The 118,859-nt window shown below is 63.7% G+C and overlaps 2 protein-coding genes across 7 annotated transcripts; one reads left to right on the forward strand and one right to left on the reverse strand.

The window, feature by feature from the left end:
* The first annotated feature begins 6,311 nt into the window (after window positions 1-6,311).
* On the forward strand, window positions 6,312-83,504 carry TNRC18 (trinucleotide repeat containing 18). 6 transcript variants are annotated; one of them, XM_059699362.1, is made up of 30 exons: window positions 6,312-6,705; window positions 8,506-8,938; window positions 28,269-28,424; window positions 30,373-30,498; window positions 30,941-32,611; window positions 38,063-38,165; window positions 38,485-38,690; window positions 39,020-39,166; window positions 39,614-39,804; window positions 41,022-41,448; window positions 42,484-43,473; window positions 47,594-47,769; window positions 48,322-48,458; window positions 48,601-48,729; window positions 50,481-50,652; window positions 52,123-52,483; window positions 55,319-55,591; window positions 59,839-60,081; window positions 63,917-64,344; window positions 68,658-68,813; window positions 69,231-69,372; window positions 71,012-71,129; window positions 71,544-71,619; window positions 71,726-71,834; window positions 75,153-75,269; window positions 76,141-76,305; window positions 77,682-78,982; window positions 81,290-81,526; window positions 81,682-81,756; window positions 82,117-83,504. In XM_059699362.1, the coding sequence occupies exons 2-30, from the start codon at window positions 8,752-8,754 to the stop codon at window positions 82,321-82,323; spliced, it is 8,826 nt and encodes a 2,941-aa protein (XP_059555345.1). In that variant the 5' UTR covers window positions 6,312-6,705; window positions 8,506-8,751; the 3' UTR covers window positions 82,324-83,504. The 6 variants fall into 6 exon arrangements, with proteins under 6 accessions (XP_059555345.1, XP_059555347.1, XP_059555348.1 ...); XM_059699364.1 differs by having other exon boundaries at window positions 41,025-41,448; XM_059699365.1 differs by lacking the exon at window positions 48,601-48,729.
* Window positions 83,505-87,622: 4,118 nt separating this feature from the next.
* Window positions 87,623-99,940, reverse strand: SLC29A4 (solute carrier family 29 member 4). The gene is made up of 11 exons (XM_059699374.1): window positions 99,738-99,940; window positions 96,334-96,524; window positions 95,804-95,929; window positions 95,470-95,583; window positions 94,138-94,266; window positions 92,821-92,895; window positions 90,974-91,218; window positions 90,405-90,546; window positions 90,128-90,315; window positions 89,299-89,539; window positions 87,623-88,576 (listed from the first exon to the last, which is right to left on the reverse strand). The coding sequence occupies exons 2-11, from the start codon at window positions 96,512-96,514 to the stop codon at window positions 88,434-88,436; spliced, it is 1,584 nt and encodes a 527-aa protein (XP_059555357.1). The 5' UTR covers window positions 96,515-96,524; window positions 99,738-99,940; the 3' UTR covers window positions 87,623-88,433.
* Window positions 99,941-118,859: the final 18,919 nt, after the last annotated feature.

The raw sequence follows: 118,859 nt of genomic DNA on the forward strand, positions 1-118,859 counted from the left end.
CCCCACCTGCCTAGCTGCCACCTCTCAGCTGTATGAACATGTCACCTCTGTCTGCACCCCAGGCTTCTCACCTGTGAAGCTGCAGGGCGGTAGCAACGTCAGAGGGCCTGTGTGCACAGAGGAATGCTCAGAAGAGGGGCCCCGTGAGCACAGAGGAATGCTCAGACATGAAAGGGACCTGGGAGGGTCTGCAGGCAGCAGCGGGCGGCCTGGATTGGAGGGGGCCACGTGGGTCAGGGCAATGGGGAGGGACAGAGGCCCCCTCTGGGAGCCAGGCTGGCGGTGGAATTTCTCCAGGATTCTCAGCTTGCACAGGCCTGCCAGGGAGGGCTTGGGGGGGCCCAGGGGCCCAGCACCCCAGCGACAGCAGAGGCCGCAGCCCCCTCCCAGGGGCAGACTCCCCACAGAGAACAGTGCCCCTCCCCCCAGGCAGCCCCTCCCCCCCACACGTGCTGCCAAGCCCTCCATTAGTCACCCTGGCACGGACATAACACGAATCCCATTAGTCACACCCGCACAGACTCGCCTGCAGAACACACCCAGGCACACCCAGACAAAGGAGGCCCCATCAGGTCCTGTTTGCCCTCTCTCTCCCCGAGTGCCTAGAACCGTGCAGGCACCCCAAGGCGCCCACGAACACGTGGTCAGCCTCCCCCAGAGTAGCCAACTCCCACAGTAAGTTCCCCACAACCAGCTCCGAGGGCTTCCCTAGTAACCACAGTCCCCCCCCCCCAGACCTCCAAACCTCCCCCATCCCCTCTGTGCACACAAGGGCCACGCCGTTGGCCATCCCCCTCCTGCCTCTGGGGGGGGGGGCGCGGCAGGCCTCGTGCCCCCCTCCCCAGGCCTGCCCTCCGACGTCTAGCAGGAAAGCCATTCCCCAAGGTCAGCAGAGCGCTCAGCGGGCGCGAGGGGGTTTATTGGCGGGTTATTGGGGAAATGCTGTCGCTCTTGGAGGCCGGAGAACGCGCTCGCGGTGGACTTTGACCTCGGGCTGCAGCCGCGGCGCTTTGTTTTCGGAGGCACTTCCTGGAGCGCGGGGGCCGGTGGGCGGGGGCGGCGCGGGAATGTGGCCGGGCGGGCGCTCCGCTCCTGGGCCGCTGCCCCGCCCGCTCGGGCGGGCGCTCAGAGCCCTCTGGGCCCGGCCTCGGTCCTTCCACATGTGCTAGAAATTCTGGGAAGCCGAAGCTCCAGGGTGAGAGCCTTTGGGAGGGCGCTAAACCCCTGCCTCCCGCATCTGCCACCGCCGGGTAGCAGTCGCATCGCTGGCGCGGGAGGTCCTCAGGGGGCACCCAGGGGGCGGCGAATGCTCCCTCTGCCATGGCTGCCCCCCACCCTCAGTCCCGAGCAAAAGCTTGGTGGGAGGCCGGGGTCCCTGACCCCTGGCGCGGCCTGCTGCGCTGCTGCGGGACACCCTGTGACCGAGGGACAGTGCCGGGGGCACTAAGCGTTCTGTTTGCAAACGCACCCTCCCTGGGCGCCCCTGGACTGCGGAGGGAGAAAGGCCGCCTTCCCTCCCAGGCCGCCCCCAGCACCCACGCTCCCTTCTTCCCAGGGGCTGGGCTGTGCACGAAAGCGGGCGCCGACTGGGGCCCCAGTGGGGTGGGCGTGGAGGGGAAGACCGGCTGGCCTGGGTGGGGAGCCAGATGAGCCCCCACCTCCAGGTGCAGCGCCGCAAACACCCTGCTTGGCCCTCACAGCGCAAACAAAACAACAAAACAAAACAAAACATCACACACACACACACACACACACACACACACACACACACACACACACACACACACACAAAACCCGCCCGCATCCAGCGCTGGCAGAAGGCGCGAGTAAGGCGGGATCTTTGAAAATGGGGGGCAGGCTGGGTTCTGAAAAGCTGCTCAGACCCTGACGCCGCCGTCTCTCCTCGACGGTGCGGGTGACCCCGGATTTGGGCTCAAGCGGGTGGCCGCTCGCCCGTCCCAGGCTCACCGAGCCTTCAGAGGAGTAAGTGCCCGGCGCTGGCGCCGAGACCCCAGGCAGCGGTTCAGTGAGGCCCGGCGACTGCGGAATGGCTGTGGCGGCACCTAGTTGGAGAGGCCGTTCCCTCTCTTTGGCAAAAGGGGAGGCTCTTGGCTTGACTCCCCTCGCAGTCTGGGGGTCCCCAGGCCGTGACCCGGAAAGCAGGGCGCCGGGGCGGCCCGGGGTGCGAGGCCAGCCGGGAGCCTCCGCCCGCGAGCCGCGGGAAGGAGGGTCCGCGCGGAGATTTATGGCCACACCGGCCCCCTGCGCGCCGAGAGCGTTTCCGTCCTCTCCGAGCCAAACGGTGGAGTGGAAGACGCGACCCGGGCCGGGAAAAAGCCGGGGCCAGAGATGGAGCCGAGAGGCGCCGGGATCCGCCGGGCGGGCCTGCAGCTTCAGTCCCGCTCTGCCCGCCGCGCGCCCGGACCCGTCGCAGCGCTGGCGCCGAGTCCCTGGTGCTCCCGGAGGCCTGGGGCTGCTCCCGGCTGGGCTGCCGACCTCCGGGCGCCGCGTCGGGGCTGGGCCAGCAGCAGCGCGGGGATGGCGAGCGTGGCTTTCCCGGGCCGGACCTCTCCGGGTTTTAGCGGCGTCCGGGCCGGGAGCTCCCTGGGTGCGGGACGTGGGACCTGGGACCGGAGCTTAAAAGCCGCGGCCAGTCTCCCCGCGCGCAGCCGAGGGGGGTGGGGGGGAGCCTGGCGGGGCGCGGGGACTGCGGGCCCCGCCGGGGAAGGCGGCTCGGGGCTAAGGGTGGAGGTGGCTCGGGGGTCCGCGCCTGGGAAAGGAGGTTTCTTTTGTTTTGTTGTTTTTTTCCCCGGGAAGGGGGAAGGGAGGAACATAGCCACTCGGCCAGCAAGGCCGGGGTTCTGGGCAGCGCCGCGCGGCCCGGCCCTGGCGCAGCGGGGGAGAGCTGGGCTCAAGGTTGGCCTGTCCTTCGCTCTGCAAACAAAGGGGACACTTTGTCAGATGGGCCGCCTCGGAGCCGGGGCCGGCGGCCTGGGCTATGCAAAGGCCTGGGCGGGTTCTGCGGGAGCTGAGGTTTGGGGTTGCGAGCCCCCCTCCAGCCGATTTTCCGCTCAGTCAGTACAAACACACACATGCACACCCTGCGTCAACACTCCCGCTGGCCGCGCTCCGCGGGTAGACCAAGAATGTGGGGGGAGGGGACGAAGATGGCGGCCGGCTGCGGGCCGCCCCCGCCGCTCGCGGAGCGCCCAGGCCTGGCTTACATTTCGGGGTGGCCCAGTAGAGCGGGAAGGGCGCACCCCGAGACCCGGAAGGCCGGCAAGGGGTGCCCCAGAGGCCCCTGCGCGGCGAGGGTCTGCGATGGAGCCGGGCAGCGCCCACTACCCGGCTGGGGACGTCCCCCGCCCTAAGATGGCTCCCGGCCGCTGTTTATCCGGAGACGGCGGGGCCTCCGGGGCGTGGGGCCGGGCGGGGGCGAAGATCGGGGCGCGCACGGGGCTGCCCGCTCCCGCACCCACGCCCGCTGCAGCTCGGAGAACCGGCGCGGCCAGCGTCTGTGCAGTCGTCCGCCCAGGGAACCAGCCGCCGCCTCCGCTGCCCCAGGCCCTGCACCCGAGCCGGGCCCCGCGGGTGCGGTGTGCGCGCGCGGGGAGAGCGGCGCCAGGGGCCGGGGTCCACAAAGGCTTGGGAAGAAGGGCTGGGGGAGGGGGCCTCGCCTGCCCCGACCCAGGGCCCTAATGAAATGCAGGCTCCGAGCCGAGGAGGCGCACACTTGGAAAATGCAAACGCCATTGGCAAATCCAGGGCAAACAGGCAGAATTTTTATTAGCAACTAAATGATTTATGGCACACATGCCCCGCCGTCACAATTACGGCGTCTTGGAGCATCCAGGGGGGAAAACATTAAACATTTATAAAAATAGGCTTTGTGTTCCCCACCCCGGCTCTCAAGACACATTTTTTTCCTTGCGCTATATTAAAAGAAAAGAAAACATTCCAGACCTGGGCGGAGACAAGGGATGAGGGGAAGCGGGGTCTGAGCTCCGAATATTGGAGGGCAACCCGAGGGGTGGGGAAGCGACGGGGCTCTGGCGTGGGAGGGTTTACAGGGAGCCCACAAAGGCCTCAGGATAAGACTGGAGGACGCTCGGCGCCCACCAGGGCTGCGCCCCCGCGCTCGGCCCCTTCCCCTGCCCGGGCTTCCAGCAGCCTCGCCAGCACAACTGCGTTTATTTTATTTCTGCAGCCACCCCCCTCCTCCAAGGAACACAGACACAATACCTCCTTTCTCTCCCCTCACCCCCTCCTCTCCGTCTTTGCTCCTGGCTGCCCGGAGCTGCCCCGGGAGCCTCCCGCTGCCCCGGCTGCCACCGAGACCTGTGCGTCCTGCTCCAAGCGAGGACACCGCCGCTAGTTCCCCTCGGATTCGGCTATTTTCGTCCCTTTCTTCTTTCCTTCTCACCCCTCCTTCCTCCCCCCGCGGAGCTTCTGCTTCCAAAAGAGGGCAGCCTAGAAACCAGCGCTGGAGGCTTCAGGAAGGGCAACTTGAAACTGTCCTCAAGGGGCTGAACTTTTCCCCCAAATTTATTCTGGAATTAAATTAGACAGCCCCAGTTAGCTCTGGACGCTCACCCCTCTTGTTTTCTAAAAGTGGATAAAAGAAAATAGAACTAATGGGCGCTAACTAGCTAATTTCCCCCTCTCCCAAGAAAAGTTGCCTTAAAAATTTATTTAAAAAAATAGAACAGGCAATGCCAAACGCTGAGTCCGCAGTGCGAGGGGTGGGGGTGGGGGGGTGGGGGGAGAAGAGCGGGGTCCTCTTGTTTTAATTAAAATCCAATCACCGCGGTAGCTCGCCGAGGCTGGAGCGGCAAGGAGTCTGCCCTTCCCAGCTTCCTATTGAGGGTACGTAATGCCTGGCCGTCCCCCGCCGGCTGCGGAGGGTGCGGGGTCTCTCCGACACGCCGCATCCGCGCCCCTCACGCCAGCAGCCAAGTAGGTTGCCGCGGGCAGCTCCCGGCAACTCAAACCAGAAAGGATTTTGCTGAAAGCGCAAAACAAAAGTACGAAGTCTGGGGGATTGAGGCTCCCCTCCCCCTCAGGCCACCGCGGCCAGCCAAGCACTTTTTGGGCTTGGCTGCTGCTTCCTCTGAGCTCAACAGATTTTTTTCCCCCCGGTTTCACCCTCCCTGGAGGGGGCGCGGCGGATGGAAGGCGAGAGAGGCCCCCAGCCAAGAGGTTTTTAATATTACACTTTAATAGGTTTCAGAAGGCCCCGTGGAGAAATGCTAATAGGCTGAAATGTCAGAATCAAGAGGGAGTCAGCTCGCGCTCAGCCGATCTAATCCTTTTTTCTGCTCTGATTTTTTTTTTTTTGTGGGGGAGGGAATAGGTGGGGAGTGCCCACGCAAAGAGAGGCTTTGGGGAGGGGCGCACGGTGCAAAGCACCGCAGCCCCGGCCGGGGCCGTGGGGGGAGCGCGCCCCAACCCGCGTTTCTATAGGAACCCCTTTTAGAAGATTAGAGACTCACCCGCTGCCGGCCGCCGAGGCCTCGCCAAAATATTAATCAGTAACCATCTGACACCGCGTTTCAGGGAGGGACCCGCAGGCCTGGGCTAGGAAAGCGACCTTCTCGCCAGCCCATCCTACCTAACCGCGCTGCTGGGGGGAGAGGGGATGAATCGCTGCTTTGTTTTAAGGGGGGGGGGGGCGGGAGGAAAAAGCAGCCCTAGTCTGTTTTGGCGTCGCCACCGCGCGTTCTAGAAGGCGCGTCCCAGGGGTGGAGGGGGACCGGAGCTCGGGCGCGGGGTGCAGCCTGCTGGGCCCCAGGCCCTTCCCGGTTCGCTCGGCTTGTCACCTCCTCCTGCGAGCAGGAAGCTGACAGGCGGTCCATTAAACCGCGCCTTGCAAAGCCCAGGATTGCGGCGACAACCATCTTCCTCTATTTTGGTCACTAAGCCCAGACGCTGGGGGAGGGGGAGGAAAGGGGAGGAGGAGGAGAAGGGGGGTTGTCGGAGCTGGTGGAGGGGGAGGGCTGCCTAGAAACGGCCCGGAAAAATTCTCACCACCAGTTTTGATCATTCAGCCCCGCCGAGGGGAGCCTGGAAACTGCTGGAGCCCCCAGGTCCGTAATTGGTTTTATAGGAATGGCTGAGGGCCAAGGTGTTTACATGCGCGTGACTGGCGGCGCGCGCGGCCAATGGGTGGCGGCCGGGGGCCTGCCCGGGGGAGGCGGGCACCCGGGAACAATGCGTGTTTCTTCCGCGAAGAGTGCTCCCCTCCCCCAGCCGCCCCTTTCCCTCGCCCCCCCCCCCGCTGGCTTTTTTTTTTTTTTTTTTTTTTTTTTTTTAGATCCAGCGAGAGGAACTTGAAAGGGGGGTTGTGTAACGTACCTTTTCCAATCCCGGGCTGTATATGGAGATTTGGGATTCTTTAAACCGGCGCTACCTGGATTTTATTAAAAAGCTGGGAGCTCGGCGGGAGGAAAGCTGGCTTTTCCGGGGGCTGCGGGAGCCCGGCCGCGGGAGGGCGGAGGAGTTGGCGCGCCAAGAGCTCGGCCCGGGGAGCGGTTTTCAACCAAAAAAAGGAAAGGCGGGCAAAAAGTGTGAGGAGGCTGCGGGTGGCGAAGGGGAGCAGCGGCCGTGGGATGGCGGGCAGCACGGGCGCCTAGCCGCGCCGGGAGCCGGGGCCGCCAGCGGAGTCGCCGTCGCCAGACCCCGGAGCCGGGAGCCCTGCCGCGCCAGGTATGCCGCCGGGTCGCACGCCTGCCCCTGGCCGGGCGCTGCGGTCTCCGAACTTCTCCAGCTGGCCCTCCACCGCACTTCACCCTCGGGGTGTGCCGGGGGATCCCCGCAGCTTTCCGGGGGCCAGGACCGGCGACGTGGGGGCGCCTTGGGAGGGGTAAGGGTGGGGGTTAGCCGCTGCTCCCCGGGCTCCCCACTTGAGCCCCCAGCCCTGCTCCAGCCCGCCCAGCCGGGTCCAGGGGCGTCGGTTTCCTTCTCGGTTCAGGCAGGCGATGGGGGAACCAGGGTTGCCGAGACGTCCTCGATTATAGACTGTTTTTAATTAAAAGCCGGAATTCAGCCATTTTAACTGCATTTAAGAGGGGGAGAAAGTAGGGAGAACGCAGCGATCCCGCAGATGGCCGAGCCAGCTTCTCTCCCAGAGCGAGGGTGCTCCGGGGGGCTTCACCTCGACTCCCCCAAAGCGCTGGCTTTTAGAAGAAAGCTGCACAAAGAACATTCTTTAAAAATCACGGGAAGCTCATCGCCTCCCTAACACGTATCCTCGGATGTGGCGATTTTAGGTTTTTCCAAAGTAAACGCGGATCTGGTAACCAGAGCCTGATGGGAGGGAGGGAGGAAGAGGGTGGTTGTAACCAAAACCGGGTTAAAATAAGCAAAGTTGTGGAGGAAGGCTGGAGGGGGAGGCCGGGGTTGGCGGCCACAGGGTCTGCAGCGCGGGGCCGGGGCAGGCGCCGGGAGCCGGGGCTTTGGCGTGACCGGCGGCTCTAGGAGCGCCCGGCCTCCCGCAGTCAGGGATCCGAGCTGCTGCGGGCAGACCGAGAGCGAGGGCAGGACTGGCTCCCAGACCCCCCTCCCGCCCCCACGGGAATCGGCAGCCGACAAATCTTTTAAACAAACAGCTTTAAACTGGAACTACAGGGGATTTGCCCTACGCTGGGGGAGCCGCCCCTCGGAGCGAAGGTTTTCTTTGTAGGTTATTTTTGGGGTTGGGGGAAGCTGGCGTAAGAGCCAGACCCCGGAGCCCCTGCCGTCCCCTCTGACACCCCCCAGATGCCCGCGCCTGGCCACGTCCGCGGGCCGCAGGATTCCCAGGCCGGGGCGTTGGAAAATGAAACCAAAGCTTGTGGGGAAGGATTCTTTTCAGTCCTCGGGCGAGAATGCCACGTCTCGGCTCTCGGACTCAAGACTCCGCAACCCACAGTGGCCCGAGGGGGCCGGCGAGTCCCCGTAAACATGATAACCATCTTGGCACCCTCTCTCCCGAGAAATCCTGGAGTTCGGCTCCCGGGGACGAGCTCAGGGAAACCACACTCCGTAGAGGAAGGCGAGGGCCTCCGAAGGTTAAACATTAAACTTTCCGGATCAGATAGTGGCACAGGGCTAGACAGTTGGAACTGCTCTTGGAAAGGTTTCACGGTTTGAAACCGCGGAGCCGGCGAGGCCCAGCAATCAAACCCGCTTTGGCGGTTTGTATCTGTGCGGCCCGGCGGTGGCGGGCCTCCCTCAATGTTGGGAGGACCGGCCGGCGAACCGCCTGGCAGAGTCGGGCTGGTGCGCAGCGCGCCAGCCGCCACGTTCCGAGTCGGGCGGCCGCCCGCAGCCGCCAGAGGAAGGAGTGTGTATTTTTACATTTTACGGAGAAGGGGCACCTCCCGATTCCATGTCTGGCCACCGCATCCGCAGCCCCGGACCCCGAACGGCAAGACGACTTTCTGAAACTTGTTTTTGTTTTTTTCTTCCCCTTTTTTCTTTCCTCCCTTCTATTTCTCCCGCGGCCCGACTCCTCTCCCCGCCAAGACGCCGAGTGCGCCGCCCCGCGCAGCTCCGCCTGGCCGCCGGGAGGGGCCCGACGACCGACCGCTCGTGCGCCCCGGGCCGCGGGCCCGCCGCTGAGCGCAAGCCCCGCTGGCCCCCGCCGCCATGCCCGCCGCGGAGCCCCCGCCGCCCGAGGACTCTGGGACTACGCCGAGGCCGAACTTTTAGGTCCCGCTGAGCGAGGCCCGCGGGCCCGGTGGGGGGCTGGCTGCGGCACTCCCGCGGAGGATGGATGGCCGAGACTTCGGGCCCCCACGGTCCGTGCACGGCCCCCCGCCGCCGCTGCTGTCCGGCCTGGCCATGGACAGCCACCGCGTGGGCGCGGCCACGGCAGGACGCCTGCCCACCTCGGGCTTGCCGGGCCCTCTGCCGCCGGGGAAGTACATGGCCGGCCTCAACCTCCACCCGCACCCGGGTAAGTGCCCTGCGCTGTGCTCGCCCCTGCTTGTCTCCCCGGATCCAGAACACACAGTATTTGTTCTGTTCTTCGTGGCCGGGATGCAGCGCCTCCCTCTATCCCGGCCGGTCCGTGGGGGCGCGGGCGGTCTCGGCTCCCGAGGCGGGGAGACCCTGGGACCAGGGCCGAGGGCAGCCCGGAGGCGCTGGCGGAGAGGGCTGCGCGGCTCCGCCGCCTTCCCGCGCCGGGCCCTCCCCAGGCGCACTCCGCCGCCGCAATTGGAGCCCCGGGGACGATCCCAACCCCAGAGCCCCCGCGGCGAAGCTGGGATTTTCAAAATCTGGGCGAGAAAAGAACAAACAAGTCCCGCATCCTTTGGGACTCCGTGCCCGGGAAGCTCCAGTCTATCTCTTGGCAAATGCCCTTGCCCGCGCCCGTGGGCCCCGGTTCCGTTCCTGGCTCCTCCGCTCCTGCGGTGCGGGGTCTCCCGCCCGCCCCGAGCGCCTGGGGTGCCGGGCGGATGGGGGGCCCGGCCCCGGACCTGAGCCTCCGGCAGGCGGGCGGCGGCCCTCGGGGAGACTCCTCGCCCCCCCCAGAACCGCAGTTCCAGGGCCCAGGCCCCGGTAGGACAGCAGCGCCCCGGCCTCGCGAACCCCTTGTGCTCCCGCGGGAAGGTGCGCGGCGGGGACACAGAAACTGGGCCGCCGGCGCCGAGGCAGGAAGCGGGGAGGCCGGGCTGGAGCGGCGGAGAGAAAGGCCGAGTCTGACATTTCATTCCGGAGGGGCTGCCCGGGCTCGTGGGGGCGGCGCGGCGGGGGGAAGGTGGCCCCGCGGCCGCACCGGGCGCGGTGGGAAGGAGTCCCGGGCCCTCCCGCCCGAGTTGCCACCGGCCTCCGCCGGGACCGGCCCCTCCTCCCGGGCTGCCTCCGGCCTCGGTGCCGGCGTCCCACGGGCTTCGGCGGGTGGAAGCCCCCTCCCCCTCCACGGTGTAGTCCGGGCGCGTGGCCGCTCAGGGAGCCCCGCGGCTGCCCTCGGCCGCGGGTTCTGGGAGAGGACACCGGCCGCTGCGCTGCCCCGGCCCTGCCCGCCCGCCCGCAGCGCTGTCGCTGCCGCTGCCGGGTCGGCCTTATCGCTTCGGTTTTCCTCCGGGAACTTTTCAGGAACCGGAGTCCCGGGACCAGCTGGACAAAGGGCCTTTGTGAGGCACCGGGCGGGGGAGGGGCGGCTCGGGGACGGGAACGTGGAGATCCCCAGCGGGGGTGCAAGGACCGGGCTTCGGCCGGGGGCGCGAGGGTCCCCCAAGAGTTGGGGGCTGCATTCCGCCCCCGGTGCGGGGGGGGGGCGCCTCGAGGAGGGCAGGGAAGGGCCGGAGACCTGACAGGAAGGAGGGGCAGCCCTGGGTGCACAGGGCCGGCCGGCGGCCTCCTCGGTGCCCCTGCGTGTCTTTAGAGCTCGGGAGGTCTCCCGGTCCAGCCTGGGCGGGGGGGGGCGGGGGGAGCAGCAGGGGGTCCGGGTCTCCTGGCCCGCAGGGTCCTTGCTCGGTTTCCGAGAGTGAGGGGGAGAGTGCGCTGGGGACCCCGTCCGAGCTGGCAGGCGGCAGAGGCCAAGGGCTCCTGTCTGGAGCTGTGGAAACGGCCCCTGCCCCGGGCGCCTGAGGTTAACCCCGCGGTCAGACGGCCCCGCGCCCATTAGGTAGATGGGGAGATGGAGGCGGGAGCCGGAGGCGGCTGGACCGGAGGGGGCGGCCGGGGAAGCCCAGCGGGAGGCGGCGCAGGGCCTGTCTCCCTCCGCCCGGGCGTTGGGAGCAGCCTCACTTCTGCGTTCTCTGCGGCTGAGGTCATGGAGGAAATAGCAGGCGGTCCGGCCGGCTGCCAGGGCCCGCAGCACCCAGGAGGGCAGGGGAGGGGGTTGGCGCTGCCCCCACCGTGAATGGCCTCCCGGAGACCTCGGGACCCCAAGGCCAAAGCCCAGAGGGAGCCCAGTGCGAATCCCATCATCCAGGAGGCGGGAGCTGCTCCGCATTCACTGCTGGGTGGGGCCGGTGGGGCCGGTTACGGATTCTTGCACCCAGCTCCCTGCCCCTTTTTATGGGGCGCAGGTGCCACATTTTCTCTCTCAGCGCCCTCGCCTCCTTGGCCGTCAGCTCCTGAGGCCTGGCCAGGCCATCAGCCCCATCTTTGTTTATTTTTGTCCTGGGAAACCCGGAGAGGCTGAGCCATTTGCCAGGGGGTCACACAGCAAGGGAGCGAGAGGCCATGCCCTTACCTCCCCGACTCCAGTCCATTCTGGACGCCAGCGTGGCGTGGGGCTCCTGGCTGACCCACGGAGCCTCCTGGGCAGAGGAGCTCATGCGAGGGGCCCCGGGTGCTGGGGTGCTGGCACCCCATCCAGGGAGGTGTTGACAGAGGAGTGGCTGTGCGAGGGTCCTGGGAGACGCTGCCTTCTGCATCTCGGGTGTAGGCCAGGGGGTGCGGCTCTTTTCTTCTGCGGAAGAGGAGGTGAAGTTCAGAATAAATGGGCTTTGGGATAGGGGTTACCCTCCCCGTAACCTTGAGTATTGATACGTATGTTGGCCCCGGACGTGCACAGCCCTCAGGGGAACGGACAAGTCAGGGACATCCACCCGGGGCTGGCCTCTCTGCTCCTGGGGTGGGAGGCTGGGGCTCAGGCCTCCTCAGTTGCAATTAAAGAGCTATTAGCAGAATCCTGTACTTGGGTGTTGATGTCCCTGCCCCCACAGCCTGGGATAGGTGAATGGGGAGTGGGAGCCGGGCTGTGGACAATAGGGGGCCGCAGCCTGCCTCCTCCTGGGTCAGTCAGCTCTCTCTCTGGAATTCAGCCCCGCAGCCTCCTGGGATTGATTTTAAAAGGTTAATCAGTGTGGGCTGGCTGGTGGAGTGATGTGATCCCAGAGATAAGGGAGATTCGCCCAGGCGCTTCCTCCTGCGGCCTGGGGGAGGTTCTGGAATCTGGGAGAGCCTCTGAGCTCCCCGGCCTTGAGCACTTTCTCTCCTGGCTTGTTCATTTACTCGGAGTGACTTCCAAGGGCCTCCCGCGTGCCAGGCACTGCTCTGGCCCTGGGAGCCCAGCAGCCACCGGACACACAGAAATCTTCGGCTCCGTTGGATCCCAGGCCCTAGTGTGGGGCCAGGCAGTGAACACACACCAGGGAAGGAAATCACATGAAACGGGGGTGCGAGCTGTGCAGGGGGAAGGCTGAGGGTCTGTTTTGGCGGGAGTGGTGAGGGGCTGCGGGCTGGGGGTGTGGGGGGGCTGGGCTGGGGAAGGTGGGAGGAGGGTGGGACCAGCAATGAGGTCTTGGAATTTCAAGCTGTGAGGCTTGAGAAGGCAGTGGAGGGTTTTAAAGGAGGGAGTGACTCGGATGGAGGGACATTTTGCAGAACTGGTCTGGACTCTTAAAAAATGTCTGTGGCATGCAAGACAAAGGAAAGCCAGGAGTCGGTCCTGGTTACGAGAGACTAAAAAAAAAAAGTGACAGCAAAAGGCAACGTATGGCCCTCAATTGGATCTCGGGTCGGGGGGAAAATGACTCTAAAGCGTATCATTGGGGCCGTTGACGAAATTGGAATATGGACTCTAGACGGGCTGATAGGATCCAATCAATATTATGTGTCGTTGAAGTTGATAACGGGGGCGGTGGTTATGTGAGAATGCCCCGCACCTGGGAAGGGAGAGCGTGGGCTGCTCAGGGGCAGGGGCCGAGGCTGCGTGCACCCAGGACGGGCTCAGGAAGAGAAAAGACCGTACGCTCCACGGCAGACAGCGGCACGGCAGATGACATCAGGTCACACGCAGGGCGACACGGCCGTGCACAATTGCCGGACCTGGGGAAGGTCCCCTGGAAGTTCGTTGTACTATTTCGAACTTTCCTCTGAGTTTGAGATGACTTCACAGGAAGCATTGAGCAAAGTGGGTGTGGATTGCCGGCTGCCCAAGGCCTGGTCGCTGGGAGAGAAGCAGGTGACCAGTCTGGGGCAGGAGGCTCTAGGAGGTGATGTCACCAGGGAGAGAGGCTGCAGGTGGCCAGGGTTCAGCGCCTCGTGGGGGCTGGGCTGCTAAGAGATGTGGGGGGCAGAGAAGGGGGACGCCTGGATTTTTGGGAGGTGCTCCTGTGGAGCTGTGGGGAGGACCGGATTTGGGGGGAGGTGGGTGATGGGGCGATCTTGGTTTGAACGTGGCCAGCTTGGGATGCTCCCGCTTCCCGCTCGTACCTGTGTGTGGCCTGATCTGATCTAACTCCCACCTGGTCACCCGTGGCCCTGTGTCCCACCCACTCCAGCCCCATCACTGTGACACTCCTGCCCTTGACTTCCCAGGCTGGCTTTTGAGAGGTGGGGTGGGAGCTGCTGTCAGGACGGGGCTGGCCAGCGGTCAGTCTTGGTGCCCAGGGCCAGGGTCCTTACCGCGCCACCTGTGCACAGAGGCCTGGCGTCCGACTGGAGGAAGCCAAAGCCATGAGGCGGGAGCCACCAAAGCTCCCGCCACCTTTGCAGGCCACGGATGCACCCACTGCCCGCATCTGAGATTCCTTCGTGAGCTCACGAAAGTGATGGACCCTCGGCCTGGAGCAGAAAGCCTGCTTCACACATTCTCATTAAAAACTTTGTACAGCCCTGGCCGGTTTGGCTCAGTGGATAGAGCGCCGGCCTGCGGACTGAAAGGTCCCAGGTTCGATTCTGGTCAAGGGCACATGCCTGGGTTATGGGCTCGATCGATCCCCAGTGGGGGTCTTGCAGGAGGCAGCCGATCAATGATTCTCATCATGGATGTTTCTATCTCTCCCTCTTCCTTCCTTTCTGAAATCAATAAAAAATATATTAAAAAAAATAAAAACTTTGTACATTCTTGGCTTTTGTCAGTCAGATGAGGTTCCCATCCTGTAGCCTCCAGATAAAGAACTCCGACTTCAGACGGGGCAGAATGGCCTGGACGACGGGGTCAGAATGCTGGGCTTGAGACCTGGCTCCTCCCCTTCTGGCTGAGTGATGATTCTCTAAGCCTTGATTTTCTCATCTGTAAGATGGGTCCACCAGCGGTACGCATTCATTGGATCGCTGTGAAGTTTGAATGAGCTGATGCAGGCCGGGTGCCAGCACAGGGACAGCCCTCCCCAGAACTCACGGGAAGTGGCCGCTGTCATCGCAGGGATCCAAACTCCTGACTCATGGGTGCCTGGCTTCCCTCCAGACCCGGCGGAGGGCCTCTGGGATTGGATGGCCCACGGGCCCCAGACTCCAGGACCCCAGCCTCCAGGCGTCATTTTATTTTCCTCCTTTTTACAGTGTGACAGGCATACTGTAAAATGCTTCAATCTTGAGTGTTTGGCCCCTTGAATTTTTACAAAATGGTCCCACCCATGTGACCGCCAGCCAGCTCGGGAACGGGGCATTTCCAGTGTCCGGAGGGCTCCCGACATTCTCCCCTCATCAGGGTCCGCTCCACCCGTCTTATTTCTGTGACCCGAGAGAGTCTTGTCTGTTCGTGAACTTCCTGTAAACAGCCCTGTAGGGCGTGTGCCCTCTTATTCTGCTGCCTTCCCGCAACACGTTAGTGAGAGTCACGCGTGTGGCGCGTGGCAGCGTCCTTGTTGCTGGGGTATGGGGCCGCGTGCCTGCAGCACGGTGTGTCCACTCCGGCGGGGACAGCACGTGGGCTGTTCCAGGGTTTGCTGGGAAGGGCGCCGTGAACGCGGCCTGTGGGCACACACATGCACATGCATCTCTGAACATGTGTCTGGTCCCCGAGAGCGGGTTTTGTGCGGGTTTGGCGTTAGGGCTGCATTTTCCCTGGCGGCTCATTGTGCGCTCCTCCCGGCAGCTTCCGGCGGCTCCACGTCTTCAACACATGATACGGTCTGATTCCCGATTCCGTTCAGTCTGGCGGGTTTGTAGTAAGTCTGATTGTGTGCACATTTAAAAAAATATATATATATTCTATTGATTTTTTACAGAGAGGAAGGGAGCAGGATAGAGACTTAGAAACATCGATCAGCTGCCTCCTGCACACTCCCTACTGGGTATGTGCCCACAACCAAGGTACATGCCCTTGACCGGAATTGAACCCAAGACCCTTTAGTCCGCAGGCCGATGCTCTATCCACTGAGCCAAACCGGTCAGGGCGATTGTGTGCACATTTAAAAAAAAAAAAAATTCTTTACTGATTTCAGAGAGGAAGAGGGAGGGAGAGAAACATCAACAATGAGAAAGAATCATGGATCGGCTGCCTCCTGCACGCCCCCTACTGGGGATCAAGCCTGCAACCAACCTGGGCACGTGCCCTGACTGGGAATCGAGCTGTGACCTCCTGGTTCATGGGTCAACGTTCAGCCACTGAGCCACGCTGTCCAGGCTGTGTGTACACTTTTAAATGTTTTCCCTCATTTATTTTATTGAGGAATACTTTGCATACCATAAATCCCCCCCCCCCATGAAAAGTGTCCAGTTCTGCTTTCTGCTTAATATAAACTTTAGAAGAAAAGTCACACGTGGCTGAACAAGTAGCCTTAGAAGAAAACCAACAATTCCCTGCCCCGTCCCTCCCATTGCTGACCCCCAGCCCTTTTAAATTGCTTTTAGAGAGAGAGAGAGAGGGAGGAGGAGAGAGCGAGAAGCATGGAGGGTGAGCCCCCAACTGGGGACTGAGCCCACAACCTGGGTATGTGCCCTGACCGGGTAGGGAATCAAACCTGTGACCCTGTGGTGCACAGACGATGCTCCAACCAACTGAGCCACGCCGGCCAGCGCCGATTCCCGCTTTCAAAAAACTCTTTGGGCTTTTTCACCCATTTCTAAGGAATTACCTGCTTCTGCTGCTAGTTCCGTTTCTGTTTTAGGGATTTTCTGCTGACGTTTATGGAAGGCGAGAATTTTGCATGGGCTGCCTGAATCTGAATCGTGACTCTTTAGTGGGAGACTGAGGGCAAGTTTCTTTACCTCTTGTACCTTGGTTTTCTCACCTGTAAAATGGGGCGAATAGTACCTACTTCACGAGATGGAGGGAGGATCAAACATTTACGCCGAAAGCCTTTAGAACAGTATCAGGTATAATAAGCCCTTGGGGAATGTTTCAGTGTCATCACCCCTCCGCCGTGTTTACTTCCCCTGCCCTCCAAATATACGTGAAATACAGTTTAAACTGGTTTCATTTTTATGGCTTTAGCTTTGTGAATATCGTTTACATGTGAGCCGAGCGGTGCAATAAAGTTTATTTCTTTATTTCCTGTAGCTATTGCCTCTTTTCCTTTTTTCCCACTTGCTGGTATTTCTTAGAATCCCTCTCTTCCAGGCTCTTGGTACCCGTTTCATTTGGTCGCACCTGTTGAATGAGCTGCCTCTCTCCTTTCTTGGAGATTTCTTTCCTGGAATTTTCCATCTTCCTGCTCTGGTCTGGTCTGCCTGGGGCTGGGACCTGGGGCAGGGCCGCCCGCCTTCCGACTCCCTGCGCCCTCTGCTGCGTCAGATCTGCTTCCCGAGTCCCATGCTTCCTTTCCTTTTTCTCAATATGTTTTTATTATTGACTGCAGAGAGGAAGGGAGAGGGCGAGAGAGAGAAGCATCAATGATGGGAGAGAATCATGGATTGGCTGCCTCCTGCACGCCCCCCACTGGGCATGGAGCCCGCAACCCGGACATGTGCCCTGATGGCGAATCCAACCGTGACCTCCTGGTTCAGAAGTCGATGCTCAATCCCTGAGCCCGCCCCGCCGGCTGCTCCCCCGCCTGCCTTTTCTCCGGCTTTTTGTTTTGGAGGTGCACATCTGCAGCGGCTTTCTGTGAAAGGGTGTAATCGAAGGCAGAACGTCTCCAGGCCGACCTAGGACTTAGTTCGCCGGAAATGCCTGTGTTCTAGGCGTCACACTGGCCTGGCTGTTTGGAAATAATTTTCCCTTCGTGTTTTGAAAGAATTGCAACATCATCCGCTAAGTTCCAGGGTCACTTGTGAGGAGAGCCGCTGCTATTTTGATTCTCGGTCGTCGTCTGTGAACTCTCTTTTAACCTTTTCCAAATGCTTAACATCTCGTGCACCACGTCATGGCCAAGGGCCTGGGCTCCGAAAGGCATGCGCAAACACGCGAACAGCCGCGTGGCCGTGGCCGTGGCACCCAGCCCCCTGCGCTGCAGTTTTCTCTTCTGTGAAATGCATAATAGCGGGCGTTGCCCTCACGGCCGGTGTGAGGACTAAATGAGTTTATGAACAGAAATGCCTACGACGTCGCTTGGTGCAAAGCGAGCCTCATAAACGTTATTGCTGCTGTTACTCTTTTATCACCGGCGTTACGAAATGCCGCGGTGACGTGGCCAGCTCCGGCCCGCCGGCGTTTTCCGTGTGGGTGCTGCCCCGGCCACGCCGGCTGGGAATGAGGCCTTCGGCCCGAGATGCGGCTGAATCCCTGTTAACAACGTAAGGAGTGTTTGATCAGTTCCTTCCCGGCACCAGCAGGTGTGGGCTCTCCTGCCCTGGCCACCCACTTCCCTCCTTTTCCATCCCCTTTCCCTGCCGCTGCCGCTGCCGCTTTCCAGGAGGCGCTCTGAGCTGTGTCTTTCCTGACCTTCCCGGTTAATGTTTAATGAGGGTCACGGTTTTCATTTCTAGGCGGCGCTTCTGAGCGTCCGCGTCCGGGAGCTTCTCCTTCCTGTGCCCGCGGCGTCCCGTCCCGGGCCTGCTCCACGGTGCGTTCCTGCTCGTCGCGGAGGATGTGAACGGTCCTTCCCCGCAGCTTCCCGCCCCGCGCACCGCGCTCCTCCTCTTTCCTCGTGCGTCTTTCGATGCCTGTGGTTGATTCTGTGCCGTCCCGTCCGCTCACCTTCCGGAAACGCGTCGGCGAGCTGGGGGACTCGCATCCACGTCGGGCCTTGCTGGCCACGTGGGCTCCCTGAGTGTGTCTGCAGGTCCTTGCTTTCTGCCTGGGTCTCCTGTGCCTTTAAACCCGGGTGAAGGTGAAGATCGCCCACCCCAGCCCTGAGAATCCAGCCCAGGCCCCTCCGCCGGTCCGCGGGGTCCACAGTGCCCCCCGCAAGGCCGGGCTCTCCGTTCACCTCTGCTCCTCGCTGCCCCCCGCCTGCAGCAGGGCGAGGGGGCGTGGGGGTGTCAGGATTGCTGCTTGTGGACGGCTCCCCCCTCCCCACCTGCCGACTTGCACATCTGTCACCCTGTCACCCTGCTCTCCCGCCTCCCGAGTGTGGAGGCTCCTCCTCTTCGTTCCTCTCGGTTTTTCTTTTTCCTCCTTTTTAAACCCCATTCAGCCCTTTTCCTGAGGTTCTGGCTTTGGGGAAAGGATTTGCTGTCTGGGTCACCCCTTCTTTCTGGGGTCGGCCCCCTGTCCCCCGCCACGTGCCCGGGAGACCGGCCCCTCGGTTCCCGTCTTTCCCACGCGGAGGCCTTCGTGGCGGAGCGGAGTTCCCAGCTGGCCCGCCCTCCATCCCGCCCCCTCCTCCAGGCGGTCCGTAGGGGAAGGGGCGTCTCCGGGGAAGTCCTTGGTAATTGCTGCGGGATTGAGGCGGCAGAGCCCTGGGGCGAGGCTGGGAGCGGCATTTGCATATCACTGTCCCAGCTGCGGGCCTCTCAGCCCTGGGCGCCTTGGGGTCCCCTTTATTTCGGTTTGAGCACCCACTTAGTGGGCTGGGCGTCTGGTTGGGGCAAGTGGAAGTCCCATCCCACCTGGAGCCCGGATTCCAGAGTGGGGAGGGGCTCGGCTTAAACCCCGACCGCCCTCAGGGCCAGGACCGCTGCGGGGAGGAGCTGGGGGGCTCCAGGATGTGGAGAGATGCCTGCTGGGATCTGACCCCTTCGGGGAGGTCAGGGCAGGCTCCCGGCTGGAAGGCAGAGAGGAGAGCTCTGCTGAGTGAGGGAGATGCAGGAACAAAGCCCCGTCGCTGGGGCAGGCTGGGTGGGGAGTGGGCGGCCTGGCCTCCCTGGGCCAGCCCCCAGACCTGGCTGGACCCCTCCCTCCCGACTGGGTGGGGCCTGGCGGGTTGGTCTGGGCTGGTTGGTTGATCTGGCCTGGCGGCTCCGCAGCTCACGTGTGTCTGCTGGGCTTAGAGGAACCTCTGCATTTCTAGCCGCTCAGCCACCTCTGCCACACCGATGCGAGTGTGGGGATGGTGCCAGCAACCACAGGCCCCGTGGCCAACCCACAGCACCACGACCGTGCAGGGTAAGCCCCCCACCCCACCTCTACCAGCTACCCCAGCAGTGCTGTCCTCCGGGAGAAGGAATCGCCATGAAGCAGAGGACACGGTGTGGCCCCAGTCTCAGCGTCTTTCCTTTTTTGCTGCCTTCATTTTACTTTAGAGGAAAGGGAGGCACAGAGAGGTGGTGTTATTTTCTCAAGCTCACACAGCGGGGAAGTGAAGGATCCAGGAGCAAGGCCTGAGAAAAGGCCAGGGGCCAGGGAGAGGCAGATGGGGCATTGATAGGGATTCTCTTTCCTGTTTCCTTTCTTGGTTCATTTTAAATTACTTACTATTTCAGGTTTTTGCAAAGTATGTCCATCGAGATTACTCTAAATGTAACATTTACTGTGGGTGAGTTTAGATCGCCCCTCCCTCATCCATCGATCTCTTTATTTATTTATTTATTTTTGGCGGAGATGCGGGGGGGGGGGGGGGGGAGACCCGGGGCCTCATGCATCATCGATCTCTTTTTAAGGCTATTTTTTAATTGATGTTTAAGACACACAGAGAAGTGAGCACAGATCATCATGTGCAGCGCAACGATTTTTGTTCACAGACTGAACCTGCAATCAAGCGGTTAAGACAAACGCAGAGCCCGTCTTGGGTGACCCCGGTCCCCATCGGTGTGCGTGCTTCCCGCTGGGCGAGCACGCGGTGTGCGCTATCGCGCGGTCGGAGATTGGCCGTGCCGTGTTCCGTGTGGTGGTCATTCTTGCGGAAGGCGTTCCCTCGCGTGGCCCTGCCCGTCTGTGTGTCCAGCTGCCGACGGACACTCGGGTTGGCCGTGGTTGGCGGGAAGGTTTGGGCTGGCACGTGGCCGGGAGGGTTGGCGGGTCCGCAGGCTCCCTGAGCGGCTGCGCCCACTTACACTCCCTCCCCTCCGGCTGCGTCTCTCCTTTTCCTCCCCTTCAGCCTCCTGGTGGGTGTGGAGGATTTAAGTCCCTTTTCCTCCGGCGCTCAGGCGGCTGCCCTCGTCCTGGGTTTGCTGGCCGTCTGGCCGTCGGGGATTTTTATTTGGGACCCTCCCTCCGCCGTTTTCACTGTGACGTTGAGCGGCCGGCCCTAAGCCAGTCTCCGGAGTCGCGTGGCCGGGCGTCTGAGTTACTGACTTGCAGGAATTCTGTGTTTACTCTGGCCACGAGCTGTGCTGGGGACACGCTGTGGACACGGACACGCCGTGGCCATGTGGGGTCCCTCTCTTCCTCCCGTGGCGCCGCGTGAGGAGGAGTGGGTCTTGGTGGGAGGGGCGTGTCCGCTGGCCTCCGTGGCTGGCGCTTTGGGATGGCCTGTGGGAGCCCAGCTTCCGGTTCCGCCGTCACACGCGCACCTGCCGCGGGTGGCGTGTGTCCGAGGCGGGCGATGCACGGCTGTCCCGGGTGGAGACCCAGCTGACCAGCAGTGTTTACCAGGGACACACCCTCCCCCACAGGGCACCTGTGGGCCTGTGTCTGGACGTCCCGTCCCAGAGCCTGTGGGTCGCCGTGCCTGTGCCGGCAGCTCCGTGGCGTAGGTCCCGGCGTGGCGGGCGGGCGTGGCGGTGTTGGGCAGCCTCAGGCACAGGTGGGGAACCTGCTGCCGAGGGCCACTGGGGTATTTATAACCTCATTCGAGGGGCCACACACAATTCCCAGCTTAAACATCGGTCAGCTGCACTTGGTTAAACGTTCAGTTGACTCACCCCTCAGGCCCGGGCAGGGCCAGACCAAGCGATTTCTCGGGGCTGTTACTGCCCTCGGGCTGGGGTCCCCCACCCCTGGCCTGAGTCCTCACACCCTGTCCTTCATCTCCAAGGTTGCCAGGGCTATGCTTGATCCTTTGCCTCTAGGTGACTTTTTATTAACTGGTAAAATATACATAAAATGGGCCATTTTAACCAGTTTTCGGCGTGCAGTTCCGTGGCATTTCGAACATTCACATTTTTTTGGAGGTCTGTCCTTTTATTATTTTATTGTTTAAAGCCTTACATATGTCTCCTTTTTCCCGATTGACCCCCCCACTCCTGCCCCCAGGACGGGCCCCCACCGCCCCAGGGCCTGTGTCCATTGGTTGTGCTAATACGCATGCGTACAGGCCCTTTGGTTGCTCCCCCCCCCCCTTGTCTCTGCATCTGTTTTTGTTCAGCAGTTTACGTTGACCATTATAATCCCGCGAATGAGGGAGAGCGTGTGAGGTTTATCTCTCTGACTGGCGTGTTCCGCTCAGTGCAGTGCTCCCCAGGCCCCTCCGTGCTGTTGCACGTACAGTCACACTCCTGTGTGGCCGTCACCCACCCTCCTCAGAACGTTCCCATCGCCCCAAACTGAGGCCCAGTCCCCATGACACGCAGCTCCCCCGCCTCCCCAGTCCGGGCAGCCCCTTCCCCTCCGTCGCTATGAACTTGACTCCTCTAGGTCGTCCTAGAACGGGGATCCCAGGGGTCTGTCCCTCTGGGACTTGATGGGGTCGCAGTGAGCCTGTAGATGCCTGGCTGCCCGGCATCCTGACGGGTAAACACATCGTTGCCCACACGTCGGGGGGCTTCCTTGGGAAGGGCCCCAGGAGTGGGTCTGCGCCTCCTGGGCCTTGACAAGCTCTGGCCACTTGTCTTCCAAAAGCTGGGCGTGGGTTGGCTCCCCGCGCCCCCCCCCCCCCAACCAAACTGAACCGAACCCGTGCTGCTGTGATGGGTGACGATGACATCATCCCTATTGACAGTTCCTTGTCATACTGAGCAGTTAACTTTCCCCCGAATCCCCGTTCGCGCCGTTCTCTGTGGGTGTGATGTGACTGGGGGTCTGACAGTGGGGAGGCTCTCTCTGCAGCAGGGGCTTTAGCCGCGAGCCCTGGCTCCGAGAGGGCAGGGTCTCCAAATGGAACTGCATTGCCGGGCGGCTGAAGGTCACTCTACCCGGAGGGTCCTGGCGCTGTTTTCAGCTGCTGTCATGGCAACGCACAGGTCACGTGGCCCGGGCTGGAAGGAGCTCTTTTCTGGGGGGTGACCCTGACCGGATCTTGCCGGCCAGATGCTCGGCCGGACATCTTCACAGCCGTGGCCCCTGGCTTGCCGGGCCGGGTGCTTTATGCGCGAAAGGGAAAATGCATGTGTTCTGTGTGGTTAGGGAGGGCTCTTTGGGAGTGAACGTATGGAAAGATGGTGTGGCTGCGTGAGAAAGGGTGGGTTTGGGAATCAGAGCCTCAGTTTCCTGATCTGTGAAAGGGGCAAGAATCGCCCTCCCAGAGTGGAGGAGGATTGGGTGAAGGGAAGGCTTGAAGCTTTTTTATTTTTCATATGTATTTTATTGGTTTTTTACAGAGAGGAAGGGAGAGGGATAGAGAGTTAGAAACATCGATGAGAGAGAAACATCAATCAGCTGCCTCCTGCACACCCCCCACTGGGGATGTGCCCGCAACCAAGGTACATGCCCTTGACCAGAATCGAACCCGGGACCCTTCAGTCCGCAGGCTGGTGCTCTATCCACTGAGCCAAACCGGTTAGGGCAAAGACTTGAAGCTTTTAAGAAAATAATTTTAAAAATTTTACAGTTGACATACACTATTACATTAGTTTCAGGCATACGACCTAGGGATTGGACCCTTACATAGCTTATGGGGTGGTCACCCCCATAAGTCTGGCACCTTCTGACACCACACGGCTCCTGCAGTATTACTGCCCACATTCCCCCTGGAAGCCTTGAAGCCTTTCCCAAGCCCCGCACTGGCCGCGAGGGGCGCCCCAGGCAGAGCCCCCTTCCCGTCCCTCCGCCCAGCTGATCCTGACCTTGCCCGTCCCCCACGGTAAACATTGATAGAGCACCTACTGTGCGCCTTGTGAAGGGCACCGGGATGGAGGAAGCCCACATTGTAATGCAGGGTGTCTGCAAACTAGGGCCAAAGGGGACCCCCCCCATGTTTGTCAATAAAGTTTTATTGGCACGAAGCCCAGCCCGGTGAGGTGTTGTCCAGGCTGCGTTCGCTGCCAGGCAGAAGCGGCTGCGAGGCCTAAAGTATTTATCACCTGGTCCTTTCAAGACAAAGGTGTCCCAGCGGGTGGAGAGGGACCGTCAGCCGGCACCACACCCAGGAGGAGCCGTGTGTGGCAGGGTAGGCGGCGATAAGCCCCGTGGAGAGACTGGCCCCGGGCGGGGCGGGGCGGGCGGTGAGGGAAGGCCACGTCCACCCAGTGTCACCCGAGCTGCAGGAGAGGGAGTGCGATGCCGACAGATGGTTTGCCCGAGCGGAGGGGGGAATGGGGCCAGGCTGTTCCCCATTCCTGCCCGGCCCGGGCGTGAGTGATAGTGGTGACGCCCTTGATGGTCACCACTAGGGCTTTATCACGTTTATCATGTTTTCAAAATGATTTTATTGATTTTTAGAGAGAGAGAGGAAGGGAGAGGGATTGAGAGAGAGAAACATCAATGAGAGAGAGACCTCATCAGCTGGCTGCCTCCTGCACACCCCCTACTGGGGATGGAGCCCGCAACCTGGGCCTGTGCCCTGACCGGTTATTGAACTGTGACACTCAACCACTGAGCCACACCAGCTGGGCCTTTCCAAACCTTTGTGCCCACCGTAAGCCCCAGTGCCCCTCCTGCCTCACAGCGAGGACTTCAGCTGCCCACTCCGTCGTCAGCTTCCAGAAAGGCCCCCAGCGACTCTGTCCTGCAGAGCAAGATGCCACTGGCCGGCGAGGTGGCCTCGCCATCACCCTGTGGGGACCTGCCAGCAGATGGCATGGCGTTGCCCCTTATGGATGCACCTGGGTGGCTCCGGTTCCCCAGCCCCCAGCACGCAGGAGCCCTGTCGAGGGGTCGAGGGGCCGAGGGAGAGAAGGAAGGAGGGAAGGAGGGAAGGGGTCTTGTTTGGATTTGAGCTCTACCTCCGGGTGCCCTTGGCCAGCCTCCCAGTCTGCAGACCCCTGCCTGTGTTCTGGGTGTTGGTGAGGGGGTGGCAATGGCTGAGACAGGCCCGCCCGCATCTCCAAACGCGTGCTCCCTGCTGGCTTCCCAAGGAGCTTGCACATGGCCATTGGCATGTTGGGGTGGGAGGGGCGGGGATGTCTGTGGGTCCTAGGCGGCGGAGGACCTGTTAGCTCAGTGCAGAGGGGTGGGGTGCTGAGGTGTCTGTGCCCAGCTCCCTGCTGCTTACGCTCCCAGAGGGACCCGGGACCCCTCCTCCAGGCGATGGCAGGTGGGGGGCACATGGCCCCATATCCAGCCTGGGTGTCCCCTTGCTTGCCCCTGGGTGACCTCCCCTCTCACTGGGCACCTAGGACCGGAGAAGGAGAAGACCATTCTCCACACCTCGGAGGGGCCGGGACCTGTGCTGGGGGGGGGGGCTCCCCTCACTCAGGGTCCGAGGGACCATGCCAGCCTGGAGCTAAGGGTCGGATGATGGAATGCCCGGGCTCGGTGTGGCCGATTCCTTGTAGCGCTGGCTGAGCAACTTGGTCAGGCTCAGTAACGCGGGCAGCCTCTCCAAGCCTCAGTTATTTAGTCTGTAAAATGGGGTAACCAGGTTGCCTCACTCCCAGGACTGTGGGAGGTGTCAGCCTGGGACCGGTCGTGCCCCTGGGGCCTGGGACCTGGGACCGGCCGTGTGGCTGGATTTGAGGCCGAGAGTAGATCTCACCTGTTGCTTTTTGAAAAATCGAGGTGAAACCCCCATACCACTCGTTAAGCGTTGGAAAGTGTGCAGTCCGCTGGTGTTTAGCGCGTTGGTCACGGTCACCACCAGCTCTGTAGTTTCAAAGCTGACGTTTTGTTTTAAGGCAGGAATCTGGGTAGAGGAACTGGTCCCGCTTGGACCCTGGGACCGTGACCTTCCCCGAACCCCAGGTTTGGCGACTATAAATAAATAGTGAGAACAGTAATGAGGACAGCGGCCTTGCAGGGCACTTCACAGAAGCGCTTTAAAAACACGCACATGTCCGCCCGTGGGGGCGGAGGGCGCCCTGCCGCCCACCTCCTGCCGCCGGGGGACGTCAAGGACCTTGCCCAAAGTCAGAGCCAGCGGGCGTCCAAGCCAGAGTTTGTGTGAGTGTGTCACCCTGAGACCCTTTCGTCGAGGGGGCGGCTGGCCTGTCCGAGGCCCTGGCCGGGCCCCACGCCAGTTTGCCAGTTTCCGACCGGCAGGAGCCTTCAGCCCAGCCTGTGGCTGAATCACGTCTGGATGAATGGAACTTGAGTGCGATCGGAGATGTGGTTCCTCCGTCTCACCAGCCTCGACTCAGGTCTCCCGAGTGGCCGGGGCAGACCTGGAACGGTGTGGGCCGCTGGGCACGGATGGCAGGCAGGACAGGGGGCGCTCTCGGGCGTCTCCTGGGGGCCCTGCCCCGCCTGCCTCCGGGCACGATTGTGGTTGTCCGTGGCCCTCTGTGACGGGGCCGAGTGACGCCCGTGAAGGCGAAGGTGAGGCTCTCCCGGCGTCGGCCCCTGCGGCTTGGCCATCGTTACAGGGAATGATGGAACTGGGGACGGTACCCACGAGCTCAGGTCTCCAGTTCCTTCCGAGGCCTCGAGTGAGATCTTATGCGGGGGAGCAGGTGGCACGGAGGCCGGCGTCGCCCAGGGTGGCGGGGGCCAGACCTTCGCTCAGCCAGTGGTGGGAGGAAGGAAGACCCTCCCAGCTCAGGCTGTGCTGGAGGATTTGTCCCTGTCCCTGGAGGGGCACACCCTCTGGGTGAGCCCAGGGTGGGTGTGGGAAGCTGGGGGGATGGGCACACCTGGCGGGGAGGAGAGTGCCAGGTACGCTGTGCCAGGGACCGAGGTGGAGGCTCAGAGAGCAGCCCAGAGGCGCTGGTGACATGGGGTGGGGTCCGCTGCCCGTGCTCTACCCCGGGGAGGCCAGCCGCGAGGCCCCGGGTGGCCCGTGGTGTCCCTGGGGTCAGGGGCGGGGCTTGCCTTCTCTCTGAGCTGTCCATCCGCTCTCCCGTGAAGCCAGCAACAGTGCTCCGGGGCTCGGTCCCGAGTGGACACCGGCTGGGCCAGGGCGTGGCCAGGAGTGAGGGCGCCGCCGACCCACGGGACAGACCTGTGCGTCCAAGTTGTCCTGGGTGGGGACAGGGATTGGGGCTGGGGTCCCGCGGCCGGGGATGCACAGGGAAGGCTCCCCGGGTGGAGTGAGCGAGGCGGGGTCTAGAAGAGGCCTGGGGGCTGGCGCCCGAGGGCCAGGCGGAAAGGGGCAGGCATTGGAGGCCTAGCCAGAAGCCGGAGTTTCTCTAGTTGGTGTCTGAGATCCGTGGCTTGGCCGCTTGCGGGGGCGGTCAGGGAGGGTGGGCAGTGGATTTGTGCCTGTAGGTGCCTGCGGTGCTGGCCGTCTGGGGGAGGGAGTCTGGGCACCGTTGAGCCCCCAACTGTGGCGGCTGGAGCCGTTGGCAGCATCCGGGCCTGGGGGCCGCTGGGCAGGTTTCACAAGCCTGGGCAGGGTAGGCCCGGGCCACCGGCTTCCGCGGGCCGGGCCGGGGCAGGAAGAGCTGGCGGCTGATGTAAGCCCTGCGCGAGCTCTGGCTGCCGCTTCCGGAGCCTCCCCCGCCCGCCCGCCGAGGAGGAAGCCTGCCTGGGCCCGGCCCGGAGGCCCTGATGCCCGGCGCGGACCGCCTGGCTGCCCTGACCGGCTGCTATGGCCCTGGGTCCCGAGGCCCCGCCGCTGGAGTCCGGTGAGCAGCCTGCACGGGCGGGGCTGCCGTCTGGGGCCCGGACGTGGGGGGTGGTGCCGGCGCCTGTGTCCTGCCAGCGCTCAGCCTGCTGCCGTCACCGCTCCGGGGGACCGAGGTGGAGGCCCTGCCCCTCGCAGCCTCAGTTCCCTGTGTGCACCCCAAAGGGACTGAGCGGACATTTGGGGGTCCCGCCCTGGGTGGTGGTGAACGAGCACCTGCTGTGCGCAGGCCCTGCCTGCGGGCTGCTGGGAGCCACCGCGGGCCAGGCTGGCCTCCTGGGCGGGCACAGGGGCACGTGCCCTCTGTGTGCCCCCTGCAGTCACTTCCCTCGGGGCTGTCACAACCAGGCCCGCCTCACAGGACCTGGAGAGGTTGCCCTTAGGGCACACGGGAAGGAAGCCCTTTGCTAGGGTGGCCAGAGGGTACGGGGACGCCCGTGCCCAGCTCTGCGTGCGGGCCTCTGACCCTCCTGAGGCTGTTCTGGCTGAAGGTGCCACCTGGTGCTTTCAGGATGGGTGCTGCCAGCGTTTATTATTATTATTATTATTATTATTATTATTATTATCACTGTTATTGTTAAATGCATGCCGCCTCCTTCTTCATTACAATTCTCAAGGGAGGCATTATCCCCATTTCGCTGATGAGCAAACTGAGGCCAAGTAAGGGAAGCCCCTGGCCCAAGTCTTTCAGGCTCCCTCTGGCCTGTGACTGGGAGGCCTGCCAGGGTCTTCCCCTGGAGGGTGTGGTGCATGGATCTCGAGGGGTCGCGCCCTGGGTGGCGGGAGTGAGAAGGCATCTCTGGGTGTGAGCTGGGAGTGGAAGGTGCAGTTTCCACCCCGGTCCCAGCAGCCGTACACCCCTTATTTGAGGGACCCTGGGTGGGGGCTCTGCTCTCTGGAGGGACAGCCCACTGGATGGGGCTTCCTGGCAGCGGCATCAGCCCCCATGCTGACGACTCACACTCACTCACTGATTTTACTCACTAAGTCTCCGTAGTTCGGGACCCGCTGCGGGCGTGCACGGAGTCACTGCTCACTGGCTGTGGGATCGGGCACTTCCCATCTGAGCCTCAGCTTGCTCACCCCTTAAATGGGTGCATAGGACCGGCTGAGGACTTGAGGGGGTCTGGGCCTGTCCAGGGCTGCTGTGGGGTCCTTGGGGAGGTCATTCTCCGAATTGTGGGTGTCCTCCCCGGCCTAGGAACTCAGAACAGGAGTAGGGGTTCAGGCCATGAGCCCCCCTCTGCCTCCTCTCCCTCAGTGGCCTTGGGAGGGGAGGTGCCTGCTCCCCACTGAGCCTCAGCTTCCATCTGTGGGGAGGGAGGACTGTACCCGCCTTGGGGCTGAGAGCCGGGCACTGCCCGTGGGCGAGGGTCCCTCTGGGTGTGCCCGAGTGGACCCAGGCCCATCCTGAGCCAGGGGGCGGGCGGGCGCCCGTGTTCGCTCCTCCCAGTGGGGGGAGACCCGGAGGTGGGCCAGGTGGTGTGGCCCGGCGGCTGCCTGACAGCCCCCTTCTCTCTGCAGGCGAGGCCTTCCTGGGCGGCTTTGTGGCCAGCGGGGTGGGGCCCTCGGCCTCATCCCATGGGAGCCCGGTGCCCCTGCCCTCTGACCTCTCCTTCCGCTCCCCCACCCCCAGCAGCCTGCCCATGGTGCAGCTGTGGGCCGCCCATGCCCATGAAGGTAAGGAGTGTCTGGCGGGTGGGTGCGGGCTGCTGGGCTGTGTCCCCAGCACTTCCCGGGTCAGCCCACCCCTACTCCGTGGTCCCAGCTGTGGCCGTGGCCGGTGGGGCTCAGCCATGTCCCTGGTGCCCCAGCTGTTTTTAGACGCTCAGTGCTTCCTCTTGTCACGGTCACACGGCCTTTGCACACGCTGTTCCCTTGCTTGTAGCACCCCCCCCCCCCCCCCCCCCCCCCGTCTCCTGTTCATCCTTCAGGCCCATCGCCTCTCACTTGTGACTGCAGATTTGTGTGTGTGTTCATTTGGGAAATACCCATTTTGCTCCCAGAGTGAGCTCCAAGGGCGGGGCCTGCCCCCCCCAACCCCCCGCTGCCCCTCCCTGCTCCACCCCCCGGGTCAGCTCATTAATTGTGGGACCAAGGCCCTGGGTGCTCGTCGCAGTTCTACTGTGATGCCCCTAATCATGGGGGGTCTGTTTGTTTGGCTTCCTGCCGCCGGGAGCCTCAGTTTCCCGTCAGTGAAGGGACCGGTCTGGGGACTCCGCGCTCCTCCCCCACCTCTGGCCCTGGTGCGGTTTTGGATGAGAGGTGCCCGCTCCCTCCTCCTGCCTCCAGGTGCCCTGTGCTGCCCTGGTGCTGGAAGGTTAGGGTCCTGGGAGCGCCCCCTGCAGGCTGAGTCCACAGCCGCCCCATTTCCTCTCTGCCAGAGCGTCAGCGAGCGTTCCTGCCATGGCCCCCATCCTGTGTGCCCTGCACAGAGGGGTGGTCCTGACTCTAGGCCTGGGGTGGTGGGCATCCTGCTGGGCGGGGGTCCCATCTGAGTCCATAGTAGCCCCCCAGTGGCTGCCTCTGGGGCCTGTGCTGTCAGCCCCTCTGCCCTCCCTTTGCCAACAAGTACTAGTAATAATAACGATAACAATAGGGTACCAGGCGCTGCATGCGACTCACTGTATCCTCAGAGCCAGCCGGGAGGTGAGACAGTGCACCCATTTTACAGATTAGGAAATGGAGGGACCGATCCCTGCGTAGGAGCACAGCTTCAGTGATTCAGTGAGAGCTTCTGTGTGGAGGAGGGGGTGCCTTGATTATTTAGTGATTTTGGTTAATGTCGTTATCAGATGGATGGCGCTGTGGGAGAAGCTCTGCGTCCCTGGCACAGGGGACCCAAGGCCCTCAGGGATGTCCAGTGGCCTGTGGTCCTCCAGGACCCACAGCCTCGGCAGAGTGTCAGGACCCTCCCTGTGCCCAGTGCCCCTGCGTGGCCTCTGAGCCTCCATGCCCTGTGCGCCCTCAGGCATCTGTTTCTCCCTCCATGGCTACCTCTCCTGTCTTCGCTGTCCTGCGAGGCTCTGATTCTGGGCATCACGGGTGGGGCCTGGGGAGGGGCTGGGAGAGCTCTCGGCAGGAGTAATTCCCTCCTGGCGGCAGAGATGTTGGGTGAGCTGAGTTCAGGGAAAGCTAGAGACCTACTCAGGGTCCCACAGCAGGGAAGGCGCCAACGAACCAGTTGAACCTGGTCTGCGTTGGGTAGAGATTAGGAGTCCTGGTGACCTCAGTTCAAAACCAGGTTCCTCTGTGTGTGACCTTGGGCAGCGGTCATCTCCCAGCCTCAGTTTTGCCATCTATAAAGTGGGGGTATTGAGAGTATCCCCTTTCTGAGATTTAAATGAGAATAACAAAGGCAAAGCAGTTGAAAGTGCTTGCTAGCTCATCATTGCTCCTCTCTGGGTCCATCGGATCCTTTTCCCCATGGACTTGAGAGCCCAGGTCCGCGCAGGCCGCCGGGACTGGAGGGAGGGAGGCCTGAGCCCCTGGGTTGGGAGGGGCAAGCTGCACCCTGGGGAGCGGGTGTTGACCCTCAGGCTCCGTGCACGGAACCGGCAGCCCAGGGAGAGGGAGCTCCGCGTGGAGGCACGAGGTGGTCCAGCCCGGCTTCTCTTCTCTCTTCCAGGCTTCTCCCACCTGCCCAGCGGGCTGTACCCGTCCTACCTCCACCTGAACCACCTGGAGCCCCCCAGCAGCGGGAGCCCCCTCCTCAGCCAGCTGGGTCAGCCCAGCATTTTCGACTCACAGAAAGGTGAGGAGGCAGAAGTGGGGGGAATGGGGGCAATGGGTGGGAGGGCCTTTTGAGGGGTTTCTCTGGGGCCCAGTCAGTATTCCAGGCAGCACCCCTCCCCTAAGGACCCCACAGGCTCGCTGGGCAGCCCCCCCCCCCCCAGCCTCCGGAGTCCTCCAGCTGTGCTCTGCTAGGCTACCCTCTAGGCTCTTTGGGCCGCTCTTAACACCACACTGGCCTCTCCCCCTTTCACGGATGGGAAAACCAAGGCCCAGGAACATGAGTCCAGCGAGATTTAAATCCGTTCCCACCCACTTCCAGGGGAGCCTGCCCTCGGAAGGGCTGTTCTGTGCGGGGTGGGGGGGACTCCTTGCCCCAGGGTCGCAGGGCACCCTTCAGGGGCCTCCCTCAGCTCTGCCTGGCAGAGGGGCGCCCGCTCACGTGGGCTCTCTCCTCCCCGCAGACGGCTTCTACCTGCCGGCCCCGGGCGCCGCGGGCGCCCTGCACGCCCAGGCGCCCTCCTCCAGGACCCCCGGCGGCCACTCGGGCGCCCCAGCCAAAGGCTCCTCTCGGGAAGGCCCAGCCAAGGAGCGGGCGGGCCGCGGCGCGGAGCCTCCCCCGCTGTTCAGCAAGAAGGACCCGAGGCCCCGGGAGGAGGCCGCGGCGCGCGGAGTGGTGGACCTGACCCAGGAGGCGCGGGAGGGCCGCCCGGACCGCGGGCACGCGCGCCTCGCCGAGCGCCTGTCGCCCTTCCTGGCCGAGCCCGGGCCGCCTCGGGCCCCGGGCGTGGCCCCCGCCGAGCCCAAAGGCAAGAACCCTCCGCCGCCCTCCGCCCTGAGCCTCTGCAATGGCGCGGACCCGGGGCTCCCCGCGCTGATGGCCGAGGCGGCCCGGGGCGCCAAGGACGCGGCGCGCCAGGATGAGAGCGCGCGGCTGCGGCGCACGGAGGCCCTGCTGCCCGGGCCGTGCCCCTGCCCCTCGCCGCTGCCGCCGCTGCCCCCGGGCAAGGGCCCCCCCGCGCCCCCGCCCGCCTCCGCCGGCGCCTTCGCCTCGCAGCCCGGCCCCGGCGGCTACACCATCTTCCCCTCGGCGGCCGCACGCGAGCCGGGCCGCGAGCACCGCGTGGTGGCGCCCACCTTCGTGCCTTCCGTGGAGGCCTTCGACGAGCGCCCGGGCCCCATCCAGATCGCGTCGCAGGCGCGCGACGCCCGCGCCCGGGAGCGCGAGGCGGGCCGGCCCGGCGTCCTGCAGGCGCCGCCCGGGTCCCCGCGGCCGCCCCTGGACCGGCCCGACGGCCTCCGCGAGAAGAACTCCGTGATCCGCTCGCTCAAGCGGCCGCCGCCCGCCGAGGCCCCGCCGACGCGGGCGCGCGCCTCCCCGGACCCCCGGGCCTACCTCCCGGCCAAGGAGCTGCTCAAGCCCGAGGCCGAGCCGCGGCCCTGCGAGCGCGCCCCCCGCGGGCCCGCCGCCGCCCAGCAGGCCGCCAAGCTCTTCGGCCTGGAGCCCGCGCGGCCGCCCGCGGGGCCCGAGCACAAGTGGAAGCCGTTCGAGCTGGGCAACTTCGCGGCCACGCAGATGGCGGTGCTGGCGGCGCAGCACCACCACGCCAGCCGCGCCGAGGAGGAGGCCGCCGCCAAGAAGGCCTACCTGGACCCCGGGGGCGCGCTGCCCCGGGCCGCCGCCACCTGTGCCAGGCCGGGCGCCGAGCTGCACCCCCCGGGCGAGGCCTCGGCCATGCAGAGCCTCATCAAGTACAGCGGCAGCTTCGCCCGCGAGGCCGGGGCCGTGCGCCCTGGCGGCTGCGGCAAGAAGAGCCCCTTCGGAGGCCTGGGCACCATGAAACCCGAGCCCGCCCCCCCCACCGCGGGCGCCCCCCGCACCCAGGCCCGCCTCCCACACCCTGGGGGCCCTGCCCCCGCCGGGGGCCGGCAGCTGAAGCGGGATCCCGAGCGGCCGGAGAGCGCCAAGGCCTTTGGGCGCGAGGGCTCCGGTGCCCAGGGGGAGGCGGAGGTGCGACACCCGCCCGTGGGCATTGCAGTGGCCGTGGCCCGGCAGAAGGACAGTGGCGGCAGTGGCCGGCTGGGCGCCGGGCTGGCGGACCAGGAGCGCTCCCTGTCTCTGAGCAACGTGAAAGGTGGGTCCTGGATCCCCCCATCCCGCCCCCTCCCCCGACTCTGCACCTCTCCCATCTTTGCTTTCCTGACCTCCTTGCACCCCCTACTCTCCCCCGCCTCCCTCCTACCATTTGTCCTTGATCCCCTTGGGGCCGCAGTTGCTGCTTAAAGTTCATTGCTTTTCCATCGTGCACAAAGGAGTGTGTAGAATGCCGGAGAAAGGAGAAAGGGGGCCGTTATATTTCCAGCACCTACACGCGTTAGGTTTTCCCCGCGATTTGCAGGAGGAGGTTGGGCCTCTGCGTTTCTCTCATGTTGACAGCGTGGATGGCCGCCTCCCTGGTACAAACTCTTTATTATAAGTGTTACTTGCTTCCTGGCCTTTAATGTCCCATCGGGCACTCACCGTAGTTCAGCCGACCTCTCCCCGGAGGTATTGCAGTGTTCCCTCCTCTGATGTTTTCTTTTCTTTTTTTAAATACATACTTCTTATTGATTTCAGAGAGGAAGGGAGAGGGAGAGAGATAGAAACATCAATGACGAGAGAGAATCATTGATCAGCTGACCCCTGCACGCCCCACATTGGGGACTGAGCCCTGACCCCGGGCATGTGCCCTGACCGGGAATCGAACCCTGCTCTCCTGGTTCAGCCTTAACTAGTTCAGTGTCCCCAGTACCTACCATGGGGCCTGGCGCACAGTCGGCGTTTGATAAGTGAGCGAATGGTGACTGAGTGTGACAGATGGGAATTAGGGTCCTGGCGTTCTCACGGGTCTTGAATTCAGTACCTTAGTGACTTCTCAGGTAGCATGTACGTCTGTTTCATCTGAGACTCCTCTGAATCGTGTTTTTGTTGTTGTTAATCCGTACCTAGGATATTTTTTCCATTGATTTTTGGAGAGTAGAGGGAGGGAGGAGGCAGAGAGAGAGAGAGACATCGACGTGAGAGAGAGACATCAGTGCTTGCCTCCCGCAGATGCCCCGATGGGGGCTGGGGATGGAACCTGCAATCCAGGTGCATAGGCTGATTCTCTGCCCACTGAGCAGCACGGCCCAGGGCCTCAGAATTGTGTCTGAATAGTAGAAAGCTTGCTAAGTTCGTAGAGATGAATGGTGCATTTTTTTTTTATTACTGGATGAACTGGGTGGGTCGCTTGCGTGTCCTGTAGTCTCTTACATAGTTTGCTGTTGGAACCCTTCCTGGGGCTTTGGAGGGTTGGTATTTGTGGCTTGTTTGTTGGGACCCTGGACTTGCAGAGTGAGTCTCAGGGAACGTTTGTTGAATGACTGACCGAGCCCATTGCTCTGTGCGGAGCCCTCCCCCTCCAGCCAGGGAAGCCCTCTCCTCTGACCCGGGGGCCTCACGGCCAGGCCCTGTCTCAGTCGGGTGGAAGCGGTGGGCAGTCACCCTTGGCTTGGAGGTGGCCAGCCGGCTCTGGTGGGCAAGCCCTCCCCGTAGGGTCAGAGGTTTGGGGCCTCTCTTTGGGTCCTTCCCAGAAAGCACGCTCACGGTGGGGGCTCATGTCGCCAGACCTCACCCTGGAGCTCAGAGTACCTGCCCGAGGGCCTGTGCCCATGGGGCCGTGTGTGTGTGACAGTGTGTGTGTGAGACAGTGTGTGTGTGTGTTATTGTGTGTGTGTGTGAAAGTGAGTGTGTGGCAGTGCACGTGTGTGTGAGATAGTATGTGTGTGATTGTGTGTGAGATAGTGAATGTGATTGTGTGAGTGTGTGTGTGTGTGTGTGGCAGTGCATGTGTGTGTGTGATAGTGTGTGTGTGTGATTATGTGTGAGATAGTGAATGTGATTGTGTGTGTGTGTGTGTGTGGCAGTGCATATGTGTGTGTGTGTGATTGTGTGTGAGAGAGACTGTGTGGGATAGTGTGTGTGATAGTATGTGTGTGTGTGAGTGTGTGTGAGAGTATGTGTGTGGCAGTGCACGTGTGTGTGAGATAGTGAGTGTGATTGTGTGTGTGTGTGTGGCAGTGCATGTGTGTGTGTGAGATTGTGTGTGATAGTGTGTGTGAGATTGTGTGTGATAGTGTGTGTGAGATTGTGTGTGTGATAGTGTGTGTGTGAGATACTGTGTGTGAGTGTTACAGTGTGTGTGCGGCAGTGCGGGAGGGCGGGCGGGCGGGCGGCGTGAGTGTGTGGCAAGGAGTGTGCGTGCGCGGGCGGAGGTGTGCCAGGCTGGGGATGAGAGGAGTGTGCGTGCACGGGCGGAGGTGTGCCAGGCTGGGGATGAGAGGAGTGTGCGTGCGCGGGCGGAGGTGTGCCGGGCTGGGGATGAGAGGAGTGTGCGTGCGCGGGCGGAGGTGTGCCGGGCTGGGGATGAGAGGAGTGTGCGTGCGCGGGCGGAGGTGTGCCGGGCTGGGGATGAGAGGAGTGTGCGTGCGCGGGCGGAGGTGTGCCGGGCTGGGGATGAGAGGAGTGTGCGTGCGCGGGTGGAGGTGTGACGGGCTGGGGATGAGAGGAGTGTGCGTGCGCGGGCGGAGGTGTGCCAGGCTGGGGATGAGAGGAGTGTGCGTGCGCGGGCGGAGGTGTGCCAGGCTGGGGATGAGAGGAGTGTGCGTGCGCGGGCGGAGGTGTGCCAGGCTGGGGATGAGAGGAGTGTGCGTGCGCGGGCGGAGGTGTGCCAGGCTGGGGATGAGAGGAGTGTGCGTGCGCGGGCGGAGGTGTGCCAGGCTGGGGATGAGAGGAGTGTGCGTGCGCGGGCGGAGGTGTGCCAGGCTGGGGATGAGAGGAGTGTGCGTGCGCGGGTGGAGGTGTGACGGGCTGGGGATGAGAGGAGTGTGCGTGCGCGGGCGGAGGTGTGCCAGGCTGGGGATGAGAGGAGTGTGCGTGCACGGGCGGAGGTGTGCCAGGCTGGGGATGAGAGGAGTGTGCGTGCGCGGGCGGAGGTGTGCCAGGCTGGGGATGAGGCCTCCAGGGATGAGCCTGAGCTGCTGACAGCTGGGAGGAGGCTGGATGCTTCCCTCCTTAAATAAACCCTCGTGGACGCGGTGGTTTCTCCGCAGCCTGGGCCTCTGGGGAGGGCGGGGTTGGGGCTCCCCAGCCAAGTGGGCAGTCCCCCCCCCCCCCCGGGTTTCCTGGTCGCTTCCCATCTTGCTTTGTGGGGTGAGCCTTCTGCCTGGGCAGGGGGGAGGGGGGTTCAGATCCAGGCTCTGCCTCGAGCGGCTTCGTGACCGTGAACAAAAGGGCTAAGCCCCGGGGTCCCAGGCTCTACACTTACACGTGGGAGTAGCCGGGGCCGCCTCCGTCCTCGATGCCACGTGGGCCGATGGCACACAGTAGGTGCTTCGTGAACAGGGCTTTTCCTCTGCTCACATTCAAGGTGTTAGGGTCTAAAGGCGCTGCAGTGCCCGTGACCTCAGGTCCTCGCGGGGGCAGGCCCCGAGTCCTCGCACGGGATCGGGTTTCGGGGCCCTGGTCCCTGAGATGGACTAGGGGCCGGTGTGACCTGCCCCCGGGAGCCGCAGACCACACGCCCGTGCCCAGCAGACCAGCGCAGTCAGCCTGTAGGAACGGGCCGTTACCCCATCAGGACGCTGTCTGTGTAGGAGCCATCAGCACCTCCTCCCGGCAGCCTGGGAGGGAGCACTGGCTCCGGCCTCACAGGAGGGCACGGGAGCCAGTGGCCCGGGAGGCCGGGGCACCCTGGCCGGGTCGAGCCCCAAACGGCGCATGGCCCCCCCACCGCAGCCGCTGCTCCGCCTCCTCCCCCGCCCGCGCGGCTGGGAGCAGTGTGGGACTCCGTGGACGGCGTGTCTGCTCAGGCCTTTGCTGACCGCAGCCGCGTGAATGACAGGCGGCCAGGTGCACTCTGTGTCCCACGAGGGCGAGGCAGGAAGTCGGGGAGACGGAGGACGGACATGTCCCTGGCCTGCCCGCTCCTGCCCTGACCAGCTGGCTTTTCTGGGCTTGAACTTGGTCTGCTTTCCCTGTGGTCCTGAGCCTGGGACTTCCCAGAACTTCCAGAACATTCAGGCCTGCCTGCCCGGTGCCCCTCGGCCTCGGGGACACGTCTCCTCCCAGTGCCAGGCTGCCTGTCCCTGTGCCTTCTCGGTCGTCGAGCCCTCCCAGCTCCTCGCTTTGACGGGGCGGGCGGGTCCCACCTCCCGAAGCCTCTCCTGGGGCTCCGGTCTGTCAGCTCCTGGTGTTGGGGCCGCAGGAAGGGAGCCTAAGGGGAGACGCCCAGGGGTGGCCTTGCAATGGGCTCCTTGCCCGTGAGCGCAGGTGCTGGCGGGCCCCAGCAGAGCTCGTCTCCAGCGGAGCAATGCCATCCGCCTGCCGGGCTGGGGGCCAGCTGCCTGAGGAGGGTGGGTGTGCCTGTGGGCAGGGCCCTGGGCCAGTGCCCGCCTGCCCCCCACAGTGGCCCCAGGACACCGCCTCTGAGAGGTAGTAGTGAGTTCAGCTTCCACGGGTTTCCCCCTTAAGACACGTCTCAGCCACGCGGTGTGGGCTCTGCCGCCAGGGACCGCTGTCCCCGTGCCCCGCCTGCCGGGGCTGCGCGTCCCCCTGGGTTCTGGCTCGCAGTGTAGAGGGCGCCCGGCCGAGGGGGCGGGGGACGGCGGAGGGTGCAGGCGAGGAGGGCGACAGTGGGGGCCCTCGGGCTCCTACCCCCTACCCCTCTCCGCTGTGCCAGGCTGGACTTGGGGGCCCGCCTTCTCTGCTCTGGGGGGTCAGGGACCAGCCACAGGTTGGGGGCACCCGGGCAGGACGGCGAGCTGGTGGCAGCTCCCACACGCTCGCTCACCCTCACGGACCGCGTTCTCGGGTCTCACTTTTCTGTCTCGATGGTTAAAGGAGTAGCCACGTGTCTGCCAGACAGGACTGGGCGGGGCCTCCGTGTGGCAGCTGATGGCCCCGGCTTGGGTCTGGCTGTGCTTCTGACCCACAGCCACTTTTCTGGCCTGTGGTTTCCCCTCTACCTTGACCGCCCTGGCCCCCCCCCCCCCGCCTCCCCCGCCTTGCTGACGTTATAGTAGTAAATAGCATTAGGTTCTTTTTTAAAATCTTCATTAGAGGATATTTTTTCCATTGACTTGTAGAGAGAGTAGAAGGGTAGGAGGGAAGGGGAGGAGAGAGAGAAACCTTGACGTGAGGGCGACACATCGATTGGTTGCCTCCCACGTGCATCCCCACCGGGGCCAGGAGTCGAACCTGCAACCCAGGTATGTGCCCTTGACCGAGACCCTGCAGCGAGCAGGCCGGTGCTCTAACCACTTAGCAGCACTGGCCTGGGCATGTGCTAGGCGTTCTGAGGTTTTGCTGAGGCGCGGCTACCTGTGCGAGTTAGAGAGGGGCTCTGGGCGGGAAGGTGGAGGGGCGCGTCCTGGTGCAGAGGGCGCCTGGGGGGCTCTGGCGGGCAGATGCATAGAGGGCAGGCCTTCCAGGGGGCACGAGCTGCTCAGATGTGGAGGACTTTGAGGGGCCCTGGCCTGGGGCTCACTGCCTGCCCTCCCCCCCGCAGGGCACGGTCGGGCCGATGAGGACTGCGGGGACGAGCGGGCCCGGCACCGGGAGGAGCGGCTGCTGGGGGCGCGGCTGGACCGGGACCAGGAGAAGCTGCTGAGGTGAGGGCTGGGCAGCAGGGCCCGGGGCCTCCGCCTGCTGTGGGGGTGACTGGGGGGACCCTAATTGGCCCTGGCTCCTTGGCCATGGGTGCCACAGTGCTGAGCGTGGGAGCTGCCCTAGCCCAGGACCCTGACCCTGGGCCAGGCGCCCCCTGCACCCCACAGCCCCGCTCTGGGGAAGGCCCTGGGCCCCTTTGGAGCTGAGCACTTGCTCTGTAGTCCGGGTGCAGTGTCGTCCTTGCAGCGGCCTGGTGCCCACCGCTTGCGTGGGACAGTGTCCCAGGCCGTCCGGGCTAGCGCCATGCCTGTTTCCTTTCAGGGAGAGCAAGGAGCTGGCCGACCTGGCCCGGCTGCACCCCACGGGCTGTGCTGCTAACGGCCTGAACCCCAACCTCATGGTGACCGGGGGCCCAGCGCTGGCAGGCTCAGGTCGCTGGTCCGCCGACCCCGCGGCCCACCTGGCCACGCACCCCTGGCTGCCCCGTTCAGGCAGCACGTCCATGTGGTTGGCTGGACACCCGTATGGTGAGTGGGGTCCTTTCTCCCTGCCCTGGTGGGAGGGGCGGGCAGCGGGGGGATTCTGCTGGAGCGGGTGTGGGGGGCGGGGGGGTGTCGGTGGGCAGGGGAGAGCCAGGCCCAGCTCAGCTGGCTGCCGCCTTCTTTGGGGGCTGCCTCCTCTCCTCCCACTTCACTCCCTCATTTGTCCAGGAGGGTAGTTATGATGGCACAGTCTCAGGGAGTTTCTCTGCCGTGAGCCTGTTGGGGTGGTGCCCAGGGGTGGAGGCCTGGGGAGCGGGCAGGTAAGGGCTGGGCCTGGGGTCCCCAGCACTGACTTGGGCCTGGGTCTCTCCTAGGCTTGGCCCCCCCATCTCTGCACCAGGGCATGGCGCCCGCCTTCCCGCCCGGCCTGGGGGGCTCCCTGCCATCAGCCTACCAGTTCGTCAGGGACCCCCAGTCAGGCCAGCTGGTGGTCATTCCCAGCGACCACCTGCCTCACTTTGGTAAGTGGTGGCCTCTCCCAGAGGGAGGCCGTCCTGCATGCCCAGGGCCTCCTGCTGGGGGGCCACCCAGCAGAGCAGCTGCAGGCAGACGGGTCAGAGAGGACCTTCCGACGCGGTTCCCACGTGATGAACCGCAGGGGGTCCTGGGAGAAGCCCCACTGGGATCCCCCAGAACCCACGTGGAGCACCAAAGCAGGGCCCCCTGGGGGCCACGGACACCCCCGCCTCCGTGCCCCCCCCCAGCACCCACTTCGCAGCCCCTGCGTGTGGTGGGGGAAGGGGCGGGAGCCCCATGTTGGCACGCTCCAGCATGCGGCTGCAGGGACGTCCTAGGCAGCTGCGGACAGGGCCCCTGGTGAGGGCCCCTCTCTGGCTGGGCTTCCCCATCTGGACAGGGGGGCGGTGGGTGCCAGGTGGGTGCCACCTCACTGTGTGTCTCGCCCCCAGCGGAGCTGATGGAGCGGGCTGCTGTGCCGCCCCTCTGGCCCGCCCTGTACCCTCCGGGCCGCAGCTCCCTGCACCACGCCCAGCAGCTGCAGCTCTTCTCCCAGCAGCACTTTCTGCGGCAGCAGGAATTCCTGTACCTGCAGCAGCAGGCTGCCCAGGCTCTGGAGCTGCAGAGGAGTGCCCAGCTGGTGGTGAGTTGAGGTGGGGCAGTCACAGGGGTCTGTGGAGGCAGGGAAGACCCCTCCCCCTACCGATGGTGGGCCACAGAGGTCAACGAGCAGAAACTCCAAACAGTTATGGACCGTGGGGGGAGAGAGAAAATGAGAGGCTAGTGGTCAGGGAGGGCCTCCTGGAGGAGGTGACATTTACCCTGAGACCTAAAGGAGTACATTGTGGAGGATCCCCTGGGCAGAGGGCACAGTAGTGTGAGCAAGACCCAGAGGTGGGCAGAGCTCGGCCGGGCTGGGGTGCAGGAAGCAATGGCAGGCGAGGTGGCCTTGTGAACTGGGGAAGTTCGATGGGACAGTGAAGGGACCCCAGTGGGCTCCTGCCGTGTCCCCGTGGGCTGCTGGCTGTCCCCTTGATGGCCCTGGACTCTCCTTGGGCTGGGGTTGGCCTCTGACATCCACGTTGCCTAATCCCATGAGACGGGCTCCCCAAGGCCCTCTGCCCTCCTGCCTCCTTGAAGGCCGTCTGGGACATCTGTCCTCTGCTCGGCCTCATCCCTCCTCCCGCGGGCAGCGGCCACTCAGGAGGAGCTGGCAGGGGTGGCCCGTGCAGCAAAGGGCGCCTGGGTTTGAGCTCCGCTCTGTCACATCTGGCTTGTGCCTTGGACACGTGGCTTCACCTCTCTGGGCTTCAAGTGTTCTCCTCCGGGAAAGGGAGCTGTTAGTCTCCCGTCACCCGCTTGCTCAGTGAGGTGGAAGAGCCGGGCGGCGGCGCTTGGAGCGTTTCTCCCCCGTGTGTTTGTGTGGGGACTGCCCGGCCGCGTGGGCACCGGCTGCCCTGAGCCAGGTCCCTCCCATTTCCTCCTCAGAGATGGCAGAGGGCTTCCCCGCCCGCCTGGGGACAGGAGACTCGCGGGTAGTGAGCTCTCCGTGCCGGTAGCTATCCAATGCCGCGAAGCTGCCGGGCGCAGGCGCTCCTTCGTCTTCAGGAGCCTCCCCCCTGCCCGGGCTCCCTGCCCTCACTGTGAGGGTCCCGGCGGGAGGCCCCCGGCTTTGTCTGCTGGGTTCTGTGAGGAATCCTGTGCTTGTTACACGCGCTCTGCGGCGGAATGTCCGCCCTGGGCGGGGGGTGGGGTGGGCGGCCTGCACCCTGGACCCCGCCTGAGCTTCTCTGTGGGCTGGGGCCCTGGGGACCAGGCGACGGTCCCGCGATGCTGACCCCGCCTGCGGGCCCCTCCCAGCAGGAGCGGCTGAAGGCCCAGGAGCACCGGGCGGAGATGGAGGAGAAAGTCAGCAAGCGGAGCCTGGAGGCCGCGGGCAAGGCCAGCCTGGCCGCCGCGGGCCCTGGGCTGCTACCTCGGAAGCCCCCTGGCCTGGCCACAGGCCCTGCGGGCACTTACGGCAAGGCCATGAGCCCACCGCCGTCTCCCCGCGCTTCCCCTGTGGCTGCCCTGAAGGCCAAAGTCATCCAGAAGCTGGAGGACGTGACCAAGCCACCGCCCACCTACGCCTACCCCGCCACGCCCAGCTCCCATCCCAGCAGCCCGCCGCCCGCCTCCCCACCGCCCACGCCTGGCATCACCCGCAAGGAGGAGGCGCCCGAGAACGTGGTGGAGAAGAAGGACCTGGGGAAGGACGCCTCCAGCCCCTTCCAGGCCTTGTTCTCAGGTGGGCGCGGCGGGGACCCGGGCGGTGCCCAGTCTGTGAAGCATCTGCCCGCCGCTCTCTGAGACCTGCCGTGTCCCCGGGGGTGGGCCCGGCACACACAGGCTGCCCCCTCCTCCCGGCGGTGTCGGGGAGATGGGCGCGATGGTAGAACGCACGCTGAGCACTGAGCGAAGTCAGACCGTGGGGCAGTCAGCACCGGCCTGCCACATGGCAGTCACGGTGACGGCAGCACAGCGCCTCCCATCCTGGGCTGGACCCCACCCCGTGTGCTGCGGGCTCACACGCTCTTCCCTGTCCCGTGTCAGAGGGGACGTGCAGTCGGTGGCCTGCGTGGGGCCTCAGGCATACATTCCTCCTCTCTGGTGGCTGAGTGTGGGCTTGTGCATGGGACCACTTGAGTTTCAATTCAGATTCTGCCACCAGCTGGCTGTGTGCTCTTGGGCAAGTGGCTGCCCCTCTCTGAGGAGGCTCGATGCCACGCTGACGGTCGGCACCAAGCACGTGCCTGGCCCTGGGCTGCTCCGCATCTGCCTCCCTGGTGGGGTTACTGTGAAGCTCCTGCCACGTGCCCGGCTCTGGGCGGGGCCTGGGTGTGCTGGCAGGTTCGCTCCCACCGCCTGCTCGTGGGGACATGTCACTCGAGGGCGGGAGTGCAGAGTAAAAGGGGGAGGAGGTATTACAGTTACTTTTTTAACAACTTGGATGCCCAACTCGGCTTGAACGGGGTGGGGCGGGCGATCCCTGTGGAATGGAGGCCGGAGACACAGGCTGGGTGGGCTGTTTGGGGTCTTACTAGGTTTTGCTTCCAAACCAGCCTGGCCCTGGTGCTGGGGGAGGGGCTAGAGAAAGTGCTGCCTGTGGGTTCTGAGTCTCAAGACGCCTGGGGACAGGGTGGTGGCTGATGCCCCCTGGGTGACATCCTGGCGAGCAGAGAGGGGTGTGGGCCTGTCCTGGCTGGTGGGTGGGTGTTGGTGAGGGCACGGGGATGGCGGACGTGCCAGGCAGAGAGGCCCGCTGACCTCTGTGTCCTTGCAGATATCCCGCCCCGGTACCCGTTTCCAGCCCTGCCGCCGCACTACGGGAGGCCCTACCCGTTCCTGCTGCAGCCCACGGCGGCCGCCGACGCCGACGGCCTGGCCCCCGACGTGCCCCTCCCGGCTGATGAGCCTGAGCGCCTGGCACCCTCCCCCGAAGACAAGCCCATCCGCCTGTCCCCCTCCGAGATCCCAGAGCCGCTGCAGGAGGGCCCCAGCGCGGAGCCGCTGGGGGAGCGGGAGGTGAAGGCGGAGGTGGAGGACGTGGACGAGGGCCCTGCGGAGCTGCCCTCCCTGGAGTCGCCGCTGGCACTGCGCCCCGAGGAAGCCATGGCGACCCCGAGCCCCGAGGGTGGCCGCGGAGGTGGCCTGCTGGACGCTCAGGCGCTGGGCGCCAGTGGGCAGGGCGGCGCGGAGCCCTCCGGGTGCCTGGACTTCGCCGAAGCGCCTGTTGACTCGCCGGATCGGACAGCATCCTGCACGGCCGTCCAGGACTTGGGGGGGCGGCTGACCCCGGAGACGCTGGTTGAGGCTAAGGAGGAGCCCGTGGAGGTGCCCGTGGACCTGCCTGTGGCCGTGGCCGTGGCGGAGGCCGTGCCCGAGGAAGGCCTGGCCCAGGCAGCCCTGAGCGAGCCCCGGCCCAGCCTGGAATTGGGCGACTGTGACGCGCCCCCCGGGGAGGGGCCGTGTCTGGGTCTGGAGGCCCCGGAGGCTGCGCCGGGGCCCGGCAGTGCCGGCTTCCTGGAAGAGGAGGGCTCCGACCCGTTCCTGCCCGGCCTGGAGGACCCGCTGGCCGGCATGAACGCCCTGGCGGCGGCCGCAGAGCTGCCCCAGGCCCGGCCTCTGCCCTCGCCCGGCGCCGGAGGCCAGGCGCTGGAGCAGCTGGAGGCGGCGCAGAGCCTGGCGCTGGAGCGGAGCTTCCTGCACGGCATCACCCTGCTCAGCGAGATCGCGGAGCTGGAGCTGGAGAAGAGGAGCCAGGACGGGGCCGGTGAGCGCTGGCGGCGGGCTGGGCGCGGGCAGGGTGTTTTGCTTTTTAAAAACGTTGTGCGGTTTAAACGTCTTAGCCCTGGCTGATTTTGCTCAGTGGGTAGAGTGTTGGCCTGTGGATTGAAGGGTTCGATTCCTGTCAAAGGCACGCACCTCGGTCGCAGGCTCCTCCCTGGCCCGGGTCCTGGTCGGGGTGCGTGCAGGAGGCAACATCGGTGTTTCTCTCTGTCTCCCTCTCCCTTCCACTCTCTCTAAAAGTCAGTGGAAAAATATCCTCAGGTGAGGATTTAAAAAGAAAAAGATTTAAAAAATACCCAGGATATGGTTTACCCATATTTACTTAAAATTCTTGGTAAAATACACATAACATAAAATTTATCATCATGACTGTTTTCAAGGGTACAGTTCAGTAGGTTGTGGGTGTTCGTGTTCAGCCATTCTACGGGTTTCTTAGTGGTGGCGTTTCTCCTTGTTCTGTCAGTGGTCGAGTTTTGTATGAGCAAGATTCTTTGGGTTGCCAGGGGCAGAAATTCATTTTAACTGGCTTAGAAAAAGGGAGGACATTTATTGGCTCATGGAACCAAGGGACAGCAGCAATTAGATAATTAGCTTCAGGTACGGCTGGATCCAGGTGCCCAAGCCAAGTTATCAGGAGCTGCTTTCCCCAGCCACCTCTCCCCCATCCCTCTGTCCCCTTGCTCCACTCTCCTCCCTGTTGGCCTCATTCAAGGCAGGCCCACTGTTCTCATGGGGGGCGGGGTCCCCCAATATCCATTCCAGGTCCGTGGGCCTGCTCAGCTCAGCACACTTCGTTCCTGGCAGCTCTGGCAGAGATGCCACACTCACTGGCTCTCTAGGCTTCCCGCCTTTTGCAGAAGCGAACCCTGTGGCCCAGGAGATGGGAAGGACCAGACTGGTCATGCTCCACCCTGGATGGAGTGTCACCCCCGGGGTGTAGGAGAAGGTGGGCCTCCGAAGGAAGCAGGGTGCCCTCAGCAAAAGGACTGGGCACAGAAATGAGGTGCAACATAGAACATCGGGGCGTTCCAAGAAGTGTGTGAAGAGCGGGTTGTGGGGCAGTCGCCGCCTCGCCGCCCCACGCTCAGCCCAGCGCGGCAGCGGCCGGCGACAGCGGCCAAGGAGGCAGTGATAGCAGTGCCGGCGCCTGGGCGAGCTTCCTCTAGCGCTGCCGCTACGCACGTTCCTAAAATTGAGACCGTCCGGCCGACCGTGTTCGGTTTCCACTTAGTGTAGTGTCTTTACCAACCAGTTTTCAGGTTTTTTAAAACGTCGTAAATGTTTTTGATTTAAGACATTTGGGTCTTTTCTTTTATTTAATTAATTTTATTTTTTTGTTAGCCCTCACCTGAGGATGTTTTTTTCCATTGATTTTCAGAGAGGGTGGGAGGGAGGGAGAGAGAGGGAGAGACATTGATGTGAGAGAAACATCGTCTGGTTGCCTCCCGCATGCGCTGCCAGCCAGGTGTAAGCCCTTGATCGGGAATCGAACCTGAGACTCTTTGGTGGATGCTCTAACCACTGTGCCACCGGCCAGGCAATGTTTATGTTTTCTAAGTGTTTCTCACGGACTTGCCAGTTTTCGGCCCCTCGGAGGCCCGGCCGCCCATGACCCGTCGTCGCTGGTCAGGCGCCTGCCTTTGCCTTTCCTTGTTCCTTCTGGCTGTTGGGAGTGAGGTGACGTTGTTTCTTCCCGGCCCGCGGGTTTTCCCGGGGGCCTGTTCCGGGGGCGGGTGCTGGGCAGAGCAAGGCCACGCTCTGAAGGCTTTTCGTCTGGTCGGCGGCCCCCAGGGAGCTGGGACAAGTGCCGCCCCGCCCCCTCAGGTGTTTCGCTGTTTTCTTAAGGTTCACTGCTGCCTTTTGTTGAAATGGTTTGGTGTAAAAAAAGTTACTTTTTTTCAAAGGAAATTGAAAACCCTCTTAAGCCTACCAACCGGTGGTGGGTTTCCAGGGGGACCACCGAGGGGGCTGAGGAGGGTCCGTGGTTTGGGGGCCGCTGCCCACCCTGGTCCCTTTCGCACTCCTGCCTCGGTTCCTGTTTGGGACGCCACGTCTCCTCATTCAGCAAATGCTTACCGGCACCTGCCGCGTCCTGGCACGGTGTTGCTGTGAGGCCCAGCACTGCCTGGTGGGGACAGGAGGGGGTGCCTCCACTGGGACGGAGACATAGCGGGTGGAAGGGGGTCTCCTAGGGGATGGCCAGGGAGGCACCTCTTGATAAGGGGACCTGAGGAAGGTGAGGGAGGACGGCTCTTCCGGGGAAACCATTCAGGCCACAGGAACAGCAGGTGCAAAGGCCTTGGGGTGACAGTGTCTGGCGCGCTGGAGCGAGAGCAGGGAGGCCGAGGCTGGTGTGGCCTGGGAGGGGGGAGGTGGTGAGGAGGTGGGGGGGCAGTCTCGGGGGGGCTTTCCCTTTGAGTGGAGAGCCATCGGAGGGCCGTTCTGAGCTGGAGCGACAGGATCGGACCTAAGCAGGGTGGCTGTGGGGCTGCGTGGAGGCCCAGGCGAGTCCCTGGGTCCAGGCCAGGTGGGGTGACAGGAGGTGAGGAGCAGAGGTTCTGGGGAAGGAAGTTCAGGCGGGGCCAGCAACCTCTGCTGCCTGGCAGGATGGGCATGTGGAGGGATCCACGGGGCTGGCTGTTTCTGAGCTGGGGAAGCTGTGGGGGGGCCGTTTGGGCGGGAGAACAGCTGGTGGTTTGGACACGGGCCTCTGCGGTGCCCTGCGGCGCTGTGCGTGGGTGTGGGTGTGGGTGTGGGGCTGGGGCTGGGCTGGGGTTGGGGCTGGGGCTGGGGCTGGAGCTGGAGCTGGGGTTGGGGCTGGGGCGGAGCTGGAGCTGGGGCTGGGGCTGGGCTGGGGCTGGGGCTGGGGCTGGGGCTGGGCTGGGGCTGGGGCTGGGGCTGGGCTGGGGCTGAAGGAACTGAGCTCCAGGCCCCGTGGGTTTCCTTTCAGAGTGGGCTGTGGGGCCAGTGGGTGAGCAGGGGGCGCTGCTCCCATGGCCACGCCACCTCCTGGAGCCGCCAGGCCTCCCACGGGGCTGCCCACGCCGAGTGAACACGCCTCCCTCCCGCCGGCCGGCCTCCGCCCGGCACTGCCCTGGCCCCGTGGGGTGCCGGCACACATCAGGGTTCTGGCCCCGGTCGCCCCACCTTAGTGAGACCAGCAGGCTGTGTCGCAGGGTCCCGGAGGCTGGGGTCCGAGAGCCAGGTGTGGGCCTCAGTCCTGCGTGTAGACGGACGTGTTCTCTGTGCCCTCACGTGGCCGTCTCGCTGTGTCTCCGTGGCCTCATCCCCTCTTCTGAGGATGTAGTCATGTTGGTGAGGGCCACTTTACCTTGACCACATCTTTCAAGACTATCTCCAAATAAGGTCACACCCTAAGGTACTGGGGTTCAGACTTCAACGGGTGATTTTGGGGGGACAGTCACCGTCACAGCTGGCACTAGTCATTGGGCTGCGCTGCGGTCTCAGTCCTGAGAGCCCCAGCAAGACTGGCTCATGGGCGGGGGAGGGGGGACGCAGCCCCCCGTGGGCCCCCCTCTGCCCCGGAGCAGCCTTACCCAGCCGCTGAGGGTCCTGCGAGGCCTTGAGGGGTGTTACACGGGCGTCACCTCAGGGCGGGCCTCGGGTTTCCCTCCGACACCCCCGCGGGAGCTGATGGGGCTCGCCGCTGGGCGGCCTCAGTTTCCTTCAGGAGAGAGAAGAGCAAACCAGTGGCTCAGAGGCAGTGACAGGCTGGTCGGGCTGGGAGCGCTGCTGACACCTAGTGGGCGAGGCCGGTGCGGCTGGGCGCCCGCCAGGCAGCCAGGCAGCGCCCGCGAGCCCACCGGAGGGGCGGGGGCCCAGGGTGAGGAGCCGGGTAATTCATGATCATTCATGTCGGCTTCGTGGGACCGTACACGTGGGATAGTCACAAAAGCGATCATGTGTGACGTTCCAGAGAAAACGTCAATTACGTGAGAACTCATGTTCACTGGGAAGCAGTCGATAGTGATCCCTGTGGGCCTCTCCTCCCTGCTGGGCGTTCGAGGGGGGCTGGCTGCAGCGCCCCACAGTCCTGTCCCCGGGCGCACAGCGAGGCGGCGGCTCACCTGCCTCTGTCGCAGGTGCGGAGCGGGGCCTGGCGGCGCGGCCCTCGCTGGAGAGCCTGCTGGTGGCCAGCAGCCACATGCTCAAGGAGGTGCTGGACAGCCCCTTCGTGGACCCGCTCAAGAGCCTGCGGCTCCCGCGGGAGCTGAACCCCAACAAGAAGTACAGCTGGATGCAGAAGAAGGAGGAGCGGGTGAGTTTCCTGCTGGGGCCTGTGCGGTGGGGCTGAGGGGTCCCCGGAGATGCCACCGTGGGGCAGGGCTGAGGGGTCCCCGGAGACGGAGGGGCCGATCCAGGTCCAGCTTCCACCACCGCCTCCTGTGCGGTCCTGGGCAAGCTGTTGTTTACTTCTGGGCCTCGGCTCCCCTGTTGGGCGTGTCCCCTGGCGGCAGCCCGACGGGTCGGGAAGGGTGGGCTGGCTGTGCCCCTCACTCCCTGGGGGCCTTGGCCGGTGGCTTGGGTCTCTGAGCTCCACCTGTGGCGGGTGCTGTGGTGGCCGCACTGCCTGAGCTGTTGTTACGGGTCGGTTGGCCTCGGCGCAGCCGCCAAAGCTGGTCTTCCGGTCCCCGTCGTGCAGTTGAGGTGTCTGTTTTGCCCAAGGCCACGGTCAGAAGGGGCAGAAGTGGGTCTGAGCTGGGCGCCTGGTCTTGGCCACGAAGCCTCGCCGCCCCCTTGTCTGAGCGGGCGCCGGACAAGGCGGCGGGAGCCGGTGGGTGTCGGCGTCCTCACCCCCCTCTCCCCGCAGATGTTCGCCATGAAGTCCTCCCTGGAGCACATGGACGCCGTGGAGCTGGACTTCCGCATGCGGCTGGCCGAGGTGCAGCGGCAGTACAAGGAGAAGCAGCGCGAGCTGGTGAAGCTGCAGCGGCGCCGCGAGTCCGAGTGAGTGCCCGCCCGCCCCGCCCCGCCCTGCCCCGGGGCCTCGCGTGGCGCTCAGTAGGTCCGCGGTGTAGGCCGGCCGAGGTGTGTGTGGACCCGAGTGACGTGGGCGCATCGTCTAGCCAAGCGTGTGATTCTTTTTAAGGGACAGGCTCGAGGAACCCCATAGAAGCTTGGCTCGCAGAGGCCCTGGCAGGCCACGGAAACGGACCCACGCCCTGAGCGCCCTGTCGCCCCCCCGCAAGAGAGGGAAGAGCCGCAACAGTAGCGGAAAGTAAGGCTGGTCCCTCGGTGGGTCGGGGACTGGCCCAGAGCCCGGAGGGAGGCGCGGGCCGCGCAGGGCCTGCGTCAGTCCGCGGGGACCGCGAGTCCCTTGGGCTCTGGCCCCCGGGTTTGCTAGGTCTCAGGGAGCAGAGGGTGAGCCAGGGGAGCGGCGGGTCCGACAGGCAGACTCGCCCGCCCGCACGCAGCCCCTGGTTAGCAGCGGCCGTGAGCCCAGCGAGAGGTTTCCGCAGTCGCCCCAGTGTTTCTTTCACACTTGGTCCTGCCACGCCCGCTTCCTCCGTGGCTCGCCACCAACTCCCGCTCTTGTCCTGCCCCTCCCCGTGGAGGCCCCTGAGCCTGGGGGTGCGCTGCGGGCGGTGTCATCCCGCCCTCCTGGGTGACCCGCGCCACCTCCTCCGTGCGCTCTGGGCACAAGCTCCGTGGGCGGCAGCGGGAGTTCGTGTGGCCCCTCGGGGCGTCCTGACGGCGGGCCAGACCAGAGCTTTTCCTGCGCCGGCGGGGTAGGAAGGATGCTGTGGTCTCCCCGGTGCCGGAGCCGGAGCCGGAGCAGCAGGAGCTGAAGGAGGCCCATTGGGGAAGAGGTGGCCTGCGCCTCAGCCCGCGACTCAGTGCAGGCGACGCCAGGTGGCGGGGCTTGGCCTGAGGGAGCAGAGGGCCTCGCGATGCCTTCATAAGGCCCCGGAGTCGGGGAGGGGGTGTGTCTGCCACGCCCACCAACCACGAGGGAGGGAGAGCAGCTCCTGGGGAGGAGAGCGAGCGGGCGGGCGGGTGGGCGGCAACACGCACCCCGCACCCCACGGGGTAGGAGCGTGGCCTGGGGGGTCGCGCTTCCTGCTTCTGAGCCCCAGCTCCAACCGTCGCTGTGCCCTGGCCAGGTGTTGGCTTTTTCAGGCCTCAGACTCTCTATAAAAAATAGTACATTGCCCTGGGCAGTGTGGCTCAGTGGGTAGGGCGTCAGACTGTGGACTGAAGGGTCCTGAGTTCGATTCTGGTCAAGGGCACGTATCTTGGTTGCAGGCTCCTCCCTGGCCCGGGCCCTGGTCAGGGCTCATGCAGGAGGCAACCAGTGGATGTGTTTCTCTCACATCGATGTTCTGTCTTTCCCTCTCTCTTCCGCTCTCTCTAAAAGATCAATGGAAAAATACCCTCGGGTGAGGATTAGCAACAACAACAACAAAACAGCACATAGAATAAAGCATCGTCCTGTGGCTAAAATACAAAGCTAACGTGGGAGGAGACAGAGTAGCGCCAGGAAACAATTAGCTGCTTACTGTTACTACTCGTGAGGGGCTAGCTTAGAGCAGCCAGGGGAGGTCCTCGGCAGGACGCCGCCGGCTGCGCGCACGCCCCCAAGGGTGTGGAGACCCGCCAGGGGCTGCCTTCATGTCAGCTCTTGACTTTGGTCGCCCTCCCCGGCTGGCGGATTTCCTTGGCATTTCTGGTCCTTGCTCTTGGCACATTGTGGTTAAAGAGGCGTCTGACCATGCAGAGCTGTGTGTGTGAGCGTGTGTGAAGGGACATGGGAGAGAAAGCCAGCCGAGGGTACTGCCTGGGAGCTTTTCTTCTTTCCCATTCACAAATATCCCAGAGTCCCAGCCCCATGGTTTCACAGGACCCGTCTCCCCAGGCTGGTCCCTGTCTGTGCTTCGCCACCCGGAGCCCACCCTTGGGGCCACGAGGCGGACGCCAGGCCCGAGTGCTGCCCGACAGGGTGCTGACCGGCGGTGCCTCTGGTTGCAGGCTGAGCAGCAAGCCCCTGCTGACGTCGGGTGCCTACGAGCTGGGAGCCGGCGTGAGGAAGAGACACAAGGGGCCTGAGGAGGAACACGACGCCCTCGTGGGAACGGGGAAAGCGATGGGGAGGAGCCAGCCTTGGGACGAGCACGAAGCCCCGTCGGACTTCATGAGTCAGGTGAGTCGCCCGTCGCCCACCTCGGGCAGCCCGCCTGCTGCGGAGAACCTGTAGGAATGGTTGCCTTAGTGCAGTGGTTCTCACCCTTGGCTGCACATCAGAGTCACCTGGGAACCTTTTTAAAATCCTGATTTCCGGGCCTCCTCCTCCGGAAATTCTGTTTCTTTGTTATGGGGCGGGGCCACAGCATTAGTCAAAAAGGAACAGAATTTCCGGAGGATGAGGCCCGGAAATCAGGATTTTAAAAAGGTTCCCAGGTGATTCTGATGTGCAGCCAAGGGTGAGAACCACTGCCTTAGTGTCTCCAGGCTGCCTTCTTGTCCAGAGAAAATTATGGCCCAGAGACTGACCAAAGTAACGCAGCCTCAAGCAGAGCTGAGAGTGAAAGTCGCCTCCCTGGCCGAGAGGCGAGTGCGAGTTTTTAACCAGATAGCGCGATGACGCTGTTTAACAGTGTAATTGCTTAATGAGCGGCCTCACCGTTCTGTAGGTCCAAGAAACAAGGGCTTGATGCCGTTGTAATGTCCTCGGTGAACTCTCCGAGGTAATGGGTTGAGAGCCAACTCCTGATTTTCCTTCTTTCTGCAGAGCATTGAAATCATCCCCTTAGAGCCCAGGCCTCTCGGTCCTCACTACCCGGTCACCCTCCTCTGAGGCCCTCAGAGGGAGGTGCTCCCGCAGGGGGCGGGGGCGGGAAGAGAGCCGGTGCGCACGCCAGCACCTGCCTTAGTCGCTCACATTGCGAAGGGCACTTTAGTTGTTTAAACGATGCTTATCCCAACTTTTTTCTCCTTATGAGATGTGACCTGATGAAAGAAAATCGAGATAAAATATTCAAATGAGGGGCATGAATGGAAACTGCCCATTTCACTTCAACCACAAATGACTACAGCTGATGAGAGGGGAAGCAGGAGCTTAATCTTTGGAATCTCTAATCTCGGCTCCAGGCACCCCAGGCACACTCCGGGCATTTTCTTGGCAGCTGCGGCCCCTGGAGTTGGATGGGCCGGCGGCGTAGGCCTCTGCGCCAGCCGCTTTAGGTGGCTGAGATAAGCAGATCAGCCGGGCTGTGATCTGGGTGTTCGATCTTGGTTCCCGCCCCCCTCCCTTAATCCAGCTGGCTCCTCCGGCTCGTTGGCAGCGCTGGTTCTCCGAGTGCTTCCCTGCGAGGCGCCAGGCAGCTCCGGAGAGCCAGAGCGGGAACCCCAGAGCGGGAACGCCAGAGCCCGTGATCCTTGGCCCTGGCTGTTGGCTCGGTGCTCCGTGTGCCTCATCTCGGTTCCTCTTCAGAGCAACCTGGTGGGTGCCGGTCCACACTATCCCCATTTCACAGAGTAGGAGAGTCGAGGCTGAGAGGAGTGAAGCAGTTTGTCAGAAACCACAGAGGCAGAGAGGGTGCGTCCACGCTTGTCTGTGGAGACCCGCTGGGGTCCAGTGTCTTAACCCAGGACGTCCCCCTCCCCTCTCCAGCTGAAGATCAAGAAGAAGAAGATGGCCAGCGACCAGGAGCAGCTGGCAAGCAAGCTGGACAAGGCCCTCTCCCTCACCAAGCAGGACAAGCTGAAGTCCCCCTTCAAGTTCTCGGACAGCTGTGGGGGGAAGCCCAAGCCGGGCGCGGGCTGCGGCCGGTACCTGACGCCGTACGACAGCCTGCTGGGCAAGGACAGGAGGGCGCTGGCCAAAGGCCTCGGCCTGTCTCTCAAAGCCGCCAGAGAAGGTAAACACAAACGGGCCGCCAAAGCCAGGAAGATGGAGGCGGGCTTCAAGGCCCGCGGCCAGCCCAAGCCGGCCCCCTCCCCGTTCGCCTCGGAAGTGAGCAGCTACTCCTACAGTAAGTCGCGGGTGCCGGCGCCTCCGGCCGCCGCTTCCCTCCTCTCCTGTCTGTCTGTCTGGGCTTCTCCGAGGTCTTCTCTGCCTCTGCGCTGGCGCCAGGCCGGAAGTGGGTCCCCCTGAAGCGGAAGTGCCTGCAGGGGCTGCGGCCCTATTGGGCGGACGCCAGTGATTGGTGGTGGGGGCGGAAGTCCGCCTGCCACCGGCGCTGGCCTTCCAGAAAGCCGTGAAGGCGGAGGCCTGGTGCCACCGAGTTTCTGGCTGCCCTGCCTAGAGCGGCCGCCCGTGACCATAGAGAGGATCCCGCCTCCCCGCCAAGGGTTGGCGCGACCATCTAATGGGCGCTCACCAGGCCGGGAGCCGGGTGAAGGGCTGTGCGGGCGGCATCTCACGTTGTCCTTGTGACGGCCTTCCAGGCGGCCGCCGTGTTGCCCCTGAGGATAGATGCTGAGGCCGGCGAGGTCGGCCGCGCTGGGTGGGGGAGTCGGGCCAGGATCAGGCCCAGGACGGTCGCTGCTTGGTGCCGATGGCGGCTGAGCCCGGGAGCACCTGGGAGCTCGGGGCGAGGTTTCCTGAGCCGGGCAGCCTCGGCGTAACCGCGGGTCACGGTTTGCCCGGCGCCTCGCCCGGCCTGTGGCGCCCACTCCGCGGCCTGGCGTGTAACCGGTGTCGGCGTTGGTGCCCAGGATGGATGGGGACTGGGCGTGGCGGCCGCAGGGAAGCCCAGCAGGGCTCCTGGCGCCTGCGCCCGTGGGGGTGGCTGTGCAGGTCCCGGCTGTGGGCGGTGGAGGCCGTTTCGCTGGTGACGGCCTGGGTCTGCGCCTGGGCTTCTGATGGGCCCTTCCTGGGGCCGCGAGGCGATGGCGTTTCACTGTCCAGCGCACGGACGGGCACCTTTCTTGTTACAAGCAAGTGTGTTTTCTTGGGCAAAGGACGGTTGGGTCGGACCTGGGGCTGTGGCGAGCTGGAGGGAGTCGGGCTGGTAAGGAGCGGGCACGCGCCTTGCAGGTGGAGCGCTGCTGCTTTTGGGGCTCGGTGACCGGGTCTAGTGGGTCTTCAGGGCTGGGTCTCAGGTGGGCGTGGGGCAGGCAGGTCGTCTGCCCCGGGTGCTGAGGCTGAGCCCGCGTGTGCCCCCACGGCTCGCGGTGTGATCTGGCCGCGCTGCCCAGGCCCCGGCCGCTTTCAGAGACTCATTGCCCCGAAGGAGGACGGAAGGCCTTTAGCCCCGCGGCCCGCCCGGCTGGGTCTGGAACGAAGAGCGGTCAGGAGGCTGGCTGCTCCTTGAATCTTTCCGGGCCGAGGGCTGCTGGACGTGGCCTGGCTGGTCGCCTGAAGAGTCCCTCCTCCCCCACTCCCACTGGATGTGGCACAGTTAGAGGCCAGGCTGAGCCGGGTCCCTGAGACCCGGGGCCAGTCCACGGAGCAGCTGTGAGCACGTGCACAAGCCACGTTCAAGTTGCCAGTCTGACTCGGTTGCGTCTTCGCTGTCCGGGTGAGGGAGGTGGGCCAGCATGGCGACAGGGAGGCCAGAGGCCCGTTGTGGGCGAGGTGGTGCAGGCGTGCGGCTGGGCCCTTCTGCTTTCTGCATGGGCCCTTCCGCGGGCCTGGGTGAAGGAGAGCGAGTCACGGAGGCCGGGGGTGCGCTGGCGAGCTGTGCTGCCCCCGCAGGAGACGGGAGGGGAGAGCCCTGCCCTCCTGTCCTGTCACTTTGGGGGGTAGGGCGGGTGGCATGCCTGGTGGGAAGCCAGGTTGGCCATTGTTACCCAGTTTGGGATGGAGCTCACAGGAGGCAGAGCTGCAGCCAGGGGCCTGGCGGGGCCTGGTGGGGCTCGTCCTTGTCTGTCCTTCCCAGAGTTGCAGGCCGACCTGCGTTGGGTCTCGGTGGGAGTGGGGGGCGTAGATGTTGGAGGAGTAGCCGGAGGGCCCCCCCCCCCCAGAGGTTGTCCTCGGCCTTGCAGCTGGCGGGCGGAGCCGCGCGGTAGCTGTGTTCACCGATGCCCCTGCAGCCCTGCTCCAGGGGGACTTGGCCAGGCTACGGGAGCGGGTTCTGGCTGCAGAGCCCTTTCTGCAGGGAGGTCTTGCTCGACAGCCCATGTGTAACACGGGTCAGAACTGTGTATGTTTGAGGGGCGCGGAGGGGTCAGAGCCATGCTCACTTGACAGCTCCCTCCCCAAAGCCTGGGGTCCTCCTGAGCTGGAGATCTTGGCCTCGCCCAGTAGTGAGGCCGAGACTGGGGTGCCAGCAGCAGTGGGGTGGGGGTGACCGGCTCTCTGGTAGGAAAACGGGAAGCGAGCAGGAGCTTCATTTGCCAGTGTCTTTGGTGGGACTCTGTGTCTGGCCTGTCTCAAGCCCCCACTGTGACATTGCTGAGCGGCAGTGGGAAGAGGGGTGCACGGCTGGGTGCCCGCGCCGGCCTGCACCCCTGGGAGCTGGCACTTGGGGGGAAGCGGAGCTCTACCTGAGCCCTTCCCCTCCTAGGCCCGCCCCTCCCCGGGCTGGTGCCGTCCTGTGGGATAGCCGGGCCCGAGGTGACCTCCGTGGCCAGGGAGAGACCTGGCTGAGAGCGGCTCCTCCCGCCCGGGGCCTGGGAGGGCGGTGGGCCCAGGTGACCGTGCTGTGTGCGGTGCCCGCGGCTCCCAGGCGAGAGGTGCCCACGGCTCCCAGGCGAGCGGTGCCCTCCACTCCCAGGTGAGAGGTGCCCGCCGCTTGCTCCACGGCCAGTAGGCCTTGGGCCTCTCTGCTGCAGCACCAGGGCGCTCACTCGTAACCTGACAGACACCAGCCCCTCCCGCCCCCGGCCCTGACTTACCTTCTGACAAACTGCCTTGACTGCAGATACGGACTCGGAGGAGGAGGAGGAGTTCCTGAAGGATGAGTGGTCCGCCCAAGGCCCCTCCGGCTCCAAGCTGACATCTTCCCTCCTGTGTGGCATGGTGGCCAAGAGCAGCAAGCCGCCCGGGGGCCCCAAGCTGCCCAGGAGGGGCCTGGCGGCCGCCCGGACTCTGAGGCCCAAGCTGGCGGGCAGGAAGCAGCCGTTCTGTTTGCTGCTGCAGGAGGTCGAGGCCCGCTCCTCCTTCAGCGATTCTTCGGAGGACTCGTTTGACCAAGGTTACTAGCTCCAAACACACACCCCTTCCGTGTTTTATAGCGAGAGTGTGAGAGAGAGAGAGAGAGAGTGAGCGTGCGTGCGTGAGCGAGCCAGGTGCGGGTGCGAGGATGGCGCTGCTGGGCGGCCGTCTGGGGTCTTGGCAGCGTAGCCTGCCGTGCAGCCTCTGCCGGGTGCATTTGTGCCTGTATCATTGTGATAACCACGGCTGGCTCTTTTTGAGCTGTTATTCGGACTGATTTTAGTCTTCACCTTCCTCCACTCCCCCCTCCGCCACCCCATTCTGGCCTCCCTGTCCCCTGGACCGCAGGCCGGGGTGGGGGTCTTGGCAGGGGCCACAGGGACGTTTTGTAAATGGAACTGTCGTGTGGGCGTGTGACTTGATGTTTGTACCGGGATTTTGGTAACACCGAGCTTTATTAAACATATCGAGTTCTTTTTTAACTAAACCCGTGTGCCTTGTCTCTCTTGCTGTGTCCTCACTTAGACCGTTAGGGGTCGCTGCCCTCGTTTGTCCCTCCCCTCCCCTCCCCTCCCCCACCCGGAAGGGGTAGAGACGGAGTCACGCAGTCGCTGCTTTTCCCTCTTGTTCAGATATCCCTGGGAGCTGCTGGCATGCATTTCATGTTCAGGTTTAAAGTCAACTGCTTTCACCTCCAGCATCATCTTTTTTTTTTTTTTTTTAGCTGCTTGTCTGTCTTTTATTTTCCTAAAGCTCAATGCCTCTGCATCAGTGCTTTAAAAATGCTCACAACCCCGTTTCCTAACACACATTTCCGCCAGGAGGAGCTGGTAGGCAGTGCAGGGCCAAGATCACCTGCAAGCGAGGGGCAGAGTGTAGCACTGCGGAGAGGGCATGGCCCGCGAGTCCAGCTCGGCCGGGGCCTCGCTTATAAAACAGGGTCAGAGTCACCCCAGCCGGCAGGCTCCAGTGCGCCTTGGCCGGGGCGAGGGTTTGCTCCGGGTGGATCCGCACAGGGACCCCAGCTCCCGGGTGCCATCCCCTGGGTGGCAGAGCCGAGACCCGATGCCCCCAAGGGAGGCCCAGGCATGTGAGAGCCGCTGGGACAGGACCTGGCTCAGCCCTGGGATCCGAGCGCTGCCTGATTCCAGCCTCGCTCTCTCACTCCTGGTCCACCTCTCCTCCCACGCCTCCCCTCTGGATGGCCCAGATCCATTTTGGGTGACCAGCAGATGGCACAGCAGGGAGCCAGGTGGCCTTGGGGCGCGCATTCTCCTGCGCAACTTGCCAGCCAGCCTGGTTTCCCGAGGCCGCCTCCGTCCTGGTCACGTGGACCCTCCTGGCTGGTTTGCCACCACCCTCCCCACCTTCCTCCTCCTCTCCCCAGGACTTGGATCCCCAAGCCGCCTCCCTTCCACACACTCCCCCGCCCCTTAAAGCCAGGGTTCCAAGCCTTGGGGCTCCCCTGCCTCAGCTCAGACTCCGTAGAGAAGCTGGCAGTCCCCTGGGTCCAGCCAGGGGCCGTTGCCCCGGGACCTCAGACCAGGACTGGATGCGGCCAAGGACAGATAGGGGGAGTGGCGGGAGGGGAGGGGCCCCCTGCGCAGGGGCCGGTAGGTAGGTCTCCGATAGGGCCTTACTGACACCTGATACTAAACCCCTAATTGGCTTGGCTTTTCTAGTGTGTCTGCTTTCTCCCCCAGCAGCCTGACCATACCTTCACCCTGACCCCTACCCATGATGCTTTGAATGTCTGTTTTGGTCTCTTGCATTTGCTCTCACGCTGCACTCGGACGCAAAGCGAAGGCTGGGAGTAGGGCAGACGGCGCCCCGGGTCACTGAGCCGGGGTCGAGCCTGGCTCGTTGGTCCGTAGGTAGGCACACCCTCTTCTTCGTGTCCCCCTGCACCTCCCTCCTCGGGCTGCCCCATCGGCGATGGCAGCAGCGGGTCGCTTTGGCATTTATCCATCAGGTTTTGGAAACCAAGTCCCAGCAGCCAACCCCACACACAGAGCCAGGAGGGGTATTTTTTGTTGGTTTTGTTTTTTTAAATAAAAGTTCCTCTGCATTTCCCTGGGGGCTTTTTCTCCCTGCCCTTGGCAAGCTGTGGCCTCAGGTGTGGACAGCTCCGAGAGGCTTTTTTTTCTTGGTCCTTAGGCACCCCTGGTCCCCCTGCCCTGCAGCCCGATCCCCCGCCACAGCCAGCGGGAGGCAGCCAGGGCGGACCCGCCAGGCTCCGAGGGGAGGCGGGAGGGCCCTGGGAGACCACGGGACCTGTGTCCCCCAGTTGTGACGGGCACACCCCTTCCTTTGGCTTTTGCCTTTCGAACACTCCTCCAGCTCAGGGTGCCGGGAGGGGCTGCGCTGGCTCTCTGGGATCTGATGCGGACGCTCCGACATCCAGAAACCAGAGCCAGCCCTCCCCGCCGGGCCCTGCGGTGGAGACGCCCGGGGGCAGCGGGTCCTGGAACCTCCACACCTGAGCAGCCGCAGGAGGGCAGGCTGGCCCCTGTCCGTCCCCGAGTCCCCAGCCAGCCAGCCCCCACCGCCACCCCAGGGGACCTGATGTGGGGGACCCAGGTGCTGCCGAAAGTCTGCCTACACTTAGCCTGCTTTGCCGCTGTGGCCCGCTGGGGCGGAGACAGAACGTGACGTCCGCACTGTGAATGGACCGCAAGTGTGCACTGCCTGCCTGCCGCCCGCCTGCCCGCTGCCTCCATCCTCTTCATCCATCGCTCGCGAGCCCGCCTCCCGCTCCCCCTAACACTCCCGCTCTGCCGCCTTCCTCTCACTGCTTTCAGATTCCTTAAGCTCATCACCCCTCCCCGCACCCAGGGGTCACTCAGCAGAAACGGGGCTCCCTCCGGTCCGGGGGTGGGCAGAAAGCCTCCGCCTTACCGGCACCCCAGGGCGCCCACATTCGGCCACTGGTTGCACTCAAGCCAGCAGGCGGCCTGGGCGCTGGCAGGAGAACATGGAGTTGGCCCCGCCCAGACTGGCCCCGCCCCAGACACCATCTCCCACCCCAGCCTCGCCTGGCCCGAGGCCCCCAGGGACCCTCAGGCTCCCAGAGCTCTGAGCAGGTGAGCACCCTCGGGCAGGTCCCTCGGGGCTCCTGGGCACGGCATCTGCCCCCCACCTGCCCTTGGTTAGCCGGGGAAGCGCAAGCTTGTGTCTCCAGACCGTGTCTTGGTGGAGGTTCCTGTGTGGGAGCGTGCCCCACCCCTGCCCCCGGCCCGCCCACCTCTCCCAAAGGCCTGGTCCTGGGAGAGGTCACCAAGCGGTGGGCCGCAGACCACTGGTGGTCCGTGAGGTCCGAAAGGTTGGCGACCGCTGGCACATCCAGGCACCAGCTGGAGACACAGGCAGGCACTTCTCTAGCGTTTTCCCACTACACTGGAAGGCAGGACAGCCAGCCAGCCCCGGTTCGAGTCCTCTCTGCCTGAGCACTTGAGCCCCTGGGCCCCTGTCTCCCGGTGCAGAGCAACCCGCCCGCACCCTTCCGGCCTGCCCCTTCCCCACCCCCTGTGGTCCAGAGGCCAGCCCGGCGCTTGGCCCCTCAGTGGCAGGAGTTTCCACAGGACAGGGTGGCTCTGCATGTCTAATTCTCTTGGTGCCTGCACCGTGCTTGCGCCTACAGACGTGCGGTCCTGCTCGGACCCTCCCTGACGGGTGGCTGGAGGGTCACCCTGTCCCGCAGATGAGGAGGTAGGGCTCTGGGTGGCAGGTGGCCCAGAGTGGGGGTGGCACTGGGAGCCAGCTTCGGACCCCAGAGCTGCTCAGGGCTTCAACCGTGGGTGTCCCCTCCCCCCAAGAAGGGACCAAACTCCACCTCCTCCTGCCGCCAGCCCCCAGGCCTCCAGCTGCCCAAACTGCCAGGTGCCTGTGCCCAGAAACCCAGCCTGAGCCCCCAGATTCCCCCCCCAGACCCTCTCCTCCCTCCCTCGGCCTCCTCTGTCCTCTGTCCTGTCCTGCCTCCTTCCGCAGCCTTCACGGGTGTGTGTGTGCGTGTGAGACCGTGGAGAGCCGTCTGCAGTCCTGTCCGTGTCCTCCCCACAGCACACGTGCATGTTGCCGTCCCTGACAGAAACCCACTCTGACGCCCAAAGCCGCTGCCCACTCTGGGCCGTCGGATGCCCACGGCTTGGGCTCGCATAGAGGGGGCGCTGGGCCGTGGGGGGACCCGCCCCCCAGCTGGTGAGGAGTGAGGAGCGAGGCCGGTGCTCCTGCGCCTGGGGGCGGGCGGCGCAGGCCCCGCGAGGCTCTGACCCCTGTTTTCTGCACCAGATGAGAGCTCCGAGGACGAGGGCGAGGACAAGCTGGAGGAAGAGGAGGACGAGGCTGGAGGCTACAGGCTGGGGGCCCGGGACCGAGCCCTGTCGCCAGGCCTGGAGGAGAGCGGGCTGGGCCTGCTGGCCCGCTTCGCAGCCAGCGCCCTTCCCAGCCCCACGGTGGGGCCGTCCCTGTCGGTGGTGCAGCTGGAGGCCAAGCAGAAGGCGCGGAAGAAGGAGGAGCGGCAGAGCCTGATGGGTAAGTCGGGGCAGTGCTGCCGGAGTGGTTCGGCGTCGGCCTGCAGGTGGGGAGACTGAGGCTCCGGGAAGCGGGGGGCAGAGCTGGGAGCCCGCGGGGCCCCTCCTGGGGGCGGCCCTGCCCAGAGCAGAGGCTGGTGACGTGGGCCCCGGCGTGCTGTTTCCAAGGGGGGGCCCCCAAAGCGGTGAGGAGTGACCTGCAGCCACCGGGGCCTGACCCGCCCCCTCAGCTGCCCGACGTGGGGCAGTTCTGGGAGGCAGAGGCCCCCGATCTGCAACCAGGGGGAGGGGCTGGGCGCACAGGGAAGTAGAGGGTGGACAGGAGCAGTCGCTGCCGCCGTCACCGGCTGTCCGCCCGCTCCTCCTGCCCGAGAGCGCCTTTCTCCCTGGTGCCGGTAGCGTTCCACGGCCCGGACGTACGCAGTTTGTTTGTCCCGCACCCCCCGGGGGACATCTCGTGGCACCGAGCTGTGGCCGTTACGAAAAAAGCTGCTGCAAACATCGTGTGCGGGTTTGTTGGGGATCAGCTTCCAGCTCCTCTGGGCAAACGCCTGGGCCGGATGGTGAGAGCCTGTCTCGTTCGCGAGGAGCCGTCAAGCCGTGTCCCCGAGTGGCTGCTGCGCACCGCCTCCCGCGCGGAGTGGGTGCCTTGGGCTCGGGGCTGCGGGGTGTCCTCGGGCGGGCGGTGTATCCGCCTCACTCGCATCTCCCCCGTGACCCCCGCGGAGCGTCTTCTCAGGCGCTTGCTTGCCGTCGGACGTCTTCCTGGAGGTGCTGCAAGGCTTCGGGCCCGTTTCTGGGTCGGGCTGTTTGCTTCCCGACGTTGAGCTGTGAGAGCTCCTTATGTATTTTGGGTAACGGTCCTTGGCCAGTGGTATCTTTTGCAGATTTCCCCCCGTTTTATCTTTTCATTCTCTTGGCGATGTTTTTTGCGAAGCAGAATTTTGTAAATTGAATGAGGTCCAGCTTATCAGTTCTTTCTTTCGTGGGTTGTGCCTTTGATGTTGTGTCTAAAAATTCCCCACCAAACCCAAGGTCACCTGGATTTTCTTCAGGGTCATTTTCTAGAAGTTCTATAGTTTTGCATTTTACGGCCTGTGACCCATTTTGAGTTAAATTTTGTGAAGGGAGTAAGGTCTATGTCTGTTTTTGTTTTGTTTTTGAAAAATACATTTTTATTCATTTCAGAGAGAGATGGAGAGAGAGATAGAAGCTCGTCAATGATGAGAGAGAATCATCGATTGGCTGCCTGCTGCACGCCCCGCACTGGGGATGGAGCCCCCAACCCGGGCCTGTGCCCTGACCGGGAATCAAACCGTGACCTCCTGGCTCATAGGTCGACGCTCAGCCACGGAGCCACGCCGGCCGGGCCTTTGTTGCGTTTCGTTTCTGTTGCATGTGGAGGTCCAGCACCATTTGTTGAAAAGACCGTCTTTCCTCCACGGCGTTGCCTCTGCTCCCTTGTCCAAGCTCTTGGACTGTACGCTGGGGCCTGTTTCTAGGCGCTCGTCCTGTCCCGTCACTTTACCTGTCTGTGCCTTTGCCAATACTGCACCGTCCTGGTCACTGTAGCATCAGGCCTCTCGCTTTGTTCCTCTCCCTCAATATCAACCTGGCGGCTCTGCCCGGTTGTCCCATGTAAACTCTAAACGTTAGAATTAGGTTGTCGGGATCCACGAATTAACCTCCTGGGGTTTGGGTGGGATTGCATTGACTCGTAGATGAAGTTGGGAAGAACTTGACACCTTGACACTATCAAGTCTTCGTATCCATGAACATGGAATGTCTTCTTTTTCTGTGTCTGTTGAGGTGTTCGTGTGGCCTTTGTCCTTCGTTAATATGGGACGTTATGTTGATTTATTTTTCATTTATTTTTTGTATGTTGAATCAGCCTGGCATTCCTGGGGCAAATCCTGCTTGGTCAGGATGGATAATCATTTTTATATGTTTCCGGGTTATATTCCTGTCTGTTTATAACGGTTATGTCTCCCTGGCGGATTAGCCGTCCGTCTTTGTTGCAGCGGTTCTCAACCTGTGGGTCGCGACCCCTTTGGGGTCGAACGACCCTTTCACAGGGGTTGCCTAAGACCATCGGAAAACACATATATAATTACATACTGTTTTTGTGATGAATCACTATGCTTTAATTATGTTCAATTTGTAACAATGAAGTTGGGGGTCACCACAACATGAGGAGCTGTATTTAAGGGTCGCGGCGTCAGGAAGGTTGAGAACCACTGGTTTAAAGGCTCAGCTTTTGCCTGATGTTGTCAGCGGCCACCTAGTGCTCTTGGGACTGTTTGCGTGGTCTCTCTTCCTCACCCTCTGACAGTCGGGCTCCCTGCGTCTCACCTCTTCTGTTCCCTCTTCCTCCTTTAAGCCTTAGATTTTGGGAGAAGACAGGAGCCCATGGTGCTGGGTGGGAGTCAGGACGTGGGCCCTACTCCCAGCCCTGGCACACCCTCCCTGTCCCGCCAGCGCTCTGCCAGGGACCGGTTCCCGTCTCAGGCCGTTCATGTGGCCCCCCACCCCCATCTCAGAGGTGTTTGTCCTCTGACCTCCCCCCCCCCCCCCCGACAGCTCCAGTCTCCCCTCCTGCAGGGGTGTCAGTCACGCCATCGCCTGCCCCTGCCCCTGCCCCTGCGCAGTGACTGCAGAGTTTTCTGCACGTCTGGGCTGCTGGGGGGCTGCTGGGGGACTGCCGGCAGGTGGGGCTCAGTTCCCTCTCCCTGTGTTTTAGGGCCGCCCTCTAATCAGCCGTGAGAGCCCCCGGCTGCCTCACTGTGCCGGGGAGGCCTGTTAACAAAAGGTTAATTACCGGGATCATTAAGCTTTGAAAGAGGCTCCTTCCCATACGTGTGCCCCCGCCCCGCCCCTTCCCTCTGCTGGGCCTGCAGTTGTCAGGGCCCTGGGGCCTGGCCGCCCGGAGCCCTTGTGGGCAGGCTGCCGCCAGGCTTTGGCTGGCTTCTCGCTCATGTGCTGTGGGATCTGGGGCAGGTCCTCTCTGGGGTGGTGTCAGCTCTGGCTGTCACAGCCATCCCGTCCCGGGCACTGTCCCCGGCCACAGCTCCGGGCCAGCTCTGAGCCGCACGTGTTTCCTGGGCTGGAGCAGCGTGGGCCAGGCAGACCTGGACGGGAGCCATGCGTGACGAGGGCTGTGGTGATGGAGGGGAGCACACAGCCCCCGTGGCCTTGCGGTCAGAGGCTGTGCATCCCGGGCTGGCCTCACGGGTTCAGGGCTGCCCCTTGGGTGTGGGAAGGGAGGGGCCGCCTTCGAGTTGAGAAGAGGGGCTGGGCCCCAGGGTGGCGTGGGTTCCAGGGAGCCACCCCTGTACCGGGGAGTGGGTGCCAGGGACCTCCCAGCTCCGAGACGTGGCTCCAGGAAGCGGAGGAGAGGCTCCTGCCGGGCCGGGGATTTCGCCCGGACTTCCCCGCCCGCCTCCCGGAGCTGCTGTCCTCGGGCGGGGCCCAGCCGCTCACCTGTCCGGGCTCCTGGGCTCCCCCGGGGCACAGGCGGCCGGGGAGCAGCTCCCACAGCCCCGGCGGGAGTGTCCACACTCGGGTCTGAGGCTCTTGCGGGGAGGGCGGTGAGCAGCCTGGGCGGCCAGGCGGGTTGGGGAGAAGGGGCTGCCGTCACGGGCATGTGGCCCAGTGGGTCCTCCTGCCCCTGGACCTCAGGCTCCTCCCCTGCAAGCGGAGAGGAGGCTGCCGCGGGCAGAGCGGTCCCTGGGAGGAGGGATGGGCTGCGGCCTCCTGCTGGTGGCCAGGCAGCGGGCTGGGTGGGAAGTGGGGGCCCATGAGCCCCCGTCCATAGCCGCCTCTCATTCCACATCCAGGCACGGAGTTCGAGTACACCGACTCGGAGAGCGAGGTCAAGGTGCGGAAGCGGTCACCTGCCGGGCTGCTGCGGCCCAAGAAGGGTCTGGGGGAGCCAGGCCCCTCCCTGGCCCCGCCCGTGCCCGGGGCCCGGGGCCCCGGTCCCACCAGCCCCAACAAGGCCAAGGTGGCGGCGGAGAAGGGGCGCAAGGCCCGCCGGCTGCGGGGCCCCAAGGAGCCCGGCTTCGAGGCGGGGCCCGAGGCCAGCGACGACGACCTGTGGACACGGCGGCGCAGCGAGCGCATCTTCCTGCACGACGCCTCGGCCGCCGCCCCGGCGCCCAGCACGGCGCCCGCTGTCGCCAAGCCCAGCCGCTGCGGCAAGGGCGGCCCGCTGAGCCCACGCAAGGACACAGGCCGCGCCAAGGACAGGAAGGACCCCAGGAAGGTAGGAGCTGGGTGCAGGGGTGGGGCCCCCTCATCGCCGTCTCGGGAGGTGGCCCCGCTGTCCGCACAGGCCCTCAGCTGCCCGCCGGCCTCCCGCCCGCGCACAGGCCCTCTGCCTTTGACTCAGTAACATTCCAAACGTGTGCGTGTGCGTGTGCGTGTGCGTGTGCGCCTGGGGGGCACGGACGCCAAAGAAACTGCAGTTACCAAACGCCAGACCCCCTTCTGACGCTGCACCCGCGGTGCCTCTCCCGGCGCCTCCCAGACGGCGCGGCGCCGAGCGAGTGCCCTGCCCGCAGCACACGTGGCATTTAGGGTCCCTGCGGGCACTGCCATGCGCCCGGTGGTGGGGTTTCTGTTGGTGACAGAGTCCCAGGCCCTGCTGGTCCCACCGTGGCTTGTGGCCTCTGCTCACACCTCGCTGCCTCCGAGGTCATGAACACAGAGGGGTGTGCCCTTCCCTCCACGCGCGCAGGCTCCCCGGCCGAGAGCACGTGCCCTCTCAGCTCGAGCTGCTAGGAGGCGGGTGGCCAGTTGTCCCCCTTCGGGCGTCGCGTTCAAGGCTACAGCCAGTGGCTGGCCTGCGGCCTCCACCCCGTCCCTGCGGAGGATGCACTTACGGGACAGTGACCTAGAGTCGCAGAAAGGGGTGAGGCTGCACCGACCCCTGGCCGCGGGGATGGTGAGGCAGGGCCGCAACCGGGTCGCTCCCAGGCACCTGGGTGTGTGCGCACCCCTTGCTTCCTCGTGGCTGAGCCACCGCTGAGGCTTCCGGGCCTCGGACAGGAGGCGCTGCGTGATGATGATGGCGATGTCACGCGGGCGACCCGGGAGGGGGGGCACGCCTTCCCCCCGGGCACCATGCTGCGTGGTTTGTTGGCGAAGGAGAACTTGGTTCCTGTCCTCACAACTCTGACCCTGAGGCCGGGCGGCGTGGAGCCCACAGGGGAAGGTTCAGCCCGAGGGCCCTCCGGGACGAGTTGCCGGCCCCAGGTGCCAGTGCTGCCCGCGCTGTACGCCGGGGTCCCGACCTCAGGTCCGCTCACACAGTGACTCAGACTCGGACAACACTGTACGGACGTTTATTATAAAGGACCCCGCTCAGGAGCAGCCCACAGAGCGGCGCAGGCCGGGGCCGGGGGACAGGCCACTGCTGCCGCCCCCCCCCCCCCCCCCCGCACCTCCCGTGTTCACACGGGAAGCTCCCCTCTCCAGACCCCGCCCTCGGGTTTGATGGAGGCTCAACATGTGGACGTGACCCATCACGATCTCAGTCTCCAGCTCCTCCTGTCCCCAAGGAGGGACCAGGAGTCGCCTCCCCGGAGCCCCAGGGAGTTCCCAGGGATGTGGGATGGGTGTCGGGACTGGGGCGGAGGCCAGCAGTGGGTTTGTTTCACCGCCACTGAGAGCTCGCAGCCCCACGCGGCAGGTGGCTCATGGCAGCTGCGCCTCGCACGGGCCCTGACCTGCCGGGGGCACAGCGGTCAGCGGTCAGAGCTGAGCTGTGGCAGGTCCAGCCCGGAGCGGGGTCCCCACCCCCAGCCACACGACCTCCCCGGCCCCTCCTGGGCGGCGCCTCTGTCGTGGGGAGGACCAGGCTCGCCCAGTCTGTGTCCCCGGGAAACAGTAAGAGGCGGGTCAGAGCAGGTGAAGGAACGGGCATCAGAAGGAGAAGTCAGACCCGTACCCCGTCACCCCAGGAGCGGCCGCTGCTCCTACTTTGAGATAGACTCTGGTTCCTGTTTGCAGGCGTGGATTATGTTTCGTGCGTTCCCTGTGCTGAGCTTCTATTTTGCTTTTTTAAAATGCGTATTTCTAAGTGGCTGGCTCGCATCCACCATCTGGCCACCCGGCTCTCGTGACCTCCCGCCAGCGACCTTCCCGGCTGCGTCATGTGGCGGATGATGGTCTTTGCTGTTGCGATCACTGCAGCGACGAACTCTACTCTGTGTGCACAGCTGGTCACATGTGGAGTCTTTCCTCATTTAAAAAAATAGCAAGGCTCCCAGAAACGGGAAACAGTTACCAGTTTTACCTGTTAGAACAGAAGGTAAAGGAAAGGGAGAAGGTGAAAATCCACTCAGGTGCAGGCGTGGCTGGGGTTGCTCAGTGATGAGCATCAGCCCACGCACCGAAGGGTACGGGTTCGATTCCCGGTCAACAGCATGTACCTGGGTTGCAGGTTCGATCCCCGCCCCGGTCAGGGTGCCTGCAAGAGGCAACCAATTGATATGTCTCTCTCATGTCAATGTTTCTCTCTCTCTCTCTTTCTCTCTCTCTCTCTCTTTCCCTCCCTCCTTTCCATTCTCTCTAAAAAAGTCAATGGAGAAATATCCTAGAGTGAGGATTAACCAAACAAAAGTATTCACTCAGGGATAACTTTTTTGCTGTCGCCCCTCTTCCCTCGGGCGCGCAAAGACGTGCTCCCCAAGACGAACTGCCTAATCACAGACACTAGAGCAGTGGTTCTCAACCTTCCTGACGCCGCGACCCTCTAATACAGTTCCTCATGTTGTGGTGACCCCCAACCATAAAAGTATTTTCGTTGCTACTTCATAACTGTAATGTTGCTACTGTTATGAATAGTAACGTAAATATCTGATATGCAGGATGTATTTTCATTGTTACAAAGTGAACATAATTAAAGCATAGTGGTTAATCACAAAAACAGTATGTAATTATATATGTGTTTTCTGATGGTCTTAGGCGACCCCTGTGAAAGGTTGAGAACCGCTGATCTAGAGGGAGGAGGGGACATCCGCACGTTAAAAACGCTCCTTGACCCCCACGATGCCTTCTGACGTCAGAAATGTGACCAGGATTAAAACGTGCATCAGACAAAAAAAAAACATACGTGTATTTACACCTGTACGTACGTCCCCCAAACGGGGCGAAGCCGAATGCCCTCCGTCCCTACAGCGTTTCCTGTTCTGTGCCCTTCAGTGCTGTTGCTTTGCATTTCACTCACCTGCTGTTGTCATAGTAACATTTGCCCAGTATCCTCTTTCTCTGTTTCTTCATATTCCACCTGCTCAGGTCCTTCGATTGGGTCGTGTTGTTGTGTGTGTGTCTCTCAAAAAGCACAAAGCGACCCGCCCCCACGTCCCTGCCGCCCCCTGGTCGCTCCCGTGGCCTCGTGTCCGCTTCCCGGACAGCGCGTCTGCTGGGAAGGGCCCCGCCGCTGTGACAGCTGGACGGCACCCGGGTGCCGGCATTTCTGGAGCCGTGGCCTGGGGCCGTGGCGGGCGTTAGGTTGTTCCCAGCTCCTGGCTCTGACAGGGAAGCTGTGCACAGCCACGTGCCCTTGGGCCACGTCCAGTCCACCGAGAGGGGCGTGGAGTGGGGCAGGTGGAGAGGAACGTGCCTCCTGGAAGCGGCCGGGCGGCTGCTGCCCCGCTGTCCTCCGCTCCTCCCGGGAGGGGCCCACAGACGGGCTGGCCCTGTCTCCGCTCTGGCGCCATTCGGGGTGTTTGGCTTGTGACGCCCCACACTGGCCGGTTGGCAGCTGTTAAAATAAAGAGGCTCCTTGCTGTATACCAGGCACACTGGCGGGGGTTGCAAATGGGGCTTTTGGTAAATTTCCATCCGTGTTTAAAAACCCCCACTATGTTTAAAAAAGTACTGTGTCTGCACAGCCCTTGTGCTCACATGGGTGTGCGTGCTTGTGGAAGGTTCTGGAAGGCTCACCGCGCTCCTCGAGGCACTGGTACCTGCTTTGACAGGACCGGTGGAGGGCCCACGCACGGACCCGCTTCAACACACCTCGGTGCTCCTTTTTAAACAACTAGAGGCCCAGTGCACGGACTCGTGCATCCGTGGGGTCCCTCGGCCTGGCCTGTGGGCATCGGGCTGAAACCGGCTCTCCGACATCCCCCGAAGGGTCCAGATTGCAAGAGGGTGGTTCTCAGATGACACCCCCCGGAATCGGGCTCCCTCCTCTCCGGTTCTGGGTGTGTCACCCAGGAACCACGGCTGCCAAGTCACCACAGCTCGGCAGCTCCTGCATCGAATGTCTGCCCCCTGGTGGTCAGTGCGCATCATCGCTACCGGTCTGCTGGTCACTTAGATTTTTATCTGTATAGATAGTATACGGGGGCAAAGTGGGCCTCCAGTCCGCGTGGAAAGTGACAGCAATAGTGACACAGAGTAAGCTGTGCTCCGTGTGCGCACCGCTGTGCCCCTGCTCTGGCCCCCCCTGTGCGGCAGCAATAAAACAACACAAGGTGGTGGCAGCTGACAGCCCTGCCGCCAGGAGCCAGGCCGGGCGCCCCTCGCCTTCCCGCCCCCGATGGCGCCCTGTTGCTTCCTCCACAGAAGAAGAGGGGAAAAGAGGCGGGACCAGGAGCTGCGCTGCCTCCGCCCCGCACGCCCGTCCTGCCCCCCGAGGCCCGGGCCCCTCACGCCGGCTCCCCGGCCTCCTCCGCCAAGAGGAGCAAGGCCAAGGCCAAAGGGAAGGAGGTGAAGAAGGAGGTGAGGCTCGGAGCACAGCCGTGTCGGTCCCAGGGGTCCCCAGGCGTGGCCGCGTGTCCTTATCCCAGACAGACCGTGGTGCCCGGTGTGCCTGCCGGACGCTGGCTGGCCCGGCCAGGCGGTTGCTCCTCAGATCCAGGGCACATGGTGCAGAGGCTGCCTCAGTTTCCCCAAGGAGGGCATGAGGCGCCTGCCTTGGCGACGAGCGCCCGCACTGAGCATGTGCAGGCCCCGCCAGGTGGGCGGCAGCCCGCTCTGTCCTCCCTCCGGCCTCCTGGGTGAGCCCAGCTGGGACCCACACGGCATCCATGGCCGACACCACTGTTGCCTGACTGACCCCGAGTTTGCAGGGGGGTCCCCGGCCGGGCAGGCCGTGCGTGCCGCCCTAAGCCTTTGTCCTGCGTGCTCCGTCCCCAGAACCGGGGCAAGGGGGGCGCCGTGAGCAAGCTGATGGAGAGCATGGCGGCCGAGGAGGACTTTGAGCCCAACCAGGACTCGAGCTTCTCGGAGGACGAGCACCTGCCGTGTGGCGGGGCCGTGGAGCGGCCGCTGACTCCGGGTGAGTACCCCCGTGCTGTGTGGGCTCAGGCCTGCAGTCCGGGGCGCAGGAGGTTCCCGGGGGACGTTACATGGCCTGCGAGGGGCAGGGACAGCAGCACAGGGGAGTGGGCGGGAGTGGCAGTGAGCGCACGTGCAAAGCCCTGAGCAGTGGGCACCGCTGGACAGACAGACGGCCAGCGTGGCCTGGGCTGGGGCAGGGGGAGTGGGCGGGGCCTGGGCTGAGGCAGGGGGAGTGGGCGGGGCCTGGGCTGAGGCAGGGGGACTGGGCGGGGCCTGGGCTGGGGCAGGGGGAGTGGGCGGGGCCTGGGCTGAGGCAGGGGGAGTGGGCGGGGCCTGGGCTGGGGCAGGGGAGTGGGCGGGGCCTGGGCTGGGGCAGGGGGACTGGGCGGGGCCTGGGCTGGGGCAGGGGGACTGGGCGGGGCCTGGGCTGGGGCAGGGGGACTGGGCGGGGCCTGGGCTGGGGCAGGGGGACTGGGCAGGACCCTGAGCAGAGGCCGTTCCGGACTCTCGGACTCTCGTGAGGCGTTTGGGCTTCTCCCAAAGGAAAAGGACGTGCAGGGGTCCCCCGTGGGCCGGGGGGGGGGCAGTGTGGTCAGGGGTTCTGAGTAGCTCTGCTGCATAGAGAACGAATTGCAGGGGTGCTGGGGGCAGGAAGTCAGTAGTTGGGGGGCTGTTGCCAGGATCCAGCGAGGGCTGGAGGGGCTGCTGAGGGCGGCGGGGGGGGGGGGGGGGGGTGAACACATCAGGACGGGAAGTAGATGGGTTGTGTGGTGGATTGAGCAGATGTGGAGAAGCAAAGGGGTGCAGACTGAGGTTGGCGGGAGGAGGGGGCCAGGGGCAGACCACGTGTGGGCTTTTCTGACGGGTTGGGAGTGCCTGGAGGACAGCCCAAGGAAGGGACACTGGTAGGCACTTGGCCCCAGAGGTATAGAGCTGGGGGGAGACTAAGGAGAGGAATGGGTTGGGCGCAGTGTGGAGCAAGCGGAGGGCCCGGGCCAGCCCCGAAGCACTTTGTCACCTCATCGGGGTGTATCAGTCAGCTGCCGCTGCGTAACGTGTATCAGTCTCCATGGTGCGTGCAGAACTGAGCTGGACTGGGTTTGCTGACATGTTTACGGGATGGCTGGGGTCCGCTGATGCAGGGGCCACTTTGCTCCTCTGCACTGGGGGGCTAGCCAGGTGTGTTCTCGTGGCCGTGTGCGGGAGGCTCGAGGGGGAGAGCGGAGGCCGATGAGCCTCTCAAGGCCTCAGGTGGGCAGTTTGGCTGTGGGGGCTGTTTTCCACCAGAATGAACGGCATTCTGGGACGGCACGTCCGGGAGGTGTGGCTGACAGGCGGCGGGGGTGCCGGCGCCCCCAAGCCTCATGCCCAGCCTCAGAGGATGGTGTGGGGTGGGGAGGGGCAGCATGTGGAGACTCAGCTGGTTCACACCCACCTGGGGCCTTTCCAGAAGTGGGCCCTCTGCACGCTGGTGCACGCGTGCACGTCCCTGCACGAGCCCTGTCTGGGCACGCGCCTGTGACACACTTCCCCGCAGGGTCCCGCAGGCACCTGTTCCCAAGGGCACTGGGCCGGCCTGGGGGAGGGGCCCAGGAGGGAGGGAGGGTCTGCAGCCGCCTCACCGCCCCCTCCCGCAGCCCCGCGCTCCTGCATCATCGACAAGGACGAGCTGAAAGACGGCCTGCGCGTGCTCATCCCCATGGACGACAAGCTGCTGTACGCCGGGCACGTGCAGACCGTGCACTCGCCAGACATGTGAGTGGGGCCGGAGCCGGGGGCGGGGGGCTGGGCCCGAGCCTGGAGCCCTCACCGTCCTGTGTCCGGGCGCCTCGCTGGGCCTCTGTGGGCAGGTGGCTTCCCTCCCCATAGAAGTGGGCGAATGGAACGGTGCCTCTCAGAGCGGGTAGGGCGTTCTGGGGCTCCACAGGGAGGGGCAGGGGAGCCCGCTGGCCGGCTCGGACCTGCAGCCCCTAGTTGTACAGATGAGGAAACTGAGGCCCAGAGGGGCGGGGAGAGCCTTGGCCTCAAGTTCACACAGCAAGTCAGCCCTGCTTCTGCTCGGTGTCCTGTCTCCGTGGCCTGGGAGGCGGCACTGGTGCGACATGGAGGGAGGGTCCCTGGGGGATCCCGCCCCTGCCAGCCCACCCCACCCTTGCCCTGGCCTTGCAGATACCGAGTGGTGGTGGAGGGGGAACGCGGGAACCGGCCCCACATCTACTGCCTGGAACAGCTGCTGCAGGAGGCGGTGAGGGGCCTGGGGAGAGGAGGTGGGGGAGGGTGGGGGAGGAGAGGAGGGAGAGGAAGGGGCTCGTCCCAGTCACCGCCTGGGGCTCAGTCCTTGACCTTTTCAGATCATCGACGTGCGGCCGGCCTCCACACGCTTCTTGCCGCAGGGGACCAGGATCGCCGCGTACTGGAGCCAGCAGTACCGCTGCCTCTACCCGGGCACTGTGGTCCGAGGTGGGTGCCCGCCCTCCCTGCACCCTCCTCACTTCTCAGTGTGTCCGCGTGGGTTCCTCCGGTCCCTGACACCCAGCTCTAAGGGCTCAAGCACCAAGCCTTTCACTGGCTCGTGTGTCGCTGAGAGCTCACAGGGCCCGTCGGTGGCTGGCCCGGGGCCCGTCCCCACGGCCGGCAGGACTCGGGCTCGGTGGGTGGGCAGCGCTCTCCTCCGCTCACGTCACACCGGCTCCGTGGGGACCGTATGTCACCATCTTAATCCTGTCGTCAGAGAACGCGTTGCTTTTCCTATAGAAGCTCCACCAACTGGCTGGGGCCCGTGTACTTGAGCGGTGGTCCTGGGTCCTGTGCTCGTCCCTGAAGCAATGAGTGAGGCTGGCTTCCTAATTTTGTTTTATTGTGATTCGTTAGTCTTCACCGCGGATATTTTTCCCATTGGTTTTTAGAGAGAGTGGAAGGGAGGGGGAGAGACACATTGACTGGTTGCCTCCCGCACGTGCCCTGACCAGGGCCGGGGATCGAGCCCACAACCGAGGTACATGCCCTTGACCGGATTGGAACCCGGGACCCTTCAGTCCGAAGGCTGACACTCCCATCACTGAGCCAGACTGGCTAGGACGGTCCTAATCTTCTACGGGGCCAGAGGGAGAGGGGATGGTGGCCGGGCCAGGAAAGCAGGGCTGTTGTTAGCAGGGTAAGAGGGATTGAAAACAGGCAGACAGACTAACAGGTTCCCCAGAAGGCACCGGCAAGGCTGGCAGAGACGCACAGGGTGTGCCCTAGCTACTGGAACCCACGTGTCCGGAGATGGGATATGGGTGTTTGTTACGTCAAAGACAAACCCCAAAGACATGCCAGATGCAGTCCGCCCGTGGCCCGCTGCCAGCCTATGTGCCCGGAAGGTGGACTGGGCGCAGGCGGGAGGTCCTCACTGTGGTCAGCGGCATCCTAACCAGGTCTCCGGGGCTGCTCTCCCCTGAGCCGCGTGTCAGCTGCTCCCCGGCTGGCCTCGCAGGGGTCACTCTGGGCACTTGGTCTGCGGGCCCCCCTGCCCGGCGCTTCTCCTGTAGGAGGAGGACGGGGCGACGCCCAAGGCCGACGCGCGGGAGCCCCTCCCCGTCGTTCTCTTTGTCTCCATCCCTCGCTTCGGGGAGGGTCCTCCGGTCGCTTGCGAGGCGGGTCCGGGGCTGAGCGCTCGGGCCGTGCGTGTGTGCGCGCCCTGCACTGGGCTGTAGAGGTAGGTGAGCTGGGCAGACAGTCTAGGTTGGAAGCGGTGTTCAATGCTCTGTCCACTGGGAGCTGGCTTCCCGAGTTTCTGAGACGTTCATGCCGGGATGACCCCCAAGCCTTTGTAGACCTGTTTTTTCTGCCTGGAAACTTTGAGGATCTTCTCATTATTCCTGGGTTTGGAATTTCTTGTGGGGGGTGTGTGGTGTGTGTGGTGTGTGTGGTGTGTGTGTGGTGTGTGTGTGTGTGTGTGTGTGTGTGTGGTGTGTGTGTGTGTGTGTGTGTGGTGTGTGTGGTTGTGTGTGTGTGTGTGTGGTGTGTGTGTGTGGTGTGTGTGGTGTGTGTGTGTGGTGTGTGATGGGTGTGTATGGTGTGTGGTGTGTGTGTGGTGTGTGTGTGATGGGTGTGTGTGTGTGGTGTGTGTGTTCGGGAGGGAGGCGGCTTTGATTTGAAGCAGATGCTCTCTGTTCCTGGAAACTCGAATTGCTTCTCTGAGAGCGTCTTCCCTCGTTGGCTCCCCTTTTCCTGGAACTCAACACTCGTCTGCTGGCCTTGCTGCTTGTATCTTTTTTCTATTGTCTGCTCAAACTTTTCTTCAAATTTTGGGGAAATTTCCCCAACTGTATCTTCTAGCCCTTCTATTCTTTTTTTTTTAAAAAATATATTTTATTGATTTTCTACAGAGAGGAAGGGAGAGAGATAGTCAGAAACATCGATGAGAGAGAAACATCGATCAGCTGCCTCCTGCAAACTCCCTACTGGGGATGTGCCCGCAACCCAGGTACATGCCCTTGACCGGAATCGAACCCAGGACCCCTCAGTCCGCAGGCCGACGCTCTATCCACTGAGCCAAACCGGTTTCGGCTAGCCCTTCTATTCTGTTGAAATTTTGGAATGTCTGCTATCATTTTTATTTTTTTAAAATATATTTTGATGTCAGGAAGGGAGAGGGAGAGAGAGAGAGAAACATCCATGAGGGAGAGTCACGGATTGGCCGCCTCCTGCACGCCCCCCGCTGGGGATCCAGCCCGCACGCCGGGCGAGTGCCCGGACCAGGAATTGAACCCTGGCCTCCCCAGGTTCACAGGTCAATGCTCAGCCCCCGAGCCACACCAGCCGGCCACTTTCGTTGCCTTTAGCTTCCGATCCTCCCGAGTTCCCCTTCCGCTCCGTGGGTCCCGTTCTTGCTCCGTGTCCGCCGCCCCTGCCTGTGCCTGGCTGTCGTAGCGGCCGTCCCTTTGATCTCAGCAAGTGGCTCGGACGCTCATGACGGGGAGGCCTGGGGACAGTGGCAGGCAGGCCTTTCCCAGGGACCCAGGGACCAGCGCCTGCCGCTCTCCTCCCAGCAGCCTTGGGGTCTGGCTTAGGGCCTGGCACTCGGGGCTGGGGCTGGAGGACACTGTCCAGTGTGCACGTTTCCTGTCACCCCGCTGGCGTGGTGCCCACCTGCCCTCCGCTGTGCCCATCCTGCGTCTCCCCAGGTGTAAGCCCTCAGCCTGTCCAGCGGGACCCCCTCACCCCCACCCCGCCTGCAGAGGGCCTTGTGGAAGTTGGTGTCCTGCCCTGGCCGGTGTGGCTCAGTGGATAGAACATGGACCTGCAGACCAAAAGGTCCCGGGTTCGATTCTGTTCAAGGGCATGAACCTTGGTTGCCGGCTCCTCCCTGGCCAGGGCCTTGGTCGAGGTGTGTGCAGGAGGCAACCCATCGATGTGTTTCTCTCTCTCTCCCTCTCTCTAAAAATCAGTGGAAAAATATCCTCGGGTGAGGATTAACCAAAAACTAAACTGGTGTCCTTGGTGGCATCACCTCCTCCGGCCCCGACAGCAGAGCCGAGACCAAGTCCTGCACAGATGTCTCCTGGAACGGCGGCCTGGCCGCCTCCTGTCCACCGGCCCGCTCCTCCACGCTGGCTCTTTGTGCTGCTGTGGGGGCGTCTCGGGAGCGGGTGGACCGGCCACGTCCCTGGAATCGGGACTGGTCGGCCGGAACAAGGAGCCAGTGCTGGGCCGGGACACGGGGCTCTGAGCCGCTGCTGCCCCCCATCCCCATCCGCTCGGCCTGGGCACCCCTGACCCCGCCTTCTCCCACAGGCCTGCTGGGCCTCGAGGACGACGGGGACCTCATCACTGTGGAGTTCGACGACGGAGACACGGGGAGGATCCCCCTCTCACACATCCGCCTCCTGCCTCCCGACTACAAGATCCAGTGTGAGTGGCCCTGTGCCCGGCCGACCCCCAGGCCCTCTCCTGCTGCCCACCCAGGCCCACACCTGCTGCTCCCCAGGCCCACGCCTGCTGCTCCCCAGGCCCTCTCCTGCTGCCCACCCAGACCCTCCCACTGCCCCCCAGGCCCTCCCACACTGCCCCCCAGGCCCTCTCCCACTACTCCCCAGACCCTCCCACGCTGCCCCCCAGACCCTCCCACGCTGCCCCCCAGGCCCTCCCACGCTGCCCCCCAGGCCCTTGCCCACTGCCCCCACTGCACCCCCAAGCCAAACTCAGGCTCTGCCATTTGGACCACTTGCACTCACAGGGGATGGAAATGGCAGAAACTGTGGGTGGGGGCTCCCAGGATTGGCTGCAGAGAGCGGATCCCAGGGTCCCCCAGCTTCTGTCCCGAGGCCCATGAGGGCAGCACAAGCCAGGAGGCCAGGCCGGTCGGTAACTGCTCCTGCCTCAGGCTGTGTGAGGGGGCGCTGTCCCGTGGCCTCACCGTAGGAAACGCGGGCTCAGGGAGGGGGGATGCCTCCTCAGGGCCCCGCGGTGGGCAGGGCCGAGCCAGGACCCGATCAGCGCCGCCCCACTGGCAGGGCCATGAACCTCAGGTTTGGTGCGCCTCCAAGTGGGTCATCAGAACCACAGGAGTCGGCCTCTCGCTTCGCCCAGTCCATTCGTCACGGCCCCACTGAGCTCGTGCGCAGACACCTGAGCTGTCCCTGCAGATGGCCTCCCTCCTGACCGCGCAGCCGTCCAGGCCGCGTGGGGCCTGCTCCACGGTGTCGTCATCTCCTCCCCGTCCCTGCTGTCCTGACTGGCGTCGCTCTGGAGGCCAAGCCTGACCCGTCTGTCCTGCCTGCAGGCGCCGAGCCATCCCCGGCCCTACTGGTGCCCAGTGCTAAGCGCCGCAGCCGGAAGACCAGCAAAGACACCGGGGATGGCAAAGACGGGGGTGCGCCGGGGTCCGAGGAGCCAGGTACCAAGGCGCGAGGGCGCGGACGGAAACCCAGCACCAAAGCCAAGGGTGGTAAGTTGGCAACGGCGTGTGGGGACTGCACATGGGGCTCTGCACAGAGACCCCACCTCCACAGCTAGGGAGCAGCTCAGGAGGCAGGTTCATGTCAGAGGTAGAGCCAGGTGTTAGTGCTCCAGGTGTGAGTCCTCCAGGTGTGAGTGCTCCAGGTGTGAGTGCTCCAGGTGTGAGTGCTCCAGGTGTGAGTCCTCCAGGTGTGTGCACTCCAGGTGTGTGCGCTCCAGGTGTGTGCGCTCTAGGTGTGAGCGCTCCAGGTGTGAGCGCTCCAGGTGTGAGCGCTCCAGGTGTGAGCCCTCCAGGTGTGAGCGCTCCAGGTGTGAGTCCTCCAGGTGTGTGCGCTCCAGGTGTGAGTGCTCCAGGTGTGTGCGCTCCAGGTGTGAGCGCTCCAGGTGTGAGCGCTCTAGGTGTGAGCGCTCCAGGTGTGAGCCCTCCAGGTGTGAGCACTCCAGGTGTGAGCCCTCCAGGTGTGAGCGCTCCAGGTGTGAGTCCTCCAGGTGTGTGCACTCCAGGTGTGTGCGCTCCAGGTGTGAGTGCTCCAGGTGTGAGCGCTCCAGGTGTGAGCGCTCCAGGTGTGAGTCCTCCAGGTGTGTGCGCTCCAGGTGTGAGTCCTCCAGGTGTGTGCACTCCAGGTGTGTGCCCTCCAGGTGTTAGTGCTCCAGGTGTGAGCGCTCCAGGTGTGAGCGCTCCAGGTGTGTGCGCTCCAGGTGTGTGCGCTCCAGGTGTGTGTCCTCCAAATGTGAGTCCTCCAGGTGTGAGTGCTCCAGGTGTGTACGCTCCAGGTGTGAGCGCTCCAGGTGTGAGCGCTCCAGGTGTGTGCGCTCCAGGTGTGAGCGCTCCAGGTGTGAGCGCTCCAGGTGTGAGCGCTCCAGGTGTGAGCGCTCCAGGTGTGTGCGCTCCAGGTGTGAGCGCTCCAGGTGTGTGCGCTCCAGGTGTGAGCGCTCCAGGTGTGTGCGCTCCAGGTGTGAGCGCTCCAGGTGTGTGCGCTCCAGGTGTGAGCGCTCCAGGTGTGTGCGCTCCAGGTGTGTGCGCTCCAGGTGTGAGCGCTCCAGGTGTGAGCGCTCCAGGTGTGAGCGCTCCAGGTGTGAGCGCTCCAGGTGTGTGCGCTCCAGGTGTGAGCGCTCCAGGTGTGTGCGCTCCAGGTGTGAGCGCTCCAGGTGTGTGCGCTCCAGGTGTGAGCGCTCCAGGTGTGTGCGCTCCAGGTGTGAGTGCTCCAGAGCCTGCAGGAAAGAGCTTCAGGCTGAGCCGAGGCTCCCGGACACTTGGGGCCATGCTGTGGGTCAGGCCGAGCTCGGGAGCCGGCTGCGCGGGGTGGCAGGGCTCTCAGGCTGGGAGGCCGGCCTGCCTCACCTGTGCCGCCTCCTCTCTTCCAGACAGACCTGCTGCCCTGGAGGAGGGGGGCCCAGCGGAGGAGGTTCCCAGTGCCCCGCTGGCCCTGGAGCCAGGCAGCACCCCAAGTTCCAAGAAGAGCCCCCCAGAGCCTGTGGACAAGCGGACCAAAGCCCCCAAGGCTCGCCCAGCAGCCCCCCAGCCCAGCCCCGTGCCGTCCACTTTCACTAACTGCCCAGCTCCCGAGCCCTTTGGGGAGCTGCCAGCCCCCGCCCCGGCCCCGGCCCCCGCCCCCCTCGTCGCCGCGCCCGTCACCATGCCCGCCACCCGCCCCAAGCCCAAGAAGGCCCGGGCGGCCGAGGAGGCGGCCGGCAAGGGCGCCCGCAGGCCCGGGGAGGAGGCCGAGCTGCTCGTCAAGCTGGACCACGAGGGGGTCACGTCCCCCAAGAGCAAGAAGGCCAAGGAGGCGCTGCTTCGGGAGGAGCCGGGGGCCGGGCGCCCGGAGCCCAAGGGCCTCCTGGGGCTGGGCAGCTACGCCCCGGCCGCGGGCAGCAGCGAGCCCAAGGCGGCCCGGCCCAAGGCTGGGGATGGCGGCCTGGCCCAGGAGCCGGGGGCCGGGCTCACGTTTGAGGACTCGGGGGTCCCCAAGAGCCCGGACAAGGGCCAGGCTGAGCAGGACGGGGCCGAGGAGTCGGAGAGCAGCAGCAGCAGCAGCAGCGACAGCGGCAGTGGCAGCAGCTCAGAGACTGAGGGCGAGGAGGATGGCCAGGGTGGCGGCCGTGGCTGCACCGCCTCCAGCTCCAGGGCCTCCTCCTCCTCTTCCTCCTCCTCCTCCTCCTCTTCCTCCTCCTCTTCCTCCTCCTCCTCATCCTCTTCCTCCTCTTCCTCCTCCTCCTCCTCATCTTCATCGTCATCATCGTCGTCATCATCATCGTCGTCATCGTCGTCATCATCATCGTCCTCTTCGTCCTCATCCACCACTGACGAGTCTTCCTGTAGCTCCGACGACGAGGCGGCCCCTGCCCCTGCGGCCGGCCCCTCGGCCCCGCCTGCCCTCCCCAGCAAGGCGCCCAAGCAGGCCGGCAAGGCGCGCTCCTCGGCCCACTCTCCCGGCAAGAAGGCGCCCCAGCCCCAGCCCCAGGCCCCCCCACCGCAGCCCCCGCAGCCCAAGGCTCAGGCCGGGCCTGGGGCCAAGAGCCGACCCAAGAAGAGGGAGGGCGTCCACCTCCCGACCACCAAGGAGCTGGCCAAGCGGCAGCGCCTGCCGTCGGTGGAGAACCGGCCCAAGATTGCCGCCTTCCTGCCGGCCCGGCAGCTCTGGAAGTGGTTCGGCAAGCCCACCCAGGTAGCCCGCCACTCAGACCCGGCTCCCTGGTGCTCTGCCCCACGGGCACTCTGCCCGCGCCAAGGACAGGCACATCGCTGTCCTTCCCCTGGGCTGGGCTGGTCCTCACTTTAGCATCTGCCACTGGCAGGGCCCAGTGTTCGTGTCGCTGAGGCTCTGCTGCTGCAGAGCACGGCACCCAGCCTGTGGGCCTCTGACAGAAAAGTCAAGGGGGTGGACTTCAGGTACGGCTGGATCCAGGGACCTGAAGGCTGTCCTCAGCCTCCTCTCGGATCCGTCCGTGCTCCAGGCCTGTTTCTCTGTCCTTCCTTCGTCCTGGTCTTTCCCAGCAGCCCCGCCCCTCCTGGGCAGCAGTCGCTTCCGGCCCGCATTCTGCCCGCTTAGCCGGACACGAGGAATCCCCCGGGGCTCATGCTGAAGTTGGCCCAGGGCCTTGGCTTGGGTTCTGAGCCCACCTCTGAGCTCATCACAGCGCAGGAGGGGGGGTTAGGATTGGCCAGACCACGTCCTGTGCCCGGCGGAGGGGGGAGGCTCCCACAGGGGACCCTCGTGGCCAGGGTGGGGTCTGGGCAGGGCATAGCCTCTCAGTGCCGGAAACATAACTGGTGTCAGAGCCGAGCCGGCTCAGCAGCCTCCGCAGCCATCTCACCCGGAGTCAGCTCGCGCTGGGCCTTGAATGGAGAGGATGTGAGCATTTGTAGGACACAAGCGTTAGTGTCAAGGGCATCAAAAAGCCGCCACCAGCAGGGTCCCGGGGATTCAAGGTAGAAAGGCGACAGCTGCATGCGGAGGCAGTTAGCGTGGGGGTTTCTCCGGTTTAAGCAAAACAATTCGGTGTGAGCCCCTGGGGAGCGGCCTTGCCTCGGGGTTGATGTCAGTGCTGCTCTGTGCCCCTGCGGCAGCCCTGGGGGTGCTCTGTGCCCCTGAGGCAGCTCTGGGGGTGCTCTGTGTCCCTGAGGCAGCTCTGGGGGTGCTCTGTGCCCCTGAGGCAGCCCTGGGGGTGCTCTGTGTCCCTGAGGCAGCCCTGGGGGTGCTCTGTGTCCCTGAGGCTCAGCTCTGGGGGTGCTCTGTGCCCCTGAGGCAGCTCTGGGGGTGCTCTGTGCCCCTGAGGCAGCCCTGGGGGTGCTCTGTGCCCCTGAGGCAGCCCTGGGGGTGCTCTGTGTCCCTGAGGCTCAGCTCTGGGGGTGCTCTGTGTCCCTGCGGCAGCCCTGGGGGTGCTCTATGTCCCTGAGGCAGCCCTGGGGGTGCTCTGTGTCCCTGAGGCAGCCCTGGGGGTGCTCTGTGCCCCTGAGGCTCAGCTCTGGGGGTGCTCTGTGTCCCTGCGGCAGCCCTGGGGGTGCTCTGTGCCCCTGAGGCAGCCCTGGGGGTGCTCTATGTCCCTGAGGCAGCCCTGGGGGTGCTCTGTGTCCCTGAGGCAGCCCTGGGGGTGCTCTGTGTCCCTGAGGCTCAGCTCTGGGGGTGCTCTGTGTCCCTGCGGCAGCCCTGGGGGTGCTCTGTGCCCCTGAGGCAGCCCTGGGGGTGCTCTGTGCCCCTGCGGCAGCCCTGGGGGTGCTCTGTGTCCCTGAGGCTCAGCCCTGGGGGTGCTCTGTGCCCCTGAGGCAGCCCTGGGGGTGCTCTGTGTCCCTGAGGCAGCCCTGGGGGTGCTCTGTGCCCCTGAGGCAGCCCTGGGGGTGCTCTGTGCCCCTGAGGCAGCCCTGGGGGTGCTCTGTGTCCCTGAGGCAGCTCTGGGGGTGCTCTGTGTCCCTGAGGCAGCCCTGGGGGTGCTCTGTGCCCCTGAGGCAGCCCTGGGGGTGCTCTGTGCCCCTGAGGCAGCCCTGGGGGTGCTCTGTGCCCCTGAGGCAGCCCTGGGGGTGCTCTGTGTCCCTGAGGCAGCCCTGGGGGTGCTCTGTGTCCCTGAGGCTCAGCCCTGGGGGTGCTCTGTGCCCCTGAGGCAGCCCTGGGGGTGCTCTGTGCCCCTGAGGCAGCCCTGGGAGCTGAGGGATGTGCTGTTAGGTGCCCAGCCATGAGGCCCCGCATCTCCCCACACCTCGCTGTCCCGTCTGGAAGTTGGGGGTCAGCGCAGGCTGGGCCCACAGCAGGCGTGGAGTGTGCGGGCCTCGAGGCATCTTGGCCAGCGCTGCTCTGGAACGGCCGCCAGTCCCTCAGCGGAGCACGCTCCGTTTAAATAAGTCCCTGTTAGAGGGATGAGGGGGTGTCCCCATCAGCCATCGGGGGGCTGGCTCCCCCCCCCCAGGCCCCCAGGTTGGAGGAGGGGCTGAGGCGGCGGGCGGGCAGAGCTGGGTGCGCTGACCGCTGCCGTGTCCGCAGCGCCGCGGCATGAAGGGCAAGGCCCGCAAGCTCTTCTACAAGGCCATCGTGCGCGGCAAGGAGATGATCCGCATCGGGGACTGCGCCGTGTTCCTGTCGGCCGGCCGCCCCAACCTGCCCTACATCGGCCGCATCCAGAGCATGTGGGAGTCCTGGGGCAGCAACATGGTGGTGCGCGTCAAGTGGTTCTACCACCCGGAGGAGACCAGCCCGGGCCGGCGCCTGCACGAGGGCCAGGTGGGCACAGCGAGGGGGTGAGGGGGGCACAGCCCGGGGGTGGGGTCAGTGAGGTGGGGGGCAGCCCCGGGGGTGGGATCGGTGAGGGCAGGGGGGGCAACCCGGAGGGGGGGGTCAGTGGGGCCCGGCTCACACTGCCCGCCTCTGCCATGCAGCACTGGGACCCGAAGTCCGGCCGCAGCCTCCCGGCCGCGCTGCGAGCCTCCAGCCAGAGGAAGGACTTCATGGAGGTAGGAGGGCGCGGGGCAGGGGTGGGGGGTGGGGCCGGGCCCCCCTCGGACCCTCGCCCCGGCCAGGGCGGTCCCAGTGCCGTCAGCTCAGCGCTGTGTCCTGGTCTGTCCCTGGGTGTCAGGTCTGTCCCGTGGTGCCTGTCTGTCTCTCTTTCCGTCTCTCAGTCTCTGCCTTTTGATCGCCTGTGTTCTCTGTGTTCGCTCCTTTGTCTCTGCCTCCCAGTCTCATGTCTCTGGGTCTCCCTCAGGCTCTGGGTCCCCCTTAGCCCGCGGCCCCTCCCGGGTCTCTGTCTCGGGGTGTCTGCCCCGCGCGCCCGGGTCCGGGCAGGTCTCCCTGACGCCCCCCCCCCCCCCCCGCAGCGCGCCCTGTACCAGTCCTCCCACGTGGACGAGAACGACGTGCAGACTGTGTCGCACAAGTGCCTGGTGGTGGGCCTGGAGCAGTACGAGCAGATGCTCAAGACCAAGAAGCACCAGGACAGCGAGGGCCTGTACTACCTGGCGGGCACCTACGAGCCCACCACCGGCATGATCTTCTCCACGGACGGCGTGCCCGTGCTCTGCTGAGCGCCGGCCGCGCCGCTGCCACGCGGGCGGGCGCGGTGTGCGTGCGCGTGTGCCATGGACACGTATGCATGCATGTGTGCACACGTGTGCACACGTCTCCAGCCCCCTCTCCGACCCCCTCGGTGCCTCCCAAGAGGGGGCCCCTCTCCGCGGCCAGGGTGTGGCTCTGCCCGGCCCCAGGGCCGCGCCTCCATCCCCTCGGAAGCACTTGGCCGGGACCCCGCTCCCCCGCTGACTCGGACTGAGAGGGCGCTTCGCGGAACCAAACTGACACTCGCTCTGCGGTTCCGGCCGCTGTGAGTCCCCCCGAGGCTCCCCGTGCCCGGCCCCCTCAACGTGGAGCCCACCCTCAGCCTCCCGCCGCCCACCAGCCTCACTGACCAGGCCAGGCCTGCGCTGGGCACCTGCCAGGGGCCCGGCCCCCTACCCTCTCAGGATGCCCTGGACTTGGGGACAAAGCCAGGTGAGGCGCCCGAGCGTCGGCCAGGCGCCAGGCGGAGGGGGCTGCGTGCCCTGAGACCCCGGCCAGGGCCCACCCGCCTGGTGCAGACCCTCACACTACAGACAACCCCATGGTGCTGAAACCCTGGCGGCCAGCCCGAGGGAGGCGGCAGTTCTTACCTGTACAGTTTTATTGTACCGAGACGTTCCCCTGTATCATACACCCTTAAATGGAGTCCACTTTTTAATTATATATAAAGATAAATATATATAAATATATATAAATATAAACTTTTTAAAACTGTGAAAAAATAGCTATGAAATTATAAAAAAAAAAAGCGAACACATTCTGACGTGCAGAATATTATTTTTTATTTCCTGTTAGATTGTGAGTGTCTAGCACCCAGCTTCACGGGCCCCCCTTGTCCCAAGCACACCCCCCGCCCCCCCCGCCCCGGCCCAGGTGTACTGTACGCGCCCCCACAGGGAGGAGTTGGAGAGAGCAGAGGCTGAGGGGCCCAGAGCCCCAGGGCGGCCTGCAGAGCACTTAGCCCCGCCCTCCGGGGACGGAGGCCTGTCCAGACAATCTTAAGGGAAAGAAAAGCCAGACTTCGGTTTTATCTTTTGGGGGAATTATTGTTTAATTTGTTTAGTTTCTTTTGGAATTTTGTTTGTTGGCGAATTCTGTGTGATCTTTTTCATAAAAAGCAAAAAAGAAAAGAAAAAGCTGTAATTGGAAAGCGCGTTGTCTGGAGTGGTTCCTTTGGGGGCTGGCGGGCTCCGCAGGGGGTGGCGCTGGGGGTGGCGGGGGGCGCTGGCCTTTCAGGGCACAGGGGCTGGTGTCCGCTGGCCACTATTCACATTGGCGTTAATTTAAATGAAAGGAAAGCAAAAGTTTGTCAGTTGCACCAGCCATGATTCCCACAGGTAAAAAGCAGGGCGTTGCTAGCGGCTACTATACCGTCCATCAGGCCAGGAAGTTCTCCGGGTCAGAGTGGGGTGGGGCCTGCATTTTCTTGTTCTTTCTTTTTTTTAAAAAAAATACATTTTTAATGATTTCAGAGAGGATGAGGGAGAGAGAGAGACAAACATAAATGATGAGAGAGAGTGAGAGTCGGCTGGCATGCCCCCTACTGGAGACCCAGCCCGCAGTTGGAGCACGTGCCCTGACTGGAATGGAACCAGCACCCTGCAGACCAAGGGCAATGCTCTAGCCACTGAGCAACACTGGCCAGGGCTCATGTCTCTTTACTTATATTTGAAACAGAGCTCCCAGCCAGGCTCACACCTGAAGACGATGCTCTGGTCTGAGTGGCCCTGGGCTCTGCGGGATGGAGTGGGGTTCCCTGCAGTGGTCAGCACAGGCTGGGCCCTGGTCCTGGCGTTGCCCCATCCTCTCCCAGAGGTCAACTCCCAGCCTGAGCCTAGAAGGACCTGCCTGACAACCAGCGCACAGAACACTGGTGGCATTCTGAGCTTGGATGTACCATGGAGCATGTAGCGGCAACAGGAAGTTAGAGAGGTTAAATAAAGGACGACAGTGATCAGCCCTAACCATAACTAGAATAGTAAAAGCTTAACCCTGACACTATCCATATCCAGAACCCTATCACTAACCCTACCCCTACCCCTAACCCTAACCCTATCCGTAACCCTAACCCTATCCCTAATCCTATCCCTAACCCTAACCCTATCCCTATCCCTAACCCTATCCCTATCCCTATCCCTAACCCTAACCCTATCCCTATCCCTATCCCTGTCCCTAACCCTATCCCTAACCCTATCCCTATCCCTATCCCTATCCATATTCCTAACCCTAACCCTATCCCTATCCCTATCCCTATCCGTATCCCTAACCCTAACCCTAACCCTATCCCTATCCCTATCCCTATCCGTATCCCTAACCCTAACCCTAACCCTATCCCTATCCCTATCCCTGTCCCTAACCCTATCCCTAACCCTATCCCTATCCCTATCCATATTCCTAACCCTAACCCTAACCCTATCCCTATCCCTATCCCTATCCCTGTCCCTAACCATAACCCTAACCCTAACCCTAACCCTAACCCTAACCCTAACCCTAACCCTAACTCTATCCCTAACCCTAACCCTAACCCTATCCCAATCCCTATCCCTAACCCTATCCCTAACCCTATCCCTAACCCTATCCCTAACCCTAACCCTATCCCTATCCCTAACCCTATCCCTGTCCCTGTCCCTAACCCTAACCCTATCCTTATCCCTAACCCTAACCCTAACCCTATCCTTATCCCTAACCCTAACCCTAACCCTAACCCTAACCCTATCCCTATCCCTATCCCTAACCCTATCCCTAACCCTAACCCTAACCCTAACCCTAACCCTATCCCTATCCCTATCCCTAACCCTATCCCTAACCCTATCCCTAACCCTATCCCTAACCCTATCCCTAACCCTAACCCTAACCCTATCCCTGTCCCTGTCCCTAACCCTAACCCTATCCCTATCCCTAACCCTATCCCTGTCCCTAACCCTAACCCTATCCCTATCCTTATCCCTAACCCTAACCCTAACCCTAACCCTATCCTTATCCCTAACCCTAACCCTAACCCTAACCCTAACCCTATCCCTATCCCTATCCCTAACCCTATCCCTAACCCTAACCCTAACCCTATCCCTATCCCTATCCCTAACCCTATCCCTAACCCTATCCCTAACCCTATCCCTAACCCTAACCCTAACCCTATCCCTAACCCTATCCCTGTCCCTGTCCCTAACCCTAACCCTATCCCTATCCCTAACCCTATCCCTGTCCCTAACCCTAACCCTAACCCTATCCTTATCCCTAACCCTAACCCTAACCCTAACCCTATCCCTATCCCTATCCCTAACCCTATCCCTAACCCTATCCCTAACCCTATCCCTGTCCCTGTCCCTAACCCTAACCCTATCCCTATCCCTAACCCTATCCCTGTCCCTAACCCTAACCCTAACCCTAACCCTATCCCTATCCCTATCCCTATCCCTAACCCTATCCCTAACCCTAACCCTAACCCTATCCCTATCCCTATCCCTAACCCTATCCCTAACCCTATCCCTAACCCTATCCCTAACCCTATCCCTAACCCTAACCCTAACCCTATCCCTAACCCTATCCCTGTCCCTGTCCCTAACCCTAACCCTATCCCTATCCCTAACCCTATCCCTGTCCCTAACCCTAACCCTAACCCTATCCTTATCCCTAACCCTAACCCTAACCCTAACCCTATCCCTATCCCTATCCCTAACCCTATCCCTAACCCTATCCCTAACCCTAACCCTAACCCTATCCCTATCCCTAACCCTATCCCTGTCCCTGTCCCTAACCCTAACCCTATCCCTATCCCTAACCCTATCCCTATCCCTAACCCTATCCCTAACCCTATCCCTAACCCTATCCCTATCCCTATCCCTATCCCTAACCCTATCCCTAACCGTATCCCTAACCCTATCCCTATCCCTATCCCTATCCCTATCCCTAACCCTATCCCTATCCCTATCCCTAACCCTATCCCTATCCCTAACCCTAACCCTAACCCTATCCCTGTCCCTAACCCTAACTCTAACCCTAACTTTGTCCCTAACCCTAACCCTATCCCTATCCCTATCCCTATCCCTAACCCTATCCCTATCCCTATCCCTAACCCTATCCCTGTCCCTAACCCTAACCCTAACCCTAACCCTATCCCTTTCCTGTCCCTAACACTATTCCTAACCCTAACTCGACCAAACAATCTTAAGGGAACGAAAAGACAGACTTCCATTTTATCTTTTGGGGGAATTTTTTTTATTTATTTATTTTTATTGTTTAACTTTTTCTTTAGTTTCTGTTGGAATTTTGTTTGTTGGCGAATTCTGTGGGAACTTTTTCATAAAAAGAAAGAAAAGGAAAAGCTGTAGTTGGAAAGCGCGTTGCCTGCGGGCTCTGGGCTGGGGGGGCCTGGGCAGCGGGCGGGGCAGGAGCCGGTGTCCCCTGCGCTGCGCGGGGCGTTCATTTGAATGAGAGGAAAGCCCGTGACCAGCAGGCGGCACGCGGCCACTGGACGGCCATCAGCCGCAGGGTCTCAGGCCAGAGCGGGGCGGCCTGCAGCTCCCCCTCCCTTTCATTTGGGGCTGAGCGCCCAGCCACGCTCCCGCTGCAGCCGGGGCGGGGGGCCTGAGTGGCCCTGAGCCGGCAGATGGGGGGCAGACCCCCGGCCTGAGGCCTGGGAGCGGCTCGGTCCAGAGTCTCGGGTGGTCGCGGCCCTCCCGCACCCAGAGACGGGAGCAGCGGTGCGCCGGCGCCCCCTGGCGGCCCCCGCCCGCCCGGCCGTGGCCCACGTGGTTGCCGCACCCCCCCCTCCCCCCTCCGCCGGCCGCCTCCCCACTTCTCCTCCCAAGGGACCCACACGCAGAGGCGGACGCTGCAGCCCCGCCCTGGAGGAGGCGCACAGAACAGAATGGGCGTTTGTTCAGTCGCGCAGATCAGCACAGCCGGCGCTCCTCGCGGGTCCCGGTTCTACGTCTCAGGGGCAGGGGCAGGGCCAGCTGCCTTTGTCTTTCTGCTCCTGCACGGGGTGGGGGTGGGGGTGGGGGTGGGGGGTGTGTGGCCGTTTCCCTGACTGAGGGCCTTCGAACCCCAAATGTCTGCAGCCTCCACCGCCTCCCCACACACCTGTCCAGGCGGCCAGGCGTGGGGACCTCCTCCACCCCTGTCCCCGCCCCCTCCTAGAAACTCGGCTGGGGTGCAGGCGGGTCACTTCCCAGGTGGAAGACTGGGTCCCAGCTCTGCGGGGGGCCTTGTCCTGCCGGCCCCTCCCCCAGCCCCCCCCCCCCAACGCCTCTCAGACGCAGCAGCAGGTTCTGCTTCATCGTTTAATGGCCAGTGCGGTAGTTAGTGACAGACGGGGTGGGACACAGCGGGGGGCGGTCGCCACGCAGTGCGGTGGGTGTGGAGGGCAGGCCGACACCCCGGAGTCCCCTTAACTTGTACTGAGCCAACCTAGAGCCCCAGGGGGTCCTGGCTGGGGGGGGGGCCTCCCTGGGCTTTGCTGGATGGGGGTCAAGGCTTAGGGCTGGAGTTGACTTCAGCCAGGGGTGGGCCCCCCCACTCTGTCCTGTATCAGAGGACGGAGGAGCAGGTCCCAGGGCAGGCGGACCCCCAGGCCCGTGGCATCAGGTGGGGTCCGGGTGAGGGAGGGGTCCTGGGGGTCCAGGCTGGCACAGACTGTGGTCTGACACTCAGACCCGGAGGTCCTGGTCCTCCCAGCAAACCCGGGGTCCAGGAAAGCCAGGGCTAAGGCTGGGGGCGGAGGGCCCAGGTGAAGGGCTGGCTGGGGTGCGGTGGTGATGTGATTGGGGCGATGGAGGGGGGCCCTCAGAGCTGACCTGGGGTTGGGGTCGCCAGGAGGGACGCTGGCTGGTGACTGCTCTCCCGGGGGGACGGCTGAGACTCACGGAGCCGTGGGCACAGCGGCGGGGAGAGCGGCGTGAGGCACAGGGCACAGTGTGGGCGAGTCCAGGCTCAGCATTGAGAGTTGCGGCTCTAAGACCTTGGCGGGACCCTGGGCCGCAGTGACGGGCGGGTGCGCCCAGGCGGGTGGCGATGTTGGCACAGGAGGAGGCCGGGCCCCGCAGGCAGGGGCAGGGGCAGGGGCAGGGCTGGCCCCGGCTCAGAGGCCGGCGGGGAGGGAGGCGTTGGTGGCGGAGGTCTCGAGGCAGCCCCTGTGGGCGCCCCGGGTGAGGCTGTAGGTGCAGTAGGCCACGGCCGAGCCCAGCGTCAGCCCCGTCATGTAGGACACGGTCATGGTGTTCCCTGCGGACCGGAGCGGACCTGAGCGCCCGGGACCCGGCCGCCGGGCGCACCCCCACAACCCAATCCCACGCAGCCCCTCCGCCAAGGGCTGGGCCGAGACCGGCACCCAGGGACGCGGTGACCAGGCCGCTCCGGGGAGGGCCCTGCGAGGACTGTCACCCGTGGGCCCAGCCCTGGCGCCCTCCCCACCCACGCTCCCTCCACCTCAGCTGATGGCCTTGCCTTAAGCATCGGCCCCAAACTGGAGTCCTTCTGCTCCCCTGTCCCTTTCTTACCCCCCCAACCACCCCCACAACCGCGTCCCAACCACCGGCTGTGCAGGACCATGGTCCACTCAGAACCCAGCGCTCCTCCCAGGCCCCGCCCCGCCCCGCCCCCAGGCCCCCGCCCCGGGGCCTACACGGGCTCTTCCCTTGCAGGTCACAGGCCTTTGCTCAGGGAAGCCTGCCGGGAGCCCCCCGCCCGACTCGCCAGCCCCTTTCTCTGCGTTATTGTCTGTCGTTCTTGGTTGTCTGTCTCCCGACTGTCAGCGCGCGAAGCGCAGGATCGAGTTCTGTCACCACCGTGCCCCCAGCACGCAGGACAGCGCCCGGGGCTCAGCGGCCTCACCGCAGCTGCGGGGTGAACGCGGGAGGACTATCCCGCAGCAGCGAGCCCTGAGGGTGCCGTGGGCCGTGGCCTTGGCTTCCATGGGCCCCGGGGGCCCCGCCTGGCCGGCCTACCTGCCAGCTCCCGCTGCCGGGGCCCCACCTTGCCGGCGGCCAGGATCATGGGCACGCTGCCGAAGTAGCCGTTGCTGATGCCCATGAGCAGGGAGAAGACGCAGGGCCAGGCCGGGTGGCGCAGGGCGGGCGCGCCGCTGGGGTAGACGCACAGGATGAAGAGCGGGATGAAGACCACGCGCAGGCAGGAGCAGGCCAGCAGGTGCGTGCCCCGCCAGTCCATGGGCAGGGCCGCCAGGATCTGCGGGCGGAGCAGGCGTGTGGGCCCCGCACCCCAGCCTCCCGACGCCCTCCTGCCCGGCAGTCCCGGCTCGGTCCCGCCTGGTCCCCGGAACCCCGAGCCCGCACCCATGCAAACACGGCGCGGGGCCGGGCAGTCCGCGGGGCCTCTCGGGTGCAGCTCTGGAACCTGCTTGAGAAAGGAGGTCACCGGGCCCCGAGGGTCAGGCCGCTCTCCGAGCACAGGCGGGAGCTCTCAGACCCCCAGCTGTGCGGCCTCAGGCCAGCGGCCTCCCCTCGGAGCCCCGCGTCCTCCATTCACCCGGACGAGGCCGCGCAGGCCGGCCGGACACTGACCGCCTCCGCTCGCAGCTCAGGCCCTCTGGCTCCTCGAGCCGAGTCCGCGGGCCCTGCCCTCGGGGTCCTGGTCAGAGAGCTGGCAGCCAGGAGGGCGGGAGCTGCAGGCCGCGGGCGCCTGACACCCGGGCCGGGCTGGGGTCCACCAGGGCTCCCACCTGCACACCCAGGAGCCAGCGCCGCCGCCCAGGGCCTCCCTGCCCCCTTCCCACGGCCTGCGCCCCGCGACCCCCCACCCCCGGGCGGCGCGCACCTTGCCCACGAAGTCCGAGAGGTTGAACACGGCCATGACGAGGATGGGCAGCCACTCGCCCAGCACGCAGTGCCGGATCTCGGACTCGAGGCCGGGGAACAGGCACAGCGTGATGAAGTAGGTCACGGCGATGGACAGCATGTCGGCCCAGATGGCGCGGGCCACCACGTAGCGGTGCAGCAGCAGGGCTGTGGGGGGCTCGGTCAGCACCCTCCCTCCCCCGGCACCCCCCCCCCCCGGGCGCCACCCACAGGAGCCGCTGCCGGCCGGGCCCCACCTCGGAAGGAGGGCCAGCTCCGCTCCACTCTCGCCTGCGGCACGTCAAAGCGCGTGTAGGCTCCCTGGTCGCCGGCGGTCACCTCGTGGACCGGGCTGTCCTTCGGGGACCCGCTGTTGGCCAGGGCCGGGCCTTGGTTCTCCTGGAGGACGGGGTGTGTCAGGGTTTGGGGGGGCCCTGCTGCTCTTACTTCCCCAACACAGAGCTCCTCCCGCCTGAGCCTCGCAGCTTTCCCCTCTGTTCCCAGTGCCGGTCCCGTGGCCCTGCACGCCTCCCTCCCCGGCACACGCGGGGTCTCAGCCTGGGGCGCCTCCTCGGGAACCCCCGGACCAGGAAGCGGCCCCCCGTTCCCGTCCTTTCCCAGCACGCCGCCCTCTGCCCGCCTCGGGGTCTCTGAGATCCAAGGGGGACTGTCCCGGGCTCACTGGCCCAGGGGGGAGACTCGCTGGGTCAGCGTCCCTGCGAACGCCCCGCTCTCCCCGCCCCGCCCGCCAGGGGGCGGCCTCCTGAGCCGCGTCCTGCACCCGCGGCCCGGGCCACGCAGCCTCCGCCCCAGACGCGGGACTCACGAAGCAGACGTCCCCGGCGGCCACGTCGTGGTGCACGCGGTAGCCCCGGGGGCCCGCATGGCCGTCGCGGGGCCGCACCGTGTGGTGGCGCACGAAGCGGCTGCGCCGGACCAGCAGGTGCAGCAGGAAGCAGAGCAGCTCGAGGCCGGCGGAGACCAGGAAGAAGATGAGGGTGCTGGCGCGCTCGCCCCGCAGCAGCAGCTTGGTGACGATGCGGCTCAGGGACACCATCACGCCCGCCGTGCCTGCGGGAGGGCCGGGCTCCCCTCAGCCCCGCACAGCCCCCCTCAGCCCCTGCACCCCATTAACCCCCCCCACACACCCCTCAGCCCCTGCACCCCCATTAGCCCCCCACCCCTCAGCCCCTGCACCCCCATTAGCCCCCCACAAACCCCCTTCAGCCCCGCACAGCCCCCCTCAGCCCCCCATACACCCCTCCGCCCCCCCACACCCCTCAGCCCCCGCTACCCCCCTCAGCCCCCGCACCCCCCTTCAGCCCCCCACCCCTATCAGCCCCCCATACACCCCTCAGGCCCCCCCCACACCCCTCAGCCCCCGCTACCCCCCCTCAGCCCCCGCACACACCCCTCAGCCCCCCTCAGCACCCACACACACCCCTCAGCCCCGCACAGCTCCCCTCAGCCCCCCTCAGCTCCGCACACCCAGCCCCCACTGAGCCCCCCTGCACAGTCGCCCCCAGCCCTGCCGGTCCTGGGTTGCTCTACCCATGGGCCCCTCTCCTGCCTGGGCACCAGGCCCTCTGCCTCCACTCCAGTCCGCCCAGCGCTGCCCAGCCCCCAGACAGGCAGTGAGCTGCCACCACGTGCCCACCCAGACCACCTCCCCGACACGGCTGCTCACTCCCCGGGAGCACTGGCCAAGTGCCTGCTGGGGGCGCAGCGGGGATGGCAGGGGAGAGAGGGTGCACAGCCGCGGGGATGGTGGGGGGGCAGCAGGGCCCAGGGCCGGCCGGCGGGCGGGGCGCTGTGGGCTCATGTGTGCGGAGCCGAAAGGGAGCAGCTGACTGACCCTGGCCTGGCCCTGCAGGGAGGAGGGAGGCCGCCCAGACCCAGGCGCTTCCGAGAGCGGCCCTAGGGCGGGGGTGGCGGGCCTGGGAAAGCGAGTCTGAGAAGCAAGGGCGGTGCCGGGCGGGGTGGCTCGGGGGCCCGCTGCTCCGAGGAGAGCTGTGCTGAGGTGTGGCAGCCCTTGTGGTACAGGAGAGCTACCCTCAGACACAAACGGACACACATGCAGACACACACAAACACACGCACATAGACACACATGCACAGAGACACACGGACACACATGCACGGACACACACATGCAGACATACAGACACACATGCGCACACATGCACACACATAAACACACAGAGAGACAGACATACATGCACAGACACGCACGGACACACACATGCACAGACACGCACGGACACACATGCAGGCATACGGACACACATGCACACACACATTGACACACATGCCCACAGACACACAGATACACACAGACGCACACAGGCACAGGCACACACAGGCACGCACACATAGACACACATGCATACACAGAGACATGCATGCAGACATACACACATGCACACAGACACACACATGCAGACGCACACATGCACACAGACACACGTGCACGCACACACATGCTGACACAAAGTGCACACCACATGCAGGCGTAGGCACTCCCAGACCCAGGCCCACGCTTGGAGGCACAGCTCCCCAGTGACACGGCTGCCCCAGCCAGGCCGGCCCAGAGCTGGTGACCCTGGGAGGAGCCTCAGAGGCCGGGCAGCCCGGTGCCCGCCAGCCCCCGCCCCCGGGGCTGCCCGTACTCACTCTCCCCGGTCATCACCCCCTGGGTGTACCGCTTGGGCAGCATCCCCGTGTACCCGTAGAAGCTGGATTGCTGCACTTGAGAGAGAGAGAGAGGGAGAGAGAGGGGAGCGGCCATGACACCGCTAGCTCCTGCAGCGGAACACACGCCCCCGGTTGAGAACACTGCAGGCGAGGGCGAGGGCGCGGGCGCGGGCGCGGGCAACAGGACACCGTCAGCACCGCTGGGGGCGGAGGTGCGGGGCCCGGCCACCTCGCTGGGCAGGGAAACAGCTCCGTCCCCAGGCGGGCGTGTCCTGCCCCCTCGCACCTGTCTCGGCGCAGCCGGGCGCCCTGACCCGTCTGCCCGATGAAATGACACGCTCCCTCTGCATAAGGCAGAGAACAGCCCGGGGGATGCCCAGTCTCTCTGCCCCCGCAGCGGCGACCGGGGGGGGGCCCACGGTACAGATGGGGCCACTGTCCGCCCGCGTTGCTGGAGACTGAGTTCCATCCACGTGTGGAATGTGGAGCAAGAGCCAGAGAGAAGTCTTGTTTTTTCAGCTGCTGAGCTTTCTGGCTCACTTGTTGCTGCAGCACAGCCTCTCTCATCCTCACCGACACGGGGACAGGGAGCGGGGCAGGGCAGTGAGCAAATCCCCGCCCAGGGCAGCCCTGAGCAGGCGGGGCTGCCCGCTCCTACCCGCACTGGATTTGGTTTTGTCTTGTTTTTTGTAAATTCAGTTTAATTGAAACGAGAAGAAACAGACTGACCCAGTGTGGCTTGCAGCGTCTCTAAACATGATGAACTCTGGAGCCTCTCAGAATCACCGAAGAGATGCCTGCAGGCTCAGCAGTCACCTACCAGCACTTGTTCTCTTAACACAGACCTGAGTGCCCGCCCGGGTGAGGACATTAGCTCAAGAAGCCTTGGTCTGCCCAGCCGACGCGGTTGAGCATCGACCTATGAACCAGGAGGTTCGATTCCCGGTCAGGGCACAGGCCCGGGTTGCGGGCTCGGTCCCCAGTGTGGGGCGTGGAGGAGGCAGCCGATCAGTGATTCTCTCTCATCATTGATATTTCTAACTCTCTCTCCCTTCCTCTCTGAAATCAATAATAATAATAAAAAAACGTATTTTAAAAAAAGCAGCCTTGGTTTCATTCACACCAAATGGCTCCCTGGCTGAGGCGCCCTTAGCCCTGGGCCTTGAAGCTGGGAGGAGGGAGAGGGAGGGACCGAGCCGCCCACCTCCCACGCCAACGGGGCAGGGGCGGGATGGGCCAAGGACACGAAGAGGCTCAGGGCCCCCACCTGTCCCTCCTCCCTCCCCCGGCCCCTACCTGTGCAGCCAAAGGCCACGGTGCCCACAGCGGCCAGGTTGATGGCATAGGCCTGGTGCCTGGAGAAGAGCTGCAGCCACACGTCACAGATGCTGATAAAGAGGAGGGGACCCAAAGCCAAGAGGTAGCCTGCGGGGGAGGGACGGGAGTGGTCGGGGGGTGGGGCGGGCTCCACTCGCCCACCTCTCCTGCCGTGCCAGGTGGAGGTGCCCTCGCTCTGCCGCTGCCCTTCGTACCCGGGTTGCTGGGATGCCTTGGGGTCTAAGAGGGGCACCGGAAGGCTTCCTGGAGGAGGTGCCGGCCCTCGAAGCTGATGTCAACAGAGAGGAGTGGGAAAGGGACGCGGACTAGGCCGAGGGGAGAGCTGGGCCCGGACGCCAGGGCCACAAACCTCCCAGGCGCAGACAATGCGCGGCGCGCGGGGCACCCACCACGGGCCTGGCCTCGTGTCCACAGAGTCCTGCACGCTTCCCGGGGGGCCCGTGTTGCAGGCAGGAGCGAGGTGCGGGAAGCGGGTGAGTGGGGGGCGGGGAAGCGGGTGAGTGGGGGGCGGGAAGCGGGTGAGTGGGGTGCGGGGAAGCGGGTGAGTGGGGGGCGGGGAAGCGGGTGAGTGGGGGGCGGGGAAGCGGGTGAGTGGGGTGTGGGGAAGCGGGTGAGTGGGGGGCGGGGAAGCGGGTGAGTGGGGGGCGGGAAGCGGGTGAGTGGGGGGCGGGAAGCGGGTGAGTGGGGTGTGGGGAAGCGGGTGAGTGGGGGGCGGGAAGCGGGTGAGTGGGGGGCGGGGAAGCGGGTGAGTGGGGGGCGGGGAAGCGGGTGAGTGGGGGGCGGGAAGCGGGTGAGTGGGGTGCGGGGAAGCGGGTGAGTGGGGGGCGGGGAAGCGGGTGAGTGGGGGGCGGGGAAGCGGGTGAGTGGGGTGTGGGGAAGCGGGTGAGTGGGGGGCGGGAAGCGGGTGAGTGGGGGGCGGGGAAGCGGGTGAGTGGGGGGCGGGAAGCGGGTGAGTGGGGGGCGGGGAAGCGGGTGAGTGGGGAGCGGGAAGCGGGTGAGTGGGGGGCGGGGAAGCGGGTGAGTGGGGGGCGGGGAAGCGGGTGAGTGGGGGGCGGGGAAGCGGGTGAGTGGGGAGCGGGAAGCGGGTGAGTGGGGGGCGGGGAAGCGGGTGAGTGGGGAGCGGGGAAGCGGGTGAGTGGGGGGCGGGGAAGCGGGTGAGTGGGGGGCGGGGAAGCGGGTGAGTGGGGTGTGGGGAAGCGGGTGAGTGGGGGGCGGGGAAGCGGGTGAGTGGGGAGCGGGAAGCGGGTGAGTGGGGGGCGGGGAAGCGGGTGAGTGGGGGGCGGGGCGCACCGGCCGTGATCCTCGTGTGCAGGCTCAGCCGCTCCACCAGCACGTTGTTCAGCAGCACGGCCGCCAGCGCCACCAGGATGTAGGTGAGGCTCATGTCGAACACGATGGAGGTGCCTGTGGGGGCAGCAGCGCTCAGGGGGGCCCAGCCCAGCCCCCCCCACCAGGCGCCGCCTCCTCTCTAGGCTGGCCCGAGGGGCGGCCCCCCCCCCCCTCCCGTCACTCAGCAGCTCACAGCCGAGCCGGGTTCCCACGCGGGCCGCGGGGTGCGGGGTGCGGGGTGCGGGGTGCGGGGCTGAGCGGCTGGGCCCCGGGGCAGCGGGCGGGCGGGACCCACCTGGGAACTTGTGGTGCAGGTAGTCCACGTCGGTGATGAAGCTGTTGTAGGGCAGCAGGAAGCCCACGCCGGCCAGCAGCATGGCGAAGTAGATGGCGTGGTAGCGGTCGTCGGGCGCCCGCCCCTCTGCCCGAGACCAGGCGCAGGTGAGCCCGCACGGCCGCCCGCTCCGCAGTCTGATCCCACAGGCTGTTTCCTCGGGGCTCAGAGAGGCGCAGGCGGCCGGGCCAGAACCAGGCCTGGGCCCCTCCCGCCGCCCTCCTCGCGGCCGCTCCCCTCTCCACGGGGGAGGCGCCTGCTGCCAGCGAAGTGACCCCGCGACCCGTCACCCCAGATGGAAGTGCACCCCGGGTCAGCTCATGAGGGGCCATGTGCCTCCCCCCGGACCAGGCCCCCAGCCAGAGGGGCCCCTCAGCCTGGCGCCGTCCCCGCCTGGAGAGGCGGCCGGAGGTGAAGGGCACCCCTATCCGCCCGGCACACGGGGCCACCCCCGCTTTGGCCAGACACAGACCTCCCCGCACCTCGCTCACCGGAGTCCGAGTCCGTGAGAATCGGGGCGCCCCTGGCCGCACCGTCCCGGCCCCGGGCTGCCCCCGCGGCCGCCTCCTCCTCCAGCTGGCAGCGGTCGAAGCTGAAGCTCGTCACCACGCTCCGGCCTGGCCTGCCCGCCGCGCCGGGCTCCTTGAGGCGCTGGCTGCCCACGGAGCCCATGGCGCCCGGGCTGCGGAGAGAGGGGGGCTGAGGGCCCGGAGGGGAGGCCCTGCCGCTGCCCGGCCACCAGGCCTGCACCCGCCTCCTCGCTGTCCCCCCCTGCGGTGAGCCCTCCGCCCACATGTCCCCTGCCTGCCCGGGGAGGCGGGCGCGGCGGGAAATAGACGGGGGGAGAGCGTTTTGGGGGTTTGATGCCAGGGCTTGGCGAGCAGTCAGGGCAGACACTGCTGAACGCACACAGGGTCCCCAGGGCCCTCTGGGAGGAGGGGCCGTCGTCACTCCACAGCGAGGAGCGCAAGCAGTGGGGTGCACACCCCACCCCGCCACCCGGGTCTCGCAGGCAGTCAAGCCGGGAGCCCCGAGGCAAACCCAGGCCTGTGGACACGGACCCGTCACGGCCGCTCAGGGGCCACCCCTTCCCTGGCAGCAAGTCCTCCCCTCGGTCTTGCCTTCGTTTCTCTTGCTTCAGTTCACACCTGCCGGCCCTTCTCTTTGAAGGAAAGAAAGGAGCTAATTGATCGGCGAGGGGGAGACAGGCCGGTGCACGCCTGCCCCCCTGGCCCTGCCCACCTGTGTGTGTGTGTGTGGGGGGCAGTTTGTTACTTAAAATATTTATCAACTTGTGTTTCTCATGACCGCACTCATTTATCTGACCGCAAAGAGGATTGTGCTCCCTGGAGATGATCGTGGCAGAGACGGGCACCGTGGCATCAGCCCTGAGAGCGGCACCGCTGGGTCCTGGGGCCCCACGTGCCCGGGGTTACCACAAAGCCCTCCGAGGAGGGCCCACAGCTGCGCTCAGCCCGCTCCCTCTCTCTTTCCTTTTTGTTTGTTAATCCTCACCCGAGGATATTTTCTCCCTTGATTTTCAGAGAGAATGGAAGGCGGGAGGCAGCAGGGGAGAGAGAGAGAGAGAAACATCGATGTGAGAGACACAGGACTGGCTGCCTCCTGCACGTGCCCTGACTGGGGCCAGGGGTGGAACCTGCAATCCAGGTACATGTCCTTGACCTTGGCCGGGATTTGAACCTGTGACCTTCTGGTGCTCAGGCTGACGCTCTAACCACTGAGCGACCAGCCAGGGCATCCCTCACCTCCCTTTCTGCCTGCGCATTTCCTTCAGCTCTCCTGCCTCAGTTTACCCACTCCCTAGCCTCCAGGGGCTGCCCACGGTGCCCCTCTCCTGGCTCCCCATAGACTTTTACGGGCGCCAGGGCCGTCCCTGCTTCCAGGTTGGTCCTAGGGGTGGGGCAGTTCTGCCCCCGAGCTGGGGCTGGCCAGCTGGTGGGCACCACAAGCAGTGGGCAAGGGGAGGGGCCTTCTCCCTCTGGTGGCTGGGAAGCCAGACACCCCCCGCAGGACCCCTTCTCCCCGAGCCCCGCCCTGGGCCTCCGCCACAGCTGGGGCCGGCGGAGCAGGGCACCGGGCGAGCTGGGCCCGGATTTGGATCACTGTGGCCTCGGGCAGGGTCCCCCTGGAGGCCTGGAGACCTCGGCGCCCACCCGCTTCCCCGCAGACGCGAGGGGCGAGGAAGGGGCCAGCGGCAGAGCGGCGGCGGCCACCACAGGCTCCGCCTGCCGGGATGGAGGCCCCACACCCGGCCCAGGGCCTGCTCAGCAGATCGGGAGACACCCCGCGGACAGTGTCGCCTGGCCTCCGCCTGAGGTCTCTGTCTGGCTGGCAGGCTGTGCCACCGGGAAGGCGATGGCTCAGCAGGAAGCAGGCAGCGGCCGCACACACGGGGCCCAGCCACCATCCCCACGCGCTCCCCAGGCCCCTCCTGGAGGAGGGGGGCCCTGGCTCCCCTGCCGTTAGCCCAGGGCCCTAACATACTGTGGCCGGGGCAGGGCCAGGCTGCGCAGGTGGCAGCAGGGGGTGCACTGAGGAGGCGCCCCCACCTCTCCGGGCCACAGGCTCCAATCCCCCCTCCCCGGTCCTCATGCTCAGAGCCTCAGGTCGCCCCAGCCCCCTCCCCCTCCCCCCGTCCCCCTTTAATTAAACTTTAGAGCAAGCACAGGGGCTGAAAGAGGCAAGACTGGACGGGGCTCTCCTCTGCCCCCCACTCCCTCTGGGACCCCCTCTGTGCCCCCCCAGGGGGCCCTGAGAGACGACAGGCCACCCCTGGCCTCAGTTTCCCCACCTCCCAGCTGTGGCCGAGGAAGGTGGCGTCCTCCCGAGCGGGGTGGCTCCAGGGAGGGCGGCCTCAGTGAGGGCCCGGGCTCCCAGCCCCACAGTCCCCAAACCGGCTCCTGCCTCTCTCTGTGGGTGGGCAGCTGAGCAGAGCCACACCCAGGGCTTGTGCCCGCTGACCCCCGCTGGTCCCTGGTTTCGCTGTGACTGAGTGGATGCTGGCTCTGAGTGTGCCCCGGGCACTGTGAGGTATGGGGTGCCCGGACCCCCGGCCAGGCTGACCCCTCAGGGGCTGGTCCACCCTCAGAGCCGGATGCAGCTGGGCAGCTGGCCGCCCTTGGCTGCCCGCCCCGTGCCCAGGCCGGCCAGGAGCTCTCTGCTGCCCGCCCCCCAATCCTGCCCAAGGACAGTGGGCTTAGATGCGGGGTCACCCCGTTCCGGAGCCTCCCAGGGAGCTGCGCGGGCCTGGCGCTGGCCGGGGCTGGACCAGGAGCCGCCACCCTGGTCCCCGCAGTTTGCAGCGCTCACAGCACGCGCCCCCCCCGCCCCCCTCTGTCTGCCCCGCCCCATCCCAACAAAGTTGGCTCCCAGGCCCGCGCCCCGCAAAGGGCAGACCCCCCCCCCCTGCGAGGTGCCCGCCCCCCTCCCCGCACAGGCCCCGCCTCTGCCAGCGGCCTGTCCAGGAGCCGGGACAGGGGGGCCGCTGGGAAGGGCGAGGGGAGAGAGGGGGCCAGGGGGGACTGCAGGTGCGAGGACCCTGAGCCCGTGCCCGTGCTGTGCCCGGGAGGAGGGGCGCCCGGACCGAGCAGGGCAGGCCGGGCCACGGCCTCTGCCGCTTCCCAGGGCGGGGCGGGCGCTCGCAGCCGGGCTGATGGGGGGCGGGGGGCGGGGGGCTGGAGCGGCGGGGGTGGGAGGCCCCCCTTCCCGGGACGGGGCGTGGGTGGGGACTTAGGGTCCCCGGGGTCACGTGCCCGCGTCCCTGGACTTGGCGGCCGAGCCGGCGGAGCGGGCCGCGCGCCGCAGACAAAGGCTCCGACAGGTCCCCGCATCCCGGCCGCCCCGCCCGCCCGCCGCCTCCGCGGCCCCCGCTTACCTCGGCCTGGCCCGGCCTGGGGTCCCCGGCGCTCTGCACCCGCCCGCGCCCGTCGCCCCCGCGCCGGGACCCCTGGGCGCCCGCGCCCCCCACCCCGCGCCCCGCCTCGGGCCGGGCGCCGCGGGCGTCCTGCGTGGGTCCCGGTCGGCCGGCCCCCAGGTCGGCGTGCGCGTCCCGGGGGCGCAGAGGCAGCGGCGAGCACAGCCAGGGGCCCGCGCTCCGCCCCCCGCGGAGCCCCGCCCGCCTCCCCCCCTGCCCCCGCCCCCCCCTCCCCTCCCCGCGGCTCCGCAGAGGCGGGCGGGGCCCAGCTGAGTCTCCCGGACCCCAGAGGGGGGCAGTGGCGGCGACCCGGTGACCTGCGGCTGACCTAGCACGCCCGGCACCCCCTAACCCCAGGCCTTGGACCCCCCACCCCCCGCCCTCCGACCCCAGGTCCGCAGGGAGGAGGCTCCCGCGCGGGATAGTTGAGCGGGACAGGTCTCCCGGGGGCAGACTCAGAGTTTGGGAGCCCCTGCGCTGGGGGCCCGGGGATCCGTTAGGTTTAGGGGCTGCGGCGGCTCCCGGTGCACCCCGGCTGGCCCCCGGGGCTCTCGGTGCTCCCTGGCCGGCTCCCGGGCTCTCTATGCTCCCTGGCCGGCCCCCGGGCTATCAGTGCTCCCTGGCTGGCCCCCGGGGCTCCCGGTGCTCCCTGGCCGGCCCCCCGTCTCCCGGTGCTCCCTGGCCGGCCCCCCCGGCTCCCGGTGCTCCCTGGCTGGCCCCCCGGCTCCCGGGGCCCCCCGGCCGGCCTGGGGCTGAGGCTGTGCATGGGCGTCAGCTGAGTGCCCTCTCCACCCAGTGCGGTCACCTGGGTGCGATTCCCACAGGTGCATGCGGGCTGCTACCCCGCTGCCCTCCGCTCACTTTCAACCAGACTAGCTCCTCCTCCCGCCTGGACCGCCCAGCGTCACCCGGGAGCTCTCCCCCCAACCGGCCCCCCACCCCCCGTGCCTCTGCCTGCGCTGTGCCCGCACCTGCTCACAGGGCTGTGCCCGTAACTTGGAAGCCTGGGCGCCCAGAGTAGAGGCCCGGGGGCATGGCGGCCTGGCACACAGCAGGAGCCTCATGTTTGCGAGCTGGGTGCCCGATTCGGGGATGGAGTGAAGTGTCTGATGGGGTCGGCCTATGTGCGCGGGTGGGGTGTGTCCCGGCTCTCTGGGCCAGTTTACCCAAGTCATTACTTTTAATCCTCACCTGAGGGTATTTTTCCATGGTTTTCAGAGGGAAAGACAGAAATATCCATGTGTTGGATTGGTTGCCACCTTCCTGCACGTGCCCAGACCAGGGAGGAGCCTGTAACCGAGGTCCGTCCCCTCTATCTGACCCTTCCGTCTATAGACTGACGCTCTACCCACTGAGCCAAACTGGCCAGGGCCAAGTCATTACTCTTTTAAAAAATATATATATATTTTATTGATTTTTTACAGAGAGGAAAAGAGAGGGATAGAGTTAGAAACATCAATGAGAGAGAAACATCGATCAGCTGCCTCCTGCACACTCCCCACTAGGAATGTGTCCAAAACCAAGGTACATGCCCGTGACTGGAATCGAACCTGGGACTTTTCAGTCCGCAGGCTGACGCTCTATCCACTGAGCCACACCGGTTAGAGCCAAGTCATTGCACTTAAAGGGATGAGTCTGATGCTGCTTTGGGCCTGGAGGCGGTGCCGGAAGCCAGACCAAGCTGTCCTGGGTGTGGGTAACAATTATTCGTGTGTGTAACACGCTGCTTTATTTATCTATTTATCATTTATATTTATTTATTATTTTAAAGATTTTTTGAGAGGGAGAGAGAGAAATCACAGATCAGCTGCCTCCTGCACACCCCCCTCCGGGGATGGGACCCAGAACCCAGGCATGTGCCCCGACCCAGAATCAAACCAGCAACCTTTCGGTTGGTGCCTAGGACGATGCCAGCCACCCGAGCCTCACCGGCCAGGGCATGTGACGCTGTTTTAGACGCAGGGGACGCACTGGGGTGTCTGTGCGAGGCGGGACCCTGTCAATTAACAGGCAGTCCGTTTAGGAAGCGTCAGGGGCCTGGGAGGGAGTCAGGCAGGTGGGCTGGACGGTGATGGACGGGATAGTCGTGTGTGACTGGGGATGGGCGCCTGCCTAGGGGTCAGGAAGGCCCCTCAGAGAAGGTGACACTTGAGCTCAGAGGCCTGAGGCACCCGTTGTGGGCAGGTCTGTGGCCGGGGTGTTCGGGCAGAGGACGGAGCCAGTGCGAACTCCTGAGGCCAGAAACACTCCTCGAACTCAAGACAGAGGGAAGGCGGGTGCAGGGGACAGAGGAGGGGCCTTCCCAGGAGGGAAGCTGGGCGGAGGGGGCCAGCCTGGGCCTTTTACTGGGAGGAGGGGGCGTGCGGGACCTGGGTTTTGAAAGCTAAGATGCTGGTTGGGGTGCAAACTGGAACAACCCTCTGGAAAGCAAATTGGCCTGAGAAATGCTCCCCCTTTGATCCAGAAAGTCTAGCCCAGGGAATTGATTCCAGACACAAACAGGGTTTTTATACAAAGATCTTCCTCTCAAGGGCCAAACATTGCAAGTGGCCAATTACCTAAGGCGAGTGGCCGGGAGTACCCAGCACGGCTGTCACCTTTGAAAACCCAGAGCCCAGCCCGGTGGCTCAGGGGCTGAGCATCAACCAGGAACCAACAGGTTGGCGGTTTGATTCCCGAGCGGGACACATGCCCGGGTTGGGGCTCGTCCCCAGTGCGGGGCGTGCAGGAGGCAGCCGGTCGGTCGATGATGTGTCTGTCCATGATGTTTCTATTTCTTTCTCCCTCTCCCTTCCTCTCTCTCTCAAAATCACTTAAAAATATTTTTTTAAAAAAGAAAAACCCGAGGAAGAACCAAGATGGCGGCATAGGTTAACGCCGGAGTTTGCTGCCTTGAACAACTACTTCAAAAGTGAAACTAAAAGACGGAAGGGACATCACCCAGAACCACAGGAACGCTGGCTGAGTGGAAGTCCTACAACTAGGAGGAAAGAGAAACGCATACGGACACTCAGAGGAGGCGCAGTGCTGAAGTCAAATTCTGAGGTGCGGAGTGCGCGGAGTGGGCTGGCGGCAGAGGGCGCGGTTGGCGTTTTCAATCGGGAGGGAGTCGCAGACTCTGAGCTCCAGATACAGGTGAGTCTTTAGGGACCCAGACTCAAACGGGAGAAGCGGGACTGTCTGGCTTCGGTCAGAGCGAGTGCAGCTTTCTCTCCCAGCTTTGCAGCGGGTGCTGGGACTCAGAGAGGCAGAGCCCCTGGGGACAGGACTGAGAGTCGCCATAACTGCTCTCTCCAGCCCACCCTGTTGATCCTGTGCGACCCGCCCCGCCCAAGCCCTGCAGAGAGGCATTTGCTGGATAGCCTCAGGCAAAGGCTAGATTAGCACCTCCCTAGAGGACAGAAGTTCTCTCACTGCTGACACAGCTGATTCTCATAGCCACTTGGCCTGGAGGTCAAACCCTCCCTGGTATTAGCTACAACAATCAAGGTTTAACTATAAGACTGCGCACAAAGACCACTAGGGGGTGCACCAAGGAAGCATAACAAAATGCGGAGACAAAGAAACAGGACAAAATTGTCAATGGAAGATATAGAGTTCAGAACCACACTTTTAAGGTCTCTCAAGAACTGTTTAGAAGCCGCCGATAAACTTAATGAGATCTACAAGAAAACTAATGAGACCCTCAATGTTATGTTGGGGAACCAACTAGAAATTAAGCATACACAGACTGAAGTAACGAATATTATACAGACTCCCGACAGCAGACCAGAGGAGCGCAAGAATCAAGTCAATGATTTGAAATGCGAGGAAGCAAAAAACACCGAACCGGAAAAGCAAAATGAAAAAAGAACCCAAAAATGCGAGGATAGTGTAAGGAGCCTCTGGGACAGCTTCAAGCGTACCAACATCAGAATTATAGGGGTGCCAGAAGATGAGAGAGAGCAAGATATTGAAAACCTATTTGAAGAAATAATGACAGAAAACTTCCCCCACCTGGTGAAAGAAATGGACTTACAGGTCCAAGAAGCGCAGAGAACCCCAAACAAAAGGAATCCAAAGAGGACCACACCAAGACACATCATAATTAAAATGCCAAGAGCAAAAGATAAAGAGAGAATCTTAAAAACAGCAAGAGAAAGTAACTCAGTTACCTACAAGGGAATACCCATACGACTGTCAGCTGATTTCTCAACAGAAACTTTGCAGGCCAGAAGGGAATGGCAAGAAATATTCAAAGTGATGAATACCAAGAACCTACAACCAAGATTACTTTATCCAGCAAAGCTATCATTCAGAATTGAAGGTCAGATAAAGAGCTTCACAGATAAGAAAAAGCTAAAGGAGTTCATCACCACCAAACCAGGATTATATGAAATGCTGAAAGGTATCCTTTAAGAAGAGGAAGAAGAAGAAAAAGGTAAAGATACAAATTATGAACAACAAACATGCATCTATCAACAAGTGAATCTAAGAATCAAGTGAATAAATAATCTGATGAACAGAATGAACTGGTGATTATAATAGAATCAGGGACATAGAAAGGGAATGGACTGACTATCCTTGGAGGGGAAAGGGGTGTGGGAGATGCGGGAAGAGACTGGACAAAAATCGTGCACCTATGGATGAGGACAGTGGGTGGGGAGTGAGGGCGGAGGGTGGGGCGGGAACTGGGAGGAGGGGAGTTATGGGGGGGGAAAAAAGGAACAAATGTAATAATCTGAACAATAAAGATTTAATAATAAAAAATAAATAAATAAAATAAAAAATAAATAAAAAAAAATAAAACTCAGTTACAAAAAAAAAAAAGAAAGAAAAACCCAAGAAAACCAGTGGAATCATGTGTCACCACAGAGAGAAACCCGAGGTCACGAGGCAGGTAGAGTCACGTGGGCGCCGGGGTGCGGGAGTGGGCGACAGACACAGGACACGGCGAGACACACACAGGCCCTGTGCACTTTTGCCAGGAAATGGGGAAATGGTTTCCGGGGAAATGCGGGGGAGCAGTCCCGCTGCTGTGGGGCGGACGGTCTATGCGGGCGCTTCCTGAGAGGAGCGGGGACCTTCGTTACTGCACGGCCCTCGGCCCTCGGCTCCACACGGCAGGTCTCGGTGCTCCCCAGACACGGGTCCCCCCACCCTCAGAGAAGAGGGAGACCCGCCCGCCCACAGGGGGGAGGGGAGGGCCTGCCAGGCCTGCTCACGCTCCCGCTGGGAAGAGCAGCGCAGTCCCGGGGAAGTGCCCGCGGGACCTGGTAGCTCATGGAAACCAGGACAGCCCGGCCGTGCGGCTCAGGGGCTGAGCATCCACCCAGCACCCAGGACGCCCAGGCTCCAATCCCGGTCAGGGCACAGGCCCCGGCTGCGGGCTCGATCCCCAGTAGAGGGTGTGCAGGAGGCAGCCGATCGATGGTGTTTCTATTTCTCCATCCCTCTCCCTTCCTCTCTCTCTAAAAAAATCAAGAAAAAAATATTTAAAAAAACACCAGAATATCCCACAACTCTAAGGAAAAGCCAGCGATCCTCTCCGTAAGAGACTAAAGAGGCGTTTGGTAAGGATACAACAGGCCTTCTTAATTTGACAAAAACCTTAACAAAACGGGCGTTGGTGGACTTCTTTGGGGATTGCAAAAGCAAGGCCTGATGCCTGCACTGGGCTCCAGCCCCTCCTCCCCCTCCCCCTCCCCTCCTCCTCCTCCTCCTCCTCCTCCTCCTCCTCCTCCTTCTCCTCCTCCTGAGGAGTCCTGGCCGACATCATGAGGCAGCGGAAGAAGCAGACTCTCGCAGCTGGGAAGGGAGTTGAGGTGCTGTTGTTTGTGGTGAGGATCCCAGAGATGGGAGAGCCAAGCCGCCCAAATGAAAACCCTTCCAGAGCTTTCCGCGCCTTCCTGCTTAGGCAGGCCGACCAGAAAGCGCATGGAAGAAAGGATTAATTTACAAAGGCAACCAAATAGATACCACTCCCAGGAATAATCGAATTAGAAATGGTCAGCCTCTACATGAAAATGTTTTAAAGGGACTTTAAAAAAGATCCTCGCTGGAGGACATTTTTTCTATTGCTTTTTAGAGAGAGTAGCGTGGAGGGAAGGTGGGGGGGGAGAGAGAGAAACATCGATGTAAGAAAGACACATCAATTGGTTGCCTTCTGCATGAACCCCGACCAAGGGCGGGGAGGGAACCCGAAACCCGGGTACATGTCCTTGACCAGGAATTGAACCCAAGACCCTTCGTGCCATGGCCAACGCTCTAACCACTGAGCTACCAGCCAGGACCAAGGGAGATTTTTAAAAGCTTGTGAGGAAGACAAACGGAGAGACGAGGTGTCACTTCTTACCGAGTGTGACCAAGATGCCATTTCTTACTAAGTCGATTCACTGATCGATTCACTGAGCCGACCGGTGAGAACACCTGCCTTTGGGAGTAGAAGCGCTGGTCCTGGAATTCACACCGGAAAGAGGATCTGCGAGAACGAGCCAGGAACACCCCGCAGAGGCAGCGTCATGAGGGGGAGCCCCTGGACGCGAGAAGCAGCGCCGCCCTGGCTGCCGGCAGCTCCCGCTGGGCCGGGGGCACCGGCCGCACCCCCGGGAGGCGCCCACTTGGCCTCTGAGAGCGCGCGTCCCTTCCTCTCTCTCTAAAGGCAGCTCTTCACACGCGTGGGAGGAGGGTGGTTATTCTGTGAATGGTTGGCGCCATTCGGTGACAAAACTGGAAATAAAATAAAATTCTGTCTCTACCTCATTCCTTACACCAAAGCCGAAACCAAAACAACCACAAAAATAACAGCCAAACAAAACCCGGATTTTAGTGTCCGTGACCTTGCAGGAAGTTCTCCCCAAGCAAGACACGAAACTCAGAAGCCGTCAGTGAGAACACGGCACTGGGCTCTTATTAAAAAGAAATAAAATGACAGAGATGAGGGCCAAGCGGGGAAGATATTTGCCACAACACAACGGGCGGTGGGCTTCCTTCCCGAACAGACACGGAGCACCCACGAATAAAAGAGAAAAAGGCAGCCAGCGGAGAAGATGAGTCAGGCACCTGAGACGATGACTTACAAAACAGAGGAACCACAATGGCTTCAACATCTGAAGACCTGCCCAACCCCGCACCTGGTTTTACAGGCACAGGCTGAACCGAGGCCGAGGGCCCGCTTTTCTCGTAGCTCGGGGCAGGCCCGAAGGTTTGAGGGGGTCCCGCGAGGAGAGGGGAGCCCTCCAGGTGGGGGAGAGCTCATTTACACCAGTTTCTTTGGCAGCAGACGTGGCGCATCAACCAAAAGTGTAAACGCGCAAGCCCTGCGTGCAGCGGCTCTGCTTTTGAGAACTCCCACCGCGTCGGGCTTGCATGCTTGCTCCAGGCTGGGCGGCCGGGGGGCCCCTCCTTTCACAGCAGCCGAAGCCCAGAACCTGCTGACGTGCCCAGAAGCTCAGCCACGGGCCACGCAGCCACTAGGAGAAGCCGCGCTGCCTGGACGATCGGAGCGGCTGACGGGAGACAGTGTTGGGTTTTTAAAGCGTAAGGTGCAGCTGGCGCTGTGGCTCGGGCGGAGCACCGTCCGTGCCCCAAACGGTCACCGTTTCCCAGGTTTCGGGTTCGGTCCCGGTAGGGGGTATGCGGGAGACAGCCGATCGATGTTTCTCTCTCCCTCTCTCCTCCCTCTCTTTCTCTCTAAAATCAATAGAAACATATTTTTTAAAAATACAAATGAAAGTGTAAGGTGCAGTAACATGTGTGCTGGCTAATGTTATGTGTCAGCGTGGCTGGGCCACACACACACACACACACACACACACGCCTGTGGGGTCTGTATCTCTGGACCCCCGAATCACCAGGGCAGAGCATGCAGCCCCGAGTGCCAGGCGGTGGGAGCGCGTGTGAGATGGCTGACCAGACCGGTCTCCACGCCGTGGAGGGCAGCTCGGCACTGAGAGGAACGCGCCCCGGACACCCCACCCACCGGGACGGACCTCAAGTGCACGGCGCTGAGTGAGACAGACACGGAGAACACGCATCGTGGGCTCCGTTCACAGCGGTTCGAGGCCAGCGGCCTGAATCCGAGGTGGCCAAGACGGCCATGGCCGTGGGAGGGTGGGGGACGAGGGGACCCACAGGGTAATGGTCAGACTCTGCATCTGGAGAAGGTGTCCACCTGTCAAACCTCAGCACACGCTCAGGGTGGGTGTGCGCACTTCACTGGGGGTAAATCTGCCCAAAATGAAACAAAACAAAACAAAAAGCAAACGTGACCTCTGCAGGCGACAGGCATGCTGGGGGCCCCGCGCACGTGTCCGTGACCGACTGTGACTTCACTGGGAGTGAGCGGACGGGCGGCGGGTGGGAATGGAGACGGACGCCATCAGACGCACACGCGCGGACGGCAGCAGGAGCACGGTCCCGCACGTTCTTTCCACTCCCCCCCGCGTTGACACTTGTCCTAATAAAATGCTGGGGAGAAAGGAGGAGGGGGGCCGGCGGGGCTCCCCCACCCCCGCCGCTGTCCAGGGGCCCAGGCCGGCCCCAGGGGCTGGGCCATCTTCCTGCCGCGGAAACCTAATTATTGCCAACTTATTAACTTACAGCCATTAGAACCTTCCCGACAACCTGCGCCGCCACCAAGAGCCAGACCGAGCGGGAGGGGCGCTGGACGCAGCGGGGAGAGGCTGCGGGGCGCTGTCTGGGCGGCAGATGGACGTGCGGGACGGGGCCCCCCGCCGATGGCCGAGGGCGAGGGTCTCCCTGCCTCAGTCTCCCTGGTGCAAAGCCCGGTTCCTGACCTGAACGGAGGCCCCGGAGCTGCCCGAGCCCCAGGTCCAGTGACAAGAAGTCCCTTCCCTGCCTGGCCGGACCGGCGTGGCTCCGTGGTTGAGTGTTGACCTAGGAACCAGGAGGTCAGGGCACATGTCTGGGTTGCCGGCTCGATCCCTAGTGGGGGGCGTGCAGGAGGCAGCCGATGCATGATTCTCTCTCATCATGGATGTTTCTCTCTCCCCCTCCCTCTCCCTGCCCCTCTGACATCAATAAAAATATATTTTAAAAAAAGAAGTCCCCCCCAGGGCAGAGGTGCACCCCTTCTGCCTGCGCCCCCAGCACCACAGGGAGTAACACACAGAGAACCTCCCCGAGGAGGGGCCAGGACCCAGGTGCTGAGCGGGCGGGGTGGGGGGTGGGGTCGGTGCGGCTGGATCAGGGAGGAAACTGCCGCCGGCAGGAGGCCACAGAGGTGGCGGCTGCCCAGTCCCCCGCTGAGGGTGATCCCCACCGCTGCGCCCCCCCAGCCAGGCTTCCAGGACCAGGTCCCCCAGCCCGTGTGGCCTTGGCCTCCACCGCTCAGGACGCCGGGCCAGGGGCGGGGTGGGGAAGGCCCCGGCCTGCGGGGCGTGGAGAGAGCGCCTGGGGTGGGGGTGGGGGGGCAGGAGCCGGAGCGGGAAGCTCTCAGACTGCTCAGCTGGGGATGCGCGGGGGAGGGGAGCCCCAGGGCCGGCGCTGTCCCGGGAGCCCTGCCCCCTTCCTTGCTCTGCTCCCAACCCTCCCTGCTCCCGCCCATCCCGGACCCCAAACTGCCTTCCAGTACCTCCCCGCCCACCCACCCCATTTCCACCGGCTTCACCCCCCTATGAGGCGACTCTCTCCCCAGCCTTTACCCACAGTTAGTTCCCTCGACCTGCCTGTCAACACCCCCCGCCACCCCCCACGCGTCTGTGAAGCCACAGCCCCTCGGGGGGGCGGGGGTAGGGAGGGCCCCGGGCACCCACTGGGGATCAGGCATCACTGAGGGAGGCTCCTGACACCCCAGGGGGACCAGGCCCAGGAAGGGGGAGGCACTTGCGCAGTGGAGGGAGGGCTGGGTAAGGGAGAGGGGCTGGGGGAATGGGGTGCTGGAGGGGGTGTGGGGGGCAGAATGACATTGTCTCAAGGCCTGCCCCCCTCTGTACTGACCCCAGACGGAGGCGGGAAGGGGGATCCGATTTTACACGCGCCCCAGTTCCCAGGGCACCCACACAACAGCGCACGCCCCCTGCTCTGAAAATACACCCATTTCAGGGCGAGAAAAGCGGCGCCAGAGAGTGTAGGGGCGGCCGAGGCTTCCGGCCGGGCTGGGGCGGGCAGAGCCTGACCGGGACGCAGTGGGGACCCCAGGCAGCGCCCCTCCTAGGACAGGTGGGCGCCGAGGCGGCCACCCCGGGCTCACCTGGCTCCCTCGCGGCCTCTCCTGTGGAGTCGGAGGCGCCCTCAGTCGCTGCGAGGGAGCCTTTGTGCTCTATTTACGAGAGGAGTTGTGAGCTATTAGCAGGGTAACCAGGGAAAATGTTTGGCTCCGTGGGTGGGAATTGGAGCCATCTGTTCCCAAGTGCCGGGAAAACAGTGGAGCAGTCGCAGCGCCTGCCCCCCCCCCCCCCCCCCCCCCCGCAGAGCTACGCGATGCCTGGCACCCAGGCTGTGTGTCCCCGGGCAGGGCGCTCACCCTCTCTGGGCCTCAGTGTCTGCTCGTGGCAGTGACTCCAGACCCGCCTCCTTCTCCTGCTCCCCTGCCCCCACCTCCCAGCCCCTCCCAGGCATGGCCACAGCGGGCAGGGACAAGACAGCACCTGCCTTTGGGGTTGGGGGTTTTATTTACCCGTGGACACCCTTGTTTAGAAGCTGCACATGGCGCTCTAAGATGGTAATTCACCCGCCCAGAAACTTATGGCCAAGAACAGGGAGCCAGCGAGATCTACCCCCTGAGACCCTCGCCAAGCACCCACCTGTCCTGGGGCTGCTGGGGTGCTTCAGAGATAGAGGGGGTGGTGAGACAGAGGGAGAGATCAGGGAGGGGGAGAGCGAGATGGAGATGGAGATAGACTTGGAGATAGAGACAGAGATTGAGGGAGGGAGGTGATGGAGATGATGGAGGGAGGGAGGTGATGGAGATGATGGAGGGAGGGAGGTGATGGAGATGATGGAGGGAGGGAGGTGATGGAGATGATGGAGGGAGGGAGGGAGACAGTCAGGGAGGACCCCACCCCAGCCTTCCGCTCTGACAGAACCTGTCTGTGTAGCAGTCTGTCTGCTTGAGCCGTAACCTTGAGTATTTAGACGTGTGGCCTGCGGGCCTCTGGCCATGTGACCCATGCCCAGCCCTGCAAATTGTGGGCCCAGCCTGACCCCACGTTCTAAACTCCGTACCTTGGTCCATGAGGTTTCATCTGCCCCCCGGGGAAGCCTTCCTGGGCTGTGCGGTCGCCGCCGATGCCGGTCGTGGTCATCACCGCTGTGGCGGGAGCCCGTGGAGTGGGGTCCCGGCCGAGGCTGCTGGGCTGCTCCGTCCTCCAGGGGCCAGCGGCTCAGAGGCCTGACGCTGGCCGGCCGGCTCCTCCTCCCCCGTGAGGAGCTCATCTTGGCGGAATTCTCCTAATCCTTTCGGAGGATTGAAGACGCGCAGTGCACGCCCCTTAATGCGGCTAAGGATTTCATAGGCGTCCGGTTCTGCAGCAGAAAGCCCACGACTGTGCCGTCTGGCCAAGGGCAGGCCGTGAGGTCTGTGGCCCCTGAGATGCTGTGCTCAGGGAGGACTGTGGGGGCCACAGCCCGCAGCCCGCAGCCCGTGCTGGTCTGGAAAGTCCCTCTCCCCACCTCCCTGGGGATGGGAGGCCAGTCCTGGGCCAGGACCTCGGCATGCGCGTTTGGGGGACACGGCTCAGCCCTGCTGTGTGGTCACTCCGTTCGTGGCACCGGTGACAGGGAGCTCGCACATGACCATGCAGGGCTCGCTCTGATGGCGGTGGTGGCCACAGAGGCCTGCCAGGCTCGGGGGGGGGGGGGGGGGACGGACGGGGACTCCACCACGATGGGCAGAAGGTCCGGGAATTTGCAGATGCCCTTTGACCCCAAGGAGGGTGGATGGGTTGGGACAGAATACTGACTTCTGCACATGAGCCACGAAGTTTCAATCGCACTGTCCGTGCCCGCCCACACGTGGTATTTTGTGGAAGAGCCACACTCAAGGGGCCGAAGAGCTGCATGTGGCTCGCGAGCTGCAGTTTGCCGACCACTGGGTTGGGAGAAAAGGTTGGTGGTGAGATGGAAAAGCGGGAGGAGAGGTTATTCAAAAGAAAGATGTAAAGAAAAGAAATGGCAGAATGCGGGGCTCAGTGAACACAACGGCGCTGCCCTTTGGGGTGCGCTGCCCTGCGGGGTGCACTGCCCTGCGGGAGGTGTGCAACCCAATGAGTGGGACTCAGTGAGGATTCCGGGAAAGAACTCTGCCCAGGAGAGCAACGGGCTCGGAACCTCTGTCCTTGTCAAGTGTCACCCCCCCCCACCCCATGTCACAGGAACACAGCTTACCTGGTTTTCAAAATCTCGCTCTCAGCGGAGTGCGACGTCCCCCCAGGAATGTGTGGGTTATGCCCCCAGATCGAATTTTCCCCTTTTAGCCAAAGGCTGTGAGGGGTCTGATGGCTCCCAATCCAGCCCCATCTCAGTTTTCTTGGGCTTTTAGGGGAAGTTCAATAATTGATGGTGTGGTTGCCTCCCACGCCCTGGGGGGGGGGGCGCTTAGTGAGCCGAGGAAGGACGGGGAGCCGTGCCGGAGGCTTTCCTGGCACTGTGGGCACCTGGCGCCTCCTCCTGGGCCGTGAGATGGGGTGTTGAGGGGCCAGAGTGGTGGCCGCTAGGATTCTCCCATAGAATCATCAACTGGGGACGTGCGTACCACGAAGCTGCAAGGTGTTGGAACTCCCTCTGGGCGCGGACCTGTCTTCGCCCCACGGACCAGGCCCCACCCCCCTGCTCCTGGCTCACAGCTGCCACCTCATCTCCCAGAGGACCTGGTCCTCTCTGCCCCAGTGTGAAAACTCCCGGGGAAGAATTCTGATTGGCCCAGCTTGGGTCACATGGTTGCCAAGGGTGGGGGGTGGAGCTTTCCCCAGAAGGAAGTGCTGGCATTCACAGTGATGGGGGTCGCACTGTAGCATCTAGAATATTCTTCAGAGCGCGGAGAGGGACCGGAGTTTAGGGAAAAAAGATTCTAGAAGTTAAGTGGGAACAGGCCCTGTAGCCTATTCTGGTCTCTTTGGTCCTTGTTGGGATTGATTCCATGACAACCAGATGAGCGCTTCAAGCCGGGTGGGATTTGGAGAAGCAGCAAGGGTTATATTTGTATCACAGAGTCCTCCCCACGATTTCGTCCTCCAGCTGTGGTTGGGGCGGAAGGGTGCCCGTTGGGGGCCGTGGTGCCTCCAGGGTGGGGGGCACTCCGCCAGGGCACTGGCACTGACCAGGGGCCGCCCGGATCCTGTCCTGTGACTTCATTTCTGCTGGTGCCACCTCCGCTGCTCCCACTCCCGCCCTCCTCTCGGCTGCAGCCACGTGTCCTGTGCCTCAAGGACATCTGCAAGCTCTGCAGCCACAGCGCCCTCTGCCGCTCAGCCTCGTTCCACTGAAGCAGCTATCGTCAGCGTGCGAGGCCACGCAGTGACACTCACACAGGGCCACGCAGAATAGACACACCCAGATGCCAACACACACACAGGCACACACACATGCAGAGACACACACACAAACACACGGAGACATGCCCACACACACACTTGTCAGGGGTGGGCGGGGACAGTAGCCTGGTCTCGGATTTGCCACAGAGACAGGGCTTGTCCAGTCTCGATGCTGGAGCCGACCGTGAGGTCACAGAGGAGTCAGGGGCCCCGCGGGTCCCGGCTTGCTGGTGGGAGGAGCCACTGCTCATGAGCAGGCTTTGCTGGCTGCACCCGAGTCTCGGGGAACCTGCCCTGGTGGGTGGTCCCTGCAGCGTGTGTCGCCGGCGCCCCTGGCAGGGCACCCATGCTGAGCTCTGGCAGCGCCGCGCTCCAGGCCAGGGCCTCAGAAATGTCCACATTGCCTGGATTCCTGCCAAAGGGCTCGGCCAGGGAGACGGGGGAGGAGCGAGCGGCCTGGCCCCGAGATAAACAGCTTCGGCCCGTCCACTAGATGCGCACACGTCCCCAACCGGTTCATTCGCTTCCCAACTTTTTGTTTATTTTTATTTCCGACCTCAACCTTTCATTTTGACAAATGTCGCTTTTACAAGAACAGAACACCCAATAAACCTTCCACCTAGATTATCTTTCTTTTCTTTTTTAAATGTGTTTTTATTGATTTCAGAGAGAAGACGGGAAAGGGAGAGAGGGATAGAAACATCAGTGATGAGAGAGAATCATGGATCGGCTGCCTCCTGCAGGCCCCACACTGGGGATCGAACCTACAACCTGGCACATGCCCTGACCAGGAATTGAACTGTGACCTCCTGGCTCATAGGTCGATGTTCTTTAAAAATATGAGCGTAGAAGCCCAGCCTGTGTGGCTCAGTGGTTGAGCGTCAATCTTTGAACTAGGAGGTCACTGTTGGATTCCCGGTCTGGACACATGCCCGGGTTGTGGGCCGTATCCTCAATAGGGGGCATACAGGAGGCAGCCAGTCAATGATGATTCACCAATGTTTCTCTCTCTCCCTCTCCCTCTCCCTTCCTCTAAAATCAATTAAAAACATTAGAAATGAAAACACCAGCGTCTGGAAGACGTCCGGCGTCGCAGGGGCTGGGGAAGGCGTGGCTCCACGGGACTGTCGCTGCGGCAACACAGGAGGAACGTGGAGAAACTCGCGCCAGGTGTGGCCCTGCGTTGTGGCTATTTAAGGAGAGACCCCAGGGGTGGGAGGGGCCGGCGGGGACACAGGGCCCGCCCATGTCTGCAGTAAGGAAGGTGTCGGCCCAGGTGGGGGACGCAGTCATTGCCAGGGTCCCTGGGACATGACCGTGTCCACAGCAAAGCCGCCGACCTCGCGAGAAGGGAGCGCGAGCGGCTGGGCGGGAGCGGAGCTGCAGGCGGCAATAGGGATTTCTGAGAAACCCGAGGAGAGTGTCCTCAGCTCTCGTAGTAAACACAGCTGCCTCAGGGCGGCTGCGCCTGCAAACGCTGCACCTGCTAATTCCACCCACCCAGTCACTCGGGCCGCACGGGTGGCTCACAGGTGCCGTCTGTGCTGGAGACCGCGGCCTGCGGAGGAGCCCCCGAGGGCTGGGGATGAGCGGGCGCGTCCCTAAAGCCATCATTAGCCCCGACGTTACAAAGGCGGCCGTCCACCTGCGGGACACTAACTGGGTGACAAAGCGCCCACTGGAAGCACCACAGGCAGAGAGGAGCTCAAAACCAGCAGGTTAGTGTGACATGTCCGCATCCCCCACGGTCCTGGCCACCTCCCGACGGGAGAGGCGTGAGGAGGGTCCCCTGGGGAGCCCAGCGTGGCACAGGCCTCCTCCGGCGCCCCGCCCGGCCTCCTCTCTCTCAGCGCTGCGGCCCCTCCATCCAGAGGTCACGACCTCCACCTCCTCCTCTTCCAGGTCCCGGCTAGTGACACGCCAGCACCCCTGGCATTTCCTCCCGGGAGGCCACGCGATGACCAAGGACAGGCCCGGAAAAGTGGGGACCCACAGCCCAGCCTTCGTGTAAACAGGGCGCCAGAGCTGTCCTCTAAAGCCCGCTTATCTCACCGATGGGCTCTCCGGGTCGGAGTTGGTAACGTGTACTTCGTCCTGTCTGTCAAGTTCCTGATCCCTCTCGATTGGCCCGCACAGTGGCCTGGCCCCCCACAGGCGAGCTTGGTGTGTGCGGACCAGCCAAGTCCCACCTCGTGGACTTGGGCTGAGCCCTCCGTGTCCCGGCTCTGGGAGACTGGGAACCAACTAGATGAGCCAGGGCCTCCTCCAGGGACCCGGTGGCCCCCCCACACTGCTGTCCTAGGACTCAGGACCTGCTTGCTAACCCACCAAGAACACAGGAGGGAGCCCCATGTGCTTGTCACAAAGCAGGGCCCATGCTCGGGCACAGACAGATGTGTGGTTTCATCTTTCCCTGAAGAATTCAACACGTATCACTGTCTCCTCACACAGGCCGGTGGCCCTGAGGCACACGGGAGCCACGAGAGGGTGGGTCTGAGGGCTCAGGAAGGGATGCGGCTCCCACAGCTCCGACCCCACCCTCCCGTCAGTCAGCACCTGCTCGCCCGCCTGCCTCGTCGCGTGGAGCATCACACACGTGTCTCAGCCTGGGATGTGGAGGAACACACCCTCCCACCTCGAGGGAAACTGACAAAGCGGTGCAGGCACGGAGGGTGCTTCCAGAAGCTGCCACGCCCCCCGCAGGCCGGCCCCGCCCACCACCTCCAGGGCCACTCACCTGTGTCCGCCCTGTCCCTTGAGGTCAGACATCTTACACGCTCTCAGGCGAGGCCAGGAATTCCAGGGGAAAGAAGTGCACAATCTACTTCACAAAGCACTAGGCTCAGTTCTGGATAAAACCTTTATGAGTTCCGTCAGCTGCAGGGTTCGGATTTCTCTGCCACGATATCCTAGCAGAATTGTAGGTGATTAAATGATGGTGCGTACTGACGCGTAATGAGGGTGCAGTGAATCAATGAGAAGAAACAAAACGAAATGCAACACAGGCTTCATCTTTTATTTTTAAAAATGTTTATATTCATTTTTTCTAGAGAAACATGGATCGGCCGCCTCCTGCACGCCCCCTACTGGGGATGGAGCCCACACCCGGGGCCTGTGCCCTGATCGGGACAGAACCAGCAACTGCATGGGATGACGCCCAACCACTGGGCCACCCGGCCAGGACAGTTCAATCTCTCAACGTGGTTATGAGCTGCAGCAGCACGGCCTGTAGTCCGAGCTGGTCTGGAATGTAAGCAGGGCGCACTCACCCTCGGCTCAGACGCTCACGCCCACCCACACCCACGACACGCCCACCACGAAGGAAATGCAGTGAAATGACAGCTGGGTAGACAACCAGCAGAGGGGAAAGGATCAAAACAGGCCCCTTCAATTCTGAGCTTTAAAAAGATTAACTTTTTCCAGGCCTAACCGGTTTGGCTCAGTGAATAGAGCGCTGGCCTGCGGACTCAAGGGTCCCAGGTTCGATTCTTGGTTGTGGGCACATCCCCAGTAGGGAGTGTGCAGGAGGTAGCTGATCGATATTTCGCTCTCATCGATGTTTCTAACTCTATCCTTCTCCCTTCATCTCTGTAAGAAATCAATAAAATACATTTAAAAAAAAATAAAAAGATTAACTTTTTCCAAATTAAAGGCTTTCCTGGTCAGATACCAGGGAAGGAAGGATGGAAGGGCTGGCCACGCCTCAAATTCCACTTTCTCTTTGTGCTTTGCAAAATCCACAGGATGAAAAGGGACAACACGGGCCACGAACCACCACCTGGGCATGAGCTAAAGCTACCTCCCTGAGCTCCGGCTGCCGCCACATCTTAGTAAGACGCTCACGAGGAGGCTCCCTATCAAACCTCCTCCAGACCACACCGTCCTGAGGGCCCAGGTCCTCACAGCGTGTGCAGCGCCCACTGCGCCTGCACCCTCGCCCGCCCCCTGCACCTGAGGGCTAAGCACACTGTAGAGACGCATTTGGACCTTGAGCTGTGCTGGCATCACTCCCACGTTACACAGGACCCGCCATTCCCCACGTGCAAAGGCGGGGTCTCAAGTCGGGGCTCCCGTCCGCCGCCATCCCCTCCGGGGGACACAGGAGCACGCTTCCCATCACCGACGTCCCGTGTGTCTTGCTGTGACCTGAGCACGTCTAGTCTTTTCTGTCTGTGCCCACTGCCGGCCGCGGGGAAGGCCAGGTCCTCTCTCTCCTCTGCTCCTCAGACGAACCTGTGAGCAGGCGGAGCGTGGAGACCCGAAGCTCCTGGGCCCTCTGGGCGGCGCAGGTGAGCCGAGGAGGAGGGAGCTGAGGTGCTGTCCGGGCCGATCGGCTCTGGAATGAGGTGCGGATCCCACACCCGCCGGCCACAGCAGGCAGTGCCGTGTGCAGCTTGGCAAGTCTCCCCCACCCCCACCAGAGCTGTCGCTGGTCTTAGAACCGGGTGCAGGAGAGGCGGGACCAAGGGCCGCACACCCCTTGGCTGGGAATCATACTTGTCAGTATCTCACTTTCCCACGGTCTGCACGCAGGAACCTGCCTGAATAAAGACAACTGGTTTGGACCCCTAAGACCAGTTTCTGCTCCCGTGGTCACTGGTGCATTCCCCGTCACAGGGACCCTGTGAGGAGGGCCACGCCTACTGTCCCGTCCAGGAACCGAGGCACCAGGTGACTGCGCTGGCCATGCCGCCAGCACACGCAGTCGCACCGGGAGTGACGCAGGGGCAGCTGTCTTGGTCCCTTGCTGAGAGGTGCGGTTTGCTCCCAGCCCACAGGTTCCTCTGAGGACGTTTCTGGGGTGGTTCCCTCCCTCCCACCAGGTCATCTGTTTTGGGATCTGGACAACAAGACGTAATGAAATGATAAAACTTGTGTGGTCTGGAGCTCAGCAGTCGGCACCGGCTGCGGGTCCTCAGGCAGCTGCCACGCCTCACGGCCTCGGGCCTGCGGGGTGCGAGCACCGGGGACGAGCTCGTGGCACGAGCCGGGAAAGGAAAAGCAGCGAAGCCCGCCAGGTGCGTCGGCTGACCATGCAGAGCCTCAGTTCTCCCTCCCCGGCCCCGGGCACAGCACACGGCGGGCCCCACACGCACCCGGGCCAGCCTACGGGGCCCAGCGGGGAGGCAGGGCGAGACTTGTTTCCTAACTGCCCATTGGAAGTTGAGGAAACGGAGGCAGAAATGGAGAAGTCCCACGTCTCCTGACTCCCAATCCCAAAGGGAGACGGGGACCCAGGGGCCTCTGACCGCGAGAACCAGCGCCTGCACACCGTCTCCCCATCGTCCTCTTGCGGCAGCTGGTCCGGCCTGTTCCCTTGGGGCAGGGTCCCCTGGAGGAAAGGCGAGCGCAGGCCACCGTGAGTCACCTCTGCCCACGGGGCACGGCGTGTTGCTGCCGTCATCGTGTCCAGAGTCTCAGCTCACTGGAGGCTCCTCTCAATTCCAGGCCTCGACCTTAGGGCCGCCCTGCACACGCGGCCCGCAGCCCACAGCCCACCCTGAAGCCGGGCACTAAGTCAGCAGCCGGTTCAACCACGTCCTCTTCCCTCTGACGACCAAGATACGAACACGACCTGAAACGCACGCTGAGCCCTCGGGCCAGAACCAGG

Source organism: Myotis daubentonii, chromosome 5 (assembly GCF_963259705.1).
Source record: "Myotis daubentonii chromosome 5, mMyoDau2.1, whole genome shotgun sequence".
Lineage (NCBI taxonomy): Eukaryota > Metazoa > Chordata > Mammalia > Chiroptera > Vespertilionidae > Myotis > Myotis daubentonii.

Coding starts and splice junctions, on each gene's coding strand:
- TNRC18 (XM_059699362.1), top strand. CDS start 8,752: ATGGATGGCCGAGACTTCGGGCCCCCACGGTCCGTGCACGGCCCCCCG. Junction 30,499..30,940: donor CATTTTCGACTCACAGAAAG/GTGAGGAGGCAG, acceptor TCCTCCCCGCAG/ACGGCTTCTACCTGCCGGCC. Junction 69,373..71,011: donor GGAGCGGCCGCTGACTCCGG/GTGAGTACCCCC, acceptor CCCCTCCCGCAG/CCCCGCGCTCCTGCATCATC.
- SLC29A4 (XM_059699374.1), bottom strand. CDS start 96,514: ATGGGCTCCGTGGGCAGCCAGCGCCTCAAGGAGCCCGGCGCGGCGGGC. Junction 90,316..90,404: donor GAGCTGGCCCTCCTTCCGAG/GTGGGGCCCGGC, acceptor AGCCCCCCACAG/CCCTGCTGCTGCACCGCTAC. Junction 89,540..90,127: donor TCTCGGACTTCGTGGGCAAG/GTGCGCGCCGCC, acceptor CTCCGCCCGCAG/ATCCTGGCGGCCCTGCCCAT.